This window comes from Elaeis guineensis, chromosome 2, assembly GCF_000442705.2.
Source record: "Elaeis guineensis isolate ETL-2024a chromosome 2, EG11, whole genome shotgun sequence".
In the NCBI taxonomy this organism is placed as follows: Eukaryota; Viridiplantae; Streptophyta; class Magnoliopsida; order Arecales; family Arecaceae; genus Elaeis; species Elaeis guineensis.
The window spans coordinates 92,480,574-92,624,752 of record NC_025994.2 but is presented as its reverse complement, the minus strand read 5'-3'; the positions used below and the strand labels follow the sequence as shown (position 1 = coordinate 92,624,752).

Here is a 144,179-nt window from a genome sequence, read left to right as displayed (position 1 = left end):
ATTTTCTGAGTATCTTGACCCTCTATTGGTCTGCAAGACTTCTAGAGAGAGAAAATTTTAGAGAGAGAAAGTAGAGAGAAAATTTTTATATCCTTCAGATGAGACAATCATGATCGAGATCATCAGAGGTCCTATCAGGGTGACTCAATATGGATCAAATATTATAAATTTCGAATAGGATCGGGCTGGGATCCAATCTACTACATAAATTTCGGAGCAAACTCAGGTCATCTTATTTTCATCTCAAGTTCATCCTAGGGTCTGTAATGCAATCAGAGAGAGAAAAAGATCCTAGAGAGAAAAAATCCATAAAGAGAGAGAGAGAGAGAGAAAAGGTCTAGAGAGAGAATTTAGAGAGAAAAATTGGAGAGAGAAAGTAGAGAGAGGAAAGAGAGAGAGGAGAGAGAGAAAATTCTCTCTTTTTTTCTTTATTTTTTTATTTTTCTCTTTTTTTTTTCTTTTTTTTTTCTCTTTCTCTTTTTTTTCTTTTTCATTTTCTTTTTTTTTCTTTCTTCCTTCTTCCTTTTCCCGTTTTCTTCTTTCTTCCTCTTCCTTGGCCGAATAGGGGAGGACCAGAGGGAGGCTCGGTGGCTTGGCTCCGGCAACGAGCGGCAGCATCTGGTCGACGACGACAAAGCAAGGAAGACAGGTGGCGAGGTTCGGCCGGCGAGAAATCAAGAAATAATCGAAAAAATAGAATACTGTCTCTCTCTCTAGTTTTTCGATCATTGGCCGGTCGCTGACGGCCAAAATCTCTCGGAGAAGGGGAATAGAGAGATGAGGTCCTATCCTAGGGGTGAGACGTCGCAAACGGTGGCACCAGTGGCCAAAAAAGAGCAGAAAAGGGTCCGACCGAAACAGGGCAAAATAGAGGTTCAACTTTTTCATAGATTTTCCGACAAGCTCGACGGCCGGCGAGGGTGCACCATGCCGTGGAAAGGAGGGGAAGGAAGAGGGTAAAGAAGAGAAGGGCTTACCTCCAACTCCGGTGAGGTCTCCGGCGGGTATTTGAGATGAACACGATGAGGACATCCGCGGCTTCAACGAAAAAATTTGAGAAAAATAAAAGAAGAAATCTGGTGCTCGTTGTGGCTAGCCATGGAGAAGGGAAGAGGGATTTTATAGAGGTCTTCGTAGGGTTCCTTGTGGCCCTAGGAGTCCTCCTCCCAATCAGACGCGGGGAAGAAGAAAAAGACTCCTCCATATTTTTTTTTTCCTCATATGGGCTTGATTCAGGGCCCAATTGGGCCGGGTGTTACACTTTTAATCAGGAATCTTTTCCTTTTGTTTTCTTCCAGGGAAATATGAAATATAAATATTTTTAGTACAATTGATGAGTAGCATAAGCCCGTTCATTTTTGTACTTTGTTGTGGCATCAGATCAGAACATTCAAGAAAAAGGAATATGCTAGGTATGATAAGATCAAATTGGCACATGTTGTAAGCCAAAAACAAGATACCGAAAGGTGAATCCTAAAGCACGGGCAACGGACGATAGTAAAAGAGAAACGTGTGTTTGGAGATTCAGTGAATGCACTTCTCGTCCATTCACCGACTACCTCTCGGACCAGGATAGAATAAACAATAAACAATAAATTTAATTTAGGAGTTCTCAGTTCATACATCTTTTTATGGATAGATACGAAATTATCTCCAGGTCAGTTGCTATTTGTATGGACGTTTCTGTCCAACATGACTTGTTCGAAAAGGTTCATTGAGGCAGAGAACACCCTTCAAGTTAGTACTTTTCGCCTTCAAGGTGGCCCATGTCATCATTTGAATATGCCATAACTTTTAGACATGCCTAGATTAACTTTGGCACCAGCGTAGATTTTAATCCTATTCAATAAATTTTGAAGGATTTCAGAACCCATTGAACGAGTTCAAAGTCTGCTGTTACCAAATTTAGTTTAGACAAGCCTAAAAGATATTGGACTTTTACGTTTAAGTACTTGAAGATTTCCCATCAAAAAGAAAAGTATTTCATGGTTAGGAAAAAACTTAATGGTGAAGTGATTAGAAGACTTAGAAATCAAGAAATGATTAGAAGACTAGATAGACAATCATGAGGAAGCGAAAGAGAGGGATTTCTTTGTTAAATAGAAAAGCAAAGAGCAATTGATCTTGGGTCACCAGAGATCATAGCCCCTTGGACTTCTTCGTCATGGGTGGGGGTGGAAAGGAACAAGTTATGTTGGAGTCTTGGAACTGTTTCTTCTTGGAAAGGGTTTTTTTCCTTTTTAAAATTGTTTCCAAGAACTCCCTCCAAAAAAAAAAAAAAAAAAAGGCTTCCAAGGATATTAGTGAACTAAAGTTGAAGAGAAGAAGTATAAAACATTTAGTTTTGTCCTATTAATTGCAATTACTTTACATTTCAGATTTTTGTGCTAAAAGTGGTGGTGACACAGCTCTAAACTTATTGATATCAAAATCTGATGAAAAAGATCTAGCAAGAGTTAAGTGTGTTTCCCTGATACATATCATGGAGCAAATTTATGATTTCTCTTATAGCTCTCACTGCATTTTATTGGTGTCCTGTACATCAGAGACGTGTTGTGATGCCAATAGGTGCTTCTGCACATATATGCATGACCAAAACATTGATAAGAAATTCTGCAGACAATACTTACATACGGTAGGGGGTTTCAAGTAAAGTGGCTTATGCCTGTTGGAACTCCCTACATGCGGAGTGCAAGTAGTAGTTCAAGCAAAAGACTAGCACTTTTACACCCAATCTCCTACAAATACAGAATACTACAAATATTTTTCAAAGGTTTTTAGATAAAACTATTTATATTTAGAGAATGCTTGGTTAGGGAAGTTGGAATTCAAAATGGAAATAAAAATAAATAACTTCTATTACAGCCATTTGCTTTGAACCAATACTTCCAGCTCAAGGGCCGGGATAGACTTGAATTCAATATTAAAAGATTCGCACTTAACTCCCTGCCAAATACAATGCAAAAGAATTTTTTTTTTTTTAATAAAGCATTTATAGAAAACTGCTCAAATTTAGTTTCAAGTGGCAGCCCTGCCAGGTCGAGTGTCAAGACTGGCATGAATGTAGCAGTAAAAAGTTTAACAGTTGACCCCTGTCAAAATATATTGTCATTTATAGACAAACTGCATCCACTTCAACTCATAATACCAATCACATGCTATGCATGTGATTGTTATCATACCAATCATACTAGCACATCATGCACGTTCTCCTCATTGTGTGTGAATTTCTGCGTTATGATTCAATTGTCTGCAGAATTCTATATAATTAAGCCACATCACAATACGGACTAATATGACAAAGAGAAGAGCCGACCTAGAAATGAATCGACTGAGTACGATGATTTTTTTTTGAGCTGCTGTATCTCTTTCTTCTAGCTCGGATACTTCATATCGATAATGATCTTTATTTTTTTGGGATTAGCCTCATTCCTCGTTGTGAGATAAGAAATTTAAGGAATTTCTCGAAGATTACCCCAAATGCACACTTAGTCAGGCTCAACTTCATCTGATGTCATCGAAGTATGGCAAAGGCTTCTTCCAAGTCCCAAACGTAGTCCGTAGTTTGGGGACTCTTCACCAGCATGTCATCCAGATATACTTTCATATTTCGTCCAATCTGTGCCTTGAAAACTTTATTGATGAGTCGTTGGTAGGTAGCTCCAGCATTCTTCAAACCAAAAAGCATTACTTTATAACAGTATATGCCTTTGTCGATTATGAAGGCTGTGTGCTCCTCATCTTCTAGTGTCATCTGAATTTGATTACATCCAGCAAAAGTATCCATGAAACTTAGAAGTCGATGGTCTGAAGTCACATCGACTAGTTAATCTATCTTCGGCAATGAAAAACTATCCTTCAGACAAGCTTCATTCAAATTCGTATAGTCGATATAGATTCTCTACTTTTCATTGGCCTTTCTCACCATTACTACATTGGCAAGCTAATCGGGGTATGTAGCTTCCCTGATGAATCCTATCGCGAGGAGCTTGTCGACTTCATCAATGATCTTCTATCTTTCAGAGGCAAAAGGTCATTTCTTCTGTCTCACCGGTTTGACGTTCAGGTTGATGTTAAGTCGGTGAGTTATTATTTCTGAAGGAATATCGGGCATATGTCGGTAGTTGATCAAGCAAAAATGTCGGCATTTGTTCTGAGTAAATTTACCAACTGCTGCCGCTCTGGATCAGACAATTGCGATCCAATTCGAGCTATTTTCTTGGGATCTTCCATTTTTAGCGGGATAGAAATTAGTTGGTCAACTGGTTCACCCCTCTTCTGATCCTCTCTTTGGTCTAACTTGTCGACAGGTAGAGAGTCTTCAGATTTATTATTTTGAATGGAGACAATGAAGCAGCGTCGGGCAAGTTGTTAATCTTCACGCATCTCTCCAACTCCATTTCTTATCAGAAATCAGACTAGTAAATGGTATGTCGAAACCACTACTTTTAGAGCGTTAAGTCCAGGTCGTCTGAGTATGACATTATAAGCCAAAGGAACTCAAACTATAGTGAATGTTATGAAGACGATGCTCTATTATGGTTCAGTTCCAGCGGTTAAGAGGATAGATATTTTTCCTTCCACTATGACAGTATCTCCTGTGAAGCTGACTAATGGCGTCAAGATTCTTCTGAGTCGATCAGTTGGTAGTCGCATTCGAAAAAAAATCGAATAAAAGAGAACATCAATCGAACTTTCATTATCTACAAAAAAAAATTTTATATCATAATTAGCTATTATTGGTGAGACAACAACAGCATCATCATGGAAAGTCTGAATTCTTCGAACATCCTCTTTCGAGAAAGTTATTACATTATTGAGTCATCATCTTTTCACCGACTCTTCTTCGAGAGTTACCTCTCAGTTCGATCGTTTGGAGATCATGTTGATCATCCTTGTAGTCAGCTGATTATTTATAGCTTTCTCAGTTTGTGGCTGAGATCGTCGATCGATAGGAGGTTGAGTTGGTGGATCCCTCCGAAACTTTTCAAGGTAGCCTCATCGAATCAGGGCCTCTATCCCGTTCCTGAGTTGGATGTATTGTTCGGTATCATGATCATAATCATGATGAAATCAATAGTACTTTTTTCGATCGTGGCTCCTCGATGACGCCTAATGGGCTTCCTAATGTAAGTTGGATAACTTAAGTTAATAGGAATCTTAATGTAAGTAGGACTTATATTATGAGATTGAATAGGATTCAATCCTTATGCCTATTTAAAGGGACCTCTTCTAAGGTCCCTAGAGCATCCAAACCAGCAATCCCTCACACCCAAAGGCTCTCCCCATGCCCTCTCTTCCTCCCCTTTTCTCTTCTCTTGGGTGTTCTACACGTCTTTCCCTTGGGACGTGCGTCCCAAGGTGTTCTATGCCCAAAGGAGTTCGGGTGCCTCTTCCTTACTGGTTTCTAGCATTTGGTAGCAGCACATTACAAGGAGAAACTCTAGAGAAGAGGAGAAGAAGAAGATCAAGTAGAAAGATCAAGTGTTGATCATAATCCAAGCTTCGTTCAGATTTAGCAGGATAAATTTTGAAGATTCAAAATTCAGATTATAGAGGATTGTTCCAGGCTGATTCCGAGTGGATACTCATAGAGGCTGGATACTTGTGCGGCTAACAGAGAGCCTCGTCTCTTTCAGATCCAGATTTGAAAAAAGAGATTGTGAAACAAGTATGTTATTTGATCACAATCTAAATTTTAGCATATGAAATAGATCCATATGGTTTTATATTTTTATGCATGCAAAATTCAGATTAAAATATTTCAATCTTATTCTCCATTGCAGTGTTTAGAAAATTAAGTATTGAAACACATATGCATGCTTCAAACCTCAAAATCCAACAGTTTTAATCTTATTCTCGATAAAAGTCCGGAGTACCAGGCTCGAGCAATTTTCTGAAGATTCATCGGGAAATCGATGCACAAGAGGATATTGGTTGCCTCCTGAATCATCATGAGAGCCTTGTAGCTCTCAAGATGGTCGATCGGATCTGTGAAGCCGTCGTATTGCTCCACTTGTAGCATCTTGAACCGAGATGGAATCGGCTCATCCAAGATGTGCTAAGAAAGAGGTTGGATGGTGTGGAAGTCGTAGTCATTGGAAGACTTGCGACCTTTCACTTAGAGCTAAGCGAGTTGGCGGTTGATTTTTTAAAATTTGCATTCATAGTCATCGAATCACTGTTGTTGAAAAACTCCAGAGGTGGAATCTCCCGACGAACTTGAAAGGGAAGTAGAAGGTGTTCGCAGTCGCTTCCCCTTTCTAGTGCTGTCGCGATGGGAAAGAGAAGGAGAATGCTGCGAGTGATGGGAGGTACGATGAGAGTATCGAGAATACTGTTGCTCATCTCGATGGGAAAGCTGAGATGGTCTCTCTGGAGAAAGAGAAGGTGATCACCGCAGATGGCAGTGACTGTGCTTGGATGGCCCTGACTGTGCCATCGATTGTTTCACCGACAGCTGCTGTTGCTAGGTTTGCTGCTGTTGGAGGCTTTTAACTGCCTCTGTCAAGATATTTATCTGCTGCATAAGCGTAACGATCTGTACATCCATGGTGACCACGGGACGTGAGGAATAATATAACAATAATATAAGCAATAATATATTATAATGTAATATATTATAAATATTAATATATAACATTAAATATACTATAATATAATATATACAATATTGATATAATGTATTAACTATATATTGATAAATCAATTTTTTGCTAGATTGAGGGATATTTTCGTCCTCATGTTTTATCCTAAGATCACTGCCTGGAGTGATTTTGGATTTTTGACCTTGAGGACAGATATCCCATCATTAAATTAGGGGGTGATTTGAGGAGTGGGAGTAATTAATTTGAAATCATCTCTATATAGGATTATTATGGTGCAACTAAATATGGTGATTTTGTCACCTCCACCTATATCATCTTTGATCTTAGATGGATCATCCCATGCTAAATGCCCTTTAGAGCAAAAATGATCACATGTGGCAGCATAGACGTCCTGACGGAGGCAATTAAAACATGTTATTCCTCATAATATATTATAATATATTATTCCTCATGTCCCATGGTCACCATGGACGTACAGATCGTTGCACTTGTGCAGCAGATGAACATCTTAACGGAGGCAGTTAAAAGCCTCCAATAGTAGCAAACCCAGCAGCAGCAGCCGTCGGTGGAACAATCGATGGCATAGTCAGTGCCGTCCAAGCACAGCCGCTGCCATCTGTGGCGATCACCATCTCTTTCCCCAGAGCGATCGTCTCAAATTTTTCGTCGAGATGAGCAATAAAATTCTTGGCACTCTCGTCGTGCCACCCATCGCTCGCAGTGTTCTCCTTCTCCTTTCTATCGCGATCGTATTAGGAAGGAGAAGCGACTGCGAACACCTTTTACTTTCCTTTCAAGTTCGTCGGGAGGTTCCACCTCTGAAGTTTCTCAACAACGACGATTCGATAACTATGAATGCAAGTTTCAGAAAATCAACCACCGACTCGCTTAGCTCCTAGTGAAAGGTCGGAAGTCTTCCAACGACTATGACTTTCACACCGTCCAACCTCTTTCTTAGCATAATCTTGGATGAGCCGATTCCATCTCGATTCAAGATACCACAAGTGGAGCCATACGACGGCTCCACAGATCTGATCGACCATCTTGAGAGCTATAAGGCTCTCATGATAATTCAGGGGGCAACCGACGCCCTCTTGTGCATCGGCTTCCCAATGACTCTTCGAAAAACTACTCGAGCCTGGTACTCTAGACTTCAGTCGGGAATAAGATTAAAACTATTGGATTTCGGGGATTGAAGCATGTATATGTGTTTCAAAACTTAATTTTCTAAACACCATAGTGAAGAATAAGATTAAAATAATTTTAATCTGAATTTTGCATGCATAAAAATATAAAATCACATGGATTTATTTCATATACTGAAATTGATATATGCAAAAATTTAGATGGTAATCAAATCACATACCTGTTTCATAATTTTTTCTTCAAATCTGGATCTAAAAGAGATGAGGCTCTCTGTTAGCCGTACAAGTGTCCGGCCTCCACGAGTATCCACTCAAGATCAGCCTGAAACAGCTCTCTATAATCTGAATTTTGAATCTTCAAAATTCAGCCTACTGAATCTGAATGAAGCTTGAATCATGATCAATACTTGATCTTTATCCTTGATCTTCTTCTTCTCCTCTTCTCTAAATTTTTTTCTTGCTATATACTGCTACCAGATGCTAGAAACTAGCAAGAAAGAGGCACCCAAACTCTATTGGATATGGAACACCTTGGGATGCGCATCCCAAGGGAATGGCATGTAGAATGCCCAAGAAAAGAGAAAATGAGAGGAAGAGAGGGCGTGGGGAGAGCCTTTGGGTGTGAGGGGCTACTGGTTTGGATGATCTAGGGACCTTAGGGGAGATCCCTTTAAATAAGCATAGGAAATGAATCCTATTCAATCTCATAATACAAGTCCTATTTGATTAGGATTCCTATTAACTTAAGTTATCTAACTTACATTAGGAAGTCCGTTAGGTGCCAATAATTGGAGCCCTTGCACCCATAATTAGACATCCCAAAACACACCCAAGAAATACCCCATATGAAAATAAAAAGCCCTCTAATCAATGGATACATCCAAATTGATCAAATCAAGGTAGCACCCCATAATAACTATTAAGGAGATTCATAAGGGACTTACACCCTTAATTTATGTGATCCATAACTTTAGACACCAAATAATTGAAGTCTCATGAATCTTATTCATGTAGGTTATTAGTAAGTAATTAAGTTAGAATTAACTTATCAAATAAGTAATCCCAACAGAAAGAGAAATTGGGTCCAACCATGTGCTAGCAAGGTTACCACAAATTTAATGGATTTTTCTAAACCCAATTGATACTTCATAAGCTCAATTACTTATTCCAGACCTAATCCCTTTGTTGTGTGACCTCATAGGTTCAATTCTATCTGGTAGTGAGACATACAATGATCTCTATCATCGTATTATTGAAACTCTTTTCAATGGATCTGAATAATTTCACTCTAACTCAATAAGGATTGTCGATCCAGAACAATCCTAGTGAGCTCTCACAATCTACTAGTAACATCTAGCAGTATGTAGTGACAATCCAGTAGAACTGAAATAAATCTCTAAGTATAGTTAACGTGTAATTCAGTCCCTCTATCGTGAGTTCCGACTAGATGGCAGGTCATGGATAAATCATCAAACCTCAACATCGATCATATGATAGATTCAATCAGCTTAAGTCCATATGTGATTCTATGAAAACTCTTTTCCATCAATCACACTGCTATGGCCATAGACTTAAGGACTCAACCTCTTAAATTCTATAGAACTACTCCCTTCTGCTAGGATCGATAAATTTCATCTTGATGCACACTCCACTCCTACAGTGGATCAATTATCGCCAACATCCACTACAAGATGTCCTTGAGATCCATATTGATGTGTCAGTCAAACTTCAGTAGTCTCTCTGCGAGCAGTAGTGTCATCTCTGGTCAAAAGATCAGTCATATAACTACAACATCAAGAAAGTCACTAATGAGTGAGTAGACATCCATATGACTTCTCGTGTTGGTTACGTTCAGTGCTAGTTGTTCTCTAACAACCACTTATACTCTCACTCCAATATCTCTACACTGCAGACTCGAGACCCATCTATCTGAAAGAAGCGATCTGTATTTTGATCTATCCGGATCAATCACTGTTCTCATGATGATCCTATGATCAGGAGCAATTTAGGAATTAACCATCAATGACACATGTCTCAAATCCTCAACTCTTTAAGAATATGTATCATCATCTTGTTAATCTCTTTGATGATTTATAGACATATAAACATGAATGGTAATATAACTGCCCAATAAGTATAAAATCATATCCTAAAAATATAAAATATATCAGTCAAGATTGACTTCTAGGACATACATCCAATAATCTTCCACTTATACTAAAGCCAATCTGCCATGTACCAAGCCCTGTCTTCACAAGACATGCTATAGTTTTAGGCTAGCTAAGTGACTTATCAGTGGGTCATCTACATCACATGTGGAGTTTGCTCTCTACACCTCTATGTATTTTTACTTGAGGTAGTCGTGTGTTCTGCTGCTCTATGTGCTTAGATATCTGGTAAGATCTAAGCTCTTTAGCAAGGGCTATGGTGCCATTATCTTTATAGTATAGTGTCATGGTATCTGATGGTATAACAACTAATTCTGCAACTAACATTACAACCAGAGTACATCCTACATATCTACAGTATACTCAGCTTCCATTGATCGATTATTTAGAATCCTTCTAAGATATCGACATAGGAATACATCCATGATGTAGACATTCTACCATCAATAACAGATATAAAGTCTGAATTGGTATATCCTCCCACTCCTAGCTTTGATCCTTCTCCAAACATATCCTCAGTTCTTCTTAAGAGCTTAAGGATATTTTCACAGCAATTCAGCACTCACAGCTTGGATACAATTGATATCTACTTGTGACAATCATGATATAATCAGTTCAAATATTTTATGACATACGACTATGCCCGAGAGGGTAGCAGATCTCTCTCCAAGATTTCTATGCTGAATGCTTTCAGTATCTAATCTCTGTATTTTATCTGTGAAAATATAAGCATCCAATTACATCTATCTCTATAGATCTTTAGGATGCTCACTTTATGTCTTTCATAAAAAAATCTATATTCAACCATATTTTAATCGATGTCAATATTGGACACTCTCACTGATCCTTTTGAAACCCATAATTCCTTATATCTGATCAAACAATTTGATCATATTATTGAAATGAATATTCCAACTCCAAGGGTATTGTAGTCTTTGTGATCACCTATCATAAGAAGTGAAATCCATAGGCTATTCCATATAGAAATCTTTAAAAGATCTCTACTCAAAAAAGCTATTTCACATCTTTTTTGAAGTCGATATCGTACATCGCCTCGTTGTAGATTCTGGAATTATCTCTATGCTCTCCATCTCCCATGAGAAATAACTTTCTCTACATCTTCTCCTAAGCATACCCAAGTACTTTTCGAGAGGATTGGAGATCCTACTATGTATACAAGGTGGAGGAGGAATATACGTCTACTGGCTCATGATTAATATGTTCTTAAGGTCCCAAGGCTCCTTACTCTTCAGAGACACTCTCTTAGAGCTTAACTTTCCTCCCACTATTTCATCTTGGTTAAACAGTTTTTCAAGAAGATAGCATTGAGTCACAATCACATTGTAATCCCATCGAAAAGTAATATTCCAAACTCTTTTAGGAAGAGCTTTATAGACCTATCCTCTAACATATCCACCTGCTATCCTAGACACAAGCTGGACATCCTTGAATCTCAAAATAATCAAGATTCAGTTCCCATCATGTCATATCTTATATGGTGTGGTAGGAACAGATTTAGAGAGAACCTAATTTTATAAAAATAAAATATATCCCTAAAGAAATATAAATAAATCAATAAATTTTATTATGGATCAGATCATATCTCATATAGTCCCATGACTCTTCTTATCTCATTAAGCTAAGATTTACTAAGAGAGGTCTAATATGAAACAATGCCATTTTATGAGATAATCGAAAAAAATTTTTCAATGGTATTACAATCTCGATCCGATCAAAATATCTTCAGAAATTTATTCTTCTACTTTCATCTAAATTCTTTAAACTTTTCAAAAATTTTATATTTATATCTCATATACAAAGTAGAGACAACTTCTTGGTTAGCGCATCACATGGGCTACACACATCAAATGTGTACAAGGATAAGCATCTCAGTGGTTATTTTCTTCTTATCCTACAAGAGTAGCTTGATCATATTTTTTCAAAGAGATGGACACAAACTAGATTTAACTCGACAGCCAATAAGCCCAAAGGCTCATATTTTTTCAGTTTGCTAATCATTTCTTCTCCAATATGACTTAGCTATAGGTTCTACATATACTTTAAATTTTATCTCAATTTTGGATCTCTCAGATCCAATGGCATTCACTGATTGCTCAATTAAGTTTACATATGCATCAACATGCAAATGATAGAGACTGTCTCTAAGAACTAAATCCAAATAATGATCGCAAAGGATAGATATCCATGGCTGCAGCAGCAACTGTTGCCCTATAGCCAATTCAAGGGTTACTTCCTTAGCCCTCTACCTTTCCATCGACTCTACACTAGAGTCTGTAGCTCAACTAGAAGAAAAAAAAATTGTAAGGACAGTATTGAGCAATTTCGATATATCTACTCTAGGTGTGTCTTTGTTTCTTTAGGCTCTCCAGATATTTATCTCTGAACTCTTTCAAGGTTCCTTTGTTATCAACACTTTGACCAATTCAGATAAAGTGCCATGATGGTCTTTCATATGATAGTTTACCATAAACTATCTATATAAACTAATCAGGGATCGCAGGATCAAATCCATAAGCAATTCCTTAGCATGGTCATGTCAAGCATTTTAAGCTCTTTAATGTCCTCGATCATTATCAAATAACGATCATAGACTGACTACCTATCATGTATCACATGCACTGTACGAGTCTGATCACCTCACAATACTCGTGGATGAATCAACATATCATCGGTAGTGTACATATGCTCATGCATAGCACCTATCTTAATTGTCATTATCCATCCACTCATCAAGTATAGCTCATCGACTATGAGTTGGACTAATCGTTAACAATTGAATAACCTGATAGAGAATATTGCCTAATTTTTTAAAATTAAAAATAATTTTTAAGTTTGTGAGCCAATCTATATAATCAGTTTTAGTTAATCAGTTAATATTTAAGATTCAAGCTAGAGGGTTGGAAGCTGACACAATGAACAGTAGAAAATAAAGATTCTAATTGGATGTTTGTATTTATTTTATAATTTTGCTCTAAAAATTTTTAGATGCAAAAAGAGACTCCCACTATTTTATCAGAACTTCCACACTCTCCTAGTGGAGAAATAAAAATCCTAAAGTGACAATTAGGTTTCTAATAGGTGCTGCAGTCCCACCGATGCCATGCACCTCACCTAACAGTTATTGGTAATACAAGTAAACACTGATGCATGGATAACTCTTTGCTCAGATGCTTCTCTAAGTATATTGCAGCCACTTGGTCTTTAAGTCATGTGGGCTCACCTAACAGTTATTGCTCGTACTTCTTAGTTAAGTCAGACCCACCGTTCACAAGTAGGTATAAAGCCGTCATTAGATCCCTCACCTAATAGTTATTGGGTCCAATCCCATCTTTACCCTGCAGCAACTCTTTGCTAATAGAATGGTTGCATATTCTCGATGCAACTAAACCACTGTGACCAGCCGAGAACAATCAATATCGGTAGTACGCCCGCACATCTACAACGATGGAAGATCTTGGGTTTAATATTTTGTGAAGAGATTTGGATTTAGGTCTCATCTAATCAGTCATCACATGACTGATGTAATTGGCATGGGTTAAATCAAACCACCAAGCAACCATATTTGTGACTCAATCTTTCAAATTGATCAGAAAAGTGGAGATTAGTGGGGGTCCTCCCGTTGCTTTCTTTAGACACCAATAAATTGACTAGGTAAGTGAATAAAATTAATTAAATAATCACCTTTCAATTACTTATCTTAGACACCAATTAGACAATTGATTAGAATTGGTTAGCTCAAATGAATTGGGCTCAAATCAACAAGCCAAATTAAGTTCTTAAGTTAATTGATTCTACATATGAGACTCAATCGATTTAATCAACAATAATTGTATGATCATTAACTTAATTGATCTAACTCAATTTAATACTTGACTCAGTTTAACTAATTACTTAATCGAATTAGACCCATATGTCTCAAATCAAAAATCTTAGATGTAATCCTATTATATGACTTAATTTTTGATTTTTTTCATGACCAAAACTCTCATACACAAATACAAATTTTAGATTCTAAAATCATATTTCGGATCTAAATACTTTACATGATAGTAAGTATTAAAATATAAAAATAATTTTTAAGTTCTAATATACAAACATATATCACATATATGCATGTAAAATCAAATCTTAAATAAAATTTTAGATCTAAACATGATATCATATATCTCATATACTAATCATAGATCAGATTAAAATTAAATTTATGATATAAATATATAATTATATATCATATATATGAATCAAAATTCAGATCATAAAAAAATTTAGGTTTCATGCATGTATCTATTTCACATGAACTAGAACTCTTTCTAGATCAATTTTTAGATTTATGCATGCATCAATATATCAACTATATATTTTAGAATTAAATTTAAAATTAAATTTTAAATTTGAAGATCCATCCATACATCTCATGTATCAAAAAAAAATTAATTTTAAATTTTTTTAAAAAATATGCATATTAAAATTCAGCATATAAAAATTCATGACTCTGATAACACTGTTGGATTTTGAGGTTTGGTGCATGCATATATATTTTAAAATTTTTATTTTCTAAATATCATAATAGAGAATAAGATTAAAATAATTTTAATCTAAATTATATATATATAAAAATATAAAATCACATGGATCTATTTCATATACTGAAATTAATATATGCTGAAATTGATATATGCTGAAATTTAGATTGTGATCAAATCACATACCTGTTTTGCAATCTCTTTCTTTAAATCTGAATCTGAAAGAGACGAAGCTCTCTCTTAACCATACAAGTATCCGACCTCTATAAGTATCCACTTGGGATCAGTCTGGAATAGCCCTCTACAATCTGAATTTTGAATCTCCAAAATTCAGCCTGCTGAATCTGAACGAAGTCTGGATCGCGATCAACACTTGATCTTTCTCCTTGATCTTCTTCTTCTCCTCTTCTCTAGAGTTTTTTCTTACTATGTGCTACCACCAGATGTTAAAAATTAGCAAGGAATAGGCACCCAAACTTCTTTGGATATGGAACATCTTGGGACGCACGTCCCAAGGGAAGGGTGTATAGAATGCCCAAGAGAAGAGAAAAAGAGAAAAAGAGAGAGCATGGGGAGAGCCTTTGGGTGTGAGGGGCTGCTAGTTTAGATGCTCTAGGGATCTTAGGAGATGTTCCTTCAAATAACCATAAGGATTGAATCCTATTCAATCTCATAATACAAGTCCTACTTGCATTAGGATTCCTATTAACTTAAGTTATCCAACTTATATTAGAAAGCCCATTAAGCGTCAATAATTGGAGCTCTTGCACCTATAATTAGATATCCCAAAATACACCCAAGAGATACTCCATATGAAAACAAAAGGCCCTCTAATCAATAGACACGCTCAAATTGATCAAATCAAGGTGGCGCCCCATAATGTCTATCAAGGAGATTCATAAGAGACTTGCATCCTTAATTTATGTGATCCATAATCTTAGACACCCAATAATTGAAGTCTCATGAATCTTATTCACGTAGATTATTAGCAGATAAAAAATTAACTTATCAAATAAGTAATCCCAACGAAAAGAGGAATTGGGTCCAACCATGTGCTAGCAAGGTTACCATGAACCCAATGGATTTCTTTAAACCCAATTGATACTTCATAAGCTCAATTACTTATTTCAGACCAAATTTCTTTATTGTGTGATCTCATAGGTTCAATTCTATCTAGTAGTGAGATATATAATGATCTCTATGATCGTATCATTAAAATTTTTTTCAATGGATTGGAATAATTTCACTCTAACTCAACAAGGATTGTCGATCCAGAACAATCCTAATGAGCTCTTACAATCTACTAGTGACACCTAGCAGTATGTAGTGGCAACCTAGTAGAACTGAAATGAACATCTAGGTGTAGTTAACATATGATTCAGTCCCTTTATCGTGAGTCCCGACTAGATGGCAGGACATGGATAAATCATCAAACCTCAACATCGGTCATATAATAGATTCAATCAGCTTAAGTCCATATGTGATTCTATAAAATTTTTTTTTTCATCAATCACACTGTTATGGCCATAGACTTAAGGACTCAGCCTCTTAAATCTCATAGGACTTCTTCCTTCTACTAGGATCGATAGATCCCATCTTGATGCACACTCCACTCCTATAGTGGACCAATTATCGCCAACATCCACTACAAAGGCTCCTTAAGATCTATGTTGATGTATCAGTCAAACTCTAGCAATCTCACTATGAGCAGTAGTGTCATCTCAGATCAAAGGACCAGTCATACAATTGCAGCATTGAGAAAGTCACTAACGAGTGAGTAGACATCCATGTGACTTTTCGTGTTGATCACGCTCAATGCTAGTTATTCTCTAACAACTAGATACACTCTCGCTCCAGTGTCTCTACATTGCAGACTCGAGATCCATCTGTTTGAAAGAAGTGATCCGTACATTGGTCTATCCGAATCAATCACCATCTCCATGATGATTCTATGATCAGAAGCAATTTAGGAATCAACTATCAATAACATATGCCTCAAATTTTCAACTCTTTGAAAATATGTGTCATCATCTTGTTAATCCCTTAGATGATTCATAGATCATAGACATGAATGGTAATATAACTGTCCAATAAGTATAAAATCATGTCCTAAAGATATGAAATGTGTCAGCTAAGATTGGCTTCTAGGGCATACATCCAACAGGACGTCCAAGAGAGGGGTCTCCTTTTTATAGAATAGAAATTGGGACTTTCCAAGAAAGGGTGCCATGAATCAACGCCAAAACTTCCTTTTGGCATCCAAAAAAATTTCAAAAAAATCCTTAGGATGTGGAGAAGAAATCAGGAGTCTCACACATTAAAGAATTCCTTAAGAAAAATAAAAAAAAATTAATATGGTACAAACAATATACCATATATGAAAAAAATTTTCTAGTCAGTATTTTATCTCTAATTTAGATTGCATTCAAATTAGGCAAGAGATAATATTATGACTCATCAGTTATTGCCACCCACCCTTATTGGATCCTCTCTCATGATGTCAAAAATCTCAACCCAAATCCAATTAGGCATGGATAAATTGGTATGGATCCTGATGTGGCACAAAAGATAAGGATAGAGTCCTAGTCTGATTTGGACTCTTCATTTCTAATTCAATTCTAATCCAAATCAAATTTGGATTGAAATCACTGATAGAAATGAACTAATCCAATTATAAATCTAAATATCTCATCAAATTTCTAATCCAGTTAGAAATTAGTCGAGTCCAAATCCTAATCGAATCAGGATCATATTTCTCTTGAAATCGGATTGCATCATATCAATCCCAATCTGAGTCGAACTGAATCTAATTCAATTAGACTTATTTCAAATCTCTTTACTCAATCAAATTGAGTCAATTAGTAATCTAATTACTAATTAATTCTCCATAAATAGTAGAGTCCCAGTCTCAATGAGACTCTCCTATAGAGTCCTAGTCCAAGTAGGACTCTTCACCAGTGTCACAATCCAATTGGACTCTTCAGCCATCAGATCTGATCGAATCTTCTAATACATATGACCCCATAGGTTTGAACCTAAGCAAATAGCAAAGAAATAACTTTCTATTCCAATCAATGTAACTATCTAGCAATGATGATCTGACGATCGGATAGGTCGAAGTATTGCAAGACAACCTTCTAAAATCTACTGACGTATGGTTATCGTATAATTCATCCCTTTGACCCAAATATCCAAGATGACCTAGAATTTAACTGTCAACCCTTATTAAGTCAACTATATTATATTTTAACATTTTAAATCCATCTTATGGATTATCCTAGCCAAGATTTTACTAAATTGAAATACACTGATGCATATCTCTTACCAACTTAGAGGGATCAATTTCATCTTGACTCATACACCGACTTGATAAATACTTGACTGTACCTAGTATCTTTTCATTACTAAATTAAAAACTCAGATGATCTGATATTAAAGTACAGTGAGCTGCTTACAAATCACTGTGGTGGTCTCAGGTCAGAGGGACACTTATACCAATACCCTTCACGAGCTACTCTTGACAGCAGAGTGCTCGGCACATGGCCATCTGCATACCATAATAGTATCTTCACACTCTTTGGTTAGGAGGACAACCAACTCATATGATACACAATGATCTACACTTGATATCACTATCGTCCTAGTAATAGCATATCATTTGGTCGCGAATATTTTTAAGGACTTAATGACAAATCCTTCTTTGTCGATTAATAATAGTCCTAAGGACTTCATTACAACATAGGAGTTCAAAGATGATCAATTTGTAATGAAAATATCAAATAATTTTTATTAATAAAAAGTTATATATAATTTACAAGATAAGCACAATCATCTAACGATTGGCTTTGAGATATATTTTTCAACAGGCTGGCCTAGCCCAATTCTATAAATGAGGTGGGCTGAGCTGCCATATGAATAGTCCAAATAATAATCGAGCCTATTTGGCCCACCCCACATCAGTCCAAGGCTAACATGGGTTGGGCCAGGCTAGCTCAGGTGGACCATGAAAATTAAAAAAAATTCTTAAAAAAAACCTATTACTATTAGGTTTTTAATTTCAAATTTCTAATCGCTCTGGGAGGTTGGGACCCTAAGTTTTTTAATCTTGCCTTCTGACCGCCACCCCACATCACTGACCGCCGCCGTCACCCCATTGCCCCCACATCATCGGTCGCTGCCGCCACCCCGCTGCCCTCACATCACCACATGACGACCACCTCCATCGAGCAGTAGGAGACCGCCTCTGTCGGTTCCTCTCCCTTTTGCCCCCCCCTCCTCCTGGTCATCAGTGCCGCCACCTCCAATCTTCAAATTTGATCACAAAGCCCCACATCACTGGCCCCCTCCTCCCTTCCACTGACGGACGCCCCTCCATCCAACCTCCAAATGATCCCCCTCCTCCTTCGGGCCCCTCCTCCTTTCTACCAACCGACACCCCTCCTCCTTTCTAACCGTCGATCGACGGACGATCGAGGTCGCCGACCGAACGATTCTCCTCCTCCATGTCGCCGGTGCTACCATCTTCGAGTCAGGCTTCAGAGTTCGATCTCTCCCTCTCAGGCTCTCCGCCTCTCTCGGTCTCTCTCCATTACCGACCCCCTCCTTTTCCTCTCTCAATCTCTCTCCCTCTCGGACTCGCTCGGTAGTCGGTATAATGAAGCTCTCTCTCCCCAACTCTCCCTCTGCTTTACTGCTTTAAACCTTTAACAGAGGAATTTTGGATGAAGATGATAGCCTTGAGACAAGTGTATCATAAGCAGATTCAAATATCATACAGTTTGAGGAAGAGGCCAATGAAGATAGTGAAATATGATTTGTTATGGATATTAAATTTTGATATTTTACATGGTTTAGTATGATAAATTATTGAATTGATGATGTTTGAAACTTTTAATTTCTACTTTACTAATATTTGGGTTGAATTTTAAATGGTTGAATTGATGATGTTTCAACTTTCAATTGAAGATATATTAATTTTTTTATCAGATTATTATTTTTTTTTAATCAGTCATTTGAGATTCAAGGCCCATGAACTAGTCAGGTCTGGCCCACGACCCTTAAAGGGCTGGGCTAGGCTAGCAATATTATGTCCCATTTTTTGGATGGGCCTAGCCCAGCTCGACCCATCAAATTTTAGGCCCTTATGGGCCGGGCTGGGCCAGACTAGACCGATCCGTTTTGACAGTACTAATAACCATATATAGAGAAATCCAAGGGCATCAAAATGTCTACATTCCTAGGATGGATCTATCTCATTAAAGAGGCAGGCATAAGATAAAACTAGAAAGAAAGATTTACCCCATAATCATTGATGTCTTCTACCACAAGATATTGATACAACGATCATTAATGATCGCTCAAAGATTTTAAGATATGATTATTGATTGGATTATATTTTTTTGATGTCTTAGAAGATGTTCTTGTATTCTAATCTTCTGAATAAGATCTATGAAAAAATATTCTTCAATAAATTTCTTACATTGTCATCTTGTAGTAGGTGTAATCCACAGATATAATTTAAACCCATAATTTGAACTTCATGACTTGCAGACCAACAAATGATAAGGCATAGCCTTGAAAGATCTTGCAAACAACCAACAATATATAGTCATATCAGAAAATAGCTTTTTCCTATTTCGTTGGCCTAGATAATGACCCCTCAACTATCAAATATCTATGGCAAAGAGAAAGTCTTTGTGCACCACATACGGTGCAGTAAGAGCACACCATCCAATTACATTGGAGCACATAGTGCAGCTAATATGAGACAAATATTTAACATCGTTCAGTTGTGTCTTTCTCTAATTTTTAATAATAAAAATATCCATCCTTTTTATAGAATAAAAAAATAATATTATTACTTTTTAATATCTTGTATGACTTTCTGATCAATATATATAATAGTCTGAATAATATATATAATTTTTTATATATTTATAATATTATAAATAATATATATGACTTTCTGACATCTTGTATGATTTTCTGTAAATATATATGATATCTTAAATAATATATATGACTTTCTAGAGCCTTATATAACCTTTTGTCAATATTTATGACATGCTAAATAATGTATATGACTTTTTGATGCATTATATGACTTCAGGATGTCATATATATTCATAAAAAATTATATATATTATTTAAAATATTATATATATTCATAAAAAATTATACAAGATATCAAAAAGTGATATATATTATTCAAAATATCATATATATTTATAAAAAAGAATATAAGATACTAGAAAGCCATATATTATTTAGAATATCATACATATTCATTGGATATCATATATATTATTCAGGATATCATATATACTCATAAAAAATTATACAAAATATTAGAAAGCTATATATATATTGTTCAAAATATCATAATGACATAAGGAGTCATATATATTATTTAGGATATCATATATATTATCCAAAAAATTATATAAGATATTAAAAAATAATAATACTATTCTTTTTTTGTTCTATAAAATGAAAGATATTTTTATTATTAAAAATAAGAGTAAAAAAGCTAAGCGGCATTAAGTACCTATCTCATCATTAATTGTGCTATGTACTCTAATGTGATTGGATGGTACATTCCTATTATACCATATGTGGTGCATAAAGAATTACTCAAATGGCAAATAAAAATTAAATGAAGTAAAGAATTTTTTTTTAACATAAAGAAAATTTCTCTCTTTGATATATATGTTTAGAAAAATAAATTCTTTTAATTGGATGAGAGCAAAGTTCTCCACAGTAAACTAGATTTGTAGAGGGCTGATCGAGATTTTTTTTAATATTATTTTTAAAATTTTAATTTCAAATATACCCCCCATCCAAACTTATTTTTTCAAAATATGGCAGATGGACTGACTAAATAGCCAGATGATGAAATCATATTTTGAACCCATGATTTCAAGATGAGGTGCCAGGCCAATTAGAAATCGCATGTCGGAAATATGATTTTTCTGAAATCATAGGTTGAAGATGCAATTTCAATTACATCTTCAACATGTGATTTCTTTTTTTTTTCTTCTCCCTTTCTTCCTTTGTACCGAGTGAAAGACACCAGGGGGCATTGGTGGAAGATGCAGGGGGTGCAGGGTGGGGAGGGACAGCAGGGGGTGTAGGGTATGACTGCTAGGGCTGGGGGAGGGCGGAAGGTAGGGTGTCATGCAGAACCGTGAGGGCTATAGGGGGAGGGCTTTGTTGGGGTCGGGGCCAATGGGGACACTGTCGTGGGGGGCCATGGGATGCGGTGGAAGGGAGCCACAGGGGTTGCGGGGGTTCATGGATGAATGACGGGCGAAGGGGCCGTGGCAAGTGCGGCCTGGACGACAGTGGCCTGAGCCTCATAAGGGGAGAGAGAGGTGGCCATGGCAATAGGAAAAAATAAGTGTGGGGCCTAGAGGGACGATGCAGAAGAGCAGCAGCTGGGCGGAGTTGCTGCAAGTGGCGCACCAGAGGTGGGGTGGGTGTGGGTTGGCCGCCAACAAAGGAAGGCGAAGGCTCAGTAAGGAGGGGAGGGGATGGGAGGATGGGAAGGGAGAAACAAAAAGCAAAAAAAATATTTGATTAATAATAAAGTATTATTATTTTATTAATAATAAAATATTATTATTTGATTAATAATAAAATATTATTATTTGATTAATAATAAAATATTATTATTTTATGTAATATGATATTAATGTATTAAAATTAATAAAAGTGAAATATTAGTATATTAATAAAAGAAAGTTTTGATGAAATAATATAATGCATTAATAATATGATATTTCATTAAAAATCAATAAATATGTTTATCACTAAAATAAAAATTTTATATAATAATAAAATATATCATTTTTAAAATAATTATGTAATAAATAAAAAAAAATTATTTTAAAATGATATACTTATTAAATAAAAAATATCTTGTGCATCGCGTGGGTGATATGTAGTAGTAATAATGAATAATGTATAAGATATTGAAACAAGTAAGTAAGAAATTAACATAAGAAAGCAAGATGAGTAATCAAAATACCACAAACAAGAAAGATTTATAATGATTTGATGCCAATTTTGTACTTACATCCACTTCTCAAGCTCTTACTTGGGAATGAAGAGTTAAAATCACTTTGAGTGCTTCTTTATCTTGAAAGCTTTTATCTCTTTTGAATGGATTTTTTTTTTTTGAGTTTTTCCTTCTTTTGAATACCTTTATACCTTTAATCAATATTGGAGAATATCTATTAGCCGTTTAGAGCCATTGGAGAGTGATTAGGGAGTATTAAATAATTTAAAAATAAGTTAAAAAACTAACCATTACAGCATCAGGCTCGCAAGGGATGACCCATGGGTCGACCCTTAGGAAAAGAGTCATCCCATGGGTTGGGTCATCTCCTGCAAAAAGGATCATCCCATGGATCATTCTTTTTCGCACAAAAAAATCAATCTCCCTATTTTAGCCTGTAGTGCAATAGAGATCGACCCATGTATGGTCTCCTAGTATAGGGGTCATCTCCTTTTGCATGCCAGCTCAAAAAGGCATGCCAATGCCTCTTTTTCAAAAGGAGATGATCCCAGGGTCGCTTCTTGAGATTTAGGGGTTAGCCCCTAATATTTGGAAGGTGGTTTACATCCTAAAATCATCTCTAAATATTCCAAAATCATATTAAATACTTTTGAGATTTTCAAAAAATATTATTTTCATCTCCAACTTGATGAATTTGCTATTTTGATGTTTTTTAAGTATCTTTATCAATTCAAAATTTTTAAATTTTTTAGAATATACACTTAAGTTTTTCTAAAGATAAAATTATTAGTAGCCTTCTCAAATATTTTGTAGTCATCAAAATCAATTCTTATAGTAATAAATATATTACATCACGTGGAGGTGATGCACATACTTATTACCATAAGAATATATTCCATCAGTGTGAAAGATTATTTTATCAATATAAATTTTGTTTTATTAATATATTATTAATATATCACTTCTATTAATTTTAATACATAATATCATATTAGATCAATACCTTCTATTTCTAATTACAAAAAGATCCTCAATATAAATTATCAGAATAAAATAATATTTTATTATCAATAAAATATTAATATTTTATTATGAATAAAATATTAATATTTTATTATGAATAAAATATTAATATTTATGTAATAATATTTTATTATTTAAAAATAATAATATTTTATTATCAATCAAATAATAATATTTTATTATTAATCAAATAATAATATTTCATTATTAATTAAATATTTTTTCATTTCTCCCTTCCCTTCCTCCAACCACCTCCCCCCCACATCGATCCTCTGCCTTCCTCTATCGGTGACTAACCCACACCTACCCTCCTTCAGTGCACCACCTGCAGCACCTCTGTCCGGACACCGCTCCTTCGTATAGTTTCTCCGAGCCCCATGCCCATTTCTCCCCATCGCCATAGCCGCCTCCTCTTCCTTTGCGAGGCCCAGACCACCACTGTCCGCGCAATGGCACCTCCGCCCGTCGCTCGTCTGTGTTCCCCCACACCCCTTGCCCCTTGTAGCTGCACCCCCACCGACCCCAGCCTTGGCGAAGCCCTCACCCGTGGCCCCCAAGGTTCTACATGACACCCCCCCTCCGCCCCTTCCCCAGCATCGGCGGTCACACCCTACGCCCCCCACGGTCCCTCCCCACCCCATGCCCTCTGCATCTTCCGTCGGCACCCCACGATGTCTTTTGCTCGGAACAGAAAGAAAGAGGAAGAAGATAAAAAAAATTACATGTTGAAGATGCAATTTTACTGAAATCCGTGATTTTAAAAAATTGCATCTCCACATTTGATTTTTACTTGGCCAACCACCTTATCTTGAAATCATGGATTCTAAATGCGATTTTGCTCCAATCAACCCATTTATCATATTTTAGAAAATAAATTTGGATTAAGGGTATATTTAGAATTAATTTTTTTAAAAAAAATAGTATTAAAAAAATTTGGGCCGACCACACAGCTCTTGAATTTAAAATATCCATAAATCTGATGGTCAAGGCGAGGTGGGATATAATTTAAAATATCTAAAATCTGAAGGATATAATGTCGTATGGGCTTTGTGAAGGTACCAAAGTGACATCAGATAGCTGGGGAGAGGATTAGAGCTAGGGATGGCGATCGGATCGGATCATAAATGGATCGGATCAATCTAAATCCAACCTATTTATTAAACAAATCAAAAATTCAAATCTGAATCCGATCTGTTTATTAAACAGGTAATCCGATCCGATCTATTCAATCCGTTAATTAAATAGATCAAATTGGATTAAACGGATTAAACAGATTAAATAGATCGGGTTATATGGATCAGAAACAGGTTAAACAAATTTTAAACAGGTTAAATGAGTCTTAAATGAGTTAAATAGGTTAAACAGGTCGGGTTAAATGAATCAGAAATACGTTAAATAGATTAAATAGGTTAAATGGATTATCTGACTCAATCTAATTTGAATATTAAATGAGTTAAATGGATTAAATGGATCAGATATCTAAAATTTAAATTTGATCTAATTATTAAATGGATTAAATGGATCGATCAGTTTATGATCTAAAATCGTTTAGCCTAAATCCAAATTTATTTATAATAGATCAAATACAGATCGAATTAATGGATTGGATTATATTTTGTGTTTAGAGCTGAGCTTTAGCAGTTTTGCCATTATATGCCCTCTAAACAAATAAGGCTCAGCATTAATTATGAAACATACAATTTCGAGTCCTAATAAGCCTTAACAATATATTAGGACCCATCGAGTAGGGCGGCCGTCTGAACGTAGCAGCTACCGTCCGACAAGCCATTCCCGTTTGGGCTGCCGTTCTCTCACCAGCAGTCGTAATTTGTTATGCATTCAGCACAAAATTTAACATTCTATATACCACTATATCGCTTAATCACCTAATGAACTACTAAAAAATGGAGACAAATTTATTTTCTTTTCAAATTTCTGATATGCTCTTACTGAATTGCATGACGGAATTCTTTTTTTTGGACCAATGAATAGCCTGATATAACCTTCTAAAATAGTCTCTGTCTTTTGTGATGCGTATTATACTAAACATGCTACTGATTAAATAAGATGAATATTTAATCATCCAACACAAATTTTTGAAATACTCTCCCTTGCATTTATTACATTCAAAATATATAACTATAGATCCAGGACTCATCGTTACATGATAAAAAATGTTTTTCAATGATTGAGTCCTTAGTACACAAATATAATACTAATATAAAACAAAATACCGACATAACATAGGACATAAAGCACAAAAATTAATTACTTCAAAAGAGTACAACAAGGGAGAGCGTTGGATCCACCTATGGTGTATAGCTGGAGTTGAAGCAGTAGGGACACCCTATCATTGATTCCACTCCAGCGCAATGCTAGCTCTTCGTCTTGTCACTATAAACATCCTAGGCATACTCAGACATTATATTTACAAATCAAGATAGCAGCTAATTAAAAAATACTATCCCTCCTCGTCATCCTCGCTGTTCTAGTACTAGTCACAGTAGCAATGAATGTCTCTTGCCACAAAGATTTTGTTAGGAAATACGTATTCGATCTATATTGAGCCCACAATAAGGTTCAGGATGAAAAACGGAGTCCAACAAATCCAAGATCATCTCAAATGGAGTTTGAACGAAGAAGATATGCACGAGAGAATGTAGCACGATGCACGGGACGACAGCGACCAGTGGAGACTGGCGGAGCACCGTCAGGCCCAACGGAGACACGCCTAGCGCATGGCCCAGCGCCCAGGCGAGCCCAGCATGGGCACGTGCGGCCTAGGCGCGGGCGGGCCCAGTGCAGGCACGCACACGGGCCGGTCCAGGCATGCGGGCGACCTAGCGCTTGCACTGTCCACCATAGACCGCCACATGCTGGGCAGTCCATGGGACCGACGTTGACCGAAGTCATGGTCCACACACAGTTCAAGAACATTTTTGCATGATCAGAGGGCCCATATCACAGCCGGTCATGATGGGATGGCTGAGGACGAATCCGAGCATGATCAGGTAATCAATGGGCTGTTTTGCACGATCGGACGGCTCTGGTGCAAACCGGTCACAATCACATAGCCACGGATGATTCTAGGCTTGATTGGAACTCTATTTCTTACTGAAATGGTGTTTTTGTGATTTTTGAGTCTATATAACTCCGATTGATGAACTGTGCGTTGGAGAGATGGTGACGTCCTGGAGGTGCAAAAAGGCTTCAACAGAAGTTTCAAAGAGCTTTTGTGAGAGTTTTGGGACTTTTTCGTGAGAGACTCTTATACAAGGGTTGAGTGATGAGCTCCTCTTATATTGATTTATTTTATTCTCTCATAGTGAAGGTTGCACGCCCCGTGGAGGTAGACTTGAAGCCAATCTACATATTTATATTGTGTTTCTTATTTTGTTTCTTCTTTCTTCCTGCTGCACTATGTGATACCGGATCCTGATGGTGCAACAATTGGTATCAGAGCAAAGTGGTGCCAGAGCGTAGGTTGGAGCAGTGGTAATTGAGATAGAAGATGGAGAAGACAAGCGTAATCAAAGTGGAGATCAACAGGTTTGATAGAGAGAGCAATTTCTCCTTGTGGCAACAAGGGTGAAGGACGTGCTCATCCAGCAAGGGTTGATAGATGCTCTTTTATGTAACGAGAAGCCGACCACTATAGAGGTGCAGGATTAGAGATAGCTCCAGATGTAGGCGGTGAGTACGATCCGCTTGTACCTAGCAGATGAGATGGTGATCAATCTACTTGGCGAGACTTTTTCGATGATGCTGTGGTCAAAGTTTGAGGAGTTGTACATAGTGAAGTCTCTCACCAACACCCTCTTCCTTTGGAGATAGTTTTACCAGCTGCAGATGACTGAAGGACAGAGCATGCAGGAGCATCTCAGCCACTTTCAGAAGATCCTCACCGACCTCCTCAGCGTTGGCGAGAAAGTTGAGGAGAAGACCAGGATGCTGGTCTTGCTAGCGTCGCTCCCCCCTTCATATGAATCATTGGTGACTGCTCTTCTAATGGGAAAGAGCACCATCAAGACAGACGAAGTTACCACTGCAATTCTTCATAATGAGGTTCTCAAGAGGGAGAACGCAGCTTCGAGCTCAGATGGCAATAGTTTAGCTTTGATGGTTTCTGAAGGAGCAGGACACGGTAGACAGAGCGATAAGAGATCACGGCGAGGGTGGTCCAAGTCCAGGATGAGGGACTTGAGCAAGACTAGATGTTACCGATGTAACGAGTTGGGGCACCTAGCCAGAGACTGCCCTCAACTCAGGGATCGGACGAAGGCCACTGCAACGACGACCAGTAGCGACTCAGAGAGTGATGCCTTAGAGATATCTGATAAGGTATCTACTTCTTCTCAGCAATAGATTTTAGATTCTACATGCACCTATCATGTATGTTGCAAAGAGGAGTAGTTTGACCCCATAGAGAGCAGTAAGGGCATTGTTTATCTATCGGATGGATCGAGCTATGCGATCAGAGGCATCGGGATGGTCAACTGGAGGATACATGATGGTACAATGAGAAGATTGAAGGAGGTTCGATACATACCCGATTTCAGACGGAATCTTACTTCACTGAGTAGATTGGATTCGAGATGCTACAGGATGGTAGCTGGCGGAGGAATCCTGAAGGTGTTACACGATAATAGGATTGCTCTGGAGGGAAAGAAGTAGACGAGAAGATATTACTACCTGACGGGAAGCTCAATGCGAGATGGAGCTTCAGGAGCCACAAGGAGCCCAGAGCAAGGTGGAGGTGGATCAGGCACTAGACGGAAGACTCGGGAGGATGAGAGGCGACATCGCAAGGTGAGATTTCTATTGCCACAGGAGACTTCTTCGAGCAGATCTTTGGTCAGTGGACACAGCCCATGACAGAAGTGGGATTGAGGGGTCTGGCTCGACTCTTACGTTTATCCATCCATGAGACAACAGGCATACCCCAGGGTGTAGGGGTAAGACGAATCATAGGCTCTCAAAGACAGGTGAAGGCTGAATATCGAATCGAGGTGGAGATTGTTAGAAAATATACCTCGAGATTCGATCCATATTGAGCCCACAACGAGGTCCAAGATGAAAAACAGAATCCAACGAGCTCAAAATCATTCCAAATAGAGTTCGAACGAAGAAAATATGCATGAGAGAAGATGACACGGTGCACAAGGCAGCGACGGTGGGCCGACGGGGACCGATGGAGCATTGTCGGGCCTAATGGAGACACTCCTAGCATGCAACCACGTGCCCAATGCTCGGGCAGGCCCAGCGCGGGCGTGCAACCCAGGCATGGGTGGGCCCAGTGCAGGCGCACATGGGGGTCGGCCCAGGCGCGCAGGCGACCCAGCGCTTGCGTGGTCCACCATGGACCGTGACCCGCTGGGCGGTCCATGGGACCGATGTGGACCAAAGTCGCGGTCCATGTATAGTTTATGTGCATATTTGCACGATCGGAGGACCCATATCGCAGTCGGTCATAATTGGATGGCTGAGGATGAATCTGAGCATGATCAGGTGATCAATGGGGTTGTTTTACACGATCGGACGGTCACGGATGATTCTACATTTAATTGAAACTCTATTTCCTATTGAAACGATGTTTTTGTGATTTTGGAGTCTATGTAACTCCGATTGACTAAATGTTTGTTGCGTTGGAGAACTGGTGATATTCTAAAGATGTAAAAAGACTTCAACAGAGATTTCAGAAAGCTTTTGTGAGGATTTTAGAATTTTTTTGTGAGAAACTCTTGTATAAGAGTTAAGTGGTGAGTTTCTTTTATATTATTTTATTTTATTTTTTTATAATGAAGTTTGCACGTTTCGTAGAAATAGATTTGAAGTCAACTTATATATTTATTTATTTATTTATTTATTTTTTGTTGTACCGTATGATATCGGAGGTGTAATGAGTTGCGATAAAAGGTGTCCCTTGCATGGAGAAGTGGCAAGGGACATTCAGTGCCGTCATGAGTAGTACTAGAACGGCGATGATAAGGAGAAGGGAGAGTATTTTTGAATTGGCTGCCATCTTGATTTGTAAATGCAATATCGAATATATGTAGGATATTTATAGTGACGAGACGAAGAGCTAGCATTGAGTTGGAGAGGAATCAATGATAATAGTTAGAATGGTAGATCGCACTAAGTCATATGTCATATGTAATGAAAATTTATCGTGTTCCGTATAAAATATTCGTAGCTTTCATCTTTTTAGGCGACTGTTGTAATCTGTCCTCTGGAGCTTGGTTTCTTATATGTCGGACACTAAAAATTTTTGATGTCCTTAACGAAAATTTTTTGTATAAATTTTCCAAACTTGTTTACGTACCTTTTTGCAAGTGCTTCACCTTTTCTGTCAAATTAAACACGACGTTAACGAAGGACCCTGACCAAACCATAGTTCTTGGTGGTCCCTACTTGCTTGGAGGCAGAATTTTGTGTTCAAAATAGGATAGGTGGCAGCTTTCTCGTGACATTAGCGAGGCATGCTTTTTCAGCACTGTCGTTCGCCATCTTCCAGACCACAGCTGGATGGGACGCGCGTCCTTCTACCATTGGTTGGACTGCTGGTCACGTGCTTTAGATGGGACGGCGATGTGCGGGGCCTTACGGGCTTATGCTGGTGCGCTCCGGTTCCGGCCCAATCTAGCTAAAGAAAAAGAGATTCTTTGCGCACCACCAGCGGTGCAGAAAATCTGATGCGGAGCGTTTATTTGGTTGGTCTATATAATTATTATTTTTAATATATATTTAAAATTTTATATAATAAAAATATTTTTATTATTTAAAAATTTATAATATTCTATATATGATATAATTCAAAATGTTATAATATGATCTAAGATATTATAATATGATAGAGATATTTTTATCCAATTACTTTTCAATACATATTTAATGCACATGATTTTATTTTTTAGTTTGAAAATATTAGGTGATGAAATTTTTTTTATTCTTTAAAAAAAATTATGACATCCTATGCAAATTAGAACATCTTGCATTATATTATGACATTCCATGGATAAAAATTATGATTTTCTAGACATAAAATACCATAATATAGATATAAAATATTATAATTTTTTTAAAAAATAAGAATATTTTCATCATATAAAATTTTTAAATGAAATAATTGATTTGTAGATATTAAATATATATTAAAAAAATGATGACTATATGAATCAACTGGACAAGACATGCATTCCATGCCAGATTTTCTACACCGTCGTAGTGCATAAAAAATTTTGTAAAAAGAAAAACATTCAAGTTCAAAAGAAAGAGAGACAGAATAGTCCGCATCCAATTAATTAAATAAAATAAAATAAAAAGGAACTGAATGGGAAACGTGATAGCAAGATGGGTCTACATCTAAGCTACAATGAAAGCGCGAGTGAAGAAAAAGATTATTGGTCACAAAAAATTATGATTTAAAATTAATATTATCAATATCTTTAACATAAAAATAAATTTAAAATTAATTTTATATTTTATTTATTTTAAAAATAATATTATTTATTATCTATTTTATATAGTTAATATAGTTGGTTATATAGTAATTAAAATATAGTTGGCTATATTTAATCTGGTTCCAAATTTTTTAAGTTATGGTTGGATTATATATGGATCTAATTTGATCCGTTTGATTCTTTGGATTCAAAGTTTTGGTCATGGATCAGACCTAACCCTATAAAATATTTCATTAGGTTGGATATAAATACAATATTAAAATTCGATCAAAGAATGGATCATATTGGGATCACTCATTATTTGGTCCAATCCAAACAATTTGCACCCCTATCAAGAGTAAGTTCATCCGCACAGCTATGAAAGTACTATGAACTCCTTCCAAAGGCGACTGCATGCAAGAAAAAAAACGTGCATTATTCTTTCACATGAAAGCTACAAACCCCATCAGAAAATGGAAGCCTAACTCATTGCCTTACTTTTTATTGGTTGTGATCGGATTCAGTTAAAGACAAGGACTAGACATCAATCCATTTATCACTTGCAATGTTGTTGTTGACATAATGATTGGCAAGGCAAATGTCATAGCATGAAGCAACAAATTAATAACTTCGTAAAATAAATCCAACGCTGGGGTTAGGTCCAGATTGATCATATCCATAACTTAGGCATCTGATTTTTATCGTTAAAGATAAGCATCTGATCTTGACTGCACTTTTTTGAGCTTACAACAAGTGCCACAAACACAAACAAAATTTTAAATATTTTTTATAAATTAGAAGACTGATCAAATGATAGTTATTGTGGGCTAGATCAACTTTCCTAGTACATTCAATTGAAACAAAAAACCTATACTAAGACATCGAAGATACATCGGCATGAACTCCCAAAAAACTATAACCCATGGTGGGGTGGCTCAAACGCGTACCACCATTATGTAGGTTATAAATGCATGTTGGTTTAATTTTGTACTAGAGGCTCATAATGTAATTTAATCATGTGATCAACTGAAACAAGATAACAAGCTGGACTAGAGCATTATAATATGAGCATATTACAATTAGGTCACGGCCACTGTAAATCATTCAAGAAGCTAAAGTTCAAATGACTCCTGTTCTATAATTGGTGTATTATATTTTTATTTTTATTTTTATATTATACCTAAAGATGGAATTGATTATATATTAGAAAAGATGTTACAAGAATTTGTAATGTTAGCAACGATATTAGCGATAAAAAATCAAATCGTTGCTAAAAATAGTTTTTAACCAAAAATTAGCCATTGCTAATATTATTAGCGATGGAATTCTGACTATTAATGATGGCAAAAGCCGTCATTAATGAATTTAAAATTTTTAAAAAATTTAATTATAATTATAATTATAATTAAAAATTTTAATTACCGACTATAATTAGCGATTTACCATCACTAATAATTTAAAAAAATATATTTAAAATTTATGAAAAATATATTTTTTTTGATAATAGTATTAGCAACGGCTATTAGTTTTTAGCGACAGAAGATTGCCATTGCTAATACCAAAAGGCATTAGCAATGGCCATGGTTGCCATCACTAATAGTCCGCTAAAAATAAGTTCCCCCCCAGCCCGCGAGAGAAAAAAATTTTCGCACGTTATCCCCTCCCCTTCCTATGATTCCAACCCAAATGCCTCCTTCCCAACTTTGCCCTCTCTTGCCGACACCTTCCCGGTGGTTCCCCGCCTCCTCGGTGCCTCCTTCTTGACGGTTCCCTCCTTACGCTCGGACATCCTACAACCCCAAGCTCGCATGGCTTTACCCCTCACCAGTACCTCCTTTCCAACAATTCCCTCCCTCCCCGGCCCGTGGGAGAAAAAAAAATTTCACGCCTCATCCCCTCCTCTTCTCACGATTCTCCACTCATCGGTGCCTCCTCCTTCTCAGCTTTTCCCCCATTGCCAGTACCTCCTTTCCAGCAATTTTCTCCTCATCAGTGCCTCCTTCCCGGTGATTCCCCCTTCCCTACACTCTGGTGTCCTACAGCCTCGAGCCCGCATAGCTCTTTCCCCCATGCCAGTGCCTCCTTCCCAGTGGTTCCCCCCTCTCTGGTGCCTCTTTCCCGATGGTTCCCCCTCCCTGCGCTCCAGTGTCCCATGGCCTCGAGCCCATGCTTCGGCCATGTTCGCAGCCCTCCCAACCCCACCGGTCCTGACCTCGCCACCCTGACCCCACCGACCAAACCCTATGGCCCTTGCCCCATCGCCCCCAGCCTGCGGCCCCGACCTTGTGACCCCTGCCTGTCGGCCTGACCTCACGACCCTGACCCGCACTGCCATCTCGTGGACTCATCCCCACGCCCTCATCTCCATGGCCGCATCCTCGAGCCGACATCCTATCCCTGAGCCATCCCCTCGCGCCTCAATCCCTGCGCGCCAGCCCGCCTTCTGTTGTGAGTATTAGCAACGACTCATGCCATCACCAAAAGTTAATTTTTTATTTAAATTATGTTAATTAAGTATAATTAAAAATTAAAAAAAATTAATTAATTAAATATTAATTTAATTAATTAATTTAATATTTAATTAATTAAATAATTAATTAATTAGAAGCATGGGACATAGGTCTTAGCATGCAGAGCACTCGGACCAAGGGAAAGTGCCTGGCAGCATTGCAAACATGAGGTCGGGGCATGCCTAGGGTTGGCAAAATATGATCCGATCCACCAACCTGACCCGTATTCGATCTGTTATTAATAGGTTTGGATTTAGACTAAACAGATTTGAGTCATAAATGGATCGACCCATTTTATCTGTTTAATAATTGAATCGGATATAGGTTTTAGATATCTGACCTATTTAACCCATTTAATATTTAGGTTAGATTGAGTCAGATAATCTATTTAACCGGTTTAACCTATTTTTAATCTATTTAACGCAACCTGTTTAACCTATTTAATCCATTTAAGATCCGTTTAAACTGTTTAAAATCTATTTAATCTATTTCTGATCTATTTAACTCGATTTGTTTAACTTGTTTAACTTGTTTAACCTGTTTAATCCGTTTAACCTAATTTGATCTATTTAATAAATAGATTAAATAGGTCAGATTGGATTACCTATTTAATAGACAAGTTGGGTTCAGATTTAAATTTTTGACCCTTTTAATAAACAGATCGAGTTTGGATTGACGATTTTCTGACCCGACCTATTTATGACTCGACCCGATCCGATTGCCACCCCTAGGCATGTCTTGCGTGCTCGAGCCTCGGATCGTCGCTGGCGTCCAAAACATCCAGCCCCCATGCACCCCTGCTCACTCAGGCCAAGGGAAGATGCCCATTAGCATTACGAACACGGAGCTGGGGCGTGCCTTTTGCACTCGGGCCTCGGGTCCCGGCTGGCGTCCAAGACATCCAGTTCTCATGTGCCCTACGTGCTCAGGCTGATGGACGGTGCCAAGCTGCATTGCAAATATAGGCCAGGACATGCCCGCGTGCTCAGGCCTCAGGTCCCAATCGGTGTCTAGGGCAGTCAGTTCTCGTGCAAGGGCCGAATGCATATTCTATGACATCCCATAATTAGATATTAATTTAAGTAATTAATTAGGTATTAATTTTTTTAAAAAATTATATTGCATGAAAATATAGATCTATCTTTTGATTAATGTACATATTCTACTATATCCATATATTTATATATTTTTGTACGAATGAAAGAATTATATACGTTGTCAATTGATTGTCCAATATGGACAGTTTGAAAAATATAAGTAATTCTATAAGTTATTACAGTAATCAAACAGTATGCTGAGAGTTCAAAAAAAATTTTGGATAATATTGTTCTCTAGTTCTCCCGACACATCTTCAGCCATGTGGGGAGAACTAAAAAAAATACTGTCAAATTTTTTTTGCTCCTGTGGTGTAAGAGTGGATTCATGCCTAACTACAAGTATTGGTACCTGCATGAAGAGACGTGGGAGAAAGTTACAAGTGTTAGAAGCAAGCAAGATAGTGACACAGATAGAATGGTAAACATGATTATGGATGCAACTGATCCTAAATTTAACTAGGATCTGAAGAACGATCCAGAACCTGGCAGCGGTGATTTTTATCGTACGCTAAAAGATATCGATGAACTACTATGGCCGAGATGTAAAACACACACTGTATTATCAGCTGTATTAAAGTTGTTGAACTTGAAGATTGAGTTTAATATGGCTGTCAATTATTATGATAGAATGGTAGCAATAATAAAAAAAAATGCTATCGAAGGATGAGGAGCTTATTGGGAGCTTTTATACTTCTAAGAAAATGATGAAAGGATTGGGCCAAGGATATGAGAAGATAAATGCATGCCATAATGATTGCATTTTTTTCTTTAAGAAGAATCAATTGAAGAGTTTATGTGACGTATGCAGTGAAAGCTGATTTAAACCGAAACAAGAGGATAGGAATCAGATGGATATATCATACAACATTCTTCAATATCTTTCCCTCACTCTTAGATTTTGGAGGCTCTACTTGTCTAAGAGTACTGCGAGATAGATGAGATAGCACAAAGAATGAATCTGCAAGCACTCTGATATGATAAGTCATCCATCGAACAGTGAGGCATTGAAGTAATTTGATGCTTGCCATCTTTTATTTACTCAAAAATCACACAATGTCTGATTGGATCTAGCTATGGATGGCTTTACACTATTTAGTCATGCTGCGGTCCCTTATTCATGTTAGCCGGTCTTTATTACTCCATACAATCTCTTACTTGGGATATGCATAAAAGAACATAACGTCTTTCTTACATTGGTCATTTCTAGACCATGATATTCTGGTAGAATCATTGATGTATATCCAAAGCCTCTTATTGATGAGCTAAAATTCTTATGGTCTAATGGCATACATACCTTTAATGCATCGAAGAACTAGAATTTTATAATGAAGGCTATATTGATGCGGACTATTAGCATTTTTTTTGCTTATGCATGAAATGTTGTCAGGATGGAGCACTCAAGAAAAGCTTGCATGTCCCTATTGTATAGAGAATACAAAATTATTTTAGCTTGAGCATGGTCATAAGCCCTACTGGTTCGATTGTCATCATCAATTCCTCTCCGAGCATCATTCTTTTCAAAAGCAGCGGGATAGGTTCAGGAGGAATAAGATAGAGAAGGACTATGTACCCCTGCACCTCAATGCTCCAGAAGTAGTTCAGAGGGTATCCCAACTGGATGAAGTCTAATTTGGCATACCATTTGACAAGCAGAAGCCTAGGATTTCGGTAGAATTCATAACTAGGTAAAGCAAAGCATCTTCTGAAAATTATCGTACTAGTCCACCAATTTGATCCATCATAATTTTAACGTCATGCATATTGAGAAGAATATATTCGATAATATTTTATACATTATTATAGATGTTAAGAAAAAGATGAAGGATAATCTCAGAGCTCGAGCAAATATAAAGAATATATGCAAGCATCCTTTATTAGAGCTAGTTAAGGTGTCACCTAAAAAATTTTTGAAGCCGAAAGTATCTTATATCTTAATAAGAGAGCAGTTGAAGGATGTTTGTGAATGGTGTAAAAATCTTAGATTCTCAGATAGTTATGCAAGTAATCTAGCTTAGTGCAATAATGTTAAAGATTGCAGGTTTTATAAGTTAAAGAGTCATGATTGCCATATCTTCATGCAACGATTACTCCCATTGGTTTGGTGTGATCTCCTTCCTAACTCTATATGGAGTTCTTTGATCGAGCTTAGTTTTTTTTTTAGAGATATTTGTGCTATCAAACTATCCACTGACCATATCTCCACTCTTAAGGCTGGCAGTGTAGAGATCATTTGCAAGTTAAAAAAGATATTTCCTCCTAGCTTTTTTGACTTCATGGAGCATCTCGTGATTCATCTGATATATGAAGCTAGGGTGAAGGGACTAGTGTAGTACAGGTAAATATATCCATTTGAAAGATATATACATAGTCTCAAGAAGAAAATAAAAAAATAAAGCTTGAGTCGAATGTTCTATTATGGAGACTTATACAATAAAAAAAATTTTAAATCTCAGTCGATACTATTTTAATCTGAGTGTGCAGATAAAGCTGACTCAAGTGAGCTGAAATGATGATGGTGGTGGTGAGGGATCAGAGGGGGAGATCTTAATATTTGCCTATCCCACTCATAAATTTGGGCACGAGGTTCAACAAATTTTCTCCGATATTAAACTTTAACAGGCAGAGACATATATGTTGCTAAACTGTGAGTAGGTCAACCCATATGTCTTATAAGTATCCATCACAATCCCAACTTTGTAATTACTTATTTCAGTATACTTATCTTATGCATGTTTAGGCAATATGATGAGATGCTGAGATGGGACAATAGGAAGATAAGTGATGAAGAAATATCCACACAGCGCTCATAAAACTTTGTATGTTGGTTCCATCAATTGGTAAGCATCTATTGTCATTTTATATTTTTTATTTTTTTTTAATTTATTCTTTTTATAATACGCAGATTATACAAGGGGGCGAATCCACACCAAAAAAGTTAAGATCATTAGGTTACGGGCCAACAAAATACGTGACATGCTATAATGGCTGTAATGTAAATAATTTTAAATTTCACATCCAATAATATGAAAATCATGAAAGCACAATGAACAGCGGTGTATATGTAAAGGACAGCTAGCGGGAAGAGATGGAGAGTGACTACTATAGAATCCTTGAAGAACTGATCAAGATGATCTACATTAGAGGTAATAGTATCATTCTATTTAAATATTAATAGTTTGATAACAATAATGGTATGAAGGTTGATCCATGGTACGGACTTATTGAAATCAAACATACATCAAAAGCATATGTCAACGACCCACTTATGCTAGCTTAATAAGCTACTCAAATGTATTATACTCCTTTTTCATCAAAGAAGAGAGGAAGAAAAGATTAGTGGACTGTATGTCGAGTTAAATCTCGAACCATTTATTATGCACTTGAAAAAGAAGAAGAACCCCAATTACCATAATGCTTTCACGAGGATGAAACATTAAAATTTCATCATTCTTCAATAGATACTGAGTTGGATACTCTAAGAATTCTCATACATGATGGCCAATATAAAGAGATAGACCCAACTGATTTTATGTTAAAGGACAATCCTACTCAAGCAGGGGAAGCAGAGAAAGAAGAAAAACCGAAAGAAGAGGAAGAGGTGGAAGAAGAAGAAGAAGAAGAAAAGGAAAAATCGAAAAAAAAAAAATCCAAAGGATACCAGATATCTGAAGAGGCGAATGAGTGGTGCTAAGTATGCCAATGTTGATCATGTAGCTCACATAGTAATCACTAAATGTAGATTCAGTGCCAATGTTATGTCCTACTTATTTGTTTTTATTGTTAAAAAAAAAAAAAAAACACATTAGTAAGTGGTGTTGCTTTTCTTTCCATCCACTCCTGATTCTGATAATGGTTCTGACATCAGATTCCTAATGGTAATGTAGTATGATTGTACTTATAGAGAATTCTTATGTTGTATCTTTTAATATCTGAATCACGTAGGTAGCATGACCATGAAAGAAACCTCACAGATTTACCAGATAAAGCTAAAGCATGTCAATGGTAAGGTTCAATTTCACTTTCTTGGCTACTCCGAGAAAATGTGGTTGGAAAATAAAATGGTTCCAATTTTCCAGAGACCATGATAGGAACAGAAAATGTTTATGAAGCAGACAATATGTGTAGAGAATGTGGGATTGAAAGAGGTTTGACAACATCAAATTTTGGATTGGGAAGATGCTCGTGTTGGACAAGTCCCAAATAATAAATCAACATAACAGGAAGACTGGTGTTTCAAGACATTTTGCAGGAGGTGATCATAATATATAAATTGCATGCTAGCTCCATGGAACCTCTTACCAAATATGTGATAATATCTTGAATTTTTTCCTTTTAGGATGAGTCATAAAAGGAATACCGTGTCTACAATTTTAGTGTGGGAAAAGACTATCAAGGTGTAGTCTTTGCTCTGTGCCTAAAATCCCTGTTGCATTTACGTAAAGCCCACATAAATGGCCAATTGGCTCCATAAATTGACAGATGCTGTAAGGCGTACATATGCAGTACATGCAATTTGTATGTACTTTCGTCAATAAAGGATGAATGCACTGCCAAGGGGATACTTACAAAGCGAAAGTAGTATCATGAAACCTGGCAGAACTAGTGCTAATTTGCTCAAAAAAGGAATAAAAGCACAAAGAAAATAAGAAAACATCTAGTAACGTAGCCTACCGTATGTATTTAACATGTCAATTCATATGCATGCACATGAAACAATTTAAGTAGGGGGATTGGTCAATCAAAAATGTCAAGCAAATGATTCTCACTCTCCTTGTTAACTGGGCATAAAAATTTACTATAGGATTTAGCTTCTTTAATGGAGGCAAACCAAAAGAACACACTATATCAGAAGGAGATTCAAGATAATAGGCTGGAAGAGTTAAAAGTTCTCTCATGTTTGGAAGGATATTATATATTTATAAATAGCTTCATGCCTTTTGGAATTACATGTTCTTCAAACTAGGAGATGATCCATCCACTTTTAAGAAGATCCATGGATTGGCCCTGCACCTCTTGTTTCAATCTATGAAGACTCATACTCAAGTGCTTCAAAACATAATTGCTCTATTGCTTCCCATGGTCCTCGAGAACTCTATCTTGGCAAATCAAGCTTCGGGGCCTTTAACAAGACAAGAAATAGCTCACTTGAAATTCTTCAAGGATCTCTATCTAGAGTTAGACCATGAAGGATTGTGGATACCCCATCTAGGAAGCTCAACAAAATGGCATTTCCACAATGGATTTATTATACGGCTTCATCATCAATGGCAGCCTTATTTGTCCTCATTACAAAATAATTTGGAAGGCACCTATTCTCAAAAAAGTGAAAATCTTTCTTTGCCTTACACTATGGAATAAGCTAACACACGAGTGAGATATTTGCAAGAAAATGACTGCAAGTAAGCATGGGTTGTGTACTATGTAGATCGAGCTTGAAGTTAATATCTCATCTCTTCATTAGATGCTCCTTCATTTGTAGTATTTGGAATATAGCCAACATCTAATTGAATATGAGAGGTTGGCTCTCAAATTTACATGGCTAATGGACCGTTCCACTTGACACCATCGAATCACTAGGGCTTACTTTCATTTTTGCTTGACCAATTGGAGGTTTAAAAAATTCAAATGAGCATCTAGGAGGCTATGAAATCATGAATTGATTGCAGCATTTTATCAGAAGGTCTAGAAAGAGAGGAATGAAAGGATATTCGTTAGGAAAACCAGCTCTATTCAATTTTTCAAAAGACCTTGCATTCCTTTCATTACTGGAACATTTGTGTCCAATGAAGACCCTGCATAGCCATGATCAACTTTGGAAAAGCTTGGAGACATTGGTTCACCACTCTTCCATAAATAGGCAGACATGCAATGATAATATCCCAAACGAAGGCTGGGCAACTGTAGAAAACACTTCTCATCATTAAGCAGGAATCTAAAGAGTCCACATGCAAGCTGCCAACTTCTTGAATATATTTTACCTTCATGCTGAAACTTTTCATTATTGTTGTGTCTTGTTCACAAAAGACAGAAGGGTTAATGCCCTACCGTCCCATTTGTAAATAGCTTAATGTAAAATTCTTTTCTTACAATAAAAAATGGATAGTTGTTGCCTCCCTATTTCTTAAAAAACTTTAAAAAATATATTTTACTATATTCTAAGTATTTGATGGTTGAGAAAGATGTATTTGGACTAGCCACGTTAGTAAGGATTTCCTCATCATATATAGAAATTTTTTTTAGCCTTGTGGATAGTCTTGTAAAGACATGAATGTGACACTATTGATAGTCTCATTATCGACAGAAACGTAACACTATAAATACCCTTGCCATGGACATAATGTCATATTTTGGTTTACTGGTCATTGGCTAAGGCGTGACCATATTTAGTTCAAAGACAAAAAAGTTAACTATTATCAAATCTAGATTCTATATGGGCAAAATGAAAGATAAGTTACTTCAAACCCCTATTGATTAGAAAGATTTATTTGATAATATATGATATATAACTTTTTAGATTAGATATACCATATTACGAAGTCGTAAGGCCAAACTTCGAAGGTATAACCTGGTCACACGATATCTAATTGAGCTATTTTTTAATCAGACAATTTTTAAGATTTATGCTGTGATGCCATATTATTTATGAGGCAATAGCCCCAATAATCGATCCAAATTCTATCATTTGGGGCCTAGAATGGATTAATCTAATTGAAACTTTCTTTTTTCGATAAGTATTTAGCCAAACATATCTTTTAACCTAAGATGAATTCAGTGGAGCAGCAGAAGGCAAAAGTTAATGAAGAAATCAAATATATTTTTTGAAAATTTTAATTTTTTTGAGTTTTTTTTACTAGATATGTCTATTTTATATAAAATAATTTTTTTAGAAATTAGAAAAAAAATTTAACTCAAATTATGTAAGGGCGGACATCTTTCTAAAAACTAGAAACAAGAATCTAATCGAAATTATGCAATTGTAGATCCTTTCATTATAAATTGAGGTTGTGTACCTTGATTTTAAATCAATTAATAAAATAAAATGGGATATAATCTTTACTTTCGGAATTATTCTCTTTAATTTTTTTTTTTTTTGTAAGATTCAAGTTCACAAGATGAAAAAAAATTAATTTTCTTCACGATTAGATCACATGTGGATCAGCTAAATTTTTTGGATAATATGGACTTTTCCAATGATTTTATTTAACTGCTGGAAAAACTAAGATTTTTTTTTAATAGATTTGAAAAATCACTGGGATAATATGGACTTGCCCCTGTGGCTTAGAAAAACTGTTCGAATAACATAGACTTTTCTAACTATTTGACCTGATTGCTATAAAAAAATATAAAGGACAATATATTAGGCCAACGCTTTCCTACAAAGGCTACCTAAAGTGTTTTATAGCAATGGTTTTTTATATCTGCTCGCAAAAATGCATCGCTAATTCCTATATTTCTTATGGTGTGTATATATGTGTGTAATGATTTAGTTTAATAGTGTTGAATGGTAGGTATACAATTTCATAATATATGTGTTTCTTTTGATATGATTATCTACTATTTTTAATCTTTAAATTATTAATACTGTTGTGTATGTGTAGAAATTTTTATGATAGCCATTAGCTCACATTACTCCTTTACTTTTCCCTTTAGTTACACGAGACCAGGTACCTAATTTTGGTTTAAGATAGCCTTAAGAGAATGAATAGTTAGAGCATCACTAGTATTAGTTGAATAACTGCAATCATAATTGATGGTAAAAAAAAAAGTTTGTAATTATAATTGGTTGGATTTTATTATTTGTTAACAATAAAAATTATTTATTATGAAATGAGGATCATCATCGTCTAATAATGTTCAGATTGTGTTTAAATTATCAGCCTTGTATATTATTTCAAGCCTAAGGAATATACGTACGGTTGTGTTATATAGCTAACCTAAGTGCATGATTGATATGGGATGTGACATATATAAATGGCAGCAAGAATGCTAGCTCATACCACCTATCCCTATATACTGCACCATAATCATTGGACTATAACCCTCAGATAGACTAGACAAATCGGGCTAGCATTGGGCTCAATGCAAGAAATCTTGAATTAGACTTGGTTTGAAGCAGCCCCAGCTTGACTGAGCATGACCGAAATTAATTTTAAGTTAGGCTTAAAATTGACCCACATCTATCAAACTTGGCTTGATAAGTCTTGAATATATTTGAATTATATATGTATATTATATGCTTTGTATATAATGCATTATTGGATTAAGGCTTTAATGGTGTATTTTATTCATTAGATCATATTAATTTTTGATTGAATTTTTGAACCAAAGCATGAAATCATGGATCAAATCTTTCCTCAAGTCTAAACCAATTTTGATTGGAATATCAAATTGATTTCTTTTTCAGCTCGTTAATATCAATATCAAGCTAATTAAATAGGCTCATGTTCGGACAGACTCAAAATTAAGCTCGAATTTATCTTGAGATAATGGTTAACAAATCAAGATTGATTTTGAATTGTGTTCAAAATAAACTTGATCAAACCCAAGCTCAATCAAGCTCAGATTTCACCTTCATGCAAGACTGGTTAACCAAGCTATGACTATTATGAGGCGATCTATTGCACCACAATTCTGTATAAAATTGTTATGTAAAATGAAAAGGTTTAAACAGGATTTATTTAATTTATAATCAATCAAATTGCAAAATGAATAAAAAATCTAGCATGTTCCGATTGTTGGAGTTCCCTGAAATTAGTGTTGGAGAGGATTTGCAATGTATACCGGACGCATCGCAATCCCAATAAATTAATCACAATAAATTACCGTGAAGCCTTATTACTTGGAAATACGGTCAGTCCAGATACATATTGCGTGCCAGCTGCATTCTTGCCAAAATTTGGCTTTTCTGTCCCCGTGAACCCTTCGGCTCCGCGAAGTTATTGCTCCGTCTCTAGTTTTGGTGAATTTGCCATTCGTTCAATAAAATTGCTAAATTGCCCGTTGTAGAAAAAGACACGAAAGAAAAAAAAAACAGCTAGCAAGAACACGCCCATATCTCAACCCCCAACCCCCTGGAGAACTTGTCATTCGTTCAATAAAATCGCTAGATAGCCTGCTGTAGAAAAGAACACGAGGGAAAAAAAAAAATAAAACAGCTGGCAAGAACACGCCCATATCTCACCCCCAACCCCCATGGCAGAGAAAGAAGAAGGTAATGGATCGTGGCGGTAAATTTTCACGTCATTTTTTTTTTCCTTCGATCTCGATTTCATGCATAGATATCATTAACTTCACTCGATGGTTTTTCTGAAAAAAACTGACCATAATTTTCAGATGTGATTAACAATTCCCCTATCGAGGAGGTGAGGCTGACCGTACCACCAACCGACGATAACACGCTGCCAGTCTTGACATTGCGAACATGGGTTCTGGGGATCCCCGGCTGCATCATCCTCTCCGTGTTGACGCAGTTCCTCACTTATCGTCAGTCACCGATATACATACCAGCATCGTGCATCACCATTGTGCTGTATCTCATCGGGAAGTGGATGGCCAACGGGCTACCGAGAAAGCAGTTGAAGGTACCGGGGACGCCGTGGTCGTTCTCGCTGAACCCAGGGCCTTTCAACATGAAAGAGCATTGCCTGCTCTCCATGCTTGCCACTGCTGGCACGTATTCCCCTTATGGCTTTGAGCTTGTGGCCGTGGTGAAGGCTTTCTACCATAGGACTGTTCGACCCCTGCCAGCTTTTCTCGTGGTGATAGCAACTCAGGTGAACTTCCTCTCCTCCATGGATCTCGACATGTTTCGCTGTAATCCAAATGATACCTCTTCTGTTCTTTTTCAAGTAAATAATTTCGACGCCAGATTGTCATAGTGTATGCGCCCGCATAAAACTGGCCACATCATGTTACTAGACACACACACACGCACACGATCTCATACATAGTAGTTCTTCCGGCGCATCCAAACAGACTGCAAAGCCTGAACCAGAATACATTGCTAACGATAATATGTGAAACTGTATCTTCAATTTGATTACCTGATCTATAGTTTCTGTCTAAAAAGATGAGTGCAGGGTTGTTCCTTATCATCCACATTCTCTGCCCACTAGATCCTTTTATGAGATCTAAGGACTTCTACTGCGTTGTTCCTTGGTTTATTAGCCAAAACTACCGTCAAATTAAGTTGGTCTCTGAGCTCACCAGCCAACCTCGCAGGTTTTGGGGAGAGCCTATGGTACTCAAAGTTTCGTTACAAGAAATTAGGCACAAATTCGAGAGAACTGGAGGTGATTGATTCAAACCATGCCCAATATCAATAGAGCCTTCGTGAATTATAGACGTTGCACCACACAGTTGCCCTTTTTTTGGTGGGAAAAGATTGGAGTATGATAATAATATAGGTTTCTACGTCATTTAATTTTATGTTTCTAGTTTATCGCTGTAAGGACCCATTCTTTTTTACCCAAAAAAAAAGGACACCGTTGTTGGACTGCCCACAACATATTTTTTTCTGTATGAATTTTAAAGCATACAAAAAAAGAAAAAAAAATCTAACCTTGCGTGCTAAACATGTGAGGTGGAAGAGGACTCTTCTCTCGAATCCGATGGAAAGAAAATTCTAAAGCTCATTGGATTCCGGTGATACCCTAGAATTTTCTCTATAAAAAAATTGCCACCTCTTCCCATTATGCATTGCCCCTCATTCTCGATCAAGTCACCAGTGAAATCTATGAGATTTTCTTGGTTTTCTATCAACTATTTCTGATGAGCCATTGTCGTTCTCATTGGAAAAGAGGATCAAGTACTTTGCCGGGGATGAGGTATGGCCATTAAACCCTCTTTCTTTTTTTTGGATTCTATAAGCATTGCCATTGGTGGGTAGTGGCTGGATTCTATGAGTAGAGCTTTTCCTTTTCTTGTCTTCTTCTATCTTTCCGCTGAGCCAACCGCTATCATTGGATGTGGTCGTGCTTAGACTGCTATAGGCTGGAATCAGCATCATCGGACCTAAGTGGTAGCTGCCCAACTCTTCTCTTTTCTCTCTCTTCTCTTTCTCTCACATCTATATTTTTTCTTTCTCTACAATAGTGGACCATTGGTGGGTCCTAAGATGTTTTGTGGGTTCAAGTCGACCCTAAGAGAGGTCTCAAATTGGTGTTGTGTGATTAGGGGTCCCGAGCTAGTATTGTATAACCATTTATCCTAAGCATTTATGATTTTCCACTAAGGATCTTTGACATTACAATTGATTTGATGGTGAGGACTGGCTCTATAGTTGAGCAAATTGTATGACCAGACGATGTTAAACTAAATACCATAACTTTGAGTTCGTAGACTGAGTGGATCAATATTCATTATATTTAAGTCAGTCATTCGTATAGATAAGAATTCTTCAACACAATTATTTATATGATTATAAAAATTATATATAGATATACTTGCATGATTGATATATATTTTTATATATCTATACATCCATTATGCATTATTGATTTGATATTGCAAGAATTATGATTAATAGATGCTTAATTATAAACATCATATTGAATAAAAAATTTATAATTTAACATAATTGATGAGATGTGGACGTCATCTGGATTAATCGGTCATGCAAAAATGTAGTATATATATTGGATCAACTTTGGAATAGGTGTAGCACTATGTTTGGCCTATCACAAGTTGAAGCATAATTGTAATTATTCAGATGGTGAAAATCAGATCATGATTTTAATAATATAGATAGTGCACAGATAGTATTTGGATAGATTGGTTATGCAAGACATCTAATATATATATATATTAAAATGGAGCTTCCACGTTGAGAAGCCTCAGTCTGTCATGTGTCCGTTTTAAGAAAATCGAAGGAAGCCGCATTGGAGTGCCGAGATTTTGAAAAAAGTGTGGGAGCGCATGGGCCCATCTCCTCAGCAAAACACGACCAAGCGAGGGAGCTTCGTCTCCATGTGGGAATGGAAGAAGCTACTTGTTGGGAATAGTATCCCAAAGCCAATCGTCAGCCTGTTGACGGTTGTGCTCTTTCCTATATTAGTATATGAATTATAAATAAATAAAAATTATTTTGATATTTTTCATCACAAATTATTTCATCTTCTAATGAACTCCTGTGTTGTGGTGAAGTCCTTAGGACTATTTAGACTCGACAAAGGAGGATTTATCGTTTAGTCTTTAAACCTGTTCGCGACCAAATGATACGTTGTTATCAAGGACAACAATGTTTATCAAGCATAGGTCATTGTGTGCCATATGGGTTGGTTGTCCTCTTAACCAAGGAGTGTGGAGACACTGATATGGCATACAGGTGAGATGTAAGGGTACATCTGCACTGAACGTGACCGACTCCAGAGTTTTTTTGCTGTCAAGATTTGCTCCGATGGGATATGGGTATAATTATCCCTCCGACCTGAGACTGCCACAGTGACTTGCAAGCAACTCACTGCACTTAGGCACTGGACTACCTGAATTTTTAATTCAGTGACGGAAGCCTACTGGGTGTAGTCAAGTACTTGACTTGTCGGTACATGTGTCAAGATGGGATTGACCACTCCAGTTCAGGAGCTGTGTACAGTATTTTAATTTAGCTAAACTTTGGCCAGGGTAGTCCTAGTGAGGAGTCACAGGACTGTTTGAGTTGAGCATGATTTGGATGATCTGATCAGGGTTGACAGTTTAACCCTGAGTAGTCCTATACACAGGGGTCAAAAGGGATGAATTATACAGTAACCATATTTGCGTAAGTTCTAAATGTTGCGATTGCGATCATTCGACCTATCCGAACATCGGGTACCATTGCTAGATGGTCACTTCGATTAGTACAAAAATTAATTCCTGTGCTACCGACTTAGGTTCGAACCTGCGGTGTCACACACATTAGAGGTTCCTATCTAATCTGATGGTTGGTGAAGAGTCCCACTGGACTGGGACTCTTCGACCAAGAGTCCTAATGCTCAGGGACTCTGAGTCCTACGTGTCTGAGACTCTATGATCGAGAATCAAAATTTTCTGATCACGAGTTTCACACATTTTGGATACCGAGGTCAAGAGTCTCACTGATTTGGGACTCTTCGATCAAGGTTTCATATCGATGGATTTTGATGCCTGATTGCCAATCGAATTTGGACTCAGTATTTATGAGAGGTTTAATTAGTAATTTGATCGCTAATTAACTCAATTTGATTGAGTAATTATTTTTGGATCAAGTCCAATTGAATTGGATTCAATTGGGTTTGACCCGATTAGGTTAAGAGTTGACCTAATCGCTGAGGTGGTTTGGTCCCTGATTTGATCAGGGATTGGGCTTAGTCAATTTTTAATTTGATTAAAATTTTGTTGAGCCTAATTAAGCCTAATTGTGTTGGGTTTAACTTAATCTAATTGTGCCTAACCTATTTTAATAAGGTTGGTTCAATTAAGTTGATTTAATATTTGAAACCACCTTGACTTATCTCCCTGTGCCACCTCACCTCACCTGCGCCTATTTGAATTCATGAGAAACAAGTTCTCGTGAATTTTCTTCCATGCAAAAGCCTTCCCACGCCCCTCCTATGTGCACCATTTTGAGTGGATAAAGATGGTTGGTTGGCCATTCAAATTCAAATGATGTTTGAATTTGAATGGGCAACTAAACTCATGCGCCACCTTATCCACTTGTGCGCCACTTCCTCTACACGAGAAAAAATTTCTCGTGTAAATTCTCCACGCACAAAGAACCCACGCCCCCATCTTCTCACACCAAGAGTGGATAAAGATTGATTGGTTGGCATTTGAATTCAAGTGAGCAACCACCTAGCTTTATCCTCTCACGTGGTGAAAACGCTGTAAAGACGCGGTCTTGCACTGTTTTAAAAAGAAAAGAGAAGGTGGGGCATGCGCACAACTTTCTTAAAGAGAGAGGTTGCGTGAGAAGGCCTTCTGCGTGAGATTGAGAGTTCAAAAATTTCGAGAGAAAAGAAAAAAAGATTTTGGGCGCAGGATTTTCTGTGTGTACCCTAGGGTTACTACCTAGGGTTCGGAAAGTGAGAAGGTGAGCTACGAGTGTCGTGAGTCCATCAAACTTCAGAGAGAGCTTCATCAACCTCTCAAGTATCTCTGCTGACGATTCGAAGCATCCAAAAAATTAGCAGACATCGATCGAAGGAGTTCGATCAGCATCAGCCGTCGAAAGGATTCTGCAACGAACTAGCATTCGTGAGGAGCCGATCAGACCAGAAGCTTCGTGTGGACGATCCACGGAGGCCAGACATACTGTGTGGCTTTATTACAACGATCAGACCATTCCGACGGTGATCAGACTGCGGCAATCGACTATCTGCACGAAGGTAATATGTTCTGAACGCATAACAGTAAAATATTTACTGTAGAATTTGAAATTTTAAATTTAAATACATACTATATATATCATATTTAGATCCTTGTGTAGGGTTAATATATGTTAATTAATTAGATTAATTAATAATTTTTGCTGTAAAATTATAATTTTGAAAAAGTTTCAAAATTATCATTTTACCCCTGCACTGAAATTCTCACAAATGGTATCAGAGTCAGGTTCTAAAATATGATATACATTTGCATGCGTAGATTAAGTAGTAATCTAAAAGTTTAAATTTGAAATTTAAATTTAAAATTCAAAATTTAAAATTTAAAATTTAAAATTTAAAATTTAAAATTTAAAATTTAAAATTCAAAAATTTGAAATTCAAAATTTGAAATTTATTTGAAATTTTAAATTTGAAATTCAAAATTTAAAATTTAAAATTTAAAATTTAAAATTTAAAATTTGAAATTTGAAATTTATTTGAAATTCAAAATTTAAAATTTGAAATTTGAAATTTAAATTTTTAAATTGGTATATTTAGATATACTTGATCCAAGTAGCAAGTAGTCTAATTGGGTTGGTTGCCATGGTCATCCAATCATAGGAGAAAAGTAGGGTTTAAAGGCCCTCTCCTCCCATTCGATGGGGTTCTCTTATGGCGATAGGGGTGCCGAGCGATTATATCCCATGCAGACGAAATAGCGAAAGGACTTAATTGTAAAGGTTCAATTGTGAAATTTATCATGAATGTGCTAGATTAGATCTAAAGGAATATTCATGATTTATTTTGATTGAGTTATTTTCTGTTATGTAATTAGTAATAGGATTGCTATTTATGAAATGTGCTGATCCGTTTGTGAAATGAGTCAACACATTTGGTGAACAGAAAATAAAACCTTTCAAACTTAAAAATTATTTTCGAAATACCAAATCCTGACCCATCAGCCCTAATATTTAATTAAAAAAATTAAGTATTATCTAGTTAGTCTAGAATTGTGAATTAAGACCTAAGACAATTGCATAAACTTGTGGGTCAATGGGTTAGATGGATTAGGTCCATAATTGGGTTAGACCTAAGGTTAGCTTAAAGAAATGGACTAAATTAGAGTAATTGGTCAAATCTAATCAAAAGTTGAATTAGATTAGGTCAAGGACACTCTAGACTCAACTTCAATAGTTGTAGTTGAATGGGTCCATATCTTTAACTAGACCAAGATAGACTTAATTCATGGCTACACGGTGGAACTCTATTTACTAAGTTGATCAAATTAAAACTAATGAACTGGTTGGTGTCTAAAGTAAGTTCGGCAGTCTGATCAGTGATTTTTAACTGAGAGCTACTCGCATTGATTCGATCTCTGACGAGTTAATGGCATATCCATTCCACTGATCACACTTACCTGGCCAACCTGATGAGTTAGATTTTGATTAGATCACTTGGTGATTAGGGCTCACCCATGTCATTAGGTAAATCAGTGTGACTGATTTAGGTGCTCCTAATACCGACTTTAATTAAATCATTTTTAATCTGACTTGATGAAATCAGTGGGAGGATTGAAATTGGCTGATCAATTTCTTCTCTTCTATCCTTTAATAAAATTTTCAAAAATTATTAGGTCCCTAAAAATGATTATGTTATATGATAACTAAGTCATAACCTCCCATTAAGTGAGTGATAATCAGTCCATTAGTTTAATAATCACTGGAAGCCCAAAGACCTGGTGCTTATTGACTAATAGAATTATCATTCATAATATGATCATTTGGTTGAATCTTTCTGATGGTGGTCAGGTTGGCCGGCCAAAGTCGGGCCTGATCATTTATTGGTCCGATTCATCAAATCAAGTCATGTTAATGGTTGGACCTAACCAGATCTTTTCAGTGAAGGCCAAAGCCTACTGATTAGGTTCTGGAGCAAAATTAATTACTAGAAGTTGTTTAGAGAAACAACTGGTTATGAACCTACCCATAGATGCACATGGGTTGACCAACCAAAGTTGGGCTCGTGTGTGGCCTGTGTGGATTCTAGTACCTACTAAAGAATTAAAGTAATTCCTCGAATTAGAGGTTGAGGCTACCAGTTCGTTAAAATATTGGGAGAAACTTTAAACTAAAGTCCAAGTCTTTAGTATTAATAATTTATATACTAATAAAGGTCTAGTTTTCTTTAATGTAGCTATGGCCACTACCCTATCTCTCCGGTCATTATTAGATAATGACAAGCTCATGGGACCTAATTTCGATAGCTGGTATCGAAAATTGAAAATCATCCTTGAGCATGAGCGGATCCTTTATGTAGTAACGGATCCGACACCTGAGGAGCCAGCCCCGAATACTAGAGGGATGGTCCGAGATATTTATCAGAAGTGGCTCAACGATCGTACCATCATTCGGTACATAATGCTGGTGGCAATGAATGATGAGTTCAGCCACAGGTTCGAGAATGCCCAGCCGCAGGAGATGCTTCAAATGTTGAACGACTCCTTTGGCACGCCTGACGACGTTGAAAGGCACAAAACTAGTTGTGCCATTTTCAATGCTCGGATGAGGGATGGGGCCTTAGTCACAGATCATGTACTGTACATGATCGAAATGATTGAGCGCCTAAGTAAACTGGGCTTTTTCTTGCACGAGCAGCTCGGTAAGGATGCGATCCTTAATTCTTTGCCCAAGTCCTTCCTCCCCTTTCTTACTCATTTTCGGATGACAAAGCCTGCAGTGAACTACCACGGCTTGTTGGGGTTGCTGCAGAACTTTGAGAAGGACCACCAGCTCCATAAGGAGTCGGTGAATATTGTGAGAGGGTCTTCTTCTGATCGTCAACCCTTTGAGAAAGAGAAGAAGAACAAGAAGAAGAAGAATAAAAAGGTACAGCCTCATGCTGGGATGTCAGCACAGGGTCAGACCAAGAAGCACAAGCCCGATCAGAGCCAGGCAGAGTGCTTTTTTTGCAAGAAGCATGGACACTGGAAGAGAAAATGTCCTCTATACATTGCCTCCCTGGACTCGAACAGGCAGAAGAAGAAGCAAGGTAATTATATGATAACACCTTGCAACTTTTTCATTTGTGATACTACTGCCTGGGTATTGGATACCGAAGCCCTTATCATATCTGTAATTCGATACAGGGTCTGTAGGTCAGTAGGAGATTTGATGAAGGCGAGAGGTTCCTGAACGTTGGAGATGGAAGTAAAGTTTCAGTTCTAGCTTTAGGAATAATGAACCTTATAATCAACTCTCGTAATGTAATTCTGAGTGAATGCTACTATTATCCAAGTTTTTTATTAAATATTATTTCTGTAGGCCTTTTGGCCATATACAGTTATGAATTTTTAATAAAAAGAAATGTTTGCAATATCATTTTGAATGGTGTTACAATATTTGTTGGACAACTAAATAATGAAATTTACTTACTATCACAGCCTGTTAATATGGTTCAAACCTCCGGTAAACGCCTTAAAATGGATAATATGTCAGAAGTCTACCTTTGGCACTGTAGGTTAGGTCATATCAATAAGAACAGGATAAACAGGTTGGCTCAAGAAGGAATTCTTGAATTTGGTGATTGTGAATCACTTCCAACCTGTGAGTCCTATCTTCTTGGGAAGATGACCAAGTCATCTTTTACTGAAAAAGGTGAGCAAGCCAGTGAACTCTTGGGTCTGGTACATTCTGATATATATGGACTCATGAGCTCAAGTGCAAGAGATGGATATTTCTACTTCATAACCTTCACAGACGACCAATCGAGGTATGGGTATGTCTACTTAATGAAGCATAAGTCAGAGTCGTTTGAAATATTCAAACTATTTCGAAATGAGATAGAAAAATAAACTGAAAAGTGTATTAAAACTCTTCGATCTGATCGAGGAGGTGAATACCTTTCCAATGAGTTTCTGACATATCTTGGGGAGAATGAGATTCTCTCTCAGTGAACTCCTCTTGAAACACCACAGCATAATGGTGTGTCTGAAAGGAGGAATCAGACCTTGTTGAACATGGTTCGATCCATGATGGGGTTTGCTGGTCTGCCGATCTTTCTCTAGGGATATGCGCTCGAATCGGCTTGTTACCTTCTAAATAGGGTTCCGAGTAAGTCTGTAACCAAAAGGTCATATGAGATATGGATAGGACGTAAGCCAGTACTCTCGCACCTTAAGGTTTGGGGGTGTCCGGCTTATGTTAAACATTTAATTACGGATAAGCTTGGACCTAGGTCTGACAAGTATTATTTCATAGGGTACCCAAAAGAGACCAAAGGGTATTATTTCTACCTAGCTGATGAGCAAAAGGTGTTTGTCAGTCTTAAGGCAATCTTTTTGGAAAAGGAGTTCCTTAGTGAAGGGACTGTTGCCTCTAAGGTCGAACTTGAAGAAATTTGGCAGGTGAAAAAACCGACACAAGTTGCTGAACCTGAACCAGATTTGGTTAGATCAGATCCGGAGCCCATTGTTCTTGCACCCTTAAGGCAGTCTGGTAGAGTACCACGTCAACCGGACAGATACTATGATTTCTTGGTCCGGAATGGCGATCCTGTCGAACTTGATGAAAACGATGAGGATCCGATCACCTACATGGACGCAATGTAGAGATCTGACTCTGAGAAATGGCTAGAGGCCATGAAATCTGAAATAAAGTCTATGAAGGTCAACGATGTGTGGACATTGGTTGACCCACCCGAAGGAGTAAAATCCATAGGATGTAAGTGGGTCTTCAAGAGGAAGAGGGGTGCAGATGGAAAGGTGGAGACCTATAAAGCTCGTCTGATTGCCAAAGGATATCGTCAACGTTATGGTATAGACTATGATGAGACGTTTTCTCCTGTGGTAATGCTCAAATCCATTCAGATTATGCTTGCGATAGCTGCCCATCTGAACTATAAAATCTGGCAGATGGATGTGAAGATAGCTTTCCTAAATAGAGAGCTAGACGAAGAGATGTATATGATACAACCTGAAGGGTTCACATTCACAGATGAGTCTAAAGTGTGCAGGCTACAGAGGTCCATTTATGGACTTAAGCAGGCATCCCGGAGTTAGAACATATATTTTGATAGGACGATCAAAACGTATGGCTTCGTTAAGAATGGAGAAGAGCCCTGCATTTCTAAGTGGGCTAATGGTCCAGTAGTGGTATTTCTTGTATTGTATGTGGATGACATTCTCTTAATCGAGAATGATGTCCCTTCATTACAGGGAATAAAGATTTGGTTGTCATCACAATTCTCCATGAAGGATCTGGGAGAAGCTTCCTACATCCTAGGGATGAGGATCTATAGGGATAGATTTAAAAGGTTGCTTGGCTTATCCTAGTCCACGTACATTGATACTATGCTGAAGAAGTTCAGCATGGAGAATTTCAAGAAAGGCTATCTACCGATAGGTCATGAAATTTCTCTTTCGAAGAGGGATTGTCCGACAACACCTCAAGAGAGAGAGCGTATGGGTAGAATTTCATATGCTTCGGCAGTAGAATCTATCATGTACGTCATGACATGTACACGACCAGATGTGGCATACTCACTAGGGGTAGTGAGTAGATACCAATCTGATCCAGGGAAGAATCACTGGAAGGTTGTTAAAACCATCCTGAAGTATTTAAGAAATACCAAAGACCAATGGCTTGTTTATGGTGAATCAGACTTGAGACTTATGGGGTTTACAGACTCCAATTTTCAGTCTGATCATGATGACAGCAAGAGTGTGTCGGGATTTATTTTCACCCTTAATGGTGGGGCTGTCTGCTGGAAGAGTTCCAAGCAGCACACTGTGGCTGATTCAGTTTGCAAAGCAGAATATGTCGCTGCATCAGATGCTGCCAAAGAAGCGGTGTGGCTGAGAAAATTCATCACCAAGCTCGAAGTAGCACCCTCCCTTGTTGGTCTAGTTCTGCTTTACTGTGACAGCTCTGGAGCCATTGCTCAGGCGAAGGAACCGAAGGCACACCAGCAGACGAAGCATATTCTGTGCTGCTACCATCTCATCCGAAAAATCATGGATAGAGGTGACGTCGACCTTCAGAAGATCGACGAGAAGGAGAACCTGGCCGACCCATTCACTAAAGCCATTGCGATGAGGGAGTTCGACGACTTCAAGTTGAAGATGGGTATTAGATACTGCATCGATTGGCTTTAGACCAAGTGGGAGATTGTTGGGAATAGTATCCCAAAGCCAATCGTCAACCTATTGACGGTTGTGCTCTTTTCTGTATTAGTATATGAATTATAAATAAATAAAAATTATTTTGGTATTTTTCATCATAAATTATTTCATCTTCTAATGAACTCCTGTGTTGTGGTGAAGTTCTTAGGACTATTTAGACTCGACAAAGGAGGATTTATCGTTTAGTCCTTAAATCTGTTCGCGACCAAATGATACGTTGTTACCAAGGACAACAATGTTTATCAAGCATAGGTCGTTGTGTGCCATATGGGTTGGTTGTCCTCTAAACCAAAGAGTGTGGAGACACTGGTATGGCATACAGGTGAGATGTAAGGATACATCTGCACTGAACGTGACCGACTCTGGAGCTTTTTCTACTGTCAAGATTTGCTCCGATGGGATATGGATATAACTGTCCCTCCGACCTGAGACTGCCACAATGACTTGCAAGCAACTCGCTGCACTTAGGCACTGGACTATCTGAATTTCTAATTCAGTGACGGAAGGCTACTGGGTGTAGTCAAGTACTTGATTTGTCAGTGCGTGTATCAAGATGGGATTGACCACTCCAGTTCAGGAGCTGTGTACAGTTGTGTTTCAATTTAGCTAAACCTTGGTCAGGATAGTCCTAGTGAGGAGTCACAGGACTGTTTGAGTTGAACACGATTTGGATGATCTGATCAGAGTTGATAGTTTAATCCTGAGTCGTCCTATATACAGGGGTCAAAAGGGATGAATTATACAGTAACTATATTCACATAGGTTCTAAATGTTGCGATTGTGACTATTCGACCTATCCGGACATCGGGTACCATTGCTAGATGGTCACTTCGATTAGTACAGGAATTGGTTCCTGTGCTACCGGCTTAGGTTCGAACCTACAGGATCACACACATTAGAGATTCCTATCTGATCTGATGGCTGGTGAAGAGTCCCACTGGACTGGGACTCTTCGACCAAGAGTCCTAATGCTCAGGGACTCTGAGTCCTACGTGTCTGGGACTCTGTGATCGAGAATCAGGATTCTCTGATCACAAGTTCCACACATTTTGGGTACCGAGGTCAAGAGTCCCACTGGTTTGGGACTCTTCGATCAAAGTTTCATATCGATGGATTTTGATGCCCGATTGCCCATCGGATTTGGACTCAGTATTTATGAGAGATTTAATTAGTGATTTGATCGCTAATTAACTCAATTTGATTGAGTAATTATTTTTGGATCAAGTCCAATTGAATTGGATTCAGTTGGGTTTGACCCGATTAGGTTAAGAGTTGACCTAATCGCTGAGGTGGTTTGATCCCTGATTTGATCAAAGATCGGGCTTAGTCAACTTCTGATTTGATTAAAATTTTATTAAGCCTAATTGTGTTGGGTTTAACTTAATCTAATTGTGCCTAACCTATTTTAATAAGGTTGGTTCAATTAGGTTGATTTAATATTTGAAATCACCTTGACTTATCTTCCTACGCCACCTCACCTGTGCCTATTTGAATTCATGAGAAACAAGTTCTCAAAAATTTTCTCCCACGCAGAAGCCTTCCCACGCCCCTCTTATGTGCACCATTTTAAGTGGATAAAGATGGTTGGTTGGTCATTCAAATTCAAATGATGTTTGAATTTGAATGGGCAACTAATCTCATGCGCCACCTTATCCACTTGTGCGCCACTTACTCTACACGAAAAAAAGTTTCTCATGTAAATTCTCCACGCACAAAGAACCCACGCCCCCTTCTTCTCACGTCAAGAGTGGATAAAGATTGGTTGGTTGGCATTTGAATTCAAATTCGATTTGAATTCAAGTGAGCAACCACCTAGCTTTATCCTCTCATGCGGTGAAAACACTGTAAAGATGCGGTCTTGCACTGTTTTAAAAAGAGAAGAGAAGGTGGGGTGTGCGCACGACTTTCTTAGAGAGAGAGATTGCATGAGAAGGCTTTGTGCATGAGATTGAGAGTTCAAAAATTTCAAGAAAAAAGAAAAGAAAGATTTTGGGCACAGGGTTTTCTGTGTGTACCCTAGGGTTACTGCCTAGGGTTCGAAAAGTGAGAAGGTGAGCTACGAGTATCGTGAGCCCACCAAACTTCAAGAAGAGCTTCATCAACCTCTCAAGTATCTCTGCTGATGATCCGAAGTATCCGAGAAATCAGCAGATACCGATCGAAGGAGTTTGATCAGCATCAACCGTCGAAAGGATTCTGCAACGAACTAACATTCGTGAGGAGCCGATCAGACTGGGAGCTTCATGTAGATGATCCGCAGAAGTCAGACATACTGTGTGGCTGTATTGCAATGATCAGACCATCCCGACGGTGATCAGACTGCGGCAATCGACTACCTGCACGAAGGTAATGTGTTCTGAACACATAACAGTAAAATATTTACTGTAGAATTTAAAATTTTAAATTTAAATACATGCTATATATATCATATTTAGATCTTTTTATTGGATTAATATATGTTAATTAATTAGATTAATTAATAATTTTTGCTGTAAAATTATAATTTTGAAAAAATTTTAAAATTATCGTTTTACCCCTGCACTGAAATTCCCACACTACTGACACGGAGCCATGGAAGGAGGTCCACATATGGATTGAGAACAATGACAGGAAGGCTGCAGTTCGGGGACGTCGAGGTAGGAGGCTAAAAAAAATTGATGCCATGCGGAAGAGGAGAAAGAAAAGACCTAACGCTAGATTCAGCAAAAAGGGGACTAGCGAAGAAACCTTGAGCCTCACCCCAGGAGTTGGAGAAATTTACAATTTTTCCCTCAAAGTTTCTTCTCCCCTCCCTCCTTTATCCAGCGATCCCTCTGGAGAAAAAAACTATCGCAACGAGTCTGCGATGCGCTTTCGTTTGTTTCCCTGCCTCCCTCTCTCCACCCCCTCCTGCTCTCTCTCTCTCCTATCTCACCTCTCTCCGCCCCACCCCCGGCCTTTTATTTCTTTTTCATTTTAATTTGAGTTTCAAGCCCGACAACTGTTGGGCGAAGACGAATCGGGTCCGCACGAGCTAGGGGTGGGACGCCTTTGTTTTATTTTGGGCGGCGGAGCAAATGGAAACCGTTGAATTAGATGTCATGGATCGATAACGTGGACCATTTGGATGGTAGATGTGGGGTTGAGTGCGTTGTGTTTATTTTGTGAGAGAGAGAAAGAGAAGCGCATTTGGCTGGTGCCAGTGGGGATTTTTTTTTTCTTTCTTTCTTTCTTTTTTCTGAGTTGTAGTGGGGGACTTGAGAAAGTAAATAATATCGATGGAGAAAACGTGAGCTCCTCTTCATCGACGATCGGAGAAGGAAGAGAAGGGAGGAAGGAGATGGGCGTAACGAATTCGGGTTTTGGGTCCCAACCCAATCTGAAATCCGGCATAGATCTATTTATTTAAACAGAAAATCTTACATTTAGGCCCTTGATAAAGGCTATATTCAATTAAGCCGTTTTGACAATTGACTGAACCAGACCATGTTGAGTTAATTTAGTTTAGGGGTGTTTTGCAATTAAACCCTGATAAAATATTTATTATATAAAGATCCTTTTCTATTGGATCTCCATATTTTTGGCTTTGAACCCAAGGGCAAAAAAAATATTAATTGGGATTGTCTCCATTGGTCAACTACTACAATCATGCATATAAATACAAATACAATATGACTACTACCTACCTCCTACTATTACTTAACCATCCATTCTTAAATGCATACAAAACAGACACAAACTACTAATCTCATATATGTATAGATCATCATTGTCTTTTAGTCATTCTGGATGAAATTCTGAGCTACTGGGACTAAGAAGTTATTAACAATTCAATTATCAGAAAATTTGTTTCTACCTTTCTTCTGGAGTAAGTCTTTAATGATGATTGAAAATTTAATAAAATAAAAAATTATATAATAATAAAATATATATTATTTTTATTGATAGACTATGAAGAAAAGAGATATATGTGGGATGCAAATAGGTGATCATATTCTGCTTAATGATGAAGATTCTCGAATAATTGATGCTGAAAATGTTGATTCAAGAAATGATTTCTCTATCAGTAAAAGATAGAAATGATTATGTTATTTTTTATTATTATGTTATTTAAATATTTTAAATTTATATTTTAATTTGAAATATTTGATATCATCTATGATGTCTTTTATATTATGTTAAATTTTTAATTTATAAAAATATTATTTGAAAAAATAAATACATGCCGTGCATCGCACGGGGTTTTAAGCTAGTATAGTGTATATGCTAGGTCAAGCTTGAGCTAGCTAGGGTGCAACATTGAATTTGGCCTACTACGGACTGAAGCATAGTTATAATTAATTCGATACCGGAAGGACAAATATAATTTTTTATAATTATAAGAGTGAAAAAAAGAGAAGCATATGGACTAGTTGGTTATGTAAAACATGGCGTATCAGTCGTCGGCTGAGATATGATTTATGGTTATCGGTCATGGATAGAAACATAGTGTGCATTTGGCCTAATATGAGTTGGAACATGGTTTTAATGAGCTTAGTGTTGAAATCAAATCAAGATGATGAATCATGTTTCATTGAAGGATATCTGAACTAGACGGTAAATATAAAATATGATATTTATGATGTCAGCTGTGGACTAAAATGTGGCTATCGATCATAAATAAAAATGTGGTGTGTGTTTGGCCTGCCATAAGTTAGAGCATGGACAGGTTTTGGTCTAGTAGCGAAATAATAATATTATCAAGATTAGAAGTATGTTAAGCAATTACTGATATATAATCTCATTGAATTATCATTAAATAGAATTGCTGATTAGTGATATATGATGTGTATATAGAATTGTTATAATATTCTTCACTTATCAAATTAATGATGTATGAATCTTATTATTTTTTTATTAATTATATATATTCACTAAAAGATATTTCATATTCATACTGGTGTGAGTGTGGGGGATTCTTAATGGACTGTAAAGCTCACTTCCTTTTTTTACTTTAGAGTTACAGGATACATAGCATCTATTGGGTTGAATGTGAAGTTTGAGTGATGGAGTCATCTTTTGACCTTGCATGATCTCTAAGACATTGCTCTAGGATTCATGTGGTCGTGTCACATAGTCGACCCAAATGTTGGGTTCGAGGGCATGACAATAACACTTCTATTTAGATGACCTTACGATGTATATTATACTGCTTTTCCTTAGGAAAGTCAATGATTATGATGGGAAATAGTAAATCCAATGCTCACTTCTTGTATCTTCCTTGCTCACATATAGCAGCACTAAAATACTTAAATTGAGTTCTGAAACAATGTGTAAAATAATATCAAACTAGTACTTGCAAAGTTCCTTGAGTATTTTCTAATGGTTTCGATGTTTTGGATCTGCCTTATTATTCTTTAGTTATTTTTCATTCAAAACTTTATTAGTAAAGTGACATAAGTCAATGAAAAACCTTATCCTCATGGTTTTATATTAAGTGATGGGACAAGCCATGTAGAGATGCCAAACTGCCACATTACTCCCCCTACCCCCTGCTCCCAAACAGGAAGAAGAAGAAATAAACTAAATCATGTTATCTGGCAGGAAAATCTAATGAAGTTCAATAATGTTGGAAGATAAACATGAATTTATTGTAATTATAAATTATATAGAATTATATGATTGAGATTATCCATGCATGTCTAGATACAAGAGATGTATTAAATGTGGGTACATGAACTTATATCTAGAAATGTGTTTGTGGCTTTTAGAAATATGTATGAGAAATTTAGGAATATGTGTGTGTCTCTTAAAGAAGTGTGTGGGATATTAATTAATGTATTGTGAAGATCAAAAAGTCATATAACTCTAATAATTAATGTGTATGTGAGTAGTATAAATAGAAGTGGCTTCCTTGGTGTGTAGTAGGAGTTAGATATAAAATGAATAGAAATTGTGATATTCTTTTTCTCCTCTCTCAAGCATTTTCTTATCATATATGATTGAGTACTCCTCTCCTCCTCTATCTACCATGTTTCTATTAGTTTAGTTGGCAACAAGTTGGTATCAAAGCATAAGCATAAGAAGTACGAATTACCAAATTTCAACAAAGTAGTATCAGAGCCAAGTTTGGTCCTACAGCAATAGTCAGAGCCAGTTCGATTCTAAGACAACAGACAAAGCAACGTACATTCCAAAGAGGTGTAAAAGGTGAAAGAATATTTCTTCATAGTTGAAGCAGGAAACTTCAAGCTAGAAAACCTATTGAGTGAGTAGTTTGCAATTTGTGTGATACTCCAGATTCAAGATAAGAAATAGATATCCGTTGAGACAGTGCCAGTCAAAAGGAGTGACTCCATAAGAGAAGAAGACAAGAAATCTTTCATGGAGATGAAGAAAGTCTCTAAAGAAGTATAACTGCCAAGAGAATTATGAATTTTGGTAAAATATAATAGAGAACAATTTATCCGATAAGGTAATATCAACTACTATGACAATCTCATTTAAAGCAGTACTCAAAGATTTACTTAAGAAATTAAATTAATCATCAGTTTCATTTTTATGTGAAATATATGGATCAAACCATAATCCTACTTTTGTAGCTTATACTAATCTTAATGATAGATATGGAAGATATGATTTATGGAAGTGAAGCTAGTACAAAGAAAGAAGCGGAGCAAGAAATAGCATTAAAAGCAATCAGACATCTCAGAACTATATATGACTTTGTAGTAAGAGACGTGAACTATAAAGAACTATGGGATCTGAAATATAACCATCAAGAATTGACTGGGTATACAAAAATGTGGTAGAGGAATGTGCTGCATTGAAAGAAAAGCTAGCAATATTGGACAATAGTGCAGACGATAGCAATTATGAGAGGAAGAAAGAATATTTATCCTAAAGACATGTTTCAGCTGTCAGAGATTTTTCTTTAGAATATGGACCAGTTGTGAAAAGCTAAAGAAGAAAAGTTAAACAAAAATTTATATTAAAGAGGGGGGTGTTGAATATGAATTTATTGTTATCATAAATTACATTGAACTATGTGATTGAGATTATTCATGTATATCTAGGTACAAAAGATGTATTAAATGTGGGTACATGAACTTATATCTAAAAATGTGTTTATGGCTTTTAGAAATATGTGTGAGAAGTTTAGGAATATATGTGTCTCTTAGAGAAGTGTGTGAGATATTAATTAATATATTGTGAAGATCAAAGAGTCATACAACTCTAGTAATTAATGTGTTTATAAGTAGTATAAATAGAAGTGGTTTCCTTAGTGTGTAGTAGGAGTTGGATATGAAATGAATAGAAATTTTGATATTGTTCCTCTTCTCTCTCAAGTATTTTCTTATCATATGTGATTGAGTACTCCTCTCTTCCTCTATCCACCATATTTCTATTGATTTAGTTGCCAACAAGTTGGTATTAGAGCATAAGCATAAGAAGCACCCATCACCAAATTCTAACAAATACTTCATTATCCTTTTTCTCCAAAAATACCATGTATTCTAGACAATGAGAACGATTATAGCATGCTTATAGTTAATTCTATCTCATAAATTTCAGTCTGTTGTAAAACAAATTTTATGTATGTCATTCGTATTACAGGGACCCATGCTAGCTCCATGTGAACAGGAAGTGTCTTTTTGGTGGTTTGTTCTAAAGGTTTCTGAGCTCCTTTATCAAACTCCTGCCATTAAGACTACGCAAGTCGGTTACTAGGATAAAACCGAGAACAAGTAATTCTATTATTCCTTGAGATGATTTGCTTGAAAAATTGTGAACAATGTGTTTGCCTCAAGGTCAGCATTGTGCATGATTCATGCTAAAACAGTCTCTATTGATCACTGAAAGGTCAATAACAATGATATGAAAATACATGCATAAGTCGCTAGGATCAGTAGTTCTGTTGGTACCCATCTCCTCAAGTGAGAAATCATAGGTGCAACCATGAGTGGGAGTGAATAATATTTGTATTCTCAAAAAAGAATACAAAAGTCTAATTATGAAATCTGGCGGAACTGCTGCTAATTTGCTCAAAAAAAGAATACAAGCACCAAAAAAAAAAAAAAAGGAAAATAAGAAGACATTTGGTGACGCAGCATACTTTATGTACTCAAAATATCTATTCATATGCATGCAAAAGAAACAATTTAAGTAACTTAATGAATTAAGGCTTGTTCTGGTAGAATCAATTCTTGAGTTCATTCCTCCCTCACTATCCATCTCAAAAAAAGAGGACTGAATGCTCTATAAGTGTATAAGAAAAAAATTATGCAAAGCTTTTGTTACGACTAGAATTTCACTGTTCTTATCTATGCTACAAAGGAAACTTACTGATTCGGTATTAATGTGCTATATTTAGTTGTTAGAAAAGGCCTTTGCTTGGACATCTACAGGATTGTTTTGGTGTCTTTTCGGAACTTTTGTTAAAAATATTTGATGATAAATGAAATATGTTACTCACAATTCTCTTTTCCTCATCTTTCATGCATAGTTTCTTGGGTATGGGTTTGCTGGTGTTTGCACTAAGTTTCTAGTGCATAATCCCTATATGTGGTGGCCTGCAACTCTTGTGGACGTGTCTTTCTATAGGTATTCTCTGATTCATGTCCATCTTGTCTTTCTCTTCTGTCCGCTGAGAAGAGAGTCTTGCTCTCTTTCTCTCTCTTACTATGGAATAAAAAACAATATCTTTTGGTATATCCAGAGCAATTCATGTGTCAGAGAAAAGAGCAAAGGGTCAGCTAACAAGGCTCCAGTTCTTCCTTATGGTTGCAGTCTCAAGTTTTGCGTACCATGTAGTCCCAGTTTACTTCTTCCCTTCTATCACTGCTTTATCATTCATTTGTTGGATATGGAAGGACTCGGTAACCGCGCAACAAATTGGTTCTGGACAAGCAGGGCTCGGGCTTGGATCATTCTCCCTAGATTGGATGACCACAACAAGCTTCTTAGGATCTCCATTATCCACACCAATGTTTGTGATCTGTAACATGTTCATTGGCTTTGTCATAAAGCTCTATGTCATTGCGCCCATATCATATTGGACCAATGCGTATAATGCCAAGACGTTTCCATTTTTCTCCCAAGGGATGTTTGATGCTGATGGACAAAAATATAATATTTCACGTATTATAGACGAGAAGCTACAGTTTGATGAAGCAGCATACAAAAACTACTCGAAACTCTATTTCTGCGTCGTCTTCGTATATTCTTATGGGTTCTCTTTTGCTTGTTTAACATCAAGTATTTCCCACGTAGCTCTCTACCATGGGCGGTAAGTCTCGCATACTCTTGAAACTGTGATTGATTTTTCGTTTACATATAAGATAATTTTAGAGAAAGAAATTTCTTGTATATATTGTATACTCAACTATTAGGTATTTTGTAGGCTAGGGTTAAAAAGGTTTAAGATATATTTCCATCTTTTTAATTTGTAATGAATATTTACATCTTTGGCTCTTGGTAGAACACTGTGGAACCAGGTTAAGAAGGCATACAAAGGACAAGAAGATGACATTCACTCTAGACTAATGAAACAAAATTATAAAGCTATTCCTCAATGATGGTTTTATTTGGTCTTGTTTTCAATGGTCGGTTTAGCAATATTAACCTGTCAAGTATTCAATGAACAAGTCCAACTTTCTTCCTGGGGATTTTTGATAGTACTTGCGACGGTTTCTATTTTGCTACTTCCAAATGCTGTTCTAACGGCTACTACAAATATGGTAAGATGGATTTATCATTTTCCTTTCAAATTGAATATTATGCTGTAGTTAGTCACGGCATGGTGAACTTTACTTTAACTGTAAATCAAAATCCATCATCACATCACAATTTTCCCATAGCTTAGTTTTGAAAGATATAATTGCAAATTCTTTGTTAAAGTGAGCCATTATGTACATCCTTAATTTTTAACTTGTTTGAGCTTTGATGTAGGGCATACCGATAAATGTATTTTTTGAAATGCTTAATGGATATCTAAGTCCAGGCAAGCCAATTGCAAACATGACATTTAAGATTTATGGTACTCTTGGCGTAAGTACGGCTACGCAGGCAATTTCTTCTTTCAAGCAAGGTCATTACATGAAGATACCTCCAAAATCAATGTTCCTTGTTCAGGTAAATTGCACTAAACCATGGCTCTTCATGATAATCCTATTCAATGACAAAACACCACAGGCGGAGAAAAAAGTAATGAAGGAAGACTTTCCAGTACCCTATTTTACCAATTTGTTATGATCAATATCTGCATATATCTGATGACCACTGTCTTGGCATACCGAAATGAAGTACATCTAAGAGATTTGGCATGGATGATATTTCTAACTAATTGCCCCTCTTTACACGAAACAGATTATTGGTACAGCATTGTCAACGACTGCTAGCTTTGTTACAGGATGGTGGATTTTTAGCTCTGTTCCGCATATATGTGATCTGGAAAGACTACCCAAAGGAAGCCCATGGACGTGCCCTAGTGAACGCATAGCCTTCAGTGTTGGAGTCGCATGGGGACTTGTTGGACCACAAAAGATGTTCTACCCTTCAGGCACTTACTCTATGATTTTTGTCTTCTTCATCATTGGATTACTCGCACCAGTTCCAGTGTGGATCCTATCACAAATGTATCCGGAAAAGAAGTGGATTCAGCTTATTACTATGCCGGTCATATTTTACATTGGTTCCATAACGCCTCCTGTTTCTGCAATCAACATCTGGCCGTGGATGGTAGTGGGTACAATATTCAACTACGTTGTTTTTAAGAAGTACAAAGGATGGTGGGTTAGGTACAACTATGTTTTATCCTCTGGGCTTGACATTGGAGCTGCTTTTGTGGCTGTTCTAGCAACTATCCTTCAGGTTCGAGATACATACGGGATCAGCTGGTGGGGACTGGAGCTAGATGATCATTGTCCTCTAGCCAAGTGCCCTACTGAACCAGGTATAGTTGTTGAGGGGTGTCCAGTCTTCAAATGATAACTATGTCGTTGATGATGTCGTTACAATTTGGCATGCAAAATAGAGCACCTCTCCTCCCCCGTCATGAAGAGTGGGAACACAGCAACTCATTTTAAGTTCAACAAAGATCGATGGTTAGTAATGTGTTCATCACCGTGTAGAAATTTATCTTTGGTCTTCTTTAAGCAATATACCGTGGCGGATATTGAATGGAAAATGGGCACTCTGTCAAGATGATTAAAAATTCTTATTTTATTCAAAGTACCTGTGAACATAAAAGTAGATGTTACTTTAGGCATTTTCCAGGATATCTAGTGATCTTACGGTCTAATAAATCGTAATAATTGAGATGCATAGTTCGAACATTCTAGCAGTGCTTTGCTTGGACAAATAATTCTTTTTTTTTTCCCCTGTTTAGTTTCAACTTTTGAGATCACCGATTAAGTTTAAAAACTGATTGTACTTTTAAGGCAGTACATGCTATATATTTTGAACATTTAACCATTAAAGATGTTGATAAATTAGAGTTTGAAAAAGACCTAATAATAGAGTTAGAAGAATCAGAACAAATTATGATAGACAACAATGCTAATATTGATAATCTCAAAATGATGGTAATATTGAAGGTATTTGTTATGGTGTAAGAGGGAGGACATCATTAGTCTCATATTGATTGTAAGTCAAGGGGAACTATAACTTATATACAAAGGGACTATCCTTCCCACATGAGATGTTGACTTTTGGATGAAAATCTAGAGGGACAAAATTATGAGACCCATGAGTTAGAGTAGATAATACCTTACATGCCAAGCCATAAGTTCTTGGGTGCAACCAGTAGATCTAAGGTAGGAGACGATCTCTATAATTATGGAGCTTCTTCCGTTCGTACACAGACTTTTCCTTTACTAGGAGAGGGATCATTATAAAAATAACGAGGGCACTTCCCATCCTTATACAAACTCTCTCTTGATTGAGATGTTATATTATATAGGAGTGATGGCATCATTAGTCTCTTAGAGGAAGTTAGAAAACTAGAGAATAGAAGGAAGGAGTGTATGTTAAGAGAGAAGTGATTGCATATCTTGAAGATCTCCTATAGACCTATATTTATATGTAGAGATTGAGATATCATAAGGAAGGAGAATCAAGCATTATTCCTTATCTCATTGACATATGTTTATTAATTTCTTATCTTATCTAGCGAGATATGTTTATTATATCATTTTTTATCATGAGAGATATGTCACTATCTCTCTTCCTTATCTTCTAAGAGCAAGCTGTCCTGTGGATTTTGAAGCTTCCTTAAAGTGAATCGGATAACAATATCACATACAAACCTTTTCTATTATAACTAGGCTCGATCAATCTCAAAAATACCTCAGATTTGCTAACACTAAGGGTGGTCCAGACCAAAGTTCCTTTAGCCTCGGATTCAATCGAGAGCAAAACTTCCTCCCATATCATATGCCCCCTAGAATTAGGTCAGATGAAAGATGCACGTATATCAAATCAGTTCTTTCAGCTCTATGAGCGACATGTGTCACACCAAAGCTTTGGCCACATCTTCTTCTTTTTGTTGTCTATATCTTCTTATGCGTTAAATTGTCTTACTAATCTTAGAGATATTCTTCATAGTCCGATATTTTTGGAATGATCTTGTTAGCTTTAAGTAGCAGCCAATGCTAACCCTGGTTCAGTTATCCGACGCATAGAGATTGCAACATCACTTTAAGCAGGCTATATTTAGACAACCGACCTAATATTTCTTACATCGAATGGCATAGGCCAAGGTGTTCAGACACTTCTTTTGTGCAATCTCTCGAACGTAGCATATTCTTTAGCTTGACTCATCTTCGAAATAGCTCTGAATATCTTTGTATGATTATTCTTTTAAGAATCTTAGATCAGATTGGCATTGCTGATGCACCAAACTTCCTAGGATCCTCTTAAAGATTCTTTCTACCAATTGTTTCATGCGATGATATTTGCCACACCAATCATTATATCAACATCAACATTGTAAGTCACAATTGGATTATCCTCTAGTCGTTGTCCTCATCTGAATCCGACCACAATCAATAAAAAGTAAGGCGATTAGTTAAATTTTTGGACAGGCTTTGCGACTTTCATGTGAAAGAATGATGCTTTTTTTTTTTTTTTTTTTGGCTACATCCACCCTTTGGAAGGAGTTCAGAGTGCTTTAACGGCTATGCAGATGGGTAGGAGTGTAAATGGAGTGATTCTAATCTAACAATCCGGTCCCTTGATCGAGTTTTAATGTTGAATCTACATCCAATCCAATGGAAGATTAGATGGGATTGGATCATATTCATGGCCAAAACTTTGGATCCAAGAGATCATTCAGATCAAATCAAATCTACATACAATCTAGGGCAGAAACTACTAATTATATGCAGAATCTAGTGGTTAAAGCCCAACATTTGGTTTTTCTCACTAAGCCGACTATATTCTTACTTTTTTTTCCCTTATTGTGATGACTTTTTTTGGTAATTTATTGTGCTGACCAAATAATCTCATTCGTGGATGTACCTCCTTCCTGACTCAACGGTTGCTCGTCATTATCCACTTCTCGCTAACAACATTGTGAGGGACGATCGGGTTCACCCTTTTCTTTTACTTCTTCTTTTGCTTTTTCCTTAGCACGGTTTTGGCAGAGCAGGTCAAGAAATCAAATAACATGGAAAGGCAGCAAAGGGCAAAAATGGAAAATGGGCACTCTGTCAAGACGATTAAAAATTTCTATTTTATCCAAAGTACCTGCGTACATAAAATTAGATGTTACTTTAGGCATTTTCCAGGATACCAAGTGATCTTACAATCTAATAAATCGTAATAATTGAGGTGCATAGTTCGAAGATTCTGGCAGTGCTTTGCTTGGACAAATAATTTTTTTTTTCTTTTTTTTCCTATTTGGTTTCAACTTTTGAAATTACCGATTAAGTTTAAAAACTATTTGTATTTCTAAGGCAATACATGCTATATATTTTGAACATCTAACCATTAAGGACGTTGATAAATTAGAGTTTGAAAAAGACCTAACAACAGAGTTAGAAGAATCAGAACAAATTATGACAGAAAATAATGCTAATATTGATAATCTCAAAATAATGATAATATTGAAGATATTTATTGTGGTGTAGGAGGAAGGGCATCATTAGTTTCATATTGATTGTAAATCAAGGAGGACTATAATTTATAGAGGACGAGACTATCCTTCCCCCGTGAGACATCGACTTTTGGATCAAAATCCAAAAGAGCATAACTATGAGACCCATAGACTAAAGCGCATAATATCTCATGTGCCAAACCATGAGTTCTTAGCTGCAATCAGTAGATCTAAAGTAGGGGACCATCTCTATAATTCTGGAGCTCCTTTCGTCCGTACACAGACTTCCTCTTTACTGGGAGAGAGATCGTTGCAAAAATAAGGAGGGCACTTCCTATCCTTACACAAACTCTCTTTTGATTGAGAGGTTATGTTGCCTAGTAGTGATGGCATCATTAGTTTCATCGAGAAAGAGTTGGCTCCAGTGAGGATCTTCCGATGTTTAAGTTAGAAAAGTAGAGAATAGAAGAAAGAAACGAATATTAGGAGAGAAGTGATTGCATACCTTGAAGATCTCCTATGGACCTTCATTTATATGTAGAGACTGAGATGTCATGAGGACGAAGGAGAATCAAGCATTATTCCTTATCTCATTGACATAATATGTTCATTATCTCCTACCTTATCTGATGAGATATGTTTATTAATCTTTTATCTTATCTAGCGAGATATATTTATTATATCATTCTTTGTCATAAGAGATACGTCACTATCTCTCTTCCTTATCTGCTCAGAGCAAGCTATCCTATGAATTTCGGAGCTTCCTTTACTTGAAGTAAATCGGATAATAATATCACATACAAACCTTTTCTATTATGACTATGCTCGGTCAATCTCAAAAATACCTCAGATTCGCTAACACCATGGGTGGTCCAGACCAAAGTTTTTTTAGCCTCGGATTCAATCGAGGAAAGAACTTCCTCCCCATATTATATGCCCCCTACTCTCAAGTCTAAATAAAAATTAGATCAGATGAAAAATGTATATCAGATCAGTTCTTTCGGCTCTATGAGCGACATGGGTCACATCGAAGCTTCGGCCACATCTTTTTATTATTGTCTATATCTTTTTGTGCCTTAAATTATCTTACTAATCTTAGAGATATTCCTTATAATCCGATCTTTTTGGAATGATCTTATTAGCTTTAAGTAGCAGCCGATGCTAACCCTGATTCAGTTATTCGATGCATAGAGATTGCAACATCACTTTAAGCATGCTGTATTTGGATAACCGACCTAATATTTCTTAGATCGAATGGCATAGGCCAAGGTGTTTAGGCACCTCTTTTGTACAATCTCTCGAAGGTAGCATATTCTTTAGTTTGGCTCATCCTCAAGATATCTTTGAGCATCTTTGTATGATTATTCTTTTAAGGACATGGAGTCAGATTGGCATTGCTGATGCACCAAGCTTTCTAGGATCCTCTTAAAGGTTCTTTCTACCAATTATTTCATACTATGATATTTGCCACACCAATCATTATATCAACATCAACAATGTAAGTCATTATTGGATTATCCTCTAGTCCTTGCCCTCATCTGAATACCACAATCAATAAAAAAGAAGGCAATGAATTAAACTTTTGGACAGTCTTTGCGGCTTTGGTGTGAAAGAATGATGCATTTTTTTTTTTTTTTTTGGCTACATCTACCTTTGGAAGGAGGTCAAAGTGCTTTAACGACTATGCGGATGGGTAGGAGTGTAAATAGATTAGATTAGATTGAATCATGAGTGATCCTAATCCAACGATCCGGTTCCTAGATCAGATTTTATTATTGGATCCATGTCCAATCCAATGGAACATCGAATAAGATTGGATCAGATTCATGGCCAAAACTTTCGTCCCAAGAGATCAGTCAGATCGAATCAAATCCACATACAATCTAGGGCAGAAACTATTATATGCAGAATCTAGTGGTTAAGGCCCAACATTTGGTTTTTCTCACTTTTTCCCTTATTGTGATGACTTTTTTTTGGTAATTTATTATGCTGACCAAATAGTCTTATTCGTGGATGTACCTCCTTCCTCACTCAACAGTTGCTCATCATTATCCACTTCTCACTAACAACGTTGTGAGGAACAAGGGTGGCTAAAAGGTAAGGCCACTGAAGCCCTTGCCTTAGGCCCCCACCCCCGCACAGGAGGCCCCCCGCTCTCGTCTCTCCACCTCCACACTCCACCACGGCAAAGTCTCCCTGGCAAGACTCCACCACGGCTCCACCCCATCTCCACGACTCCACCTCTGCTACCTCCCCCTCCCCCTCCCTCCGCGGCTCTACCACCAAGCCCCCTGCTTAGCCCTCGAGAAGATGGAACGGCAGGACACCTCCACCCTAGAAGGCCCCCAACCGGCCGCCCCCAGCCCCCAGGTAGCCCCGACGCCCTGCTCGGCCCGCAAGAAGATGAACGGCATCACGACAAGGAAGAACGGCTAAGCGCGTGGTCGGCCGCCGATCGATCACCAGTGGCGAGGAAGACGTCTCCGCAAGCGGTGCGACGACGGACGGGATGATCAATTTTTTTTTTTCCAAAAAGCCCCCGCCCCCAAGCCCCCCTCCTGCTTGGCCCGCGAGAAGATGAACGGTGCCGGACCACCGACGCCATGCGACAAACTCTTCCAAGGACCGAAGGCCCCTGAAAGAAGATGATTTTTTTTTTCGTTTTTCGAAAGCTAGAAGGCCCCTACCCCTTGCCCCCAGGTCCCCCCCCTCATCCCACGAGAAGATGAACGGTGCCGGGCCACCGATGCCGCATGTCAAACTCTTCCTAGGATGAAGGACCGAAGGCCCCTGATCTCTGGAAGACTATTTTTTTTTTCATTTTTCGGAAGACCCCTGCCTCCAAATCCCCCCTCCCCACTCGGCCAGCGAGAAGATGAACAGCGCCGCTCATCGGAGGCCCTGAGCGGTTGAGCGATCGTCGATGATCGATTGGTCGGTCACAGGTCATCGATGGCAAGGAACAGTGGAAGACGAAAGGTCTGTGACATCTGTCGGCCTTTTTTTTTTTAAGTTTTTCAAGGACACGTGGCAAAGCGTAAGGGTTTACTGTTCGCGGCAGCGTGGGAGAAAACGAAAAAAAGGAGCGGGCGGCGGACGGCCTCTTCATTAACAGTGGCCAATTATCGAGTTAATCCAGGCATCAAGCCACCAACGATCATTTTTTTCATCCTTTATAAAAATAGGTTGTTTACTTATTTTTTTATACTGTTATATTTTGACAGAAATATTGTGGATGCTCCATATTTTACACATATAACTCCACAGAAATATAAAATTTTGTTCAATTTTTAAATTTTTTTTATTATCTATTTTTGTACTCCTTCGGAAGATTTGTAAATTCTCAAAACTAGTTGAGATTGAGAAGTGTTTGATACTTTGATATTTTGTAGTTTGGATTATTCTGTTTATAAATTCAATAGGATTATCCATTTTTTCTCTAGATTAATACAGTTCTCCTTTTTTACAAAAAAAAATAATTTTTTTTAATTTATAATATCTATTTCTTAATTTTTCTTTTGTTATTCTCTTTATTCTTCTTCTTGATAATAACTCTAACTCATATTTTCTGCAGTTTGCACTCTCGTACAACAACATTCAACAATTGGATACTATAAATTAGTTGATTATTGATCATCTCATTTGCAATCAGCATTCAACAATCAGATATTATTATTCTAATCTTTATATTTTTTTATTTAATTTAAAATTTATATTATATTATTATATATTGTCTCTATTTTATTTAATATTTGATTCATTGAATTAAAAATTTTGATTGCTGATCTTGTATTTAAGGCTGCAAACAGATCGGGTTGATCCGTGATCCGACCCGACCCGATTAGATCCGACCCGAATCCATTTAAAAGACCCATGGAGCCGGGTCGGGTTCAAAAATTGGACCCGTTCATCTTTCCAGACCGGATCTGAATTTTCTGAATTTGGACCCGATCTGATCCGACCCGTGGAGACTTTTGGGTCAATTTGGATCTCAAGATATATGATCCGACCCGATCTGATCCGAATCAGATTCAAATATAAGATCCGAACTCAGTTAGAATGACTCATCCAAATAAGAATTTGGACTTGGACCAAAAGAGTGACTCACCCAAATTCTTTCTTAAATCTCTTACTAAAATCTTTAATACTGTCACACTATCACAAGATCATTAATGCACTACACAAGAAATGCCATTCTTACAGCTAATCTTGAAATTTTTCTAAAAATCCTTCCACAAACACAAAGTAAACTGGAGACATACCAACAGTTGTTCATAATTAAAATATCCAGTTACTTGTTTACTGTTGTACATTACTATTGTCTTAGGGATGGTATACAATATCCACTATCAATGGTGAAGTGAGAAGACGTGGGAAGAGAGGAGAGAAGAGAATATCTACATGAAAAGATAGATATGGTCATGCTATTTTGCTGTCGATGTCACCTCTAATTTCACTTTATGCAGATTTTTAAACACATGACCCGATCCGATCCGAATTAGACCCGAACCGAATCCGCATTTCATGGATTGGAACTGGATTATATATGGACCCGACCCGACCCGAATGATCCAATGGGTCAATAAATTCGGCCATGGACCCGACCCAATCCGACCCAATCTAATTTTTTATTAAGATAGGTATGGGTCCAATATCAAGACCCGATCAAGAAATCGGATCGGGATCACTCAAGACCCAATCCGATCCGACCCATTTGCAGGCCTACTTGTATTAGCTATTTAAAAAATATAAGATAATTGTAATAGTTAAATTTTTTGATAATTCATAATAAGAATTTAAATATATTAACTCAAAAATATAAATCTAATTATTCAAAGTTTCAAAAAAAATTGAAAGTTTAATACAATCTCAAAAAGGAGCTCTCGATAAATTTTTTACAAGTAATAAAAATAATAAATTAAAAAATATTGATGAATATTTCTTAAATGAACAAGTTAATAATCTTTTAGAATTAGAATGAAATATTAGAACAAGAAGAAATCAACGAAAAAATTCAAAATGATCCTCAAAGTCATGGTGAAGAGAACCAATCGGTTAATTTAAATAATTACATTCCTAAAAATATTTATGATCCAAGTCAATGGACAAATATTGATATAAATTTGAGAGATTTATTAGTAGAAAAAGATCAAATAGAATTGATGATATAGATTTTTCTAAAAATAAATTCTCAAGATATTTTTTTACTACATACTATATTCAAAAGTTGGCAAACGGAGAGAAGCATGAAAGAAGATGGTTAGTTTATTCAAAAGACTTAGACAGAATATTTTATTTTTATTATAAATTATTTAATTCTACTTCTAGTATAAGTAAACTAGCTAATGTTGGGAGTAGAGATTGAAAAAATCTTAGTGCTAAACTTAAAAGTCATAAGATAAGTAATGAGCATATTATTAATATGAGTTCATAGATTGATTTAAAAATGAGATTGTTGAAAAATAAAATAATTGATAAAAGTATTCAAGAACAAATAAATAGAGATGAAGAATATTGAAAAAAAGTATTATTAAGAATTCTTACTGTAGTAAAAACTCTTGGTAAAAAATAATTTGACTTTTCATAAAAAAATGAAAAGATATATCAAGAAAATAATAAAAAAAATTTAAGTCTAATTGAAATGATTACAGATTTCGATCCGATGATACAAGAATATATTCGACGTATTAAAGATAATAAAATTCATACTCATTACCTTGAACATAATATACAAAATAAATTAATAAATTTGTTAGCAAGTGAAATTAAAAATAAAATTATTAAAAAAATTATAGAAGCAAAATATTTTTCAATAATATTTGATTACACTCCAGATGCAAGTCATCAAGAGCAAATGTCTTTTATATTATGATGTGTAGATATTTCATCAAGTCCAATTAAAATTATGAAATATTTTTTTGAATTCTTAAAAGTAGATGATACAACCGAAAAAAATATTTTTGATATCATTATGGATGAAATAAAATATATTAAACTTGATATTAATAATTTAAAAGGACAGGGATATGATAATGGATCTAATATGAAGGACAAACAGCAAAGAGTGCAAAAAAAACTTTTAGATATAAAATTCTAGATCCTTTTATACACCATGTGGTTGTTATAGTCTAAATTTAGTACTTTATGACATGGCTAGTTCTTGTACTAAAGCTATATTATGTTTTGAAGTGGTACAACGTATATATTCATTATATTTTTCTTCTACTAAACGATGAAAAATTTTGCAAGATAATATTTTCGTTCTAACTCTTAAATCATTATCACAAACAAGTTGAGAAAGTCATATTGAAAGTATTAAAGCAATAAGATTTTAAGCTCCACAAATAAAAGATGCTTTATTGAAATTAACAAAAGTTAGTAAAGATCCTAAAAGTAAAAATGAAACTAATTGCTTAACAATATATGAGCTTAAAAATTTTGAATTTTTATTGGGCATGACTATTTGGTATAATATATTATTTGCTGTTAACTCAATTAACAAAAGTTTACAATCAAAAGATATGCATATTAATATTATTATAGAACAATTAAAAGATCTTTTTTTTGAAAAATATAGAGAAGATGAATTTGCATCCGCTATGATTTCTTCTAAAGAAATTATATCTGAAATGAAAATAGAATCTAAATTTCATGATAAGCGTGTCATTCATAGAAAGAAACAATTTGATGAGAATGTTGACAATGAAATAACAAAATCTCTTAGATCAAGTAATTTACCACTAATTTCAAATATTTTACCATTTATTTTCATATATTTTCTTATATATAGTAGATCAAGTAATTTTTTCACTCCAAAATAGATTTGAACAATTTAAGATATATAAAAATATTTTTAATTTTTTATTTAGTGATAAAAAATTAAATTCATTAAACAATGATAGTTTGAAAGAATATTATCTTAATCTTGAATATTTTTTAAAATATAATAACTAACTACTCTGATATTGATGGTTTAGATTTATTTTCAGATCTAAAAATTTTAAAAAAAATTATACAAGTGAAAGATAACAGTCCAGTGGACATACTCAATCATATAAGATGACTCGACTCTTTTTCAAATGCATATATTGCTTTTAAAATAATGTTAACAATTCTAGTAAATATTGCTTCGATAGAAAAAAAATTTTTAAAATTAAAATTAATAAAATCTTACTTAAGATCAATAATGTCTCAAGAAAGATTAAATTGATTGACTATATTATCAATTGAAAAAAAAAAATTAGAAGAACTTGATTATAAAAATTTAATTAAAAATTTTGCATCTCAAACAGTTAAAAAAATAAAATTTTAATAAAAAATTTATATAAATTTTAATTAAAAAATTATATTTTAGTATTTAGCTTTAGACCTCCAAATGTATTGACCGCCCCTGATGAGGAACAATCGGAGTCACCCTTTTCTTTTACTACTTTTGCTTTTTCCCTAGCACGATTTTGGCACAGCAGGTCAACAAATCAAATAACATGGAAAGGCAGCCGCAAAGGGCAAAAACATATATCGCTATCAATCTGGTTAAGCAGGCATAGAACTTTGTCCTTTTGTAAAATACTCCTCTTCGTTATAACAAAATAGCAGTTTTGGTGCACTGCGGCAAGCAAAACTGCTATAACTACCATTGTAAGATTATAACTCAGATCAGTTGGAAGACAACTGAATTTAGGACTCCGCCTGCTAGAAGGAAAAGGTAATGTTTTAAATATTGACGGCTATGATCCATTAAATCTAAGAATCAGGGTTAATTTCAAAGGATGGTTCATCAAGTTATAGTCACCTTGCCACCATGCTGACTGACATAATTCACAAAAATTGCAGAATCAGGAGTAAAATCAAAAATCTCTTAGAAGATTGGCATGTTTAAGCACAACATTTGCAAGATCCAGTTAATTGCTACTGTTTTGTACTGGTAAGTTCATTCTCTAGGTCTTGACTTTGGTATATTGCAGGTGAACTTGAACAATCTTAACTTTAAGACCCAATTGCTGTCCGGATTGATCCTTGCATATCAAACATCAGATGCCTCTAGCTGTGATTTTTTTTTTCCTGCTTCTATCAGATAGTTTAGCAGACCTAATAGTAATAATCAAGCAACATATGTGATAGCATTGGTATAAAAGCAAAATAGCAATCAAAATCCTAACAAAGTGCCAAAGGGCCCACAACAATAACAAGAGATGGAGAGAGAAGGGGGGAGCAGCACACAATTCTCTGTTATATTGCGCTCTTCAAGTGTGCCATTGTAATTGTTCTCGTTCCTCTTTAAGGTGGCAAGTCTTTGTGAAATAACTCCAATGGAAAGAAAAAAGATGTTAAGAGATACTCCCAGCCCAACTCTAGATGCTCTAAGATTCTTTTTCAAACCAATTATGGAATCTCAACGTGTTGGATCTAGAGTTCAAGTATTGAAACCATTAATTGTTTTTGATCTATACATGGTAACTTGCTAGTATCAAATCATATGCCATGAATTTGAATTTGAGTGTGCTAGTTGGATAAAAAAGCTTAAAATAATCAAGATTAAATTCAATATAAGAGCACGAAAAAAAGCAATGTCACTTTTTTAAAACTATATCTACAAAAAGGGTTTTAATATTAAATAATATTAAAAATTGGACAATAACCCAAGGAATTGTGGGAAAAATAAAGAAAAATAAAAGAAGAGAAAACATACCAAGACTAGCAAGAGACAGTATGCCAATAAGCATATACAAGTAAGATTCAACAAAGTTTGAGAACATTTGCTGACTGTATAAAAAGACATCAAACATAGAAGCACTCCCACGATGCTTCATATGTCAGTAATTTTACAAAACTAGTTATGTTGTAATGATATGTGATGTCAGTTGATTCCAACAGGCTCAATTTATCATACATTAATTGAGGAAGTGCCTAACAATCATGCAGGTTATCAACCTGTAGTACAGTCCATGAGGATATTTCATGATCAACTCCAATTTTAATCAAAACAAATCCAACAATCTCACAAATTTTGCCAATTTCAATTTAAGCTGATTCATCAAGGATTCACAAAACACTGTTGCAAATAATTTTGGGAACTTAAATAAGTTATATGTAAACTTCTTTGATACTGATCATAAAAGCTTCTCTGACATTAATCATATTGTGCTCAGATTTATTTTATAATTACTCCGAAGAATGTATTTTGCCATTTGATTCTTTAAATACCCATATCACTGCAATAAATCAAGTAACTAACATGATGAAGAATACTTCTTTAACCCAACATTTTCTGTTTCCGCCTCTGTATTGTTCTAAAACAAATTTCAGCCACTTATAAAGTATACCTCTCAAACAGGAGATCCATACGCCCGTAAGAATAAAGAAAAGGCAGAAAAATTGTACCTCAGCCAGAGAAACTAATGCCTTCTCCTCAATCTCATCAAAAGGAACTGTTTTGAGGGCAGGAACTTGGCGTTCCAGGTCATACTAGACGAAGCTATATACACATCAGAATTCAAATATCAAAGGTGAAAAAAGAATATCATAAGCTAAAGAACTATAAGATAAGAATAGCTGTCAGAACCAAGAATATGCGATGAGAACCTGTTGGACATACGGTTGAACCCTCATCTTGAAATCCTCTCCATGACCACTAGCGCTATACCGCTGGAAGAGCAGCGCCTCCTCTGCTGGCTAACGAAAACAAGCAATAACTAGAAACCCTAACCTTGGAAAACTTTAAAAAAATGATGAAGAATTACCTACCTACAAAATGCGGGCCAATTCTTCATCGGATAGCTCTTGATTCGAATAGATTCGGACTTCTGATATTTTTCTTGAGATCGAAACAAGGCGAAGTTTCCCCATCCACCTCCTCTACCACGATCTTCAAGGAGTACAATTCAAGAAAGATATTCAAAGAGAATAATTCTAGGTTAGCTCACCGGATTAGAAGAACAAAAACAAGGGATCTCAAATTCACAGGAGAAGATAAAAGGTAAAACCTTTTGATCGTCGGGAGAGATGGAGGGTAGGGAGAAGATCTGGAATTTGAGAATCTGAGGAGATTGCGAGATTTCTGAGAGATTTCTTGATCTCTGGGCTTCTCGAAGGAATGGAGGAAGAGAAAGGGTAAAGAGGGAAAGGAAAGGGGCGGGTTAACTTGAGGCCGTTGAAGGCCTCGTATTCGACGGGGAACTCATCATCGTTATGGCGGACGACGACCTTCGAGCGACCTTTTCTTGCTTTCTTCGCTGTTTGGCTCCACCTCTTTCCTTCCCGTCGTCCAGAAGGGAGCACCTTCACCTGAAATTATATATATATATATATATATATATATATATATATATATATATATATATATATCCTGAGCATCTGCCACGTGAGATTCACGCGACTAGCATGAGAATTTTTTTATTTTTTTTAAGTTTTTATTTTTTTGATTTATAATTATGCCGGTGTCTCCCGCAGGCCGCAGTAGAGCTTATCATGAGCCGATGGCCAGCGCCGCCCGCCAAGCCCAGCCTGAATTTGACGGGCTCGGACACCAATTATAGACCCGTGGGTCCCCCCGGAGTTTTTTTTTTTTTTTTTGGTACAGTGGGTCCCCAGAGTTGGACGTAGCTGATTTAAGGAAAGAGGTAACGTTATCCGTTGAACAAGGCCATGGCGGACGGGGTCGTGTCCGCTGGGTGCGACATGATGTGGCAATGATATCCTTCCAAGCTAAGCCATGGTCAAAGTTACGCGGCATCGGCCAATGACAGGTCCCGACATCATCAAATATTATATATATATATATATATATATATATTAAAATAGAGATATTTATATCGATAAAAATTTTATCCATCGTTTTATTAAAAACTCTGTCCAATAGACTTTTATTTTTTCTTCATAGATGAAAAAATCTAAGATTATACAAAATTATTAATTTAAAATAAATTTTTAAAGTTATTTTTATGCTCTTAAAAGAGATTTAAACTAAATTTATAATATAGATTTCAAAATAGATCTAACAATATGCTATGTTACAATGTTGGTTGACCCATTGCCTATCAAATTTTTGAGAGGGTTACGAGGTTGGTTCTAGTTAGTATTTTTCGCCTTCAAGGTGGTTCTAGTTAGTATTTTTCACCTTCAAGGTGGCCTTTGTCATCATTTGAATATGCCATACCTTTTAGACATGTCTCGCACCAACGTAGATTTTAATCCCTTTCAATAAATTTTGAAGGATTTCAGAACCCATTGAACGAGCTTAAAGTCTGTTACCAAATTTAGTTTAGACAAGCCTAAAAGATATTGGACATTTACGTTTAAGTACTTGAAGATTTCCCATCAAAAAGAAAAGTATTTCATGGTTAGGAAAAAACTTAACGGCGAAGTGATTAGAAGACTTAGAAATCAAGAAATGATAATGATTAGATGACTAGATAGACAACCATGAGGAAGTGAAAGAGAGGGATTTTCTTGATTAAATAGAAAAGCAAAGAGCAATTGATCTTGGGTCCCCAGAGACTATAGCCCTTTGGACTTCTTCATCATGGATGGGGGTGGAAAGGAACAAGTTATGTTGGAGTCTTGGAGATGTTTCTTCTTGGAAAGGGTTTTTTTTCCTTTTTAAAATTGTTTCCAAGAATTCCCTCCAAAAAAAAAAAAAAAGGCTTCCAAGGATATTAGTGAACTAAAGTTGAAGAGAGGATGTATAAAACATTTAGTTTTGTCCTACGAATTGCAATTACTTTACATTTCAGATTTTTGTGCTAAAAGTTGTGGTGACACAGCTCTAAACTTAGTGAGATCAAAATCTGATGAAAAAGATCTAGCAAGAGTTAAGTGTGTTTCCCTGATACACATCATGGAAAAAATTTATGATTTCTCTTATAGTTCTCACTGCACTTTATTGGTGTCCTGTACATCAGAGACGTGTTGTGATGCCAATAGGTGCTTCTGCACATACATGCATGACCAAAACATTGATAAGAAATTCTGCAGACAATACTTACATACCGTAGGGGGTTTCAAGTAAAGTGGCTTATGCCTGTTTGAACTCCCTACTTGCGGAGTGCAAATAGTAGTTCAAATAAAAGATTAGCACTTTTACACCTAATCTCCTACAAATACAGAATAGTACAAATATTTTTCAAAGGTTTTTAGATAAAACTATTTATATTTAGAGAATGCTTGGTTAGGGGAGTTGGAATTCAAAATGGAAATAAAAATAAATAACTTCTATCACAGCCATTTCCTTTGAACCAATACTTCCAGCTCAAGGGCCGGGATAGACTTGAATTCAACATTAAAAGATTCACACTTAACTCCCTTCCAAATACAATGCAAAAGAACTTTTTTTTTTTTTTTTTTTGATAAAGCCTTTATAGAAAACTGCTCATATTTAATTTGAAGTAGTAGTCCTGCCAGGTCGAGTGCCAAGACTGGCTCGAATTTAGCACTAAAAAGTTTAACAGTTGACCCCCTGTCAAAATATAATGGCATTTATAGACAAACTGCATCCACTTCAACTCATAATACCAATCACATGCTATGCATGTGATTGTTATCATACCAATCATGCTGGCACATCATGTGCGTTCTCCTCATTTTGTCTGAATTTCTGCGTTATGATTCAATTGTCTGCAGAATTCCATATAATTAAGCCACATCACAATACGGACTAATATGACAGAGAGAAGAGAAGAGCTAGAATTACTCAGAAGCAAGTTCAAATATTATGCTAAAATTGAAACAAATCCAAAGTAAATTGACCCAACGTTTCCCAGCCTCGCTAAGCCCAGGTTCATAACCAGCACTGAATTTAAAAAGAACCAAAAGGTAACTGTCCCTACCCATGGGAAAGGCGAGACTGGGAGATGGTTGGCTGTTCCTTCCTATGGTAAAGGCATGAGAAGTTGATGCTCCTGTGCCTCCACTGCCCAAGGCAAGAGAAGTTGATGCTCGAGTGCCGCTTCCCCCGGTCAAGGCAGGAGAAATTGATTCACTAATGCCACTTTCCATGATCAAGCTAAAAGAACCTGATGCTTCATTGCAAGTTAGCACGGCAAGGAACTGCCACTCTTGTTCAGCTGATTCAAAGTTTGATGCCATGTTTTGATGATGTCCAACAACTGATCTTTTCTTTGCACATGGAATGCAAGGAAAACTGTATGAAATGAAGAAAGGAGTAAATAGTACAAAAACCCGTTGTCCATTAGACATTTAAAGAAAGATGATTGGTGCAAGAAATTTAGTAATCATTAAAATTGTTTTTTTTTTAAAAAAAAGGGTATTACCACTTCAAGATATCTCACCAAAGTATCAAGATTGGGCATGTGCATGAGCATGTACAGTATTGCCTCCAGGTGAACACTGATAAGCACCAAGTCCAACCTCAAGTATTTCATATTATGAAAAATTGGCAGGCAGCCAGATAAATGTCCATCTAGGGAGAGATGCTGAAAGGAAAAATATTCAAATGAGAAGAGATTTAAAGTGACTAATAACTTACCATTCAGAACTTTAGTCCTAAAGAAAACATCTAAAAATAGCACTACAAATTCATCAACCAAGCATTAAGAAAACTTCTAAATAGGAGGATAGAGGCATACTTTACCACCCAAGTATGTGAAGGTCAGGGACTTCATATTAGAAAGACCTCGTAGAGTTTCATCAATACTCCATCATTTACTAGAATGCATTTCTGAATACTCTAGATTAAAAATCATTAAGCTTGCATCAACTAAAGTGGAAATGTCATGAAAATAACATCCTTGTGCTTTTCCTGAGGAGTAGTTGAGCGACAATAGTTTGGGGGTGCTGATCTCTATTCTGTTGAAGGAATCAAAATTGCAGCAAGCTATAGTCAGTCTCTTGAGCTCCTTTGCAGAAATTGTCAAAACCTTGAAGTTGCAATCTTCCAAGCACAGTTCCTTAAAGGAGAGGACAGCTTGAAACTAGCCTACTCAATTAGTTGGAATAAGAAATGACACCTTTAAGGTGCATAGTTGTAAGCCTACTAATAACAGAATCACCCAACACAAGTCGCCATCGGGGCAGGGCCAACTTCAGTTTCTCCAGGGACCGGCACACTAGAAGGTAATCGGGCACGGTCCTATGACAATCAAACTCACAAGTTGCAAGAAGCTTGAGGTCAAGCTCATGAACATTTCTCTTTGTTGCATACTGCAACCATATATGTAAAACACCATGATCCAAGTGATCAGAGATCATGAGACGATACTTCAATATATTTGATTCATCTTGACGGATAAGCAGCACAGTGTCCACATGTTCCTGAAAGTTGATGGGGAATTGTTCTTGATCGAAGTATAGAGTAGGCATAGAAACCCATAAGTACCTCCATCGCTTCGATAGAACACTAGTTCACCCAGCGTCTTTTGTGGTTCTCAAAGATAAGATGTGATGGAGAATAGAATCGGGTAATTCACTTATTCTATCAATGCCCCCATGTGAGTTGTCCATCTTTATTCTCTAAACAGCTCAGGTACTGATTGCTTCAACCATCTGAAAGATAACACAAAAGCTAAGATGTAAGGAATATAATGTAAGAACACTAACATCAATTGGGTCTAGCAACAACAAATCAACCATGAATTACTGAATTACATGATATGTTATTGGATCATGATAATGAAAAGGCATCCTGTCAAAACAAAAGGATCAGGGAAAAACATGAAAGGGCATTGATTGTTCAACTTGGCTAAAAAATTACAAAAGGAAGCGAGAAGGAAAAAATGAGAATTTATTTGGATTCTACAGATGTAAATTATGTATGAGTGGGAAAGGTTCTTCACAAGTATCTCATTAGACTAGATCCAATCTAGAAATAGATAGTTACTCGTCCAGATATTGACTGCATTATTTCTAGAGCAAAATTTGACTGTTAATTGACAATGGCAGTTAATAGCCATTGCAATGGGAAATAGGAATAACAGAGCTATTTAACCACATTATTGTTTCACAGTACAATTGTTCAATTGATAACTTTTACTTTTTATTAAGTATGACAGTAAAAAATTAATATACTGTTCTTTGAACAGACTACATAACAGCCATTAACCATTTATGAATGTCATTACACGTATGTTGAAAATATTGAGAGGCCTTAAACTATTGCAAAAGCCACGATAGCATTCTAACAGTCGTACTTATCTTGTGAAATAAATCCCAAGTTCAAGAGCCACAGAACTAGCAAGAATTTGGGCACTTACAGCTATAAACAATAAAGAAGAAATATTTCTTAAAAAAACCTAAAAATGTGCTTATTGTCTTTGGCAAGTCTGGAGTAGATTATGACTGCTAAAAATTGAGCATAACATGGTTGATTTTGACATGATTAAGAATCCCATGAGGAAAATCTAATGATGGCCCCAGTTACTGGAGATAAATCGTCATATGTCAATGCAAGTCTAGTGCACTCCAGCTAGCATCACTCAACTCATCAGCAATCCAACAGATTCTCATGATCAAGAGGTGTCAGATAGGTTGGTTTTTAGTGGAGTGGTAAGTTTTGAAATCTAACAGCATTTACATCTTGATGATGGATATGGCAAGCAGGATAAAAATGGACTGTACATGTGCTAGTTATAAAACCACCTAGATATCCATATTCATTTTTATTTAGCTGGTATAGATATGTGTACCTACATCAAATGAACTACCAAAAAGAAGCACACCCATATTCATCGTAAATGGTTGAGTATAAAATGGATACAAGTATTATATATTTCAAAAACTGTTCCCGTATATACGATGAATATACACATAGATACAAATATCAAGCAATTTTGGGTTACCATACAGGATTATTGTCACGCCTCCGATCCGAGATCGCAAGCCGGAGATCGCGGCAACCGCCGCATATTTATGAAGAACTCTCGCTATAAGCATACAAGGCATCTCATCACAATATCAATGCATCACAGTAGAATAAAATTCAAATAATTATTATTCAATTTTAATTTAAATAACTAAATCAAATGTCTTACATCCAATAAAGTTTCACTAAAAATAAAACAATAGATCTAAGTTTAACGAAATTGACGATGCTAAATCTCGTCTCTAAAAGCTCTGTCTCAACATTATTACCCACGCTCGCAATTAATTATCTGAATTTGAAAAAAATAAAAAAAGAGATAATAAGCTAGACAGTCCAGTAAGTAACAAATATCTCAACTAGACATTTCAGATATTATATAATATTCAAGAACAATACTGTGAATAAATATAAAAATACATTTCATGCTAATTTAATACAAATCTAATTTTTTTCAAATATTTATATACGATATAATCATAAATCCGATTTCAAATCAAAACACTTATAACTCAACAGCCTCGACTATGACCAATGTTTAACCCTCATTGACGGGATCCACTGAATACCAACACACAACCCCCACTGACGGAGTCCACTGAATACCAGCGCACAACCCTCACTGACAGGATCCACTAAATACCAGCGCACAACCCCCACTGGCAGGGTCTACTAAGTACCAACGTATAATCCCCATTGGTGGGGTCCACTGAAATATAGTTAGGCTGAGAGCATAAATCCGATCTGTATCAAAATACTTTTATATCATAACATATTATAATTTTCACTGAACATATGCACAATCAATAAACCATAGTATTTCAGAATCACTTTTCGTTCAAAATATAATTTTATAAATCATGCATAATTTCAAAGAATAATTATTTACTTTTAGAATAAATATGAAATATCTCGAGAAGATGATTCATTATTTACCTTTCACAGACCAGTGAACGAACAGATCGATTAACCTTTAGAAGATTCTTCAGTGCCTATTATTCAAAATTATATTGTTGCATTAATTCTAATTCAAAATTAGATCTAAACAAAATTCCAAATCAAAATCTCACTTAAGATCGGATCCTTCACTAAGCTCGATGAAAATCATCAAAAGAAAGTCTTTCACTATGCTAATCTTAGAAAGATAACTTTGAGAGAAGAAAATCCATCAAGAGAGAGAAAAAATTTTAGAAAGAAAAGGTAGAGAGAGAAAGTCCAACATTTTAGAGAGAGAAAGCAAGGGTTCAGACTGAAGGGTGAGAGAAAAAAGAGAGAAACTCCCTCTCATATTTTTTTAGTTATTTATTTATTTTTTTCTTTTCTTTCCTTTTCTTTTTCTTTTTTTTTTCTTTTTTTTCTTCTTCTTCTTTCACGGGAAAGGGAACCCGCATCCCTCTCTTCCTTCTTTCCTTTCATGGAACAGAACTCTTGCTCCCCCTTGTTCTCGACGAGGAGACCCTCCCCCCAGCCGACCACCACTCAGGCCAGTGGGGCAGTCCCCGCGATGCTGAGCGGCTGGGTCCGGTGATCGGTGACGGCAACCAACAGCCGAAAAATCAAAAACAAAAGAAAAAACAGTGCATCCAAAAAATAATGATTTTCAAATAATTTTTTCGCAGAAAATTCCACAAAGATTCAAGATTAAAACCTCTAAAAGATTAAGGGAATAAGAGAGAAGAGATTTACCTAATTTTTTAAGGGATTTGATCCGATTTTCGATGGCTAAAATGAGATTATTCCATCAATGAACAGGGCAAAATCAGGGAAGAGAACCAGTGAGTTAAATGGTGATTTTTTTGAAGATTTTTCGGTGAGAAAAACCAAAGCGATTAGGGCCTTTAAATAGGGTTTCAATGGGGAGGATTTTGAGTTTGATTTAAACTCTATTTCCTAGTGATTTTAGACTTTGAATTGGAGAAGGAATAGAACTCTTCCAGGGTTCTTTACATTTTTTTTTTGTGATCTTTTTACTGTTTGGAGATTTGTGTGATTAAGGATTAAGGTATTACATTCTTCCCTCCTAAAAAAAATTTCGTCTTCGAAATTTTTTTTACCTGTCACTACTGCATTGGAAGCCTGTGCATTCTGTTGAGTAAGTGCAAAAACTCTTTTCTGAGTTTTAGAAATCTGCCCACCACCCTTGTTTTGTCTGTCATAAGTTTTTTGGCCAAATTGATTTTCAATGCTTAGTGGGCAGTTAGCAATTTTATGATCCATCTGACCACATTTGAAACAAGCACCTGTATTCCAATGGCAATCCTTGTCAATATGATTTTTATCATATCTGGAGCACGCTCACCATCAATCTGTTGAGTCTTATTATCTGTTGTTCCCTTAGCTGAACTTTGATGTTTTTATTATCCTGCCCTTGTGTATCATTTGATCTCGCTCTCTTTCTTTGCTTCCTTTTCCCTTCCATGCGTTCTTCATTGACTTCTCTTTCAATTATCAGTGCTTTATTTACCACACCTGCATAAGTAGTTAATTCATACGGAACCACTTGTTTTCGAATTTCGGTTCTCAGCCCCATCTCAAATTTGTCAACTCGTTCTTGCTCACCATCCACTAATCTCAGAGCAAATTTAGCTAACTCTGTAAATTTTGCTTCATATTCAGTCACACTCATACCCCTTTGCTTTAGATAAATAAACTCTTGCTCTTTCGGGATCCTTATACTCTAAGAAAAATATTGATCGTAGAATGCAATCCGAAATCTCTCTCAGATAAGTATTTCACCATCTTGTTCATACTTACGCTGTAGTCGCTGACACCAGTTGTACGCTTCTCCTTGTAGTAAATAAGCTGCATATCAAATCTTTTTTTCATCACGGCACTCTTGGGCAGCGAAGGCTTTCTCCATCTTCATTATCCAATTATCAGCCTTCAAAGGTTTAGTAGTCTTCTTGAAGGCTGGAGGAGCTAGCTTTTTAAATTTTGAAATGTTGTTCTGTTGCACTGGCTGCTCTCCATGTTGTTGTGGTGAATGCTAATGTTGTTGTGCATCTCGTTGTATCTGTTGTTGTTCAAGTATTTGCTGCTGCATTTGTTGTTGCATCTGCACCATCCCAATTAAGGTCTGTATTAACTGAGCCATGTCCGGTTCCTGACGTACTCTCGAAGTAGTCCTAATAGGATCTACGACTCCCTCCTCCTGAGGGGTGCCACTAATCAGATGGAGAGTGCTACCACCCCATGGTTGTGATGTCTCTCTTGTGATCTCTTAAATAGTTCTTGTCATTCGATGGGGAGGCATAATAACCCCTGTAGTAGTAAAATCTCATTAGATTCATTTATCTACTTGTTATGATGGATTTGTTATGATACTCATACTTTAACATCCCAATATTCATGATGTCTACCCATCTACACTCATACTATATATAATTCTATATGTCATAATTTATCCACTTATGCTCTGATACTACTTTAATTATTACACCTCCGACCCGAGATCGTGAGCCGGAAGTCGCGGCAACCGCCGCATCTTATGAAGAACTCTCTCCATAAGCATGCAAGGCATCTCATCACGATATCAATACATCACAACAGAATAAAATTTAAATAATTATTATTCAACTTTAATTCAAATAACAAAATCAAATGTCTTACATCCAATAAAGTTTCACTAAAAATAAAATAATAGATCTAAGTCAATGAAGTTGACAATGCTAAATCTCATCTCTAAAAGCTCTGTCCCAACATTATACCCATGCTCGTAATTAATTATCTGAATCTGAAAAAGATAAAAAAAAAGAGATAATGAGCTAGGCAGCCCAATAAGTAACAAATATCTCAACTAGATATTTCAAATATTATATAATATTCAAGAACAATGCTGTGAATAAACATAAAAATATATTTCATGCTAATTTAATACAAGTTCAATTTTTTTCAAATATTTATATATGATATAATCATAAATCCCATTTCAAAAATCAAAATACTTATAACTCAACAGCCTCGACTATGACTGATGTTTAACCCCCATTGGCGGTGTTGGGTATAAAGTGCCCCCCAGCCGAAGTCTGCAGAGGACTGATCCTTCGGGGCTCCTCCGGCTCCCGACCTTGTACGTGACGCCTCTCCGAACTCCCTCGGCCGTCCGGACTTCTTCGACGATGGGCCTCAGTGTTCACCCATCGGGCCGCCCCAAAGGCCCTTTGAGCCTCGCTGTTAGCCGTCCTTCTACAGCAATCGACTACCTCCGAACTTCTTTCGGGCCTCGTCAGCATTCGAGCTTCCCCGACAACGAGATTTCTACAGTAACCAGGCCCCTTCCACGTTTCTACGACGGTCGACCGCCTTCAGGACTCCAGCCGAGCTCCTGTGATAACCGAACTTCTACCGCGAGCGGCCTACTCCGAACTTCCACTACGAGTGGTCTGCCCCGAACTCCTACTGCGAGCAGTCTACTCCAAACCCCTACAGTGGACGGCCTACCTCGGATCCCTACTGTAAGCAAATCCCATCCGAGCCTCTGCTGTAAGCATATTCCTTCCGAACTTCCATTACAGGTAGGCTTCAGCCGAGCTTCTTCGTAGTCGGATCCCGCGACAACCGATCTTCGACCGAGCCTCTACAATGGGACAGGACTCATCAGCCAGGTCGCTACTCCGAGCTCCCATGACAACTGACCTTCGACCGAGCTTCTACAATAAGCAGTCTCCCTTCAGCCTTCTACAAGAACCGGACTTCGACCGAACCTCCATAGCGGTTGGATATTGGATGAGCTTCTACGACGATCGGGTTCCAGCAGCTGGATTCCTACAACGACCGATCGCCTCCGATGTCTGCCGAACCTCCCCAACGCCATCCGAAGTCCATCACCGGCCAACCCTCCACCAGATCCTTCATAAAATCGAACTTCCCCAACGGATCATCTTCAGGCGAGTTTCCACATCGGGCGAATCCCAGACGGACTTCTCTAGCAACCGGATTCCTACCGGGCTTCGCCAATAAAAAGTCTCTATCCGAGCTTCTACAGCAGGTGACTCCCGCCTATAGTATCAGCGCCTAAGCTACCCGACAACAGTAGACTCATCAGCAGCTTCGGGGACATCCGAGCTTCTCCCAGACCAACAATAAAAAGCCATTCCGCTCCATCAGATGTCCCAGCCGAGCTCCAGCCGACGGATCCGAGCTCTCTGACAAGTCACGACAAGAGCCGCCCTCCTGCTCCACTCCCTGCAACAGATTTCATGCAACTCCACCACTCTCTGACAAGTCACGACAAGAGCCGCCCTCCTGCTCCACTCCCTGCAATGGATTTCATGCAGCTCCACCACTCTCTGGCAAGTCTCGACAACGGACACCACTCCACTCTCCGCAACAAGCTCCACGTGGTCCTGAACGACCCCTGACGCCACTACTCTCTGTAACAAACTCCACGCGGCTCTGAGCCGTCCACTACCAGACAGTTACAGACGTCGCTGTCGATCAGTTATACCCTCCGTCTATAAATAAAGAACCCCCAGACACGTTCTTCTCTAAGCTGGAAACTCTATCTCGAAACTCTGTCAAAATTTTCGTTCGAGCACTCCGTTTCTGTTGAAGCAGAGTACTGACTTGAGCATCGGAGGGTCTTGTCGGAGCACCTCCAACTCCGATTTAGACTTTTTTTGCAGGTCCCGACGGCGACCGCGGTCATTCCATCTCCAGCTTCTCCGACTTCGACGGAATTCTGCACCAATAGAATTGGCGCTAGAGGAAGGGCGCGTGTCTTTGCAGTACCCTTATTCTTAAAGGAGTGCTCAACGGGATCGATTCCAGTCATCTTCTCCGACATTCTCTTCTCCTTCTTCTACTAGATCCTCACCCAATGCCTCCCCGCAAAGCATCCATCAGGCGATCCACGGCCTCCACGGCCAGATCTCAAGCTCCGGCCTCACCCTCGATTTTCTAGGCCCCTCCCCCTCCTCCGGCAACAGTGGTCGACAGATCCATCCGGTGCCAGCCTAAAGGTAGGGAGAATCGGCCGAGGACCCTACCACGACCGGCGCCGTCGAGGGAAGAACAACCTGAAAATCGGCTTCCAATCGGGATCGTCTGCACCATCTCTAGAGAGCCCCGGAAGGGAGCGGCCAGCAGATCGACCGGACCGCCCAAGCGGCTAAGGACTGAAGGACCCATAACCTTTACTGAAGAAGATGCCTGAGAGGTCCAGTTCCCCCACAACGATGCGGTTGTAGTTTCTTTAAATATTGCTGATTATGATGTACACCGCATTCTTGTTGATAATGGAAGCTCGACTGATATTTTATTTTACGACGCCTTCTCAAAAATGTCCATCCCTGACGGTCGTTTGGGGTCGATTGGCTCCCCTTTAGTAGGGTTTACCGGCGATGCTATCCCGATGGAGGGAGTAATAACTTTGACTGTAGTTGCAGGTCGATATCCAAGACAATCCAGGGCTCTGGTGGATTTCCTGATGGTGAAGGCACCGTCAGCCTACAACGCAATCCTCGACCGACCTGGTCTCAACACCCTCCGGGCTGTGGTGTCAACCTACCATCTGAAATTGAAATTCCCTACTAACCAGGGGGTCGGAGAAGTCAAGGGAGATCAAACCCTGGCAAGGCACTGCTACAATATAGCCCTGCAAAGAAGTGGTCAGCCTGACCCCTGTCCGGTTGATGGGTTAGACACCCGCGACGACCTGACAGAAGAACGGGGCGGACCAATGGAAGATCTTGTCTCAATTCCTTTGAATGATGGGAACGAAGAACACATGGTTAAGATCGGCTCCAACTTGCGGAAAGAGGTGCGGACGCAGCTTATCAATTTTCTGCGAAAGAACGCGGACGTTTTTGCTTGGATTCCGGCGGACATGCCAGGGATCGATGCTGAAGTTGTGCAGCACTGTCTGGCCGTCGATCCCAAACACTGGCCGACAAAGGAAAAAGTTCGAAGTCATGCACCGGAGAGACAGCTGGCCATAGCCAAGGAGGTTGATAAACTCCTAAGGGCCGGGTTTATCAGAGAGGTCAACTATCCGAGCTGGGTTTCCAATGTGGTCTTGGTTAAGAAGGCGAACGGCAGATGGAGGATGTGTATAGACTTCAAAAAACTGAATAAAGCCTGCCCGAAAGACATTACCCTCTGCCCAAAATCGACCAACTAGTAGATGCAACCTCGGGCCACGAGCTTCTCACCTTCATGGATGCATTCTCCGGCTACAATCAGATCAGGATGGCGCCAGAGGACGAAGAAAAAACTGCTTTTATAACTAACCATGGCCTTTATTGTTACAGGGTCATGCCTTTTGACCTCAAAAATGCAGGGGCGACATATCAGCGGCTAGTGAATAAGAACTTCAAAGAGCAGATCGGCTGCAACATGGAGGTCTACGTGGACGACATGCTCGTAAAGAGCAGATCGTCGGTGAACCACGTCGCCGACCTTGAGGAGACCTTCAGCGCCCTTCAAAAATACAAGATGAAGCTGAACCCAGCCAAATGCGCTTTTGGACTAACCTCAGAAAAATTCCTGGGCTTCATGGTATCGGGGTGTGGGATCGAGGCAAACCCGGAAAAGATTCGCGCCATCCAGGAGATGACCGCCCTGAGGTCGATAAAGGAGGTTCAGCGCCTCACAGGGAAAGTAGCAGCTCTAAATCACTTCATCTCGAGATCGGCCGAGCGATGCTTATCTTTCTTTCAGACCCTCAAGCAGCCCAAGAACTTTTGTTGGACCGTTGGATGTCAGCAGGCGTTCGAGGAGCTGAAGACCTACCTCGGCTCATCACCATTATTGGCAAAGCCTGAGCCTGGAGAAAAATTGTTCCTATACCTGGCGGTTTCCCCTGTGGCCCTCGCTGCAGTTCTGATTAAAGAAGAAGCGAAAATTCAACGACCGATCTACTACATAAGCCGAGTATTGAGAGACGCCGAAACCAGGTATGCTAAGTTAGAGAAACTAACTTATGCCTTATTGATTGCAGCTCGAAGGCTCCGACCTTACTTTCAAAGACACACCATAACACTGCTCACCGACCAGCCGATCAAGACGGTCCTGCATCGAGCGGATGCCTCCGGAAGAATCGCAAAATGGAGGATCGAGCTCACGGAGTTCGACATCAACTATCGACTTCGACCAGCGATCAAAGCCCAAATATTAGCGGACTTCGTGGTGGAATGCACTATCCCAGAGGAGGCCGAACTTGGACAAGATGAAACCGATAATATAGGGCTCCGACCGAACTTCCCCGAGGAAAGAGCCGATCTCCCTGATGGTTCTTGGGCACTCTACGTGGATGGTTCCTCCAACATGTCAGGCGCAGGCGCGGGCCTGATCTTGGTCAATCCAGACGGGATTGTCGCGGAGTATGCACTGCGCTTCGAGTTCCCCGCAACAAAAAATGGAGCAGAATATAAAGCTCTGATTGCAGGACTAAAGGTTGTCAAAGAATTCGAAGTAGATCGGCTTCAAGCCTATAGTGATTCTCAATTAATAGTGGGACAGGTCAGTAGAAATTATGAAGCTCGGGAGGATAGTATGGCTAGATATCTTGAAAGGGTAAGGGAGATCATCCCTACCTTCGGCAGCTTCGACATCAGGCAGATCCCGAGATCGAAAAATGCCAGGGCCGACCTTCTCTCCAAGTTGGCTACACTGGCTCCGGCCGAACTGCCTAAGGAAGTCTTCTTCGAGGTTCTGAAGCACCCAAGCACGGAAGAATCACAGTCTGTGATGGAGGTCAGCTACGAACCCAGTTGGGTCAACCCACTAGTTACATACCTCAAGAACGAGGTTCTTCCTCCTGATGCAAAAGAGGCTCGGAAGCTTAAGAACCAGGCCTCCCGATATATCCTCTACGAAGGCAAGCTATACAAAAGGTCGTACTCCTTGTCCCTCTTGAAATGTCTCCGGCCTTCTGAGGTCGATTTCGCCTTGAGGGAGGTACATGAGGGAGTCTGTGGAAGTCACATAGGGGCCAGGTCTTTATCCCATAAGCTGCTCCGACAAGGCTACTATTGGCCTACCATGTACCATGACTCCGTCGAATATGTCCGAAGATGTGACCGGTGTCAGAGATATGCCAATATACAAAGGCAACCTGCCTCTGAACTGGCACCGTTGAGTGCCCCGTGGCCGTTCGCGCAGTGGGGAATGGATAACCTCGGACCCTTTCCCATGGCATCAGGGCAGCGAAAGTTCCTCCTGGTGGCAATAGACTATTTCACCAAGTGGGTCGAAACTGAACCCTTGGCAAAAATCATGGAAGCCAAAGTGCGGGACTTCGTCTGGAAGTCGATTGTCTGCAGGTTCGGCTTACCCAGAACCCTCATCACTGATAATGGACGACAATTTGCTGGAGCAAAGTTTGCTAAATTTTGTGAGGACCTAAACATCTCCCACAACTTCACTTCGGTGGCCCATCCTCAGGCAAATGGCGAGGCCGAGGTAACCAATCGGACTCTGTTGCAGGGCATCAAAGCGAGACTTGAAAAAGCAAAGGAAGCTTGGGCTGACGAGCTCTATCATGTGTTGTGGGCATACCGGACTACTCAGAGATTGCCCACGGGGGAGACCCCCTTTGCCTTAGCTTTCGGGACAGAGGTCGTGATCCCAATAGAACTCAAGCTTCCGTCAGCACGAGTCGTGGCGTTCGACGAACAGCGCAACCCACAGGATCTCAAGGCCAACCTCGACTTGTCAAAAGAAAAGCGGAAGACGGCTCGAGTTTGGATGGCGGCCTATAAACAGAAAGTAGCCCGCTACTACAACTCCCGGGTCAAAAGCAAAGTCTTCAGAGCGGGGGACCTGGTGTTACAGCGAGCCACTGTCTCGCAACCTCAGAATCAGGAAAAACTTGCCCCAAACTGGGAGACCCGTATGAAGTCAAGAAGGTAGTCCGGCTCGGAACATACTATTTAAAAGAGCTTGGAGGAGCAGAGCTCCCGCGACCGTGAAACTCAGAAAACCTACGAATGTATTACCAATAGCTTCGCCTTAAATAAAAAGTTTCATATTCGCGTATTTTTCTTTTAGCATGAGTTTATAACGACGGAAAAAAACTCTCCCATGCAATTGGAGTTAAGCTTGTTAGGAACAGGAGGAGAACTTCGTCCTAACATGAGCAAAGTCGAAGGCCCGATTTTCTAAAGACCGGATGGGGGGAGAGGCCCTCACAACGGCCCTTATGTGCCCCCACAGCTTTGTTAGGAACAGGAGGAGAACCTCGTCCTAACATGAGTAAAGTCGAAGGCCCGATTTCCTAAAGACCGGATGGGGGGAGAGACCCTCACAACGGCCCTTATGTGCCCCAACAGCCTTATTAGGAACAGGAGGAGAACCTCGTCCTAACATGAGCAAAGTTGAAGGCCCGATTTCCTAAAGACCAGATGGGGGAAGAGGCCCTCACAACGGCCCTTATGTGTCCCCACAGCCTTGTTAGGAACTGGAGGAGAACCTCGTCCTAACATGTGCAAAGTCGAAGACCCGATTTTCTAAAGACCGGATGGAGGGAGAGGCCCTCACAACGGCCCTTATGTGCCCCCACAGCCTTGTTAGGAACAGGAGGAGAACCTCGTCCTAACATGAGCAAAGTCGAAGGCCCGATTTTCTAAAGACCGGATGGGAGGAGAGGCCCTCACAACGGCCCTTATGTGCCCCCACAGCCTTGTTAGGAACAGGAGGAGAACCTCGTCCTAACATAAGCAAGATCGAAGGCCCGGTTTCCTAAAGACCGGATGGGGGGAGAGGCCCTCACAACGGCCCTTATGTGCCCCCACAGCCTTGTTAGGAACAGGAGGAGAACCTCGTCCTAACATGAGCAAGGTCGAAGGCCCAATTTTCTAAAGACCGGATGGGGGGAGAGGCCCTCGCAACGGCCCTTATGTGCCCTCACAGCCTTGTTAGGAACAGGAGGAGAACCTCGTCCTAACATGAGCTGAATCCGACTATCGAGAACACGGGGAAGACCTCGTCCCGACGCAAACAAAGGCTTAGTTGATCGACAGGGAGGAGACCTTCCTCAACGATACCTCTACGCTTTCACGACCCCGTTAAGAGCAGGGGGAAAAACCCTCACTCAAACACGAAAAGAAAAGGGGAAGATAAAAGAGAAAGGCCGACGAACTACTTCTGTCACAGATAAAAACAAACTGCATCAAAGACATAAGGAACTTCGTCCCAGCCGCTAAGAGGGGGCCTGACATGGGCCGAGGATAAATCGACCTCTTCAAGGTACGAGAAGTTCGGATCCCCGAGCTCGAGCATCGAGAGAAAATGTCAAACTCAAATGACCTCGAAAGAACCTACAGTCATAAACCAAAGGGCAAATCGACACTGCAACGATCGGGAACCCCCAAATAGCGTCGGCATCGAACACGACGAAGGCCAAAAGGAGTCCGGTAAGTAATCGGTTAATACTAGAATGGACGAGATAATAAGCAATTTCATTCTCATTTCATTGGTGAAGTGTACATCGCAAAGCCTCGAAGGCCCAAAAAAGAAAAGGGGGGGACGAGGTAACGGAAGATTCTCTTCTCATTCCATTGGCAAAATGCATGCTACAAAGCCTTAAAAAAAAAAAAAAAAACAACAACAAAAACACACATACAAAATAAACAGCTCTAAGGAAGCTCGGCTCCATCAGACTTCGAACTCCCGGTTCCAGCCACCGTCGAGAATTACTTCAAGTACTTGACTTCTTCTTCCAGTCCCCCTTTCGGATCGGCGATTACTCCAGCATTATCTTCGAAGTACACGTAGACGTCGTCTTTGCCGTGCCATGGCTTCCGCTGCCTCACGGTGACGGCGGGCATGACCTTCTTTCTGAGGTCAGGTTCCCCCTCACAGTGACGGCGGGCATGACCTTCTTTCTGAGGTCAGGTTTCTCCTCAAGGTGACGCGCACCAGGAAGCCCTCGCGGTCGAAGATGTGGCATAAGCGCAGGCTCTGGGCCGTCAAGGCGAAACACGGCCAGATCTGTCTCTTCTACCCTCACCTTCTTCGCCAACCCAGAAGTTGCAGCGTCTTCCTGCTCGTGGACTTTCAGGCTCTGGGCTAACATCAGAGCCGCATCTGTGCCCATATCGGCAACGAAGGAAGGCCAGCGCAGTCTACAAACGGGGCCGTGGAAGCGGAGAAAGCTTTGAGGCTAACCCAAGCTGGTCTGAGGAATGCGAGGATACAGAGATGAGGACGACTCGATGGACGCTTAAGGCAAGGAAAGGAAGACTGAAGAAGCTCCCGTACAAAATGAGATCCCAAAAAAGGGGAGGCAGGTTTAAATAAGCAATGAGAGCCGGTGCAATAATGACTGCAAGACTCCTCGGACCAGTCCGCGACCGCCGTGTGGCCCACTCACCGTGACAAGCGGCTAGAGATGGCCGACAATTAGTAAAACCATTATGGCACCGTACCTGGGACTGCGTTCCGACTGGAATTCCAAAAAGAAACCTTTTTCGAAAAGGCTCCAGTACCAACGTACCGAGTGTCAAAATATCTGGCGACCGCTGAGTACGAAAATCGAGGAGAGCAGCTTCGGCCGTGAGAAATTCTCTGTACTTCCTTCGTTCGGAACCCGAACTCGGAAGTAAGGGGACCGGTGTTGGGTATAAAGTGCCCCCCGACCGAAGTCTGCAGAGGACTGATCCTTCGGGGCTCCTCCGGCTCCCGACCTTGTACGTGACACCTCTCCGAACTCCCTCGACCGTCCGGACTTCTTCGACGATGGGCCTCAGTGTTCACCCATCGGGCCTTCCCAAAGGCCCTCTGAGCCTCACTGTTAGCCGTCCTTCTACAGCAATCGACTACCCCCGAACTTCTTCCGGACCTCGTCAGCATCCGAGCTTCCCCGACAACAAGATTTCTACAGTAACCAGGCCCCTTCCACGTTTCTACGGCGGTCGACCGCCTTCAGGACTCCAGCCGAGCTCCTGCGATAGCCAAACTTCTACCGCGAGTGGCCTACTCCGAACTTCCACTACGAGTGGTCTGCCCCGAACTCCTGCTGCGAGCAGTCTACTCCGAACCCCTACAGCAGACGGCCTACCTCAGATCCCTACTGTAAGCAAATCCCATCCGAGCCTCTGCTGTAAGCATATTCCTTCCGAACTTCCATTACAGGTAGACTTCAGCCGAGCTTCTTCATAGTCGAGTCCCGCGACAACCGATCTTCGACCGAGCCTCTGCAATGGGACAGGACTCATCGGCCAGGTCGCTACTCCGAGCTCCCACGACAACTGACCTTCGACCGAGCTTCTACAATAAGCAATCTCTTTTCAGCCTTCTACAAGAATCGGACTTCGACCGAACCTCCATAGCGGTTGGAAATTGGATGAGCTTCTACGACGATCGGGTTCCAGCAGCTGGATTCCTATAACGACCGATCACCTCCGATGTCTGCCAAACCTCCCCAATGCCATCCGAAGTCCATCACCGGCCGACCCTCCACCAGATCCTTCATAAAATCGAACTTCCCCAACGGATCATCTTCAGGCGAGTTTCCACATCGGACGAATCCCAGACGGACTTCTCTAGTAACCAGATTCCTACCGGGCTTCGTCAATGAAAAGTCTCTATCCGAGCTTCTACAGCAGGTGACTCCCACCTGTAGTATCAGTGCCTAAGCTATCCGACAACAGTAGACTCGTCAGCAGCTTCGGGGACATCCGAGCTTCTCCCAGACCAACAATAGAGAGCCATTCCGCTCCATCAGATGTCCCAGCCGAGCTCCAGCCGACGGATCCGAGCTCTCTGACAAGTCACGACAAGAGCCACCCTCCTGCTCCACTCCCTGCAACGGATTTCATGCAGCTCCACCACTCTCTGACAAGTCACGACAAGAGCCGCCCTCCTGCTCCACTCCCTGCAATGGATTTCATGCAGCCCCACCACTCTCTGGCAAGTCCCGACAATGGACACCACTCCACTCTCCGCAACAAGCTCCACGTGGCCCTGAACGACCCCTGACGCCACTACTCTCCGTAACAAACTCCACGCGGCTCTGAGCGGTCCACTACCAGATGGTTACAGACGTCGCTGTCGGTCAGTTACACCCTCCGTCTATAAATAAGGAACCCCCAGACACGTTCTTCTCTAAGCTGGTAACTCTATCTCGAAACTCTGCCAAAATTTTCGCTCGAGCACTCCATTTCTGTTGAAGTAGAGTACTGACTTGAGCGTCAGAGGATCTTACCGGAGCACCCCCAACTCCGGTTTAGACTTTCTTTGCAGGTCCCGGCGGCGACCGCAGTCATCCCAACTCCAGCTTCTCCGATTTTGACGGAATTCTGCACCAACAGGCGGGATCCACTGAATACCAGCGCACAACCTCCATTGGCAGGGTCCACTGAATACCAGCGCACAACCCCCACTAGCAGGGTCCACTAAATACCAGTGCATAACCCCCACTGGCAGGATCCACTGAGTACCAACATATAATCCCCATTAACGGGACCCACTGAAACATAGTTAGGTTGAGAGCATAAATCCAATTTGTATCAAAATATTTTTGTATCATAATATATCATAATTTTTACTAAATATATGCATAATCAATAAATCATAGTATTTCAGAATCACTTTTCGTTCAAAATATAATTTTATAAATCATGCATAATTTCAAAGAATAATTATTTACTTTCAGAATAAATAAGAAATATCTCGAGAAGATGATTCATTACTTATCTTTCACAGACCACTGAACGAACAAATCGATTAACTTTTAAAAGATTCTTCAGTGCCTATTATTCAAAATTATATTATTGCATTAATTCTAATTCAGAAAAGATCTAAACAAAATTCCAATCAAAATCTCACTTAAGATCGGATCTTTCAGTAAGCTCGATGAAAATCATCAAAAGGAAGCCTTTCACTATGCTAATCTTAGAAAAATAACATTGAGAGAGAAAAATCCATCAAGAGAGAGAAACAGTCTAGAGAGAGAAAATTTTAAAGAGAGAAAGTTCAATATTTTAGAAAGAGAAAGCAAGGGTTCAGATAGAAGGGAGAGAGAGAAGAGAGAGAAACTCTCTCTCCTATTTTTAAGTTATTTATTTATTTTTTTCTTTTCTTTCATTTTTCCTTTTTCTTTTCTTTTTCATTTTTTCTTTCCTTTTTCCTTTTTCTTTTCTTTTTCCTTTTTTTTTTCTTCTTTCACGGGAGAGGGAACCCGCATCCCTCTCTTCCTTCTTTTCTTTCACGGAATAAGGAAAAGAGCTCCCCTTTGTTCCCGACGAGGAGACCCTCCCCCCCAGCTGACCACCACTCAGGCCGGTGGGGCAGTCCTCGGCGATGCCAAGCGGCCAGGTCCGATGACCGGCGACGGCAACCAACGGCCGAAAAATCAAAAACAAAGGAAAAAATAAGGCATCCGAAAAACAGTGATTTTCAAATGATTTTTCAGCAGAAAATTCCACAAAGATTCAAGATTAAAACCTCTAAAAGATTGAGGAAATAAGAGAGAAGAGATTTACCTAATTTTTGAAGGGATTTGATCTGATTTTCGATGGCTAAAATGAGATTATTCCACCCATGAACAGGGCGAAATCAGGGAAGAGAACGAGTGAGTTAAATGGTAATTTTTTTGGAGATTTTTTGGTGAGAAAAATCAGAGGGATTAGGGCCTTTAAATAGGGTTTCAATGGGGAGAATTTTGAGTTTGATTCAAACTCTATTTCCTAGTGATTTTAGACTTTGAATCAGAGAAGGAATAAAACTCTTCCAAGGTTCTTTTTCTTCTTTTTTTTTTTGATCTTTTTACTGCTTGGAGATTTGTGCGATTAAGGGTTAGGGTATTACAATTATATTGTACCAGACCTATTTTTTGAGCTCTGTAAAAGTTTCATGTGATGTATGAATTCCTTCAAAATGTTAGTGCAAAATAAGAATCTTTTTCCCAATCATGCAGAGCTAATCACTTTCATCATCATCATCCTAAGCCTTTACCTATCAAATATGGTCAGCCACAAAGCAAGACTATGTTGCGGAGGCTCCATGGAAGGATTGCGCAGATTTTAACACCAGCAGTGGTCTAACATCAACCCTCCAAAACTGGTACAGAGTTATAGGCTAAGGCCAAACCAGGCATAAGATAAACCAGTAAGGAAACCTGTAAAACCAGTTGGAGGGTAAAAAGATTACCTTATTTGCTGTATTTTAAGCTTATGCAACCAAGAAGAAATCCTCTAAAACTCCCCAAAACTTCTAAATAGATTAGATGAACCTAATCAAACATTAATAGCTTTATTTTATGGATCAGAATGTTAATTAGTGAGAAAGTCATGACCACAAGGTGACAACAAGGTGTTAGTGGTGACAATAATAAGTATTAGCATGAAGATTTTAGAATTCATATTCAGTCAAAATAGATTTTTTTAAAAAAAAAAAAAGAAAAAACTGAGAAAGTTATTTGACATCATTTCATTATGTTTTGAGTTATTTAGGATCATAGTTTCCGGAGTGGAACTTTGGAGAGTTTCAAGTTGAAACTAAGCTGTTTTAAAGCTCAACGAATGAAACATGTTATATTGTTTTTCTAATTTTTATAATTGTTATATATTTTCTCTAGTTCTCATTTCCCTGAACTTTTCTTTATTTTTTTTAAACTTTATACATTTACTGTAATTTTTACATTTAATTAAACTTTTCTTGAAGCATATTTTGTTTATTCATTATAATATCCTCACTTTAAGTAAGAAAAGAAATCATTTAAGCAGATTTCATTATATTCCATTTTGACAATTCATTTAAGCAAGAAAAAACATTCCAAATAAAAATATATTTTGTTTCATTATTTCATTTTAATAAAAAAAATTTGTTCTAAAAGAAGAGAAAATAATACCCATCAAGCAGAAGAGGAATGGAGACATAACACTTTGTACTCAGCAAAGATATGCATAAAGATTGCATTTTACCCAGTATAATAACAAAGCTCAGCCAAAAATAACATAAATTAAATCATTAGAATACTAGATGAATTGATGTCGAATAATCTAACACAATTTCAGGAAATATGAGAAACTCTTGAAGTTCAACATAAAGAAGATAAAAAAATATCAGTTTCGGCCTGTTTCAGCTGAAGCTACCAAAATATAGATGAAATTGGCTGAAACTAATTGAAATTGAAAATTTCTATTGGTTTTGGTTTAGTCTTGGGCAAAATTGATCCATTTCAACCGAAACTCCGAACCCTTGTTGACAAACAGTTAGCTAGATGGATAGATTTTGGACAAGTATAATGAAGAAAGGTTTGGAGAGGAACTTTTAGAATAAAAATAATGCAAGTTAAATGAACCGAGAAGGTGTGAACATGAGCAAGGTAAGTCAATTAGAGTCCTGATGATTAGAGTATCCAGAAATCCATATTTAGGTGTTTCATAGTCTTTGGAGCTTAATAAAGGCATATAAAAGCATACAACAGTCAACTAGGTTAAGGCTATCCCTTTAGCCTAATACAACTCCTAATTCTCCAGTATGTAGCCTAAAAATGGCCCAGACTCCATCTAACTAGAAAATATAAAAGGCTCCAATGCAATATCAGAAGCTTTTTGACATGTTGTCAACATCAAAGAATTTGACCACCAAATTGACCATTTTAAGCATTGATTGTCATATGGGTCATGAATAACCAAAAGAAGAAATCTGTCAAATCATCCTTAAGTGCCACCTTAATCAGCTATTAAATCATTAGATATTTCCAAGCAATGCCTAAAACAATGATAGACCTTTAATCATGGCCTCCCCGAGGGTTCATTATTCAATTTTTTTGTCCCTTACAGGTTGAATTTCCAGCTTGATCAAGAAAATCCACAACCAAGAAGATAACCACAAAATGTTTTAAGTGGTCCAAGGTAACAAAACAATAAGCAAAGACAACAAATATAATCAGTATATTTAACACACACCGACAACATGATCCAACGCTAAGAGAATTTAAGCTATAGCCTTAATCTATAGTTATAGCCTTTAAAAACCAGCTTCTTAACAAACTAATCTTATACCCACCAAATAAATCTAAATTTAAGAATTTCAACATATGTTACTTTATTAGCTGAGTCCCAATTAATTTATTTAGTTGAATGTAATCACTACTCCTCTGAATTAATCCCCTAATTTAACCTTTTAAACCATAACATATTGAGTACTTCTTAAATGTATAAGCCCAGTTAATGGAGAATCAATTAATGCAACCAGCTACAATAAAACTTGAAAAGTCAAACCTACAAGCAAGGTCCACAGAGTCGGCACCAGGACCTATGCCGGCCAGTCGACAGTACAAGTTAATACGGGTCCGTACCGGACCGGACCAGTGCGAACCAACACACAAGCAAAGAAAGGGATTGGGGAGGAAAAAAAAAGATAAAGAGGGGAAGGGGATGGAGGGAGAAGATGGCCAGAGGAGATGCCTGCGATGGCCACAAGTGGACTACAGGAGCGGTCGAAGAGCCGCCAAAGCCTCTGCTTCTTCTGCCAAATTGCAACCGAGAAAGAGAGAGATAGAGAGAGAAGGGAGGAAAGAAAAGGAGGGAGGGCAAGCCAGCGTAGAAGCCACCGAAGGGCCTCCGACTAGCCGCCATGGCCGTTGGACGGTGAAATCGCAGCATGCGGCTTCACGAACGTGAAACAGGGACGACCGTCCCATTTCATGGGATTTTTTTTAAAAAAATATGGACCACAATGAAGCCGGCAATGGGTTTGCCGGTTTCATTTAAGTGGAGTCGGCAAATCCATTGCTAGCTTCACTGTTCATCATTATTTAAAAAAAAATATGATAAACAAGGATGGTCGCCCCTGTTCCCCGACCGTAGCTCCATCTGCATCTTTTCCGTCGTCCGGTCGCTACGGTTGCCACCCAATGCCCTCCGATGGCCTCTCCACCAATTGCATCTCCCTCCGATACCCTCACTTTCTCTCTCTATCTCTCTCGATTAAATGCCCTATTAGGCAATACAGAGCCATAGAGGCCTTTACGGCCCTCTGAAGGCCTCGACATACCACTAACGGCCCTCTGGTAGTGTCATGTCTTCTTTTCCTCCCCTCCTCTCTCTCTTCCTCTCTTTCCGTCTCCCTTGTCTGGTGTTCCAATTCGAAAGGCCGAACCATCCCAATTTACGGCCGGTATGGCTTGGAATGTCTGAAACCGCCCGATTCAAGATGGTTCGGCGAACACTATCTATAAGTGAATATCCAAGAGGCAAGGCCCAAATCTCTACTTCTACAAGGCGAACACTGGATTTAGGATTCCATCCGAAATTTGACTCTAGTTTCTTATCATTCTCAAGTTAAAAGTAAAAGTTGGCCTCTCCTTGAACGTGGCCCACCATAATCCTTTGGCTTCCCTATCTTATGCCAACAAAAAAAATTTTAAAAAAAAAATTTCCATCTACTCCCAAATCCTGACTATACTTTTTTCCCATGTAGAATACATTATCTTCCATCAACCATCCATACATTAACACACACACAATCTAGGTTTCAGATACTGGTATGGAGGGTGGTACTAATTTTTTCCAAGAATGGTGTATCATACCATTTGATAGTGGTGTCAGAGAACATGAGAGGTCATCGAAGGAGAGGAAACAAAGGATCAGGAGAAGAAGCACCAAAGGGGTTTAGGGTTATGAACTCAGGTTAGGTTTAAGTTGAGTTTGAATGGTTCAGGTTTGAACCAAGCACCCACTTATGGTATAGAAGACCTGATTTAGGGCTTACCTGGGCATCAAAGGAGAGCTAATGAATTCAAGCTCTACATTGCTCATCAGCCCTCCTCGCTCATCTCCTGCTCCCTACACAGCCATTGTCTTCCCCTGCTTGGCTCAGAGGCAAGAAGTGATGTCAGAGGCCACAACCTACCCACCCTGTCTCGATGCTCATGAACACTGCAAACCACCATAGGGGTGGTTGTTGTGCCTTCACCTTAGCCTCCTCTTCCTCTCTCTCTTTATTTATTTTTTAATTCCCACAACTCCTCATTGATATCTATCAACACAAGCTGTCGAATCAGACCTAGAACTACTAGTATTGACCCATTTTGACCACTATGCAAATTTTTTGTCGGATTGGCCAAAACACGGACTCAATAGTAATCAATATTGGTGGATGTCCTCTTGTTTCAGCTAGGATGACCACTATCTTTTGTTTTGGCAACTCAAATTATGTCTTGGTCTTACATTCTTGTTGGAAAGGTAAGATGCCAATCATACTATCCTATTTTGACAGTTTTTGAAACCATGTATACATATAGTGGAGACTCTTGGAGCTGGGCATGTAAAGCTTGACTCCAAGAGTGAAGCTCTGTGGGACCCACTTATCAAATATCTGTAGGCAACACAAAAAGTATCTTGGATGCACATGAACCTACCTCTACTGTATTTTTTTTTTCTCCTCTCAAAGAAACCTCCCCAAGAGCCATCTATATTTTAATAGGCATGTCCTAAAGTATATTAATAAATCAATGTCATTAGTAATGAGGTTTCAAGGCTGTGCCAACACAAGGACCCATAATGTGTCAACATGACAGCTCTTAAATCCATTTGTAACTTTTAATTAAATATGATTTTTTTAAATTTCCTCCCTTTGACATGGATTGAGATGTGCTACCAAGATAGGGCATAGCATGTGTCATGCCAACAAGTGACTAGCGTGGGTACTGGCACTGATACCTAAAATTTTGAATAACAAAGACCATAAAATGACCCTATTATCCATGTTCAAGTCCACGTTATTGTCATAACAACATCTAACATATTAAACACCTCAGAAAGCATCCTATAGACTCCTCAAAACAACCTATTAGAATTACTCCAATGCAGCTGCAAGTGCATAATAAGATAATGAATCGTATGCATGTTTGCATATCCAACCTTTTAACACTTAATCTTCTAGATGTTCCTCTAGGTTCCAATACCACTTGTCATTAATATGCATTTTTTGACTGCTATACAATCCTTGCACTGGACACATGGTGTGTGTCTCATGTAGTGGGATAATACATAAAAAAAGAATGTGAAAACGTCAAGAACAAATAAAATAGAACCAATAAACTATTTATTCCCAAAATCAAGTAATGAATCTCATATTTATAGAGAAATGCACACGCATAAACCAAACCCTTAAAAATTTAAAATTTGAGAAGGTAGAGAACATCTTTAGTAGCATTTTTAATGTTGTTTATCAGAGTAGTATGATTAAAGCAGTGTCTCAAAATGCAACTCATTATGCTGCATGCAGATGCAAACACCTGACTGCACTGCATTCTTTGTATATGGTTACCATATAAGCTCAGGCTGCTCATGGGCCAGAAAGGTAGTCGGAATAACATTTTGCAGCCAGTGATGCAAATGGAATGAGTTAAACTACTGATTTGGTTGGCTGTGGATTTCAGGCTAGCTAGATAATAGGTATTATTAATAATAATAATGTCAGTTATATTGTTACTAATATTAATACTGCTATTAGCTAATAAATACTAAACATTAAGCACTAATCTTTGATTGTTACTGTTAATGATATTTTTTTGTTAAAAATAGCATTGGAATTATTGTTTTTTACTTATTCAAATATGTAAAAAATACTAACCACATAAGTGTTTGCATTTGGCCTACGTACGGTATATGCACTACATAGTCCCCTAACCACTTACATATCACAACTACCTTTCAAAACACTGATTTAAAGACAATTAACAATTTATACATTGATTTAAATTCCATGTATCCTTCATTTTGACCCAAAAAGTCAACTCAAAGGAATGGCTTTAGTTATTTCCTCCATGTATAACACCATTTGCATGCATGGTTCATAAGCATTCGGCATGCTATAGCTAAATAAAAAGGAATGATGATCCTGTGATATGACCAAGGCTCAGCATCAGTCTTAAAATTTTCCTTCTGACATAATGTCCTGAATGCTCAGAGACCTAGTTCCATTTCTATCCCATGCATGTAGTTTGGGGCAATCCTTTCCTACACAAAGAAAAGAATCATGAGCTTAATCTTCGACCATGGTTGGAATGGACATAGGACACCATTAAGCTCCTAAAACCATGCACAATGAGGATGTAGCATTTCTGCCTCTTGGCCTATTCTCTACACTAAAGCTATTAGGACCTTTGACATCACTTTTTAGTCAGAAGATGCCCATCCCAATTAAGGTAGTAAAGCATCAAGTTCACATCTAAATATGGCACAAAGAAAAACACGTCCATAGTTACATGATTAAGAGGAAAACCAAAAGCCAACATTTCCATTACTTTTCTTTTCAAGGATCTAGCAACAAAAAAAAAAAGAAACAAAATAGGAGACAAGAACCTAATTCTATATACCAAAAATGTCATGAATCATGATACATTTGACTATTTTGTACAATATAATAAAAAAATAAGTATTGACCATTCTTTAGGTCATGGATGAACTAAACCATACAGTTTTCTTTTTGATTAGCGACCAGAATACCAGATGGTAAGGTTTTCGATCCCACGGGTAGAGGTGTCCCGATTTTTCTATGGAATGGGATGCCCCGCTGTCCCATTCCATCCCGCTTGGGCAGTAATCCGATCATGCATCCCGATAGATATCCTCCATCTCTCTCTCCTTCTTCATTCTTTTCTTTCTTTCTTTCTTATTCTTTCCTTTTTTTCTTTCTTTTTCTTCTATCTTCCTTCCTTTCCTTTCTCTTTCTCTTTTTTTTTGCTTTTTTGATCCCTTTCTTTCTTCTTTCTTTCCTTTCCTTTTTCTTCTCCATTCCTTTATTTAATTTTTACTCTTTCCTTTTACTTTTTTCTTTTCTTCAACTTTCCTTCTTTTATTTCTTTCCTCTTTCTTCTTCTCTCTCCGTGTGGATGGGTTTCGGAGCCATAATCCCATCCCAATCCATTCCCTCAGAGGAATGAGATGGGATGGCTAAGACGTTCCCTATCCCACTAGAACATAAAACCTAGATACTTCAAATCATAAGGTACAGATGCCAATTAAAGGTGTTGATATCTTGTACTAGAATGAATGAATACCTATACAGTTATCCTAATAGATTCCCCTATCCAACCATCAATGTCAATGTCTTTTATGCCTCCATATCTCGATACTTCAACTTCCACATGAACTACCATGGTTACTTCAACATCACAAATTTACTCTTATCTTACATCCCACGATATCCACCTCTTCCTTGACATCTCTCTCCTCTTTGCCTCCATTGTCGCTCTGACCATGGCAATAGCTCCACCTACCAATCCTCTATGAAGCTTTATTGCCACTACTAGACTTTTATGGTTGCTATTGCTATTGTCCCCATTGTCTCACTTTCTCTTTCCTACCCTCATTGATCGTTGGAGCAATCACCATTACATTTTGCTCTACTATTGCAACAACTAATATACTAATTCTTGCAGTATCCCAATTCACTCTTGCCTATTCTCCACCTTTATATCCACTTCCATGTTGAATTCATGGTGATTGTTTTGCCAATTTCACTCATGTCAAAATGGATGACTAAGACCATCGTTTCAAGGAGGGTTAGCAAATGAGCAAGCTATTCGCTAACTAGCTCATGTTTGGCTCAAGAATCTAGCTTGAGTTCCAGATGCTCCACGGGAAAGGAGCCGAGCTAGATGGATTTCTATGGATTCATTAATGGAAATTGTTTGATGTAGTGAGTAGTAGACTATAATTGTTCAACATTCAAGAATTCTTGTTTCTCTACTAAATTAGATCAAAAAATGAATATATAAATCATTTATATATTATATATTATTTTAATTATCATTATTTATATAAGAGGGGATGTTGGTGTAGTGGTAAGATTGCTCCGTTGTAACCTAAGTGTCCAGGGTTCAAAACACAAAAATAGCCTCTCTGTATATGACAGTAAGGCTGCATACATATGACCCTCCCTAGATTCCATAGATGTAGGAGCTCATACACTGGTACACCTTTTTTATCATTATTCATATAAGTAATAATTTTTATAATTATTAATTGAGATAAGTAATACAGAATAGATTTTTAATTATAAAATCAACACATAATCAGGATTATCACTCTTAAGTATAAAAATGAAAGCACAAAAATAATTTTAAGTTCTTATTAGACCTCTTAAATAAGTTGTTCATGAGCAACTTGAGCTTGACTTAATTGTAGAAAGAGCTGAGCTAGAGCTAGAATTAGTTTAGTTCATGTTCAACTTGTTTACACCCCAAGTTTTAGGTGCCACTCATATATGTCCATGCTAGTTAGGACATACCATGCCAAACCAATACCGGCATCTATCATAAGTTCTTATTATGTCAAGCACTTCATCAAGCATTTCATGGGCATTGATTTTGGAGCACAGTTTTTTTTTTTTTCAGCATATTGGTTTTCTAATCAGAAGGTTAGAATTTTCTCATTAAGATTCACTTGACAAGGTAGTCTTTTTTGATGGAAAATGGAAGTCATTTGGGACTACCACCAGCCTTTGTTTCGACTAGCACACAGTATAAAATGATTACACTTGACATCGTAGCCATTTTATAAAGGGTCGTTGCATGAAAACCAATGGAAACCAGATTCCCTTTTGTGAATCTATTACAATTTGATTGCATCATGCGATATGTGGGTGTCTTATACTTTGCTTTGAGTAATAAAAATAGCATTATCAAATGGGCAGTTAACATTATCAAAAGCAATAATGGATTAAAAAAAATCAAGAAAGTATATTCGTCTTCATCCCCTTATGTGAAATCTTTATATGAAAATATTAGATCTCCGAAGCTCCAGACGAATCCAATATAAGGCTAACATGGACAATTACCAATTTAACATGAGGCGTGGGAGTGGTGCACTGTAGCAGTGCACTCCGCTAATCACAGCCCATCTCGAATCTATAAACGACCAGCTGTGATTGACAGTATGCACAGTCACATCTCGTGGTGGTCCATGGTATTAGACAAGAAACTCATAAGATGACCTAATATGCCCCTTAGGACTCGTTTGATTGACGAGAAGTGGAGGGGAGAAAAGGCAGTTCCTAAGAAGTGGGGAGGGGGTCTCTTGTTTGGTTAAAATTTTAAGAGGAGAGAGTGAAAAAAGCTCTTCTCATAGGAAGTCACTTTTCATATTTCATGAAAATTGAAAACCTATGGGAGAAATGGATTTTCGCACTTCCTATGGTATGAAAAGTGATGGTGCTTTTTTCTTTTCCAAAATATCCTTTTAAAATCTATGGCTAAGATTTTATAAAATATTAATGGATGGCTAAATGAAATACTGAATATTAATATAATATTATATTAATATTATCTTAATATTCATATAAATATAATATTAATATTAATATTATGATATTTATATTATTTTAATATTATTTTAATATTTATACTAATAAAATATTTTACTAATATTAATATAATATTACATTTATATCTATATTAATAATTTATGATATTAAAATATTAATATTATATTAATATATAATTAGTATTATATCAACACAATAAATTATTATGGTCTAATGTTATATTATAATATATTAATATTATATTTATATTAATATAAATATAATATTTATATTTATATAAAGTTTAGGAGTAAAAATGTATGATTTTATATTTACTAAGGATATAATAGGTATTTTACATATTTTTTTTTGAAAAATGAATGCTCAACCAAACATAAGCTACTCTACAATAAGTCACTTTTCTATGATCAACCAAACATACCAAAATCCTATTCTCAAAAAATAACTTTTCAAGAAGTAACTTTCTGAAAAAAAAATTCTTTCCGTGAACCAAACGAGTCCTTAATGATATGGAACCCATCAATGCAGATCAGCAGCCACCGACTCCAATCCTCCCAAATTAGGTGCCAGAAGTTGATGCTCTTCCCAAATATAATACCATCCCCCACCAACCAGCGATACCCCTCCTTTTTCTCTCCGTTATTAAGCCCACACGATTCTCAAATTAGTCCCCCACAGTCTCCTAATCTCAATTCCCAATCCCCTCCGCCATCCATGGACCTCCAGCTAAAGCAGCTTGAGTCTGTGACTCTTGCCGACATCCTCTGCGAGTCCGTCTCCATCCCTCACTCCTCCCCGCACACCTTTGCCCTGATCACCCTCATCTTCCCCCTCTCCTTCACCGTCCTCGCCCACACCCTCTTCACCCACCCCATCCTCCGCCACCTCCATGCCTCCTCTTCGTTCTTTTCTTTCTTTCTTTCTTTATGCTTTCCTTCTTTTCTTTCTTTTTCTTCTACCTTCCTTTTTTTCCTTTCCTTTCCTTATTTTCTTTTTTGATCCCTTTCTTTCCTTTCTTTCTTCTTTCTTTCCTTTCTTTTTTCTTCTCCATTCCTTTCTTTTTTAATTTTTACTCTTTCCCTTCACTTTTTTTTCTTTATCTTTCCTTCATTTCTTTCCTCTTTATTCTTCCCTCTCCATGTGGATGGGTTTCAAAGCCGTAATCCCATCCCAATCCCATTTCCTCATAGGAATGAGATGGGATGGCCAAGACATTCTCTGTCCCACTAGGACATAAAACCTAGATATTTCAAATCATAAGGTACAGATGTCAATTAAAGGTGTTGATATCTTGTACTAGAATGAATGAATCCCTATATAGTTATACCAATAGATTCCCTTATCCAACCATCAATGTCAATGTCTTTTATACCTCCATATCTCAATTCTTCAACTTCCATGTGAACTACCATGGTTACTTCAACATCACAAATTTACTCTTATCTTACATCCCATGATATCCACCACTTCCTTGACATCTCTCTCCTCTTTGCCTCCATTGTCACTCTGACCATGGCAATAGCTCCACCTTCCAATCCTCTATGAAGCTTTATTGCCACCACTAGACTTTTATGTTTGCTATTGCTATTGTCCTCATTGTCTCACTTTCTCTTTCCTACCCTCGTTGATCCTTGGAGCAATCACCATTACATTTTGCTCTGCTGTTGCAACAACTGATATACTAATTCTTATAGCATCCCTGTTCACTCTTGCCTATTCTCCACCTTTATATCCACTTCCATGTTGAATTCATGGTGATTGTTTTGCCAATTTCGCTCATGTCAAAATGGATGACTAAGACCATGGTTTCAAGGAGGGTTTGCAAATGAGCAAGTTGTTCGCTAACTAGCTCGAGTTTGGCTCAAGAATCTAGCTTGAGTTCCAGATGCTCCACAAGAAAGGAACCGAGCTAGATGGATTTATATGGATTCATTAATGGAAATTGTTTGACGTAGTGAGTAGCAGATTATAATTATTCAACATTCAAGAATTCTTGTTTCTCTGCTCAAATTAGATCAAAAAATAAATATATAAATCATTTATATATTATATATTATTTCAATTATCATTATTTATATAGGAGGGGATGTTGGTGCAGTGGTAAGAGTGCTCCATTGTGACCTAAGTGTCAGGGGTTCAAAACATGAAAATAGCCTCTCTATATATGACAGTAACGCTGCATACATATGACCCTCCCTAGATTCCATAGATGTAGGAGCTCATACACTGGTACATCTTTTCTATCATTATTCATATAAGTAATAATTTTTATAATTATTTATAATTATCAATTAAGATAAGTAATATGAAATAGATTTTTAATTATAAAATCAACACATAATCAAGATTATCACTTTCAAGTATAAAAATGAAAGCACAAAAATAATTTTAAGTTCTTATTAGACCTCTTAAATAAGTTGTTCATGAGCAACTTGAGCTTAACTCAATTGTAGAAAGAGCTAAGCTAGAGCTAGAATTAGTTTAGTTCATGTTCAACTTGTTTACGCCCCTAGTTTTAGGTGCCACTCATATATGTCCATGCTAGCTAGGACACACCATGCCAAACCAATATCGACATCTATCATAAGTTGACAAAGGACATGATAAGCCTTTCCTTTTTATTTCTAATTTAAAAAGATTGTTAAAATCAAGAATTCAGATCCCAGCGAAATGTCCTATAGGACATCGAGACAGTGTACCAACCCATGTCTTAGGACACAGTTGTCCTACTAGAGTCCCAGCATTCTAATCGAAACATCTTGGGACATCCCCTATCCGAAGTGTGAGAACGAGGCAAAACGGCAACGCATCCCGTTTCATAAAAAAATCAAGACAGCCCCATCCCACAAAATTTAAAACCTTGTTTAAACTGATTTTCATTGTGTTTTAGCACAATGAAGCACATTACAAGCATGGGTTGTACCACACAAATAGGGACCAATAAAATCAGTAATACTAAAAACATTGTTTGATACTAAACTCATCCCAAATCAAATTTATTAAATATGTACCATAGGCAAAACCCTTCTTACACCTAAAAAAGTTGGCAAAGATAAAGCTTAAAAATAAAAGTTAATCTGATTTTGTAGCAAACATGTGATTCTGAGAAAACAACTAGCTAACAAACAGGACTAACATTTAAAAAGATCTCTGCCAACTATTTTCTTAAAATTCTTTCAAATCAACATGTTGCTTATGGTTGACAAGAATTTCGTCATCTAATATACAATTTGTAATCACCATCATGGTTGAATTGCATTGCTTCCTTCTGCACCCTCTTGCCATGTATTGCTACTATATTATGTGCCATTACTTGCTTAATACTTTTGCACTTAAAGGCATTGCATCACAAAAGAAAAATTAACTTACTAGCCCATTTAAGCATTACTTGGTGATCAACCAAATGTAGTTGGTCTGCTTTCTTTAGATCTAAACCATTATCTCCCCTTTTGTAACTCTAGTTTTCACCAAATGTTGCTTCAAAATTTGCCAATATGTCACAACAATTGTAGGTGTACACTATTTAACATACAATATGAATAAATTACTTAGTTATGCACCTACCATGAAGTTCCAAACATTAAGGAGTCTTGTAAAACAAATCACCAAGATGTACTAGTAAATAGATGAACTCCATATTTCAAGAAATTATAGCAACCAATGTTGTCAAGATCAGGATTACATCATAAACTGAGAGGGGTCAGATCAGATTGAAATGTGAACCAGAACATGGATTGTAAGATTTTTTTCAGATGTTTTTAGAAATATGAAAAATAAAAAATTTAAAAAGTCAATAAAAAATAATTAGAAAAAAAGAAAATTTCACTATCGGTGATAAATCTGCTGTCTAAAGGCACCACTTAGCACAAAAAAGAAAGCAAATATGGTTGAATTTCCTTAAAATGAGAAAATAGCTTTGAGGAGAGTTTCCCAAGGAGCGGGGTGAGAGAGAGAGAGAGAGAATAATAATAAAATAGAAGAACAGGAAAGAAGAAAGGAAACAAGAGACCTGCAGCAAGTTATTTTTTCAATCTATCTACAAAAACCTCAGCCTGATACGCATCTTCTTCCTTTAATAGATTCCATCACATTCCTTCTCTTGCAAGGACTGTTGAATGTAAAAAGCTGACCAGTGACCACTACTTTCTCAATAGTGAAGGAGCTGGAACTTAGAGGGATCACAATTCTTCACATTAGGAAACCAGATACCAAACAAATTATTACTTTGAGAAAACCAACTAATTTTTATTATCTAACAACCCATGATCTCACCCAAAAAAGGCTAGTTGGAATGTAATATTTGGGTTCCTTGGCAGTGCATAAATATCCAAGATCACCCCAACACACAACCAATGGGGCACTAAACCCGTCAGCATAGGTCCTTCCACACTCCTCCCATTTTATGCCTTGGCATCTTCACCAAGCTAAGGATCTAATCACAAAGATCCAATTAAATCCAATCACAAACATCATGATCAAATTGTGGTCCATCCCAAAAAGGAGGCGTATGCTGCAGTCTCCCTAGTCCTTATAGGCCATAGGGCTCTAATACCATTTGCACCAGCCCAGGTTCCACACAAAGGGCTGGCTAAAAGGTCATTAATCGAGTTCCTTGACCCTATATAAGTATGCAAAATCTTCCTAGTGCACGATCAATGTAGGATCAAACCTATGCCCACATGGGTCCTCACAATTTATACCCCAATTTGAACTCAAATGTAACTCTTCAGCTAGGACTTTTTAAAAGGAAGACTTGATTATAATGCATGTGTACCTACACATGACTACTAAGATTTTAGATTTGGGATAATTTAACTAAATATAAATTTCAAATAGCTAAAAAAAATAATGTATAATTAAATTAAATTCTAATACATTATACCTCTCCTATGTTCAGATGTATCACTCTCTCTTCCCTTGTAAATTATAAGAGTTCATATATGTTAACAAATCCTTTCTAGAAGTTTTGGAGCCCCCTCTTCTATAGGAGTTTAGCATATTTTAAATCCTTTAAAAGTGAAATCTAATGAGGGTTATTTTTGGAATAGAAAATTGGGAGATTTGAGCAACTTTTGTATACTTTAGTGATAAAACAAGAACCTTTAGGCATCCAAAACTACTCTGAACCATCAAAATAAGCAAAAGTATCCATGTAAAGGACCCAAAAGGTGCTTTGGCATTGCATAATCAGCCTGCTTAAGTGGATCTCATGATCCAATAGATTGGATGATCCAAAATTGGACCATACAACCCAAAATTGGATGGTCTGGTCCCTTCTGAAAACATTTCAGTTGCCCAATTTGGTCTGATTGGGGATTTTTTATCTAGAGTGTACAATCCTAATCATGGATCGCCCAATGTTAACTACATCGGATGACTAATCTTTCAGGCAGTAATCTGTCAAAGAGAAAGTTATCGTTTGAGAAATATGTTTTTGTAAAGTCAAAAAGGAAAAAAAGTTCTTCACCAACAAGACTAGTTTCATCTATTATATGATTCTGTGGCACATGTTTGGCCCATGCATCATTATGTACTTGATGCTTGCTATTGGTTTTGGAAATCTCAAGCTAGGGCTCAATCCAAATAGGCAAGGGGAGATTGTAACGGACTTGCCTTGGTGCACTGGCTGACTATTTCAACACAAAGAATGAAATGAAGATGAAAGCTCTCAACTTCAAAAATGTTTGAAATACAAGTAAGATGCCTTTACATTGTTATTCTAGGTCTGCTATTGGCAGGCATTCTAGGAAGATAACATATATCTTTGATTTAGTTAGGGACTAGAGGAGTATCTCCTTGACTTGAAATTAAGTGTATCAAAAAGACTACAAACTTCCCAACTATATAGTGGCTAGAAAAGCATCATCACATATTTATCTGTTAATTAATAAAGTTGCTTTCTTCTCAGATATACTTTAGATCCACTTAAATATTTTTTTAGTCTTCAAAAAAATCTGGTCACTCTGGAAATATAAACTCGATGCACATATTAAACCAGAAAAATAAAGACTATGTCTTAACAAGTTTGTTTGGAGGGAATGTAGAAAATAAGGCATATGCATTCGGGGGTTTTTGACATCATAAATATTAATTTCCACCGAAAATTATTTGGATGTTTGCATAAAATTGTGAAAGTGGAAATTCCTACTAGACTATTTCATTTAAGTGGATACATTGACATAGAATTAACACTTGCTTAAATATCATTTTAAAAGAAATTATCCCAAGTTTTTTAATTACCCACCCTGCAACCCTAAAATTCTTACAAAATTATAGCTCAGAAATTATCCGCATTATTCATCACACATAATAAAGAATGACAAATATCACTTATAAACTCACATGTGGGAAGACATTGATCATGTAGTTCACATAGTAGTCATTAAATTTAGATTGAATGCCAATGTTATGCACTATTTATTTGTTACTATTGTCTAGTTTTTTCCCAAAAAAAAAATCCACTACTAAGTGGGGGAAAATCTGTTGCTCTTCTTTCCATCCACTCCGTATTCCATTAATGATTCTGACATCAGAATCCTATGGTAATTTAGTATGATTGTACTTAAAAAGAATTCCTATGCTGTATCTTTTCATAATCTGAATCACTTAGGTAGCATGACCATGAAGGAAACCTCATATATTTACTAGATAAAAGCTAAAGTATGTTAATGGTAAAGTTCAATTTCACTTTTCTTGGCTACTCCGAGGACATATGGTTGGAAAATAAAATGGTTCCAACCTTCCAGAGACCATGAAAGGAACAGAGTATGTTTCAGAAGCAAATCGTATATGTAGAGAATCTGGGATTGAAAGAGCTTTGACAACATCAAATTTTGGATAGAGAAGATGCTCATCCTGGACAAGTCCCAAATAATAAATCATACAATAGCAAGACTAGTTTTTCAAGACATTTTGCAGTAGGTGATCATAATATATAAATTGCATGCTAGCTCATAACACGATATGGGCATCTATCATGAATCCTGTTACCAAATATGTGATAATATCTTGAGTTTTTTTCCTTTTAATATAAGTCATAAAGGGAATACTGTGGGTACAATTTTAGTGTGGGTAAAGACTATCAACATGTAGTCTATGCTCTGTGCCTAGGATCTCTGTTGCATTTATGTAAAGCCCACATAAATGGCCAGTTGGCTGCATGAATTGACAAATGCTGCAAGGTGTACATATGCAGTACATGCAATTTGTATGTACTTTCATCAACACATCCATTAAGATCAGAACAATATAAAGGATGAATTGTGTGTGGAAGGTTATCTTTCATACTCGTATAGTATGACAAAATTTTCGTTGATGCTTCTTGTTGAATGTTTGACTTATCTAAACTCCAACGAAAAGCCAAACATACCACACATAATGGATCTACCCGTTGTTTCTCAAATTTGGGAAAATGGATCTTTAGAAGCCTCATTTTTGTTACACCTTATGATTTACTATGAGAAATAAGACAGACTGTGAATTTATAACCCAGTTTGGAAATGTAGGGGAGGAGAGAAGAAAAGCACAGAAACAAAAGAAGAGACAAGGAAGAGAAGTGTTGTGGGCAGACTGTGGGGGGACCTTCCTTAATAGTCCCACATCGGGCAACTCTGGTGTGTGCATGTGCTTAAGAGGGATACGAGCACACCTTCCCTCACGAGATGCCTTTTGCCCATAGGGTAAAGGACAAAACCATGAGGCCGCCCGCGTGGCGTCGGGCCGGGACAGAATAACCCCCAGTGGGGCCTGCTCAGGGGCTCCAGGGACAACTCCCGGTGGGGACCACGGGGCACGCTCTCCGTTCGGACCTAGCCAGAGCGGACAATACTTCGTGGGGCGGAGCGTACGGTCTCCGACGACCTGTTTGACACGTGCGCACAACAGTGACGCGTCAGGAAGGGGGCACCCGCCCCCTGTCCGCACATGCACCCTCCAGAGTGGGGGGCATGTTGTGGGCAGGCTGTGGAGGGATCTCCCTTAATAGTCTCACATCAGGCAACTCTGGTGTGTGTATGTGCTTAAGAGGGATACGAGCACACCTTCCCTCACGAGGCGTCTTTTGCCCCGCGTGGCATCGGACTGGGGCGGAATAACCTCCGGTGGGGCCCGCTCAGGGGCTCCAGGGACAACCCCCGGTGGGGACCACGGGGCATGCTCCCCGTTCGGACCTAGCCAGAGTGGACAATACTTCGTGGGACGGAGCGTGCAGTCTCCGACGACCTGCTTGACACGTGCGCACAACAAGAAAAGAACTTCAAGCATAAGAGAAAATAAGATCTCCACTTCTGGAGAGACAAAAAAGTGTGTTAGAAGAGAACCTCTTCTCTCCATTTCTCTACTATTCTCTCCTTTTTAACAATCCAAACAAGAGATCCTGGCTTTCTCTTTTCCTTTCTCCTAACCAAATGAGAAATTTTTACTCTCCTCTTTTTCTCTTCTTTTCTATCTAAACCTCTGAAGTCAAACAGGGCATCCATGTCTTCCATATCTAAACAAACAGAGCATTCTTTCTAATGCTCACTAGCCGGCGATTGAGTTCCGACGCATGGTCACGGGAAGTTGTCCCGAGGCTTGGCCAGAGGCCTAGCAAGGTCCCCGGCTTCGACTTATGGCGGAGAACGAAACAATGGTCAAAAACGGAGAACAGAGGCGGCGGTGGTCTCGGCTCAATTTTCGGCCATTCTTCGCCGGAATCCTGATAGGTTACAATGCTTCTCGATGGAAAAGATGGAGTAAGCGATTCCAAGGGGTGGAGGTGGCGCTTACCTCGTCTCCAGAGAGAATCCGCTGCGGCCACAGTGAGGGTGGCGGACGGCGACGAAAGACGAAAAAGAAGAAGAGAGGCTTGGGGGTGCGACGCACATCCGAGACAGGTTGGGGGAGATTAATAAGACCGGCGGCCTTCGCCGAGGGGGAGATGGAGACGGAGTTCGTCTCTGTCTCAAACGGGGATTTTGCCCGGATTCTATTTGGAGAGGGCCTTCGGGCCTGGTCCTAGGCCGCGTCCGAATGCCGGGCCACAGCTAGGCCGGCCGTTCAACATATCAGCCTAACATTATATAAATAATAAAAAAAAATTTTAAAATAAAATAAAGTTAAACTAGTCAAACACCAGCACATTGCATGGGGTGGGATATAGATGATAATTTTTTTTTAAATATAATTAAATTATAAAAAATTATATTTAAATAATAAAATAATATTTATTTAAATTTCAAAGTTCATCACATATTCTCAACTATCTATATAATTAAATTTTAATTATAAAAATATATAAATATTATATATTAATAATATAATTTAATATAAAGAGATATTTTTGTTAGATGATAAAATAAAATTTATTGAAAAAATTGATTTGACAACAGCTTAATATATATTCACAGTATATTATTTTATATATATATATATATTAATAATATAATTTAATATGAAGTGATATTTTTTTATGATATAATAAAATTTATTTAAAAAATTGATTTAATAATAATTTAATAAATATTATTTTATATATAATATGATATGATGCGATTGATTTAGTCATTTGCTTTGATCATACTTCCATCAATGAAAGCACGCCGCATCAAAACAATTTCTCTGACACGTTTCCGGCAAATGAGTGGCCGGACAGAAGCTCTCGAGAACATCCCAGGAGGAATGTTGCTCTTCCTCGTTGTCCTCTCTGGATCTTTATCCCTTCAAGCACTTCATCAAGCATTTCATTGGCATTGATTTTGGAGCACAGTTTTTTTTTTTTTTAATTCAGCATATTGGTTTTCTAATCAGTAGGTTAGAATTTTTTCATTAAGATTCACTCGACATGATAGTCTTTTTTTTATGGAAAATGGAAGTAGTCTGGGAGTACCACCAGCCTTTGTTTCGACTACCACACAGGATAAAATAACAAATCCACTTGACAGGATAAAATAACAATTCCACTTGACATGGCAGTCATTCTATAAAGGATAGCTGCATGAAACCAATGGAAATCAGAAATCTATTACAATTTGATTGCACTATCTCCAGCATGCGATATGTGGATGTATTACTCAAGACTCGTTTGGCAGCAAGAACTTTTTTTTTAATTATTTTTTAAAAAATTATTTTATAAAAATATAATTTTAATAATATTTAATTATATATGAAAAAATAATTTATTATAAAGTGATTTATATTTAATTAAGTATCTACTTCTCTAAAAAAATTATGTAAAATATTTATTATATCCTTAATAGATATGAGACTATACATTTTTACTCTCAAACTTTATATAAATAATAACATTATATTTATATTAATATAAATATAAAATTAAATATATTATAATATAACATTAAATCATTATAATTCATTATATTAATATAATACTAATATATATTAATATTATATTAATATCATATTAATATTTTAATATAATAATTTTATTACTAAATTTATAAATATTATATTATATTAATAAAAAATTAATAATTCATATAAATACTATATTAATATTAATAAAAAATATTATATTAATATAAATATTAAAATAATATTAATATATTATAAGTATTGTGATATTTATATTAATAAAAATATTATATTAATATTTATAAGAATAATATTTAAATAATTTTTTTCAAAAATTTATATACTCCTCAATCACATATTTACAAAATCATCATCATCATTTTTGATTTACAATCTTAAAAAGATACTTTTATAAAAAAATAAAAAAAAACCATCAATTTCTATCCCATAAAAAATTTCAAAATCCATCTCTTTCATATATTTTCTCTTCCATGGGAGGAGCCTTTTTTATTATTTCTCCTCTTAAAATTAGGGGTGCAAATAGGTCAAGTCGGATCGGAGTCACTTATGACTCCGATCTGATCCGATTTCTTGATTAGGTCCTAATATTGGATCCAGATCCAATCCAATTAAAAATCAGATCAGATCGAATCAGATCTATGATTAAAAAGTTTGTTCTATTGGCTCATTTAGGTCGAGTTGAATTCATGTATAATCTGATCTCAATCTAAAAAAATTTGGATCTGGTTCAGGTCCAAATTTTAGTCGGACTCGGTTCATATGATGAACCAACATATGTGAAGTTTATGATAAAAAAAATAAATATTATTTTGTCTTGACTATTAATTTATAAATAATTTCTTAAAATCTCACAATTAAATTGAGTAAAATTATATAAAAAATAACAATACTACAATAATATTTAGAATTCTAATTTCACTCTATTTGCTCTATAGTTTACATATTGGATTCAATATTGAACTTAGATCAGGTCGGATCGGATGGGATCCTAATTCAATAAATCTAAATTCGATCCGAAATATTAAATGAGACTAATTTTAGAATCCGATCCGACCCCATGGATCTTTTAAAATAGATCGGATTAGATCTAAATGGGTCGGACTGGATCGAATCATGGGTCAATCCGACCCATTTATAAATTATTTAAAATTTTAATCAAATAAAAAATTTTATCTAAGCAGTGCCACTTTGTTTTTCTATTTTTCGTAAATCAAATGAGTCTTTATATTTTGCTTTGAATAATAAAAGAAGCATTATGAGATGCATGGCTAACGTCATCGAAAGCAATAATGGATTCTTACCTAAAAAAACAATAATAGATTAAAAAATCAGAAAGTGTACTCGCTTCCTCATGTGAAATCTTTATATGTAAAACAATTATTATTGGATCTTTAAAACTGCGGACCAATCCAAATTCCCACATGAAGCTTCCCATCAGTAATAACACATCATTATATAAGGTTAACGCGGACAATCACCAATGCAACTCGAGGCGTGGGAATGGTGCGGTGTGGGAGTGCACGCTGCTAATCACAGCCCATCTTGGGTCTGTAAACGATCGGCTGTGATCAGCGACGTGCAAGATCTGGTCTCGTGGTGGTCCGTAGTATTCGACCAGGAACTCATGAGCTAACCTGATAGCCCCTTAATGACACGGAATCCATCAATGACGATCAGCAGCCACCGACTCCAGTCCTCCCAAGACAGGGCACCATAAGCTGATGCTCTTCCCAAATATAACACCATACCCCACCGACCGGCCATAGCCCTCCTTTTTCTCTCCATTATTAACCCCCACGCGATTCTCAAATTAGTCCCCCACAGTCCCCAATCTCAATTCCCAATCTCCTCCGCCATCCATGGACCTCCAGCTGGAGCAGCTCGAGTCTGTGACTCTCGCCGACGTCCTCCGAGAGTCCGTCTCCATCCCTCGCTCCTCCCCGCGCACCTTCGCCCTAATCACCCTCACCCTCGTCTTCCCCCTCTCCTTCGCCGTCCTCGCTCACACCCTCTTTACCCACCCCATCTTCCGCCACCTCCATGCGTCCTCCTCTTCCTCCTCTGGTGAGTGGGCCCTCCTCCTCCTTTACCAGTTCATCTACCTCCTATTCCTCTTCACCTTCTCCCTCCTCTCCACCGCCGCCGTCGTCTTCGCGGTGGCCTCCCTCTACGCCGCCAAGCCCGTCTCCTTCCGCTCCACCCTATCCGCCATCCGCCCCATCCTCCCCCGCCTCCTCCGCACCTTCCTCTGGGTCGCCCTAATCATGCTCCTCTACAATCTCGCCTTCGCCTTCTCCATCCTCCTCCTCCTCGTCGCCACCCACTCCGTTGACTCCCCCTCCTTCCTCCTTGGCCTTGCCCTCGTCCTCCTCGCCTTCCTCGCTGCCCACGTCTACATCTCCGCCATCTGGCACCTCGCCAGCGTCGTCTCTGTCCTCGAACCCATCTGCGGCCTTGCCGCCATGACCAAGAGCCGAGACCTCCTCCGTGGCCGCGCCCGCATGGCCGCCGCCTTCGTCGCCACCTACCTCGGCTTCTGTGGCCTCATTGGCTGGGCCTTCCGTGCCATCGTCGTCAAGGGCCCCGACGAGGATGGCAGCGCTGGGGCTGGGACCGGAACGAAGGTACTGATTGGCGGCGCCCTTGTGGCGGTGCTCGTTGTGCTGAATCTCGTGGGATTGCTGGTGCAGAGTGTGTTCTATTACGTGTGCAAGAGCTACCACCACCAGCAGATTGATAAGAGTGTGCTCTACGACCACCTCGGCGGATATCTCGGGGAGTATGTGCCGCTGAAGAGCTCCATCCAGATGGAGAACTTCTGAACTGAATTGTAAGATTTCTTCATCATCATTATCATCTTTATCTTTTAAAAAAAATAATAAATTTTCCTTCTTAGTCCTAAGAGATTAGAGAAGCAGTGGAAGGAAACTAGTATTTTGAGTATCTTTATGATTATTTTGTAAGTAGTAATGGGAATGGATGGAAAAATCGAATGTAAAAAGATGGATTTGGTTTACAAATGCTGGAGATTTAGTTGAACTTTAGTTATTGGCTAGGTTGTTGATGTGTTGTGTGAGCTGTGGATATGCTCATATGATAGCTGATGCTGGTTATCTTCATGTTATGATAATTGTTGGATGGATTTCTTGCGACAGCAAATGCTACTATTCCCACTTATTTTCCTATTCATTGATTCTGTAATTTGGGTCATGGATATTCCGTCGGTAAGCTTTGAGTTCCTGAGCATCACTAAATCTTTAAAAGATGAAATGGGGAATGAACTGAAAGTTGCTCCACTAATCATAAAGACAATTTAGTAGTCCTTTAACATTTTTAATGTCAGGTTTAGGTGTTCTTTAGCTCCTTATCTTTTTGTTGTAGTCTGGTTTATTTCATTTGGACTCTCTGAATGTGGTTAGGTCACTTTTTTAAACAAATTTGAATTGCTTTTTAATTTCTTGTGATAGCAAACCGTCTTATAATCTATCTTCCTTTGTATCGTGTTTCCAGCATGTCATGGATATGTGCTACTAGGTTGTTTGTTAAGGATAGATTGGATGTTGGGGGAGCATATTGTTTATTAGCAAAATTGAAAGGAAATTTGAAGAAAATGTTGACAGACATAAAATGATTGTCAGGATCAAATGGGAGAATAAAACAAAATGATACTAGTCATAGATAGGAAGACATGGGACTCCTTTAATATGTTGAATTTGAGTTTACTTTAGCTTGTCAATTGGTGTTTGGATAAGATATGGCAGGGAAGGAGGTAATTATAGAAATAGATCAGATTACTAGCAGTAAGAATCAGGATAATATAATTTTCGTGCATGTTTTTTTCTGGAAGGTCAAACTGTTTTTTTTTTCCAAAAGTTGTCGAAGAAGAATACTGCAAAAAGGATGTGACTTATAAACCACAAATGTTTTGATATGGAAAATGCTAAGGCTCTTTGGCTGGTTAGATGAACAATCTAGGTGTGAATCTTGAGTAAGGTTGAGTTAATTTCACTAACTAGCATAGTCAATAAGATCCCGAAAGTTTGGAGAAATCCAAATTATTTGGGAAAATAATTTTGCATATGAATGGATATTAGTGATAATTTTGAACAGCTATTATGAGACAAGACTATTTTTGAAAAGAAATTTGCTTATATTTAGAATTGATGGAAAGATTTTGGTTGTGTTTGGTTGCAGAGATAAAATGAAAGGGATGAAACTGGCACAACCATATTGTATAAATTCTTATGGAAAGAAATTGATGGAATGATTTGTATTTGTGTAGATAGCTCTTTCTACAATGGAGGATGTGTGTGATTCTCAAAGGTGCAACATGGCATTGCCAGACTTTAACTCATCTTTGAGATGTCAAATGGATAGTTATAGTAAGAAATAGGAAAAATAAAGTGATCATTGACACATCAATATGACTTCATCCGAGAGATCATAGGTTCAGTCACAGAATAAAGGTTGACCAAAAATTAAAATTGTGGAAGAAGGAAAGAGATGGGGAAATTTTGATATTTTACCTAGTATCTGTAAACCTGAGTTTTTTCTCCCTATATTTTTCTTTGTAGTAATATTGTCATACAGTGGCCTAAAATTTGAGTTAATGGTCTATAAATAGGCGTAGCAGTCATCTCACCTTATTTCCATTGACGGTCTTTATCTTCATGTTTCTTGGCAGATGCCAACCTTCTGAATGCTACTGCTTTGTAAGCCTCAGTGTCAATATATATTGTTTGTTCTTGTTGAACCTTGTCTTGTAAAGCTTCAAGTTCTTCACTTAAGTCTGCCAGTTTGCTTGTTGCTGTATGTCTAGATGCTATGAAGATCTGCGCCTAGTTTCATTACATTGAGAGGACTACCAGTATTTTGACTTGCACTGTAAGGGTCGAAGATCTATGCTTAGTTTCAAGGATGACTTCTCATGATGTCATGCCACTTCTTAACTTGTGTAGCAACAAAATTGGTCCTCTCTCTCTCTTAAGGGCACACATGCGTGCTGATACCTTTGTGATTTGGGTCCAAAACCCTAAGTTTCCATGATAGAACCTGAATCTGTGCATGTGTAAGTAGATTCGAACCCCATTTGGTTGCTACTAGGCAATGGAAGAGGGGAATTTGGGTGGCATTAAGGATGGAAAAAGGGCTGTTTTGTTGGACTGAGGCAGATGTATAGTGTATATTATCAATGATAAGGTTGGAAACAAGTATATTTAAGGAGTGTAAGCTGAGCCAAACAAGAATAAAGTGGTGGATGATTAATTGGGATGATTGAGCACTGGAGGCAAAGATCCAAGGATCCTGTGGAACAACTTGGATTTTACAGGTAGGTCAAGTAAAAAGAAGAGGAGCTATAATAACTTGGATGGTTTTGTTTGATGATGTAATAATTAATAGGAACAGCTTGTGAGGAACAAATCTCTAGGCCAGCCTCAGAAAGTTGTAGGCTTGCTGGTGACTGCTATGGTTTTGGGTATTTAATTTGGAGGTTTTAAACATACAATATGTCAATACAAGTTCCATTCAATAATTGAGGTGGGTGGGTTCCTTACAAGTGATTTTGTTTCCATTTCTTATCAGTTGTAGTTTTAACAAGGCATGGGTTTATTGGTCTTCTCTGCCTTGTGTCTTCATTGTTTACTGTTGATATCAAGGTTCATAGGACTAGCTCCAGTAGTTGCATCAGCTAGTGACCAATTCAATATGGTACCGATATGTTTCGTTTGAGGTGTACCTAACCTGGGGGAGGGAGAGAGAGGAGAGGGAGGAAGATGTAGAGGGGGGGGGAAGGGTGAGGAGGGGCTTATGGAGAGGGGGGAGGGAGGAAGAGAGAGAGGGAGGGGAATTTTGGAGGGGGGTGCTTATTATGTTGGCGGTGGTAGCCGGAAGCCCCAAACCCTAATCCTAACTATCGATTGAGGCCAAAGATGTCAATGAGGGTTCTCATGGCATTGATCAAGGGGAACGACAGTCTTTGGTGTTGATCTAGGGTGATGGCATGAAGGGCAACAAAGTCTAAGCGGATGAGGGAGTGGGGGGGGGGGAGAGCAGTCAAAGCAAAGGGTTGGAGGTTTTTATAAGCTGAACCAACTCCAATAGCTGAACCGTTCTGATTTTGTGCCATTTTGGTGCTTGGTTGGTGTTGGTTCACTACAGATCAAACCACCTAATTCAGGTTGTTTCGGCAAATGCTGGTTGATATTTTTTTCTCAACATGTTCTAAGAAGTATTAAAGTTAAATTTGCCCTTTTGCTTTGAGGGCGCAGATGAATACAATTTTCCATAATAATAGTTTCAATAGTGCAATGGCAAGACAGTATTAACTTAGAGGAAGACTAGGTTTTCTTGCCTGCTCTTGCATTCTTTTGACACTTGTAACTAATAGAAATGATGAAGTGCAGTTCAATGAAATGAATGCATAAGTAGATATTTGATGGGATTTTTGTGCTTATATCTGGTTTCAAGCTTTAGACTGTTGTGTAGATTTGAAGATGTGGATCTCCTTTCTATTTTAATTTCCAGTTTATCTATACGAGATTTGTGGGGTTCTGCGAAATTAATTGGATTCTGGACTTCAAGATCAGGATCTGTCTTTTGTCTTTTCTTGGTGGTTAATTGCTATTGTTCTTTCCCTTCTTTGTGTGATGTACAAACTTGCAGCAGCAATAGTATTAGTTTCTTTAGTGTTGAAGAACATTCTTGGGGACCCACTGGTCCATCCGTCCTTTCTTTCTTCTGATGTATGTATTTCAAGTTCATTGCAAAAGTTGCCATCACCCTTTTTCTGGGAGACGGGAAATAGCTCTGTTGTCAGATTGCTCTTTCATGAATTATTTTTTCTCTTATAGAATCTTTTGATGATTTTCATGTCTTTCACTAATTGTTGTGAATGAATTGGAGCTACTTTGGAACCAGTCTCCTTACCAGATGTTTATACAATGCTATTTGGCACATGTTGGATCCCAAGTGTTGCGGAAGTTCAAATTCTTCTCCAAAGATGTATGCACTGTGCGGCTGACCAACCAGCTTATTCCTGTGCTACACAAGTGTGAAGGTGGGAAGAAATGAGCTTCAAGGATTAAGAGAATTAGAACGTTGTGGGTGTGCATTGTTCCGGCAATCCCAAGATATTCAGGATAAGAGAAACCATGAATTCCATTTTGAGTGGATTTAGGATCCTGCAGCCCTGAGATATCCAGGATAATGGAAAAACCATGAACTCCAATTGGGATTTAGGAAGCAATGGCCTCTTGTGTCACGGGTAGAGTGACCAAACATCCTATGCCTCCATTCAAAATTTTGAAATTGCTGCTGTTATTGTATTCAAGGCGTATTTATTTGCATATTCGGGTGACTTGGATTTGGCAATCAGATAATCGGGTGATGAATGTAAATAAATATGTTAAAGTATGAATAAGCTGTAAGGCATTGTTAACTTGTTTTGATTGTGAATTTTTCTACGCTGAGAATGCTGGGAAACTATTATGGCAGGCAGCTAGAGAGATGGTTAGCAAGTGTTCCCTTCTCCGTCTTGTAGGTCCCGACTTCCACTAATCTTGCGGATGAAGTGATTGTTGTCTGGGTGGATGTGGAGTAACAGGACTCAGCTATCGATTAGGTGGCATATCAATTTATTTTTCTTGATTCTGTTTATTTTCATCTCTAGGTGTGTCTTTCCTACCAAAATACTTATTTGAAAGGATTTTTTAATTCATTTCAATTGATATTTGGTTATTCATGAAGGACAACAATCCCCTGTTAAGTATAATTCATCAAGTTCAAACCAAGTTTGGTGCACACAGTAAGCGTAAAGCAGTTGGGTTAACTAGTCTCGTGACCATGTATTCACTCGTATTGTAAAATGAATAAAACCATGAAACAACATTAATACCGTAATGAGATCTCTCTCTCCCCCCCTCCCGCCGCCCCTGCCAACGATCAAAAGGAATATGTGTTGTGAAATTAGGGACGATAATTTTAGCTAACCTATCAAATATCTGATTTGATTTAAGTGGGATAGGTTCTATCCGATCCAATTAAAATTTAGGATAGATATATGAGTTTTAAATAAAATATTTGAAGTGAATTTATAGGTAATGTTATGTTCAGATCCAAAGCAGATTTTAGATAAAATATCAAAAGTCGATAAGATTTATCTACTTCATCATAAAAATTTCAAAAAAAAATTGGATCTTAGCTGTTATTAAGGCAAGCTAATTTCATTCAAATCTTCTCTTTTTAAATTTCATTTTCCTCACAATCGTGATACCACTGAACCTCTCTCAATCTCCCTATTTCTTCTTCCTCACCACTGACAGTTATTGACTGCCGTAATCAAGCTTAATCACCTAAAATCTCCTTCTTTTCCTCTATTTTCCTCTTCCCTAGAGTTTTGGATTTATTTTGTCGGGAATCAGCAACACCGGCCTCCACCACCACCAACACCGACACTTGGTCGTGCCACCGCTGCCTAATTGCTAGACCTCATCTCCTTTTCTCCACCTTCCTTTCTCCCTTAAAAGGCCATGGGAGGGAGAGGGGGAGAGAAAGGAACAAAACGAGAAACGACAAAGAGAAAAATTCATTGTCATTTGTAATCTCACCTCCTTAGATCAGGTCCATAATTCGACTAAGCTTAATCCGAAACCCTTGTTAATTGACCCAATCCGAATAGGTCAGGCCCTTAATTGGACTTGAATAAAATAGATCCAGCATCCCTCTCAAAAAAAAAAAAAAAAATCCTACTAGCCTAGATCGAGCATCTCTCTATCCAATGTTAGTCAAGTTAGATCAAATAGATCAGACCTTGATTGCTCTTTCGTTTGTACCTCTACTGATTGACCAGATTAAGATTAATTAGTGTTATATTTTTTTAATTAATGAAATAGATCTGATCTAAGATTTTGATCTAGAGCGAGAGAAGCACAGATCTAAGGATCGAACCATGAGTCAAAAGCCATGACTTTTGGATCTGATTAATCTAAATCGGTAAGTTCTATGCATACCTGAAATTTTATTTAGTATAATTCATGTATTTCTAAATTAGAAATTGTACAAAATATTATGGAAATGTTTAGAAAATTGAAAGTTTGGAAAAGTACGTAATGAATGTATTAAATGAAATTTAAAATTATGGATCAAACAAAGTATTATCCTGACATAATTGTAAAATTTAAATACGATGCTTTCTCTATATTGCATGGTATTACACTTGTATAGATCTTTAAATAGAAAATGTCTCTTATTTCCAAAAATAAAATATGAAAATTTATTAAAAATATTATGAAAGTAAGTATGTTGGTTATCATAAAAATTATGAGAAAAAGTCTCCAGTTAGACTATGATTTAGATCTAACCAACAGACTAACTATTGGCCACACGATTGGAAATTAGTTTCTTCTAGGTTTAACCAATCAAGGTTGATCGTTGGTATATGTTGATGTACCATGTATTTGGTTTCGGATCAATCTCTTTATTCTATCACAGGATTAATCATGATCATGTAAATTAGAGCTAGTTCTCTTTTAAGCCCAGCCAATAAGGCTGATCACTAGTACATGCTGATGGATCGTGTATTCTGTATTCGAAAATTTATCTTTTCTGGACTTTATTATGGGACTAATCATGATTGTAGTCATCGAAGACTGAAAGAGGATTTTATATTTTACTATGCATGGTATGCTTTTGAAAATTAAAATTATATTAGTATATGCATCTACTATTATCAATTACTATATTTGAAAAAAGAATTTGATTATGCTTAATCTCTTAGAGATGTCGAAAACATACCGAGCTTGTAGAGCTCACTCTTTTTTTTAATCTCTTTTTAAATCCAGAATAGCATATGGGGCTTGGAACTAAGCGATGAGGAGCCTTGGATCTAGAAGACTTATGATTAATATATCTATAGAAAAATTGATTAGATTTTCTCATTATTATCAAGAGTATTCTACCACTGCCTAAGTTTAAAATAATATAAATATCTAAAGAAAAAGGCAGACCTTACATGCCCTTTAGGTCATTTGATGATCCCAATGAGATCACCATAGTGATTTAAGATCACTGATGATCCAAATTCTATAATGATTTGATCACCAGTAATCTAAGATCATTGTATTTGGTAGGTGATGGTCCGATGATTAAAAATTCTGGGATATCCATAAGTAACCTATTTGGTATTTTATGAAAATCCAAGATTACTAATTATATAATACTAAAATTATCCATAATATATTTCATAAAAATATATTTATTAATTATATATAATATATTATAAATAAAATATTACTATATTTATTAGTATATTAATAATTAATAGATTCTATAAAAATATTTTTATTTATCTTATAAATTATTAATCCTATAAAAATATATTAATTGTTATTATAGAATTAGTATTTTTATTTATACTTATAATATGAATATTTACTTTGATTTAAAAATAATGCAAATAGAAGTTATATATTAAATATTTTTATTATATAAATATAAAATATCATAAGATATTTTACTCTAATTTAAAATTATCATTGAATCGTAATATGATAATAATATAATCAATAATATATTATAATATAATATATATCATAAATATAATATATAATATTAAATATAATATTATATTTTATATATAATATTATTGATATAATATATTAATAATATATTGATATATCAATTTTTTTGCTAGACTGAGGGGTATATTTGTTCTTATATTTTAGCCTACCATCACTGCCTAGGATGATCTTCGATTTCCAACTTCAAGGACGAACATCCCATCACTAGATTAAAAAATGATTTGAAGAGTAAGAGTACTTTAAAATCACTGTCACATAGAATTACTATGGTGCAACTAAACACGATGATGTCATTACCTCTAGCAACATCACTTTTGATCTTAGATGGATTACCTCAACCAAACGTCCTCTTAGGATTGAATCCTAAGAACATGCAGCTGTCTGTCATGCGGTCAGCTTAAGCCCTGAGTTGGGGCATAATCAATCAAATCTGATCTCTCTTATTTATCTGATTTAATCTGACCCATATCACTACTTAACCCGATCCAATCCGATCTGAGATAGATATAGGGTGGGTATGGATATGAGATTTTTAATTATGGGATAGATAAAAATATTGGCCAATCTAATCTATATTCGATTTGTTATCATTCGTAACATATCTCTATTCATTTAAGCTTGCCTTTCATCCTTGTGAGGCAAAATCTTTTGCTCTTTGTATATTGGATGATCCAAATCTTCTGCTCTTTGTATATTGGATGATCCACATATGAAATGTCAATAGCGATACAAACCACAGTGTATAATAGGAGGATAGAAATCTGTTTTTTGCTTCACATGATGGCTTCTGCTCACCAACCCCAGCCCATAATTGGGTTGGCCTTGACCTAAGAGTGAACCTACGGGGCCTCTTTAATGACTTTGCCCCGGATGATGGATGCTTGTATATGGAGAAATTATTAGATAGACTCATTCTATCATAGACAAAGTCTTTTGTGGGTTTTGATTGGCTCTCTTTCACCTCATAGTCAATCATGATCAATTAAGATTAGTAATTAATAGAGAATCAATTGATATACGGATTTTTTATTGACTTTGCCTACGACAGAATGGGCCTTTATGGTGTCTCTCTAAGTCATCTAAATTTTTTAGGGTTGTGTGAGCCTGGAAATCACTTGAAGATGAGAGAAAGGAGGTCGATTTAATCAAAATCAAAGTTTCAAATCAGGGTCCAAAACGATGCGAAGCAATTTGATGGCAGCTCAAACTTAATATTGGTGGACCACTGTCATGCAACTTGGGTTTGGTGTGGGATCCAACATTTCTTTCTGATTAGTTGAAGGTTGCTTTCTTGGATGACATTGACGGGCGTCTCTTTTGTAAAATTGGGCATCATTTTAAAACTATGTTTATGGGCTGCTGCATAGATGTGATCTAACCTAATAGGCGGTCACATGGTTTCTGACATACGTATCGTTTGTCCTAGCCAATGTGTAACATCTGGAAACAAGTGTCATGTAATGCATGACTCGTACTGACAGCACACAGTTTTCTTTCTTTTCTTGTTTTTTAAATCTTTCAGGCATAACTTTGTTTCACTTTTATGTGAATCTGTTGTGGTTTTAGTATTACCCGCAGTGGCAAGAACCCCTCTTCGTTGGAAAACATGAGAAAGCATGTTGTTACCAGCATCCTAATCCTCTTTGTAACTGAAGCATCCCTTGTTGCTTCCTCTGCTTGCCCCATCTATCCACCTCTCAGGCCGCCGCCGCCATCCCTACCACCGCCACCATCGCCGCCGCCGCCGCCACCGCCAATGTCCTTACCTCCTCCACCATGGGATATTTCAATACCACCCCCTCCAAGAACACCGGAAATGTACCCCCAACCAGCGCCACCATCAAAGCCAGGAGTCGTACCTCCACCACCCTCAGAGATTTCTTTACCACCTCCTCCAAGAACACCCAACATGTATCCACCACCAGTACCACCACCGAAGCCAAGAGTCTTACCTCCACCACCATCACAGATTTCTTTACCACCTCCTCCAAGAACACCAAACAAGTATCCACCACCAGCGCCACCCCGGAAGCCAAGGGTCTTAGCTCCCCCACCACCATCACAAATTTCTTTACCACCCCCAGCGACACCGAAAACATATCCACCACCACCAAATCCAAGAGTCTTACCTCCACCACCCTCAGAGATATCTTTACCACCTCCTCCTCCAGGAACACCAAACAGGTATCCACCGCCAAAGCCAGGAGTCTTACCTCCACCACCATCACAGATTTCTTTACCACCTCCTCCAAGAACACCAAACATGTATCCACCACCAGCACCACCCCGGAAACCAAGGGCCTTAGCTCCCCCACCACCATCACAGATTTCTTTACCACCCCCAGCGACACCAAAAACTTATCCACCACCACCAAATCCAAGAGACTTACCTGCACCACCCTCAGAGATTTCTTTACCACCTCCTCCAGATGGAACACCATACAGGTATCCGCCACCAAAGCCAGGAGTCTTACCTCCACCACCAGCACCAGTACCAAAGCCAAGGGTCTTAGCTCCTCCACCACCATCTAAGATTTCTTTCCCGCCCCCAGCGACACCAAGAACATATCCACCACCAGCACCACCTACGAAGCCATGGGTCATAAGCCCACCACCAAAGCCTTCTTCACCACCTATTCCCGGAACACCAAAAGCATATCCACCACCAGCACCACTACCAAAGCCGTGGTTGTGCTCATCTCCACCGTCGCCATTGAAGCCATGGCCGTGTCCTCATCGACAAGTGGTACATCGCCCCCCTAAAGCGACGGCATGCCTGATCGATACAGAAAAGCTTCACACGTGCGTCGGCTTACTTGGCAGCCTAGGAAGGACTGAGATCGTTGATGGTGTTGGAGAGGCGTGCTGCCGGGGTTTTGATGGCCTGGCCAATTTGGATGCCTTTCTGTGCCCATGCACCACAATGAGGCCAAGCTTCTAAACAGTATACATCGCCTTTCCTATAGCTTTTGAGCTACTATTAGATTGTGGAAAGCACATATCATCAGACTGCGAGTGTTCCCCTTAGGAAAAGCTATTACTTCCATGTACAGCTAGATTAGCTTACGAGTGTATGCGATACCCAACCAGCATGCCCGTGTGATATCTGGTTTTGATGGGAAAGCTTGAAAGTGCTGCAGGATTGGACAAGTACATATAGGCTGCACAATTACTTTTCTGCAGATGAACTGCAATAATTGATAACACTCATGACGGTATGTTACAATATCTTCTAAGACTATGGAAGGCTTGGTGATCTCTTTGGGTGGCAGACGGGTAAGAGACATTGGGTTAAATAATTAAATATTTCAGCATTAGTTCATTGAATTTAATGATCGAGATCACATGCATATTAAGTGAAAACATTATTCTTAATTTTTTAGTAATCGGTAATAGGATTGATTTTCTGCTAGGATGCAGCAAAAATTAATTATAGTTTCCAAATTAAGTAATAGAAATAATATTTTGCAAATTTGCAAATTGATTTTTCTGTTAGGATACACATATCTAATATTATTCTGTCATGGCGATCTGTATTTGGTTAATGATGCCCAACACAAAAATTAATCAATGAGGGCTGCTAGATGTCCTGTTCAGGAAGGCTTTAACGCCATGACTATTTAAATCCATATTTGATCCAGCTCAAAAACCTGAATCCTTTGTTGTCTTGGCTAGATAGTTTTTCACCATAAGGCTTTGATGCAATTAATTAGACTGGGATTTCATCACGTTTGCCTTGGCCCTTTCAATGTTGGGTTTGGGTCAAGAATATTGATATAAAAATCTCAAGCAGGGTTGGCAGATTCTTCATATCTAAAAGCCAGCCCAGCTTGGAACAAGGTTGGTAGCTTGAGATTTGCCTTGTCTACTTTGACCCCAACTAGGTGCAGATCATCCACCTGACCTAAGCTATTAGGTTTTTGCCGTTAACTTGGTCAGCAACAGCTAACAGCTTAACGGTGACAAAAAAAATATGATATTTTATGGGAGAATGTGATATGATGAATAATTAAGAATGTGTTTGATTATATTTTTTAATTTTTATTTTTTAAAAAATATTTTTTTATTTTTTTGATTTCTATGAATAAAAATAAAAAAATAAAAAATATATTTGATAAATACGTTGTTATAAAGTAAAAAGCAATATTTGGAGATAGCAAGTGAAGAGCTCGATGAGAAAGAAAAATTCGAAAAGGGAGAGAAAATGAGTGGGGAGGTGAAGAGCTCGACAAAAGAGAAAGGTTCGGATTCTTTATTTTTTAATCTGATGTTCTAGACGTAGGGAAGCAAAAAAAAAAATGAAAAGCAAGTTTTAGAAAATAAAAAAAAATTATTTTACATATAAAGTAATTATTTTAATTATTTTAATTTTAATTTTTTTTATTTTTTATGGTATTATCAAATATTATTTTATAATTTTTATTTTTTAATAATTAAAAAATAAAAAAATATTTTTTAAATGACTAATCAAATGCATCCCAAATGTTTATCTGGAGAGCTCAAAATTTATTATTCGAGTGCTGGCAGACGAAAAACTCTCTATGGTTCTTTCACATGGGTGACAAGCGGGCCTCCGTGACTGACCAACACACAATGAAAACGAAGTGGGAATAGGAGCGGTGCAATGAAGAATACTTTTGTATAATTTAAGCTTTAATAAAAATAAATATATTGACATATATTTAATATAAAGCGAAGTGATGGCTGGCTTCATGTGGCAGTGGTAACTCATGTTAAAATGAGAACCAACAAAGGAATTCCTGCTTCCAAGAAGTCCGTAATTTTAGGACTTGAAAGTAATTTGGCCTTTCAGAAGGGACTTGTAAATTACTTTTCATCAACATAGTCCACATTATTTGAAGTCGGCAACACGTCTTCGAATCCCCGCCCCGCAAGCCAACGTGGTTAATCCAAGTCCCGCTCGCTCTGATACCCCAAGCCTCCCCTCCCATGAAATTACTAGTCGGATGAGGAGGTGCACGTGTGAAGGAGGAGGAGGAGGGAAAACTGTCACGACTCAAATCCAGCATCTGAGTTGGACATGTGATATGGCCACACAATCCTAGAAAAGCACCCTGAGGATCATGTAAGACCTAAATAATTTAACACTTCAAAATTTAAATAACCAAGTAAATACCAAATCAATCAATAGAGTCACAACTTCAAACCAAATGTAAACTTTGTTCAATATAATTATTCAAATGTTCATTGGTATCGGAGAATTTAAACTAACTGAACTACTAAAGGCTTCAGTTCTTATTTGCTCTCGCCCAAACCATCCAAACTAAGCATCCTGTGAGTCTGAAAAAAAATAAGAAAGAAATATGAGCTTCTCCAACTCAGTAAGAATCACTGCACATGTACATCAAGCCAGTAGATAAAAGTAATATTTCTGAAATCAATACAATTTGTGAAGACTCATATGTATATAATAACTGAAATATTGTCATAAATATGCATTTAATAATATGGATCATCATATATCATCAAGTGAAGTCTTCATTCATTATTGAATTACATATTATATGTTGCATCTTTTCACATTTTCGGTTTGACAATCTTTTATCCCTTTTTGGCTTTGGACTAACCCAGACCATACCTCAATCTCTTTTCAATCCATTTTTTTTCCTTTCATATAAGCCTTTCAAGTCTGTCCCAAAATGAGCTCCTGGCCGGCTGTCTCACGTACGAAAATCCGTGAGAGGCTGTCCCAGGCATAAACTCCTGACGGGCTGTCCCAGGCATGAGCTCCTGGCCGACATAAACTCCTGGCGGGCTGTCCCAGGCATGAGCTCCTGGCCGGCTGATCCACCTATAAGCCAGTGGGGGCTGTCCCAGGCATAAGCTCCTGACGGGCTGTCCCAGGCATGAGCCCCTGACCGGCTGATCCATATGTCGAGGCTAGTCCAAACCATATATTTTTCATTTAATTCTTGATTTTATCGAATTATTTCAAATTACAAAATGATAAAATTGATAAATCATATCCATAAGACTCATACCATCAATCATAAAAATCTTTTCATAACATGCTCATATTTTTATAAAAAAATTATATAAGCCATATATCAGTGTCTCAAGCATAGAAAACTCATCGATTATAAATTTAGTACTGCAAATTCAACATTATAAGACTAAAAAATAAATAACATATATATAGTGATGATCATGTACAAGATTCTTACCTCGATCAATGAGAAATCAAATTCTCTTATAGTCTGAAAATCAAAACCCTACTCGTTGTCCCCCTGATCGTTGGACTGTTCTCCTATCAAATAAATCAATTTAACCAAATTAATTTTCTCAAAAAATAATTGTATATTGAGATTTATCGAAACTCTTACCTATGTCCCTCTTTTTTTTATTTATTTTTATTTATTTATTATATATATATAATTAATTTTTATTTAGAGAAGAGAGAAGAGATTTCTTCTCCTCTTCCCTACGATCAAAACAGGGGACCCGAGCCTTTTCCGAGTGCCTCCCCCTCATCCGGCCAGGTAGGCCATCTCCGACCACCCTCCCTGGCAACTCCAACGACGGTGAGGCTACGATCCCGGTGGCAGCCCCACCCCTCCTTGCTGCCGACGACGGAAGGAGAGAACAACGCAAACAGGGGTGTCCCTATTTGAGCCCGAACCGGCATCTTGTCAGCTTTCAAGCACACCGATGGCTGGAGGATTAATTCGAAAAGAAGAGAGAAGGAACGTACCTTATTCCAACGGTCAAAAACAGCTCCAACGGTCCTTCCCTCTTCCGATCACCCACCCACGGTGCTTCCTTTGAGAAAATCCCTCAAATCTCTCAAATTTCTTCAAAATTTTGTTGTAAGATCCTAAGGGAGGAAGGGGGGTCTTTATAGTGAAGGTTTTCTACCCTAGCCGGACTCTTCGAGTCCGATTTCATCAGAAACGGGAAGGAAGAAGACTTCGATTAGGAGTCTTCCTCCTTCTGTAAATTTTTTTTTTGTTGGGCCGTCAAAAGTTTACAGGCCCAAAATCTGGGCCGTTACAATCTCCCCTCCTTAAAATAATTTCGTCCTCGAAATTTACATACCTGAGTTTTCGAAGAGCTGTGGATACTTGATCTTCATTTCTGTCTCGAGTTCCCATATAGCCTCTCTCTCGCTATGATTGCTTCATTGGATCTTCACATAAGGAATACTTCGATGTCGTAATACCTGATCCTTCTTGTCAACAATCCGTACTGGATATTCTTCATAAGTCAGATCCTTCTGAAGATGCAAAGGTTCATAACTCACCACATGATTTGGATCTGGAATATACTTTCTCAATATTGATACATGAAACACATTATGTACACCAGATAAAGTCGGTGGTAATGCTAACAGATATGCAACCTCTCCAATCCTGTCTAAAATTTCAAAAGGGCCAATATACTTTGGACTCAACTTACCACGAACTTCAAATCTCATTCCACCTTTAGTGGGAGAAACTCTCAAAAAAATATGATCACCTACTTGAAATTCCAGCTCCCTTCTTCTATTATCAGCATAACTCTTTTGCCTGCTCTGAGCTGTACGAAGCCGTTCCTGGATCATGTGTACTTTTTTCACTGTCTGTTGCACTATTTCTGATCCCAACAGTTTTTTTTCTCCCACCTCATCCCAACAAATGGGCGATCTACACTTCCTTCCATATAATACCTCAAAAGGAGCCATCTGAATGCTTGCTTGGTAACTATTATTATAAGCGAACTCAACCAATGATAAGTGATTATCCCATGCTCATGTGTCCAAAATTTTGTCTGTATACCAGATTCCACTACTTCTATGACATTTTGTAACTCTGAATCCTCCTTTTGAGCTGCCTTAATCTTTTCAATCAAAGTAGGCTGTAGTACAAGATTTGCAAGTTGAACTTAAGAATCATGTAGTCGTATTTCAATTCCTGATTTCTCCAAATCTAGCAATATAGGCTTTTGTGAGGTAATTAGAGCAGCCAAATCACTAAAAAAATTTTTACTTAGAGCATCGGCTACAACATTCACCTTCCCGGGATGATAATTTATTGTCAAGTCATAGTCCTTCAATAGTTCCAACCACCTTCTTTGTCTCAAATTTAACTCCTTCTGAGTAAAGATGTATTTTAAACTTTTATGATCCGTGAAAATCTCACAATGTTCTCCATATAAATAATGCCTCCATATTTTTAAAATAAAAATCATAGCTACTAATTCTAAGTCATGAGTAGGATAATTTCGCTCATATGACTTCAATTGTCGAGAGCATAAGCTATCACCTTTCTCTTTTGCATCAGAACACAATCGAGACCTTTACGAGAAGCATCGCTATAGATAGTGAAACCTTTTGTTCCAGATGGAATGGTTAAGATTGGAGCAGTCACTAATCTTCTTTTTAACTCTTGAAAGCTTTGCTCGCATTCATCTGTTCATTCAAACTTTATTTGTTTCTGTGTTAGACAAGATAGAGATATAGCAATACAAGAGAAACCTTCCACAAACCTTCGATAGTAGCCAGCCAACCCCAAAAAGCTACGTACCTCCGATACATTAGTAGGTCGGCTCCAGTCGACTACTGCCTCCACTTTCCTTGGGTCAACTGAAATACCATCCTTGGAGATGACATGCCCGAGAAAAGTAACACTGTTCATCCAAAATTCATATTTTTGTAGCTTTGCATACAGCTTCTTTTTTCTCAGAGTTTGTAATACAATCCTCAAATGTTCTTCATGCTCGAGTGAGCTTTTTAAGTAAATCAAAATATCATCAATAAATACAACTACAAATCGATCCAAGTATGATGCAAACACTCCATTCATAAGATCCATGAAGGCTGTCGGTGCATTGGTCAAACCAAAGGGCATGACTAAAAACTCATAATGCCCATATCTAGTCCGAAAGGCTATTTTTGATATATCTCCAGACTGTATCTTCAATTGATGGTAGTCAGAATGAAGATTAATTTTTGAGAAGACCTGTGCCCCTTGTAACTGATCAAACAAATCATCGATTCGTGGTAAAGGATATTTGTTTCGCACTGTTACCTTGTTTAATTCTCGATAGTCTATGCAAAGTCGAAGGCTACCATCTTTCTTCTTCACAAAAAGTACTGGAGCTCTCCAAGGTGACACACTAGGTCTAATAAATCCTTTGTCCAACAACTCTTGTAATTGCTTTTGTAATTCCTTCAATTCTGCTGGAGCCATTCGATAAGGGGCTTTAGAAGCTAAACTCATATCAGGGATCAAGTCAATAGAAAACTCAATCTCTCGATCAGGAGGTAGTCCAGGCAGGTCATCTGGAAAAATATCAGAAAATTCCTTCACAGTAGGAATATCCTGTAACTTGAGCTTATTATCTTGAGTGTCTAATACAGTGGCTAGAAATCCTTCACATCCTTTTTTAAAAAATTTCTGGGCACGGATAACTGAGATGAACTTCTGGTGAAAAAAGAGTTTAGTACTCATAAAACTAAACTCTGATTGATCTGAAATTTGAAATCTTATTGTCTTTTTGAAGCAATCAACTATAGCATGGTATGCTGCTAACCAATCCATCCCTAGAATTAGGTCAAAGTCCTTCATCTCTAAGACTAATAAGTCTGCTTTCATCTTCCTATCTTCAATACTCAGTATACAATCTTTGCAAATTGAATTAACCAAGATCACCTCTCCACTTGGTGTGCAAACACAAAGATCATTTTCTAAAAGTGTAGGAGACATCTCATTGGTCTTCTTAATAAAACTAGTTGCTATAAAAGAGTGGGTAGCTCCAGGGTCAAATAGAGCATAGACATTGTTGGATGCTATTTTAATCATACCTGTCAGATATTTACATAATATTCATTTATCATTCAGGGCTATATGTCTATATATATCTAAGCATATAATATTTCATAACATATATATAAAAGAACTTTAGGAGATCGGTTCAGTATCTGTCACCACTGAGTTAGAAGCATTAGCATCCTGTTGTGTAAGTACATAGACTCGTTCTTGGGTCTTTGATTTTTGTTGTCCCGCATCTTGTCTTTGTACATCTTGGGGTGCCCGATTTGCAGGGGTATTTTAAAAATTTTGAGGCATCTGCTGTCTCTATGATTCTCCTCCACTGCGGCATACAATTGCTTTATGGCCATCTCGTCCACATTTGTAACATTGTCCTCCAGGCCATGTGCAATCTCGTTTAAGATGGGATCCTCCATATCTATAACATATAATGCTCCCCTGAGGTTGTACTTTACTTTCAATGGCAGTCTGGCTTGATTTTGGGGTCTTTGGTTTGAAGGCTCTGATACTTTGATCTTGAGAATCAATTACTCGACCCCTTTTCTTCATATTTTTCTCTCTTGCTACTTGAGCATCATTAAGTCCTTTTTTCTATTATTAAACATTTGTTGACAACTTCCTTATAAGTGGGCAGCTCAAATACAGTCACTAATTGTTGGATTCTATCCTTTAATCCATTCTCAAATTTTTTGGCTCGAATATTTTCCTCAGCTATCAATGCAGGGGCATATTTCGATAATTCTTCAAATTTGACTGCATATTGAGCAACTGTCATATGGCCCTGTCATAGTCGATCGAACTCTCAAAATTTTTGAAGTCGGATACTCTGGAGAAAATACTTCTCATAGAAGACCTTTCTAAATTCTTCCTATGTAAAAGGTACATCATTTAGCCCCATCTTTCCAATTTTCATCTCCCACCAATCGGCTGCCTCACCTTGTAACATAAAAGTGGCAAAAGTGATCTTATCTTCAGCAGGACATCTCAAAGCATGAAAAACTTTTTCTATTACTTTTAGCCAGCTTTCAGCTTCCATAGGAGCTAAGATCCCTGAGAATGCCAGTGGTGCATAGTTTTTGAAATCTAATAAATTGATTTGACATTCATACTGATTTTCAGCTCCTTGTTGCTGTTGGGACTGTCGCTCCTGAAATATTTGTTGTATGATCTGCTGTTGTTGTCCTTACTGCACCTCTAATATCCTCCTCATATCTTTCCTTGCAGCCACTTGTTGTTGAACCAGTACTTGCATTAACTGAGCTGTAGTAACTTGTTCCCCAAATTGAATTTCAGGTTCTCCTGGAGTTTCTTCCTCGAGAGTGACCTCTGCAAGCTCAGTAGGATGTTCTTATTGTGGTGCATCATCATCCGGTGAGGGTGGAGCATTTTCTTATTGTATAGCTGGCTCCCAAGTATTAGAGCCATTCGCAAATCAAGTAGGTCTCTGATTTCGCCCACGCTCAATCCCTCGTGCCATGTCAACCTACACAGTTTCACTTTAGTCAGAAAATTTAAGAAAAATATCTCATATTAGTCAATTTTCATCTAAAAGTCTACCCATATACTCTCTCTCTGAAATGAACCTTAGGATTCCTAAACCTAGACTCTGATACCACTCTGTCGCGACCCAAACCCAGCATCTGAGTTGGGCATGTGACACGGCCACACAACCCTAGAGCAGCGTCCTGAGGATCATGTAAGGCCTAAATAATTTAACACTTCAAAATTTAAATAACCAAGTAAATATCAAATCAATCAACAGAGTCACAACTTCCAACCAAATGTAAACTTTGTTCAATACAATTATTCAAATGTTCATTGGTATCAGAGAATTTAAACTAACTGAATTACTAAAGGCTTCAGTTCTTATTTGCTCTCGCCTAAACTATCCAAACTAAGCATCCTGCGAGTCTAAAAAAAAAATAAGAAGGAAATATGAGCTTCTCCAGCTCAGTAAGAATCACTACATATGTACATTAAGCCAGTAGATAAAAATAATATTTCTGAAATCAATACAATTTGTGAAGACTCATATGTATGTAATAACTAGAATATTGTCATAAATATGTATTTAATAATATGGATCATCATATATCATCAAGTGAAGTCTTCATTCATTGTTGAATTACATATTATATGTTGCATCTTTTCATATTTTCGGTTTGACAATCTTTTATCCCTTTTTGGCTTTGGACTAACCTAGACCATACCTCAATCTCTTTCTAATCCAATTTTTTTTTTCTTTCATATAAGCCTTTCAAGGCTGTCCCAAGATGAGCTCCTGGCCGACTGTCTCACGTACGAAAGCCCGTGAGAGGCTGTTCCAGGCATAAGCTCCTGACGGGCTGTCCCAGGTATGAGCTCCTGGCCGGCTGATCCACCTGTAAGCCAGTGGGGGCTGTCTCAGGCATAAGCTCCTCGCGGACTGTCCCAGGCATGAGCTCCTGACCGGCTGATCCATATGTCGAGGCTAGTCCAAATCATATCTTTTTCATTTAATTCTTGATTTTATTGAATTATTTCAAATTACAGAATGATGAAATTGATAAATCATATCCATAAGACTAACATGCTCATATTTTAAAAAGAAATTCATATAAGCTATATATCAGTGTCTCAAGCATAGAAAACTCATTGATTATAAATTCAGTATTGTAAATTCAAAATTATAAGACTAACGAATAAATAACATATATATAGTGATGATCATGTACAAGATTCTTACTTCGATCAATGAGAAATCAAATTCACAGTCTTATAGTCTGAAAATCAAAACCCTACTCGTTGTCCCCTTGGTCATTGGACTGTTCTCCGATCAAACAAATCAATTTAACCAAATTAATTTTTTAAAAAAATAATTGTATATTGAGGTTTATCAAAACTCTTATCTATGTCTCCTTTTTTTTTATTTATTTTTATTTATTATATATATATATATATATAATTTTTATTTAGAGAAGAGAGAAGAGATTTCTTCTCCTCTTCCCTACGATCAAAACAGGGGACCCGATCCTTTTCCGAGCGCCTCCCCCTCATCCAGCCAGGTAGGCCATCTCCGGCCACCCTCCCCGACAACTCCAACGACGGCAAGGCTACGGTCCCGGTGGCAGCCCCACCCGTCCTTGCTGCCGGCGACGGAAGGAGAGAACAACGCAAATAGGGGTGTCCCTGTTTGAGCCCGAACTGGCATCTCGCCGGCTTCCAAGCACATCGATGGCCGGAGGATTAATTCGAAAAGAAGGGAGAAGGAACGTACCTTGTTCCGGTGGTCAAAAACAGCTCCGACGACCCTTCCCTCTTCCGATCACCTATCCACGGTGCTTCCTTTGAGAAAATCTCTCAAATCTTTCAAATTTTTTTGAGATTTTATTGTAAAA

The 144,179-nt window shown here is 37.8% G+C and overlaps 3 protein-coding genes, 1 long non-coding RNA gene and 1 pseudogene across 11 annotated transcripts; 3 read left to right on the top strand and 2 right to left on the bottom strand.

Moving 5' to 3' along the window:
- The first annotated feature begins 43,746 nt into the window (after nucleotides 1–43,746).
- Nucleotides 43,747–66,280, top strand: LOC105052958 (oligopeptide transporter 5-like). Its single transcript, XM_073251184.1, has 7 exons — nucleotides 43,747–43,765; nucleotides 43,888–44,402; nucleotides 63,518–63,615; nucleotides 63,731–64,300; nucleotides 64,493–64,508; nucleotides 64,963–65,145; nucleotides 65,380–66,280. The coding sequence occupies exons 1-7, from the start codon at nucleotides 43,747–43,749 to the stop codon at nucleotides 65,998–66,000; spliced, it is 2,022 nt and encodes a 673-aa protein (XP_073107285.1). The 3' UTR covers nucleotides 66,001–66,280.
- A 2,461-nt stretch (nucleotides 66,281–68,741) lies between these two features.
- On the bottom strand, nucleotides 68,742–79,386 carry LOC140855714 (uncharacterized). 4 transcript variants are annotated; one of them, XR_012138703.1, is made up of 5 exons: nucleotides 79,093–79,386; nucleotides 78,854–78,974; nucleotides 78,692–78,781; nucleotides 78,491–78,584; nucleotides 68,742–68,760 (listed from the first exon to the last, which is right to left on the bottom strand). It is a non-coding gene; the product is annotated as an uncharacterized lncRNA (long non-coding RNA). The 4 variants fall into 4 exon arrangements; XR_012138702.1 differs by lacking the exon at nucleotides 68,742–68,760 and adding an exon at nucleotides 76,847–77,176; XR_012138701.1 differs by lacking the exon at nucleotides 68,742–68,760 and adding an exon at nucleotides 76,847–77,170.
- Nucleotides 79,387–81,687: 2,301 nt separating this feature from the next.
- Nucleotides 81,688–119,166, bottom strand: LOC105052968 (F-box/LRR-repeat protein At4g14103-like; annotated as a pseudogene).
- A 2,988-nt stretch (nucleotides 119,167–122,154) lies between these two features.
- On the top strand, nucleotides 122,155–127,964 carry LOC105052977 (uncharacterized). Of its 5 annotated transcripts, none has more exons than XM_073252203.1 (2): nucleotides 122,155–123,285; nucleotides 127,950–127,964. In XM_073252203.1, exon 1 carries the CDS (start codon nucleotides 122,315–122,317, stop codon nucleotides 123,275–123,277), a length of 963 nt encoding a protein of 320 aa, XP_073108304.1. In that variant the 5' UTR covers nucleotides 122,155–122,314; the 3' UTR covers nucleotides 123,278–123,285; nucleotides 127,950–127,964. The 5 variants fall into 5 exon arrangements, with proteins under 5 accessions (XP_073108304.1, XP_010932271.1, XP_010932287.1 ...); XM_010933969.4 differs by lacking the exon at nucleotides 127,950–127,964 and adding an exon at nucleotides 127,426–127,895; XM_010933985.4 differs by lacking the exon at nucleotides 127,950–127,964 and adding an exon at nucleotides 127,374–127,895.
- Nucleotides 127,965–132,578: 4,614 nt separating this feature from the next.
- LOC105053010 (uncharacterized) lies at nucleotides 132,579–134,214 on the top strand. Its single transcript, XM_010934011.4, has one exon. It carries the CDS (start codon nucleotides 132,639–132,641, stop codon nucleotides 133,971–133,973), a length of 1,335 nt encoding a protein of 444 aa, XP_010932313.2. The 5' UTR covers nucleotides 132,579–132,638; the 3' UTR covers nucleotides 133,974–134,214.
- Nucleotides 134,215–144,179: the final 9,965 nt, after the last annotated feature.

Bases quoted from the DNA above. Each gene is read 5' to 3' on its own strand.
- LOC105052958 (XM_073251184.1), top strand. The intron at 44,403-63,517 runs GTAAATAATTTC...TTTCATGCATAG, and splicing joins CCTCTTCTGTTCTTTTTCAA to TTTCTTGGGTATGGGTTTGC. The intron at 63,616-63,730 runs GTATTCTCTGAT...TGGTATATCCAG, and splicing joins GTGGACGTGTCTTTCTATAG to AGCAATTCATGTGTCAGAGA.
- LOC105052977 (XM_073252203.1), top strand. From the start codon at position 122,315: ATGGACCTCCAGCTGGAGCAGCTCGAGTCTGTGACTCTCGCCGACGTC.
- LOC105053010 (XM_010934011.4), top strand. From the start codon at position 132,639: ATGAGAAAGCATGTTGTTACCAGCATCCTAATCCTCTTTGTAACTGAA.